General features: G+C 46.9%; 1 protein-coding gene and 1 pseudogene across 1 annotated transcript; one reads left to right on the top strand and one right to left on the bottom strand.

Moving 5' to 3' along the window:
* The first annotated feature begins 24533 nt into the window (after positions 1 to 24533).
* On the top strand, positions 24534 to 24653 carry LOC134898502 (5S ribosomal RNA; annotated as a pseudogene).
* Positions 24654 to 65003: 40350 nt separating this feature from the next.
* Positions 65004 to 125512, bottom strand: LOC135056194 (bMERB domain-containing protein 1-like). The gene is made up of 6 exons (XM_063961059.1): positions 125243 to 125512; positions 87334 to 87454; positions 72996 to 73069; positions 67931 to 68045; positions 66080 to 66153; positions 65004 to 65431 (listed from the first exon to the last, which is right to left on the bottom strand). Exons 1-6 carry the CDS (start codon positions 125463 to 125465, stop codon positions 65307 to 65309), a joined length of 732 nt encoding a protein of 243 aa, XP_063817129.1. The 5' UTR covers positions 125466 to 125512; the 3' UTR covers positions 65004 to 65306.
* Positions 125513 to 144179: the final 18667 nt, after the last annotated feature.

The following is a 144179-nucleotide window of genomic DNA, read 5'->3' as shown; positions in this document are numbered from 1 at the left end:
GCGGGCCTTATACGGCCCGCGGGCCTGAGGTTCCCCACCCCTAACTTAAACTATCCTACTCAGTTATATCCCTTCTATCTAGTCCACACATAACTTTACATATTTTCTCTTTCTTCACTTTCACATCCCACTGGCCCTTGGCCAACATGTCTGTGTTACTGGATCATACAGTCCACCAAGAACTTCTGCAATCTGGCTGGATCAATATGCTTTATGTATCAGCTATTATCCTTGTGTATCAATGCCTAGATTGTAAGTTTGCTGACAAAGCCTTCTTAACTCTCATGGCCAGGATGTAATGGGAGCCTATAACGGCAAAATGTCCATAGCCGCAAACATTGTCCATTTTGCAAAGTCAGCTAATGTATTAGCCGCTGCAAACCGGATTTTTCAGACGCTTTTGGCCCTAAAGTAGAGCGCCCGATAAAAGTCGGATCCAGATGTTTTGCCCATGTTAAGTAGACAACTCAGCCGATATAATGGAGTCCAAGATTGCAAGTCAGACACAATACAGCTCTAAAACTCTCAAAGAATTGAGGTGTGTTTTTTTGGCCACGTTGGTTATGAAAATGTTGAAAATCAATTATAAGTACACTTTTCAAGCACCTTTGCAATATATAAACACTTTTCAATACATTTGACCAAAAATAAAAAAAACTTTGATCTGTAAAAATAGTCCATGTTGTGTACATGTCATTTTTGTACATTTTGTACAGGAAAATGCGTCTGATACACAAATGGATGTATTAGGATGCACAAGTAGCATATACTGATTTAAATGATATGCGGCATGGCTATATTCAGTGTGTAATAGCAACTGTATGTGCATACAAAATGTTATGCTACAGTGTATTCCAGCCCAACACTGTAACATAATTAGGTACAATGGCAATTAAACACTCATTATAGCCATGCTGCATATCATTTAAATCCGCATATGCTGCTTGAGGATTCAGTATGAGTTACCGATAGACGGGATGCCGGCAGTTAGAATTCCGACAGCGCCATACCATCCAACAGAATCCCGACAGCCCCTTCTAAAGTCCCCTATCCCGCCTCTACCCCCTACCCTAACCCACTTTTGTGGGTGCCTAACTCTAACCTTCCCTGGTGGTGCCTAACCCTATCCCTCCCTCCCCCGCTGCCTAAGCTTAACCCTTCCCGGCTTGATGCCTAACCCTAACCTCCCCTTCTATGTGCCTAAACCTAACCCTTCCTATCCGGTCCCTAACCTTAACCTTCCCGGCCCTGCACCCCAACCCCCAAGTGTCCAGAACAAAAATTAGCTTATAGTAAGTGTATTGCCAGAAATCCCTGCCTTCATTTAAATGGTCTGTGCCAGCAGATTTTCTTGGAGCTATCTGCATTAAATGGTTCCAAGGTTAACTTTCATTGATCTAACCAAGATTTATGTTCAGTGCCATAGAGAGGTGTGCAGCATCCCAGTACTTTTCAGAGTGTGGCCTAATTATGGGAGGCGTAGCCGCAACCCCTTAGAATAAGTTGTATTAGTAACACTGCGAAGCGGCGCTGTGCAATGACCAGGGGGAATGCTATGAGCTCCTCAGCCGGTGGGCAAATATATGGGGGGGGGGGGGGGTATTCGCTCCCCCCCTCCGCTGCACAGGCAGAGACTGATGCTGCTCAGCAGCCTCTCTGGCCCAGCTGCAGCGCAGCACACAGCAGCATGTGCTGAGCTGGGGAAAGAGGCATCTGCTGCTGACAGGTACGGGAGTGCGGGATGCCGAATGATCGCGGACGTTTGTTAAAGCAGCAATCATTTACAAGGCATGGTCTTGCCTTGTAAATGATTTCCACTCTTAAGAAATGTCCAAGATCAGCTGGCATCCTGCACCTCCAGCATACTCTGAACCCTATTACATATGCCCCCATTATTCTAAATAGAAACTAAACGCTGATATTTCTGTATAAACTTTGGATGTTGCTGAAAATTGCGCAAGAATTTGGCCACAATATCACAGCTATTAATATCCGAGTGCAATATGATTGATTTCCTGTTTGTGCTGGATGAGAATTTAGTTAATCTAAGATTATTCCCTGTCACTTGTGTGTTTTTTTTATGCAAGAAGCTGTGGTGTCACAGACATCCATATATGGTCAAATTAGGCATGTGTGGGACCGGCCAAACATTGCCCCAAAATATGAAATCATCCTTACACAATGTGTTGAATTCAGCTTAACTGTATAAGAAATAATTGTAGCTGCTACCTGCTATACATTCATTATTAAATATATGTGAAATCAGGACTTAAAACACTTATTTATATGTAAACTGCTTCACAAAGTATCAGAAGAGGTGGAGACTTACTATTTTGGAGGATTTCTGCATTAATAAAGTGTTCCCTAAATGTAATAAGAGTGTACCACTTACTGCAGATATCGAAGACATCTGCTGAGCCTCTATTTTCAATCCCAAATGCAGTCCTCATAGAAGTCTATGGAAACTGTGAGATAAGCAACTGTATCAGTTTTTTTCAGCGCTTGGGTCCTGATAGCTAGTGCTATCTTTGGATGGCGTTATCTATTGTAGCCAATAGGCTACAGTTTTAAAGGTTTTTTTTCCTTAACGGACACTTGTGCAAGTACAGGCTGGCAGCTTTAGAAGCCATGTCATTGCATGTTTTTTTTTAAATATATTGCCCCAATAATTTTTTATTGCAGCAACATTTCTGAGGCATTCATCATGCCTCATTAACAAAATACAGGGAGGCAGAAGAGAGGAGGAATAAGGGGAGAAGGGAGAGATAGAGAAGGAATAGGCGGCGATGGGACAGAGAAGAGGAATAGGGCAGATGGGGAAGAGAGAGGAGGAATAGGGGGAGAAAGGAGAGAGAAGAGGAATAGGGGGAGACGGGAGAGAGAAGATGAATAGGGGTAGACGAGAGAGAAGGACTAGGGGGAGATTGACTCCCAGTATGTCACACAGAGCCCTCATATTATGTCCCAGAGCCCCCCAGTATGCCATACAGAGCCCCCCATATTATGTCTGAGTGCCTTTCCAGTATGTCACAGGGGCCCCCATATTAATATTGTCCCAGTGCTCCCACAGTATACCACATATTGTCCCACTTTTCCTCCAGTATGCCATAGACAGCACATGACTAAGGGGGTAATTCAGAGTTGATCACTGCAGCAAATTTGTTGGCAGCTGGGCAAAACCATGTGCACTGCAGGGGGGGGGGGCAGATATAACATGTGCAGAGAGAGTTAGATTTGGGTGGGTTATATTGTTTCTGTGCAGGGTAAATACTGGCTGCTTTATTTTTACACTGCAATTTAGATTTGTTTGAACACACCCCACCGAAATCTAACTCTCCCTGCACATGTTATATCTGCCCCCCCTGCAGTGCACATGGTTTTGTCCAACTGCTAACAAATTTGCTGATGCGATCAACTCTGAATTACCCCCTAAGTACCAACCTTTTGTGGCGGTCTATTGCTGATCTTCTGTCATCCAGTCTGGGTCTTCTTCTGCTGCTGTAGGCATAGGGGTCTATTTACTAAGCCTTGGGGAGAGATGCTACAGGCAGTGTTTGAAAAATTACACTTAGGAGCTGATTGGCAGGTACTTTATCTCTGTCCACTTTATCGCCGTCCAAGGCTTAGTAAGTAGACCCCATAATAGGGCTGAGCGGCTTTTGAGTCGTGGATGTCATGTAAGTTTTAAGAGACTCAGCCTCAGGAGGAATCGCTCTATTCTGGATGACGCTGGCTGGGACTCGGTTCCAAGAAGTACCACCACTCACGCTGGGGACAGCACCGTGACCACAGAAGTACACTGCAAGATTACATGTAGCAGCAGACTGGGAGCGAGAATGACTGTATTATGCCCATCTCTGGTTACATCAAGCCTTCTTGCCGGGATATCTCATACAGACCAGAGATCCGAAACCACAGAGACCAAGGCCTCTCCTGTGCCCAGACATCAGACATGCGTGAGTGTGAGAAGGGTGTGCCTGCAGTGTGGACCCGCGCCAGAGCACAGAGGGGCTGAGGATCATAGCAGGACACAGAGGAAGTGCATGCTGTACTAAGAATACAGCAGTAGGGGCACAGCAGTCTTGTTCCCGCAGTAATTGGTGACCCAGGCCCCTGTATGGAAGCCCTGGTCACCCCACCGTTAATCTGGCCCTGGTAGGCCCTCTCTCTGTCCGGGCCGAGAACTCCAGTCCCTGTAGTCTCCTCCTTATGGTGGCCCTGGTTCAGAGGCCCCCATAAACTTTAATCTGGTCCTGCTCACTCCCTGGATCCGGCATGATGCTGTGGTGTTACTGCGTATGTGCAAAACTCCGACTTCTATGGACTGCATTGGCTGCATCCCATATAAGCCGAATCGGATTGGGCTTCGCCAAAGGCAGGGAGTGGCTTCCTACAGGAAGCCAGCTCATTGCTTATCACAGCTCAGTCTGGCAGTCCCAGAGGGAGGAAATATCTCCCAATGGGACTGCCTTGTGTGTCTGTGACTGACAGACAGGACTTCCAATAGGAAGTCACTGCCAGCCACAGTGAAGTCAGTGCAGTCACGGCAGTGGCGTAGCAATAGCCTCGGGGCTATTGCTACACCAGTCAGCTTGGGGCACGATGCTGACTGACGTGCCCTTAAGCACGCACTCCCACACACAGCATCCGCAGTGATTCGGAGACCCCCTTAATTATTTTTCACCCACTAGTCGGCATCCTCTTCATGGGCTGCTGAAGACACAATCACAGAACCTCACAGTGAGGGTTCTCATTAATGGCCAGCAGAGACCACCAAGCTGCTACTTTACATACACCTCGCCTGCTTAGCTGCCACTGGACTACTTTGGCAGCTGGCTCCTCCTCCTTCTAATACTGGACCTGACTGCAACGGGCTACACAGTAGGGGAAGGGACCTGCATGCGGGAGAAGCAGCCTTCGGAACTGTCCATTGATCACTCACTTTGGACACCCAAGATGACCTCTACCTCACTGCCGTTCGTTACACTACCAGCCACCTGCAAATTATGATGTAAAAATGCCATGGGGGTGGAGGGAACTTTTTTGGCAGGGGGGCGCAAAAGTTATAGTTTACAAACACCATAATCTACAGTTTGTCAAAACGTTTAGTTTCAATATTTCATCTTATATAGTCAAAATCGCAAGAAAAGTTAGTGCAGATCGCAAGGTGAAAGTCACCTTGCGATCCCGATGCGCGGTCCCGCCTTGTCGGCATCGCAAGAAAAGATAGACTGTGCAGGCAAGTCAATCCTTGCTAGATCGGTGTACTATCTAGTTCATCTCACATGTCAATGACATCTCGCATAAGCCAAAATCTCACATAAGCCAAAATCGTAAGCACACATAGTCCATATCTCAAGAAAAGTTAGTAAAAATCTGTGCTATCTGGGCTCCGGGGAGTTCAAGGGAAATCGCAAGTGAAAATCGGGCGTAGCAAGGATCTCACCGTGGGTACACACCCTTAGGGTGTGTACATACGGTGAGATATTTTCTTTCGATTTTGACTATATCGTCAAAATCGCAAGAAAAGTTAGTGCAGATCGCAAGGTGAAAGTAACCTTGCGATCCCGATTCGATCCCGATGCACGGTCCCACCAGGTCGGCATCGCAAGAAAAGATAGACTGTGCAGGCAAGTCAGTCCTTGCTAGATCGGTGTACTATCTAGTTCATCTCACATGTCAATGACATCTCACATAAGCCAAAATCGTAAGCACACATAGTCCACATCTCAAGAAAAGTTAATCAACATCTGTGCTATCTGGGCTCCGGGGAGTTCAAGGGAAACCAATAGTGAAAATCGGACATAGCAAGGATCTCACCGTGGCCCTCATTCCGAGTTGTTCGCTCGGAGATTTTCATCGCATCGCAGTGAGAATTCTCTTAGTGCGCATGCGCAATGTTCGCACTGCGACTGCGCCAAGTAACTTTACTATGAAGAAAGTAATTTTACTCACGGCTTTTTCTTCGCTCCGACGTTCGCATTGTGATTGACAGGAAATGGGTGTTACTGGGCGGAAGCAAGGCGTTTTATGGGCGTGTGGCTGAAAACGCTACCGTTTCCGGAAAAAACGCAGGAGTGGCCGGAGAAACGGTGGGAGTGCCTGGGCGAACGCTGGGTGTGTTTATGACGTCAGCCAGGAACGAAAAGCACTGAACTGATCGCACAGGCAGAGTAAGTCTGAAGCTACTCAGAAACTGCTAACTCGTTTGTAATCGCAATATTGCGCGTACGTCGGTCGCAATTTTAAGAAGCTAAGATTCACTCCCAGTAGGCGGCGGCTTAGCGTGTGTAACTCTGCTACATTCGCCTTGCGACCGATCAACTCGGAATGAGGGCCCGTGTGTACACACCCTTAGGTGTATTATATCTTCAGCATTCAGTCTTGTCAACACTTTTACTTTTGGTTAAGAATTAAGGTTGAACTTTGACCAAACCTGCACTAGATCACAAGTAAACTGTAAAGTAGAGCTGAGCGGATTCGGATTTAACGCCAGAACCAGAGTTAACGCCAGTTCGGTTTTATCCTGATTTTTCTTATTGGCTATCCAAAACACGTGACATCCGTGAGCCAATAAGATGCCGTTTTGAGATCCGAGTAAATGCAAAACAGACTTTCAGGCTATGTCAGAATTATTTTCAAGGAAAAACAAGGATCAATTTTGACTGATTTAAATCACTAAAAATCGGTGTACTTCTAGGGCCACAGCACACATTTTTTAATATTTAAAAAATAATATAAAAAAATAACCTGTTGGGAAATGTGTGTTTCAGATCCTGAAATCAAACATCGATTTAAAGCTATTTTAAATTGCTTAAAATCGCCATTATAATTATTCTAATCTCTCCACCATTTCCAGAGTATTGCGTTGGCTGCCGTTCCTGAGAAGAAAAACTCACCAGGAAAATGGCATAGCTCAGTACAGGAGTTCCCGGCAGGGCTGTAGTCTTTAGTTAATTTTATACCCCAAAATCGGCCCATAAGTGGACAAAATTTTGAAGAGATTCGGGAGAAGTACATGGAGGGATGAAAGGGTAAACAGGACATTGTCTGCAAATAGTGAAATTTTGAGCTCTGTAGAGCCTATGTTGATGACCGTAATGCTAGGGGAGAGGCAGAGCTGAGTAGCCTGCAGCTCTATAATGAATGCAAATGGTCAAGAGGACAATGGGCACCCATATCGAATCCTGTTGGAAAGAGAAGAAGGCACCAAGAAAAACAAACACCATGGAGGAAAGCATCACACTTGCTTAACCACTCCCTACAGTCATTTTATAATTTTATCTCATAGTTGTCCTACATGTATGGGGTGGATTTTTTCCACTATCTATGGAGCTGTACTCTGGTAAGACACTTTTGGAAACGGGTTTGGTTATTTGTAAAAGATAACCTGGTTCATAAGCAAGCGCATGGTGGGTTTCCGGTTGCCCAGAAACCCCTGTTTTCTTGGCAAGTGGCTCATATTATGACATAAGCTATGGTATATAATACTATTAGTAGAGCTGCCGCCACATCATGCAGTTTAGGGACAAAGCAGAGCTGCTGCACGTGCCCAGTGGGTGCAGCTTTTTCTACCAAGTTTGAGGTGTGTGTGTGGACCTGAGCCAGGGTCGAACTGGCCCACAGGGGAACAGGAGAAACCACCGCCTGTGGGCCCTTCTTCTCTTCTAGGGATCAGGTTCCAGACTCTATCCTAGTGCACTTTAATTATGCATTATACATATGTTACATGATACTTCACAAGAATATGATTTATTATATATTTACCATGGGGCACAGAACATGTACTCTGTAATGGTTAGCCAAACCTCTGTGGTGGCTGGTCACGCCCCCACTGTAGCCTGGCCACACCCATAAGCATGGAACCCCACAACAGCATTCCCCCGGTGGGCCCTTCATGCCCTAGTTCTACACTGATCTGAGCCCTCAATCAGTGTACTGGTCCAGAGAGTAGCTACCAGGAAAAAGAGACAGGAGCCTTACCATGAGGGGACAGAATGTGTGCTTAAAAAGTACAGCAATGGTTCTATTATGTTTGTATATTTATTTATTTATTACGGTATGTTTAACCTTTTCCTGACCACTTCTTTAAATTATTTAAATGTTTGATACAGCCTATACTACTGTATATAAACGGGATGTAATCATGTTACCGGCGGACGGGATCCCACTGGTCAGTATACTGTCCCCGGGATCCCAACCGCTGGAAATCCCGACAGTCGGGGCTCAGTTGAGCTCGCCCCCCAACCCACTGCAATCTGGCGGCCGGGATCCCGGCGTCGGGATGCAGACCGCCGGTAACCCGATCCCAACCCCCTGGGATTGGTAACCCGATCCCAATCCCAGCCACTGGACTACTTTGGCAGCTGGCTCCTCCTCCTCCTTCTAATACTGGACCTGACTGCAACGGGCTACACAGTAGGGGAAGGGACCTGCATGCGGGAGAAGCAGCCTTCGGTACTGTCCATTGATCACTCACTTTGGACACCCAAGATGACCTCTACCTCACTGCCGTTCGTTACACTACCAGCCACCTGCAAATTATGATGTAAAAATGCCATGGGGGTGGAGGGAACTTTTTTGGCAGGGGGGCGCAAAAGTTATAGTTTACAAACACCATAATCTGCAGTTTGTCAAAACGTTTAGTTTCAATATTTCATCTTATATAGTCAAAATCGCAAGAAAAGTTAGTGCAGATCGCAAGGTGAAAGTCACCTTGCGATCCCGATGCGCGGTCCCGCCTTGTCGGCATCGCAAGAAAAGATAGACTGTGCAGGCAAGTCAATCCTTGCTAGATCGGTGTACTATCTAGTTCATCTCACATGTCAATGACATCTCGCATAAGCCAAAATCTCACATAAGCCAAAATCGTAAGCACACATAGTCCATATCTCAAGAAAAGTTAGTAAAAATCTGTGCTATCTGGGCTCCGGGGAGTTCAAGGGAAATCGCAAGTGAAAATCGGGCGTAGCAAGGATCTCACCGTGGGTACACACCCTTAGGGTGTGTACATACGGTGAGATATTTTCTTTCGATTTTGACTATATCGTCAAAATCGCAAGAAAAGTTAGTGCAGATCGCAAGGTGAAAGTAACCTTGCGATCCCGATTCGATCCCGATGCACGGTCCCACCAGGTCGGCATCGCAAGAAAAGATAGACTGTGCAGGCAAGTCAGTCCTTGCTAGATCGGTGTACTATCTAGTTCATCTCACATGTCAATGACATCTCACATAAGCCAAAATCGTAAGCACACATAGTCCACATCTCAAGAAAAGTTAATCAACATCTGTGCTATCTGGGCTCCGGGGAGTTCAAGGGAAACCAATAGTGAAAATCGGAGATAGCAAGGATCTCACCGTGGCCCTCATTCCGAGTTGTTCGCTCGGAGATTTTCATCGCATCGCAGTGAGAATTCTCTTAGTGCGCATGCGCAATGTTCGCACTGCGACTGCGCCAAGTAACTTTACTATGAAGAAAGTAATTTTACTCACGGCTTTTTCTTCGCTCCGACTTTCGCATTGTGATTGACAGGAAATGGGTGTTACTGGGCGGAAGCAAGGCGTTTTATGGGCGTGTGGCTGAAAACGCTACCGTTTCCGGAAAAAACGCAGGAGTGGCCGGAGAAACGGTGGGAGTGCCTGGGCGAACGCTGGGTGTGTTTATGACGTCAGCCAGGAACGAAAAGCACTGAACTGATCGCACAGGCAGAGTAAGTCTGAAGCTACTCAGAAACTGCTAACTCGTTTGTAATCGCAATATTGCGCGTACGTCGGTCGCAATTTTAAGAAGCTAAGATTCACTCCCAGTAGGCGGCGGCTTAGCGTGTGTAACTCTGCTACATTCGCCTTGCGACCGATCAACTCGGAATGAGGGCCCGTGTGTACACACCCTTAGGTGTATTATATCTTCAGCATTCAGTCTTGTCAACACTTTTACTTTTGGTTAAGAATTAAGGTTGAACTTTGACCAAACCTGCACTAGATCACAAGTAAACTGTAAAGTAGAGCTGAGCGGATTCGGATTTAACGCCAGAACCAGAGTTAACGCCAGTTCGGTTTTATCCTGATTTTTCTTATTGGCTATCCAAAACACGTGACATCCGTGAGCCAATAAGATGCCGTTTTGAGATCCGAGTAAATGCAAAACAGACTTTCAGGCTATGTCAGAATTATTTTCAAGGAAAAACAAGGATCAATTTTGACTGATTTAAATCACTAAAAATCGGTGTACTTCTAGGGCCACAGCACACATTTTTTAATATTTAAAAAATAATATAAAAAAATAACCTGTTGGGAAATGTGTGTTTCAGACCCTGAAATCAAACATCGATTTAAAGCTATTTTAAATTGCTTAAAATCGCCATTATAATTATTCTAATCTCTCCACCATTTCCAGAGTATTGCGTTGGCTGCCGTTCCTGAGAAGAAAAACTCACCAGGAAAATGGCATAGCTCAGTACAGGAGTTCCCGGCAGGGCTGTAGTCTTTAGTTAATTTTATACCCCAAAATCGGCCCATAAGTGGACAAAATTTTGAAGAGATTCGGGAGAAGTACATGGAGGGATGAAAGGGTAAACAGGATATTGTCTGCAAATAGTGAAATTTTGAGCTCTGTAGAGCCTATGTTGATGACCGTAATGCTAGGGGAGAGGCAGAGCTGAGTAGCCTGCAGCTCTATAATGAATGCAAATGGTCAAGAGGACAATGGGCACCCATATCGAATCCTGTTGGAAAGAGAAGAAGGCACCAAGAAAAACAAACACCATGGAGGAAAGCATCACACTTGCTTAACCACTCCCTACAGTCATTTTATAATTTTATCTCATAGTTGTCCTACATGTATGGGGTGGATTTTTTCCACTATCTATGGAGCTGTACTCTGGTAAGACACTTTTGGAAACGGGTTTGGTTATTTGTAAAAGATAACCTGGTTCATAAGCAAGCGCATGGTGGGTTTCCGGTTGCCCAGAAACCCCTGTTTTCTTGGCAAGTGGCTCATATTATGACATAAGCTATGGTATATAATACTATTAGTAGAGCTGCCGCCACATCATGCAGTTTAGGGACAAAGCAGAGCTGCTGCACGTGCCCAGTGGGTGCAGCTTTTTCTACCAAGTTTGAGGTGTGTGTGTGGACCTGAGCCAGGGTCGAACTGGCCCACAGGGGAACAGGAGAAACCACCGCCTGTGGGCCCTTCTTCTCTTCTAGGGATCAGGTTCCAGACTCTATCCTAGTGCACTTTAATTATGCATTATACATATGTTACATGATACTTCACAAGAATATGATTTATTATATATTTACCATGGGGCACAGAACATGTACTCTGTAATGGTTAGCCAAACCTCTGTGGTGGCTGGTCACGCCCCCACTGTAGCCTGGCCACACCCATAAGCATGGAACCCCACAACAGCATTCCCCCGGTGGGCCCTTCATGCCCTAGTTCTACACTGATCTGAGCCCTCAATCAGTGTACTGGTCCAGAGAGTAGCTACCAGGAAAAAGAGACAGGAGCCTTACCATGAGGGGACAGAATGTGTGCTTAAAAAGTACAGCAATGGTTCTATTATGTTTGTATATTTATTTATTTATTACGGTATGTTTAACCTTTTCCTGACCACTTCTTTAAATTATTTAAATGTTTGATACAGCCTATACTACTGTATATAAACGGGATGTAATCATGTTACCGGCGGACGGGATCCCACTGGTCAGTATACTGTCCCCGGGATCCCAACCGCTGGAAATCCCGACAGTCGGGGCTCAGTTGAGCTCGCCCCCCAACCCACTGCAATCTGGCGGCCGGGATCCCGGCGTCGGGATGCAGACCGCCGGTAACCCGATCCCAACCCCCTGGGATTGGTAACCCGATCCCAATCCCAGCCACTGGACTACTTTGGCAGCTGGCTCCTCCTCCTCCTTCTAATACTGGACCTGACTGCAACGGGCTACACAGTAGGGGAAGGGACCTGCATGCGGGAGAAGCAGCCTTCGGTACTGTCCATTGATCACTCACTTTGGACACCCAAGATGACCTCTACCTCACTGCCGTTCGTTACACTACCAGCCACCTGCAAATTATGATGTAAAAATGCCATGGGGGTGGAGGGAACTTTTTTGGCAGGGGGGCGCAAAAGTTATAGTTTACAAACACCATAATCTGCAGTTTGTCAAAACGTTTAGTTTCAATATTTCATCTTATATAGTCAAAATCGCAAGAAAAGTTAGTGCAGATCGCAAGGTGAAAGTCACCTTGCGATCCCGATGCGCGGTCCCGCCTTGTCGGCATCGCAAGAAAAGATAGACTGTGCAGGCAAGTCAATCCTTGCTAGATCGGTGTACTATCTAGTTCATCTCACATGTCAATGACATCTCGCATAAGCCAAAATCTCACATAAGCCAAAATCGTAAGCACACATAGTCCATATCTCAAGAAAAGTTAGTAAAAATCTGTGCTATCTGGGCTCCGGGGAGTTCAAGGGAAATCGCAAGTGAAAATCGGGCGTAGCAAGGATCTCACCGTGGGTACACACCCTTAGGGTGTGTACATACGGTGAGATATTTTCTTTCGATTTTGACTATATCGTCAAAATCGCAAGAAAAGTTAGTGCAGATCGCAAGGTGAAAGTAACCTTGCGATCCCGATTCGATCCCGATGCACGGTCCCACCAGGTCGGCATCGCAAGAAAAGATAGACTGTGCAGGCAAGTCAGTCCTTGCTAGATCGGTGTACTATCTAGTTCATCTCACATGTCAATGACATCTCACATAAGCCAAAATCGTAAGCACACATAGTCCACATCTCAAGAAAAGTTAATCAACATCTGTGCTATCTGGGCTCCGGGGAGTTCAAGGGAAACCAATAGTGAAAATCGGAGATAGCAAGGATCTCACCGTGGCCCTCATTCCGAGTTGTTCGCTCGGAGATTTTCATCGCATCGCAGTGAGAATTCTCTTAGTGCGCATGCGCAATGTTCGCACTGCGACTGCGCCAAGTAACTTTACTATGAAGAAAGTAATTTTACTCACGGCTTTTTCTTCGCTCCGACTTTCGCATTGTGATTGACAGGAAATGGGTGTTACTGGGCGGAAGCAAGGCGTTTTATGGGCGTGTGGCTGAAAACGCTACCGTTTCCGGAAAAAACGCAGGAGTGGCCGGAGAAACGGTGGGAGTGCCTGGGCGAACGCTGGGTGTGTTTATGACGTCAGCCAGGAACGAAAAGCACTGAACTGATCGCACAGGCAGAGTAAGTCTGAAGCTACTCAGAAACTGCTAACTCGTTTGTAATCGCAATATTGCGCGTACGTCGGTCGCAATTTTAAGAAGCTAAGATTCACTCCCAGTAGGCGGCGGCTTAGCGTGTGTAACTCTGCTACATTCGCCTTGCGACCGATCAACTCGGAATGAGGGCCCGTGTGTACACACCCTTAGGTGTATTATATCTTCAGCATTCAGTCTTGTCAACACTTTTACTTTTGGTTAAGAATTAAGGTTGAACTTTGACCAAACCTGCACTAGATCACAAGTAAACTGTAAAGTAGAGCTGAGCGGATTCGGATTTAACGCCAGAACCAGAGTTAACGCCAGTTCGGTTTTATCCTGATTTTTCTTATTGGCTATCCAAAACACGTGACATCCGTGAGCCAATAAGATGCCGTTTTGAGATCCGAGTAAATGCAAAACAGACTTTCAGGCTATGTCAGAATTATTTTCAAGGAAAAACAAGGATCAATTTTGACTGATTTAAATCACTAAAAATCGGTGTACTTCTAGGGCCACAGCACACATTTTTTAATATTTAAAAAATAATATAAAAAAATAACCTGTTGGGAAATGTGTGTTTCAGACCCTGAAATCAAACATCGATTTAAAGCTATTTTAAATTGCTTAAAATCGCCATTATAATTATTCTAATCTCTCCACCATTTCCAGAGTATTGCGTTGGCTGCCGTTCCTGAGAAGAAAAACTCACCAGGAAAATGGCATAGCTCAGTACAGGAGTTCCCGGCAGGGCTGTAGTCTTTAGTTAATTTTATACCCCAAAATCGGCCCATAAGTGGACAAAATTTTGAAGAGATTCGGGAGAAGTACATGGAGGGATGAAAGGGTAAACAGGATATTGTCTGCAAATAGTGAAATTTTGAGCTCTGTAGAGCCTATGTTGATGACCGTAATGCTAGGGGAGAGGCAGAGCTGAGTAGCCTGCAGCTCTATAATGAATGCAAATGGTCAAGAGGACAATGGGCACCCATATCGAATCCTGTTGGAAAGAGAAGAAGGCACCAAGAAAAACAAACACCATGGAGGAAAGCATCACACTTGCTTAACCACTCCCTACAGTCATTTTATAATTTTATCTCATAGTTGTCCTACATGTATGGGGTGGATTTTTTCCACTATCTATGGAGCTGTACTCTGGTAAGACACTTTTGGAAACGGGTTTGGTTATTTGTAAAAGATAACCTGGTTCATAAGCAAGCGCATGGTGGGTTTCCGGTTGCCCAGAAACCCCTGTTTTCTTGGCAAGTGGCTCATATTATGACATAAGCTATGGTATATAATACTATTAGTAGAGCTGCCGCCACATCATGCAGTTTAGGGACAAAGCAGAGCTGCTGCACGTGCCCAGTGGGTGCAGCTTTTTCTACCAAGTTTGAGGTGTGTGTGTGGACCTGAGCCAGGGTCGAACTGGCCCACAGGGGAACAGGAGAAACCACCGCCTGTGGGCCCTTCTTCTCTTCTAGGGATCAGGTTCCAGACTCTATCCTAGTGCACTTTAATTATGCATTATACATATGTTACATGATACTTCACAAGAATATGATTTATTATATATTTACCATGGGGCACAGAACATGTACTCTGTAATGGTTAGCCAAACCTCTGTGGTGGCTGGTCACGCCCCCACTGTAGCCTGGCCACACCCATAAGCATGGGACCCCACAACAGCATTCCCCCGGTGGGCCCTTCATGCCCTAGTTCTACACTGATCTGAGCCCTCAATCAGTGTACTGGTCCAGAGAGTAGCTACCAGGAAAAAGAGACAGGAGCCTTACCATGAGGGGACAGAATGTGTGCTTAAAAAGTACAGCAATGGTTCTATTATGTTTGTATATTTATTTATTTATTACGGTATGTTTAACCTTTTCCTGACCACTTCTTTAAATTATTTAAATGTTTGATACAGCCTATACTACTGTATATAAACGGGATGTAATCATGTTACCGGCGGACGGGATCCCACTGGTCAGTATACTGTCCCCGGGATCCCAACCGCTGGAAATCCCGACAGTCGGGGCTCCGTTGAGCTCGCCCCCCAACCCACTGCAATCTGGCGGCCGGGATCCCGGCGTCGGGATGCAGACCGCCGGTAACCCGATACCAACCCCTCTGGACCATCTATAGTGTTAAATATAAATACTGTATTCCATACAGTATCCAGTGTAAAAAAAGACCAATGTTTAAACATGCTGTCCAGGGTCGTTGCTAGGCTCTTCTACCGCTCCTCCAGACTGGCGCACTTACTCCAATGTTCCGAGTGGGAGATTGTGAACTGCATTTGGAAACCACCTTCTATAAATCCTGTGTTTGCCGCTGTGGTGAATCACCTACCTTTCACCCCAGAATGTTCAATTTTGGGGATTATTTAGAAAGGCCTGTATTATATTTCTAAGGAATGTAGGGATATTTTTTGGCATGTACTGGCTGGAGTACACAAAGTCTAAAGAGATGCAAATTAAATTATTTTTTGAGACGCAGGTGAGCATCATAGGGACTCTTACCATAACAAAAACAAAATTATTTTCAATGGTGTTCACTTCACATCTTTGAATAAATATAGATAATGACCCCCTATTCTCTTTTTAGGGAAGGGGGGGGGTCACATTTTACAATAAATACACCACTTTCGCTTTCTCATCATACATGGTACTACATTTTACACATTTTTGGACAATATTTGTTGACTAGGTAATTCTAAGTACCTGAAATCCACCTGTAAATATTCCAGTGTAACTTGATATGGGGTAATGTGGTCCCATAAAATATCTCAGGTTGCTATAGCTCTCTTCCAGTTATCAAACACAGACTAAAGCAGTGGTTCGGTTCCAAAAACTGGTTTCCGTGACATGCTTGAAGGGGTGACATGGATCCAGGACCAAATCAGATTATTTATTGTCCAAAACCAGTGCCGGTGGCTGCCAATTATAATGTGTGGGGGGAAAAATAGTGCAGTCCTGCCCACCACCACCACCACCACCACATAATTGACCATAAGAATGACAGGTCAGCACAATTTACTTAATTTAATAATGTTATTCTATATTTCTCATTAAGAAATTTTTGACCTACGGATGCCATGAAAAAGATGGGAACCACTTGACTAGAGAAAATATAGTACCTTCTTATGTAGTATGGCTAAGATGTAGTCAGTGTAATAGGGATTCTCTGTAAGAAAGTTATGCAAGGCATACAACTTTGAGGAATACAGTGTTTAAATGCTGCCATTCAACAGCGAGTTTATAAAATAATGAGTTGATATTTTGGAATCCGGTCAGGATCCCAGCTGTCAGGATCCCGGCAGTCAAAATAGTGGCTGCGGAATCCTGACTCCACTCGGAATGCCAACACCAGCAGCCCAAATAGGGTTTCAAGCCTGGTGCTGGAATTCCTACCACTGAGATCCCGAACAAGCGAGTGCCGGCCCGACTGACAGGTGAGACACGCGCGGGGGGTCCTAAGTTTAGGCTGTGGGGGGAAGATTAGGCTGCGGGGAGGGGGGTTAGGTTTAGGCTCCGGGCATTATGTATAGGCACCCCTGGGGAGGGTTAGGGTTAGACTGCGTGAGGGGGAGGGTTAGGTTTAGGTTGCTGCAAGGGAGGGTTAGGATTAAGGGGCCTTTGGGGGAAGGCCCTGGCCTGTGGGGATTCTCAAAATCGGGTTGCCGCTGTCATTATTCTGATCGCTGGCATACCGACCGCCAGAATTTCAATCCCAACCTGATATTTTGCCACTAAATAAATTTGTGCACATGAAATATTGTGCAGATGAAATTAGCATGCAGGGAATACATTCATAAGACATGAGAAAGTGAAAGGGACAGGTTATTGCAACATTTGCACCATCTAGAGGCCAAATTTAGGATTACATGTCTACTTGTGTTACATTGGTGTAAAATACTGGGGGTAATTCCAAGTTGATCGCAGCAGGAATTTAGTTAGCAATTGGGCAAAACCATGGTGGTCATTCCGAGTTGTTCGCTCGTTGCCGATTTTCGCTATATTGCGATTAGTCGCTTAATGCGCATGCGCAAGGTACGCAGAGCGCATGCGCTTAGTTATTTTACACAAAAGTTAGGTATTTTACTCACGGCATAACGAGGAATTTTCATCGTTCTGGTGATCGTAGTGTGATTGACAGGAAGTGGGTGTTTCTGGGCGGAAACTGTCCGTTTTCTGGGCGTGTGCGAAAAAACGCTGGCGTTTCTGGGAAAAACGCGGGAGTGTCTGAAGAAACGGGGGAGTGTCTGGGCGAACGCTGGGTGTGTTTGTGACGTCAAACCAGGAACGAAACTGACTGAACTGATCGCAGTGGCAGAGTAAGTCTGGAGCTACTCAGAAACTGCAAAGAAATTTCTATTCGCAATTCTGCGAATCTTTCGTTCGCAATTCTGCTAAGCTGAGATACACTCCCAGAGGGCGGCGGCCTAGCATGTGCAATGCTGCTAAAAGCAGCCAGCGAGCGAACAACTCGGAATGAGTGCCCATGTGCACTGCAGGGGAGGCAGATTTAACATGTGCAGAGAGAGTTAGATTTGGGTAGGGTGTGTTCAATCTGCAATCTAATTTGCAGTGTAAAAATAAAGCAGCCAGTATTTACCCTGCACAGAAATAAAATAACCCACCCAAATCTATCTCTTTCTGCACATGTTAAATCTGCCTCCCCTACAGTGCACATGGTTTTGCCCAATTGCTAACTAAATTCCTGCTGCGATCAACTTGGAATTACCCCCACTGTATTGATAAAGGTTTGTACAAAGAGCCTGATGCAGGTCCTGACGCAGGAGCTTCACATTGCAATGTACTGATATTCAGTACTTTCCGCATGTGCAGGACCCATACTGTGCATGTACAGTACGGGTCCTGCCATGTCACTAGCAGATCAGCTGCAGACTGTCAGTGATTGACAATGCCTAAAAGTTGTGGCATTTTATCAGATTAGGAATAGTTCTGCCTGTGACTGACACAAACTACCTCCAGATGAAAAGTGCTGGCAATATTGGAAAGGTGTATGGCTGCCTAGGTAATTTAATTTTTATATAGTTAACTTTAAATAACAGATGAGACACAGTGGACGAGGTGGTGCCTCCTACATGTTGCACAGGGCAGGCCATGCCTTGAGCAACAGTGACATGCGGTGGGGTGAGGCAGATGAGGCAGAGCCTTTCCTGCCATACTAACATATACGCCAGAGACTATAAAAAGTATACAAAAAATACAAAGAATATATCAGAAATATCTTCATATTATTCTAATCATTTTTATAGTCAAAACTGTGGTGTAAAAAGTCTATAGCACTAGATGCAGTGCCTCCCCTATCTACCTTGTCTGCACATCTCTGATCAAAACGCACCAAATTTCCAGCAGTATATATTGCTGCACTTTTGTATGGATTGGGTATTATTATTATTATTATTATTATTATTATTATTATCCTTTATTTATATGGCGCCACAAGGGATCTGCAGCGCCCATTACACAGTACATAATCAAATGAGCAAACAAGAAAACAGCACTTACAGTACAAGACAATATAGGACAGGTATAGAAAACTAGGGGTTAGGTGCCATCAAAGGGAGTATGGAGTGTAAGATAGTGTAAGTAAGAGAAGGAAAGGCACATGAGGAGCATACCGACGCCAGAATCCCGGCTTGCAGATTGATGGCGGGGGGCGAGTGGAGCAAAGCCCCTTGCGGGAATGCTGCGCTCAATTGAGAATAGTTCCTGTTAGTTGGCATGCCGACTGTCGGGACTGTAAGGGCGCGGGATTCCAGCGTCGGTATTGTGACCAGTGTTCTCATGACTGGCAGTGATGTAACTCTGCCTCCCTTTTGTATAATGCCCATATGTACCCTTTGCCTCATCTATTGTGTGTAAAACTGTCTCTGGTACTAGCCAGTGCCTCCTCACCCATTTACCTCACTGCGGGTCACTGTTGGGCAGGTAGTTTGAGATGCAACGCTGTAGTTTTTAACAGTTGTGCTGCTAGGGGATGTGTGAGAGCCAGGAGTAGCAGATTATTGGGAAGGCCCAGGAACAGAGGCGACGGTGTCCGGGAGAATGTAAGTAGGTTGAGATGGACATATACTACATCCCACGTATGACTGATGCTTAATCACACTTCATGCTTTATCAGATAGACAGTAATGTGTTGATATCACAGATGAGGAACCAAGGCAGACCTCACACTTTTAGAACCCAGAGTAGCCTGTCAACCATTAATATTTACAATGTTTGTTAACTTGTTGTATTTTATATTGAGGTATGTGCCTTCCTACCTCAGTGATGTCACTAGGTCCCAGTAACTGGAAAGCTGCATTCTCACAATTGGTTCAACCCACAAAATATCTCCTTGTATTGTTTGTTGGTGACTTTTAATGACAACTGTCCAATTGCAATCTGTTAATACTGATTTCAATTATAATGGATTTATGTATTTATCATATTGCTACCCTCTCCCTTCTTTGTTACCATGAAATATCGAGTAGTGGTACACAATGACACCCTGTCGTCTCTGCACCACAAACGCTAGCTAGAGAAGGATCTATTTGTGTCAGGCTGATCTAGTTGCCATGGTGACAGTATTAGACTGTTTCATATATGCAAGCATTTTGTTACAAAGGGGCAGATGTATTAACCTGTAGAAGGCATAAGGAAGTGATAAACCAGTGATATGTGCAATGTGATAAAGGCACCAGCCAATCAGCTCCAATATGTAAATTAACAGATAGGATCTGATTGGCTGCTGCCTTTATCACCTTGCACATATCGCTGGTTTATCACTTCCTTATGCCTTCTCCAGGTTAATACATCTGCCCCATTGTACCTTAAACCTGACTGTTTATCAGTCAGATGTCAGGTCTGTAAGATTGAATTTCTACTTGGGTGACGTAGTAGAGCTTTTTTTTGCTTGAACACCAGTGTGTGAAATTAGATTTATTGACCTGTGCACGAAAGATGTCATCTCTCAGTTCTGAACCACAAAGAAACTTCTCTCACTGATTTACTATAGAATTTTTCTTGTTATTAGGTTGTTTACCAAGATATTAATTTGAGAGTATTACCATGGTACTTTTTGGTAAGCTCCAATATTCAGAGTGTAAGTCCAGTGCTGGTCTTGGGTACAGTATGTATTCATTTAAACTGTTTCTCCACTTCCAGTGGGTTAAAGAGGCCAAATACCCCACATTCACAAGCTTATCATCAATTTCACGGCACTGTTGGGATTCAGGCCCACGTGGATGGAGTATTCCTTATCTGCAAAAAAGATTGCACCTTGACTGGGAGAGGGTTTCACCCACCTGAAAACATATGGATCTGCAAAGCCTCTCCACTCTGTAGAAAAGCTGAAGTAGTCTGTTTGCTGCTATAATCAAACTTGTCAGGAACGCTCACAGGGGGTTGTAAATTAGACATATTCAGTAGGCTTGATTAGTTTAAGATCCTCTATGATGCAAGTTTTCCTTCATTATTTACAAGTCTGCAAACCCTGTTGTTCAGCTCCCTAATATTATTTGGCAGGTAGCACATAGGTTTGTATACAAGCAGAGGCGATAGTAGCCATTGCAGCTGCCACATGCCCATTACAGTAGTGGACAAGAGAACAAGGAATCTGTTACACCATAGCAGTAGTTCTCAACTCCAGCCTTCAAACAACCCCAACAGGTCATGATTTATTGTTGTTTTTAATCATACACAGGTGAATTCAACTATTTTGCTGTGTCAGTAATTATCCCACCTGTTTCTACAGATACAAATCCTGAAAACATGACCTGTTGGGGTTGCTCACTACTGAACTAGAGTGATCCAAATATGTTGCTAGAGTTTGGGAAATAATACCAACCCATCTCCAAGCTCTATGCTGAATGGTTACGACTGAGAACCAAATGGATTGGTGATCAACTAACTTGGTTTATAATCAGTTCAGAGACGTTTAATGGAAAGCAAGATCAGTGTATATGTATAGCAGAGGGTGGAACTTGTATCAGACCCAGAGTTTTTAATGTGCAGATGGCTTTGGCCAAGGTTTGAAAGTTTATCCTTCGAGGAGGGGGGAGACTGTTGGAGAGGCCCGGGTCCGCTACCCCCCCATCCCCCCCAAGACACCTGTACTGTGGCCTGTGGAGGTGGAGCCATTTTCCCAGTGATTTCTGGGAAAAAGACTGTACGATAGTCTTTCCTCTCTAGTGGCATCATCTTCCCAAATATCACTGGGAAGATGGCGCTGGCCGGAGAAGAGGGACCTGCTTCCTGTTTAAGTAAGGTAGGAATTGGGTGCCCTCCCCCGCGCTCCCCCCCTCCATCCCTGTTAATATTGAACATGCGAGGCCGCAATTATTTTATTATTTAAGTATTTATTTAGTAACGGGCATCAGCAAGCCCCCTTTTTAAGCCATGCCCCCTTTACCAGGGCCCAGCGTGGCTCTCTACACCCTTGTTGATAGGTAGCTTTATGGTAACAGATGAGCGAGTGTAGGCCCTAAATAGTTTGTGTATTTTTATTTTTTTTTAAGCAGGTTGTCACGCCATTTCCCCTGTGGTCATGTCTACAACAGTTGACCATAGACCAGAGTAATTGATTAGAACTGTGGTTTCTAAGATAGGGGCTACATTTACATTTAGCCATTATACTCTATCACAGATTAGGATTTCTGTTTGGTTACTTACAAAATTTTGTGTCAAACTAAGATTGTTCTTATAAAAAACAAGAATATGGGCACGAGCGACCAATGGTGTCTATTGTAAAGGAACGTAAAAAGATTTTATATATAAAAAAAAATGCATATTTATTTTACACGATTTAAAAAATGGTAATACACTTTAGTTTAAGAAAAAATGCTCAAACATAAGAATTCATATAAAATGGACAAAATTTTGATTAAAAATAAAAATATAAAAGTACAAGGTGCACATCGATTAGTAGTATATGTATATAAAGTGCTTATCTTAGGTACAGGAGGTTTATCTGGGAAAGATCATGGAATGCCCAACGCGTTTCGTCCTTCAGGACTTCATCAAGGGTAGTGTGGTACTGGGACAGGGCTCCAATTCATACCACTGTCAATTAGAAGACTATGTGTGACATCACTTCCTCCCCATTGGAGTCCAAGGGGAACCATCTTAGTATCTTCTACGACTTAGTGAAAAAGGACCTCTGTGATTCAGAAATAGAACCGATCCTGGAAAAGAATCTCTCCAATAAAGAACGAGAAGCCTTAAAGAAACTACAAAAGAATACTGAGATCATTATCAAGCAAGCTGATAAAGGGGGGGGTCTAGTGATCATGGATCGAGAAAAGTATGTAACAGAAGCCAAGAGACTACTGGGCGACACTAATTCGTACAAAATCTTACAAAAAGATCCAAAAGAAGATTTCTTGGAGGATCTGCGATCACTACTTTTAAATGGACTACGTACCAGCATTTTAACAAAGGAGGAGTACCAGTTTTTAATGCAGTCCTACCCCGTTACCCCTATATTTTACTTTTTACCAAAAATCCACAAATCAATCACAAATCCACCAGGCAGACCAATAGTTGCCGGCATAGACTCTCTTACTTCAAATCTTTCTGAATATGCAGATGTTTTCCTCAGGAAATATGTGACCCAGTTACCATCATATCTCAAGGATACAACCGCAGTACTCAATTTGGTCAAAGATATTGAATGGAAATCAACATATCTATGGGTCACAATCGATGTACAAGCACTTTATACATGCATTGAACATACAAAGGGTGTAGCAGCATGCAAAGAATATCTGGACAATGACCCTTCCCTGACTGATTCCCATAGACAATTTATCTGTGATATCATGTTCTTCATTTTAACCCATAATTATTTTAAATTTTTAGACAATTTTTACTTACAAAGCTGCGGAACCGCTATGGGAACTATTTTTGCACCAAGTTTTGCAAATCTATTTATGGGAAGATGGGAGGAAACTTACATCTACAATGATCACCCTTTTAAGAATTTTATTGTGTTTTATAAGCGGTACATCGATGATATCCTGATGATCTGGGATGGTACAATGGAAGATTTCAATGATTTTTTTACTGAATATCTGGCACATAATGAACTGAATCTCACATTTACTTCAAAAGTTGACAAGGTACAAATTGAATTCTTGGACCTCATCCTGGTGGGGAAAGAAAATAGAATCATCACGAGGAATTACATCAAACCAGTAGACACCAACAGCTACTTGGATTACAGGAGTAATCACTTAAAACAGTGGAAAAACAACATCCCCTATTCCCAGTTCCATAGAATCAGAAGGAATTGCAGCGAAATAGAGGAATGCAATGACCAACTGGAGAAATACAGAAATAGATTCCTGGATAAGAAATATCCCATGAACATTCTTGACAAGGCGGTCACTAAGACAAGAACTTTGGAGAGAAATGACCTTCTAATGCACAAGAACAGGGAAACGAAAAAGGACTCCACTGCTTTCATCACGACCTACAGCAGACATGAGAAAATCATCCGACAATCAATGAAAACTCATTGGAACATCTTATTAATGGACCCTGTTTTAAAAGACATATTACCACCACAACCTGAAATTATTTTTAAGAAGTCCAAAAATCTTAAGGACTTAGTGGCACCAAGCATGCTGAGATCCGTAAACAACAAGAAAGAACCCCTCATCAGGTGTGTAGGTAGTTATAAGTGTGGACACTGTAACATCTGCAAGTATTTACATCCAAACCGGAAGACTTTCTCTGCAACAGGTGATATGAAAGAATTCAAGATAAAAGAATACATGAACTGCAATTCAACCTCTGTGATTTACCTTCTGGAATGTGATTGTGGTAAAAAATATATTGGGAAGACAAAGAGACAGCTAAAACTGAGGATCCAAGAGCACGTTCGGAACATCAAAAATAAGGTGGAAACACATGCAGTTTCTAAGCATTTCCTGTTATACCATAACTCCAATCCTGAGGCCTTAACATACAAAGCCATAGAACATGTCACACTTGGCGAAAGAAGTGGCGATCTGGCGAATCTGCTATCCAGAAGGGAAATGTTTTGGATATTTCAATTGAGGACGATGCATCCGGCTGGTTTCAACGAAAGCTATGAAATTTCTCCTTTACTTTAAATCCTTAAATATTTCTTGATAACCCCCCCCCCCCCTCTCCCCCCCCTAATAAACACTGTGGTGTTTGGGAATGGCGCTTTATTCTTATTTCTAGGTTATATTTCAGTTGTGAAAAAACCTCTGGTGAACTGGTGCTAAGTAGACTACAGCCATACCAAAATGGAACGCCCACTCTCGTCCGATCGTGGAAGCTAAGCATTTTTATGGGCCTGGCCAGTATCAAGGAGGGCGACCTCCGGAGAAGACTAGGTGCTGTAGAAACAGTGCATGCACATAAGAGTTCCTAAACCAGTGAAACAGCTGTAAACCAAATAATTCATCACCATTCACTCACACAACCCCTAAACACCTCTGGGCTTCACCTTTCTCTTATGATGTATGGATATTATCCAATGCACTACTTACAAGACACATTAACGCAGCACTCACACTCTCGCACAAATTAAAAATACCTAAGTGATATAAGAGATTTAGCACAGGCACTTTAACAATTATTTTCTTAACATAATTTATATATTATATATTTATTATATATATATATATATATATATATATATATTATATATTTTTTATTAATATCTTTTATTAATATTTTACGTATACAACATTGGCAATCTCTCTGATTGAAATGAATACATATCTGGTTATAAATAAGTCCGTCATGATTTTCTGGTAATATATATATTTTTTATTTCCTCCATATGTTTTCTGGAAAACTTTATACTCATATATTGTCCAAATGAAGAAGTCACAGACTATAATCTCAAAAAGAAATAATGATTTGCCATTGGGACCCATTATTGAAGGAATGCTGTCAGAAACACTATTTGCGGTTCACGTGCGTCTCAAGACTAGATCCCGGATATCATCCGCTGAATGGAATTCCTAAAGGAAGTGACGCGCAGAGAGTTCCGATCCCAGAATGCGTTCCACGATGTACAGAGCTTCCGGGTTCCCATACGCAACGTGACGACGCGAACGTGACATCCGGCGAGAGTATTGTAACTTCCGGGACGTGATACCCTTCGCGGGAGCAGGCGCAAGCGCAGAAGGGCCCTTGAAGAGACTTCCATCACCTGAGCACGTACACAAGAGCGGGCGCAAGCGCAGAAGAGCCCGTTACACCACAGGAAGTGGGGCGGAAGTACTTGCTGCCAGTATATTTGTGAACAATCAATCGATTACACTCACCAAACCACTCGTTTTATAATTTGGTGTTAATGATTAGCTTTGTTTTAAGACATTTATATCACCCATATTTAATTTGTTTAAATTTGAAACACACGAAGATTGTTGCTTTCCCCAAGCATCACTGTGGGAGGAAGTGATGTCACACATAGTCTTCTAATTGACAGTGGTATAAATTGGAGCCCTGTCCCAGTACCACACTACCCTTGATGAAGTCCTGAAGGACGAAACGCGTTGGGCATTCCATGATCTTTCCCAGATCAACCTCCTGTACCTAAGATAAGCACTTTATATACATATACTACTAATCGATGTGCACCTTGTACTTTTATATTTTTCTTTTTAATCAAAATTTTGTCCATTTTATATGAATTCTTATGTTTGAGCATTTTTTCTTAAACTAAAGTGTATTACCATTTTTTAAATCGTGTAAAATAAATATGCATTTTTTTTATATATATATAAAATCTTTTTACGTTCCTTTACTATAGACACCATTGGTCGCTCGTGCCCATATTTTGGTTTTTATAACACTTCTTACAGCAATTTACCACTGCTGTTTTTATTTAGGGGCCTGCTGACACCCTTTGTACCAAGGGAGTGTAAATTTGGACATACATTGTACATATTTGTGAGGGCTAACCTACCACAAGTGGCGCTATTTTTTGCTTTTTTTTATAAGATTGTTCTTAACCTGTAGTTCCAGATACAAGGTAAAACCAAAAGTAATAAAAATACCTAGAAATACAGTGTTTACTCTTTGTGAAATATTGGTTTACTTTGTTTTCTCCCCTTCTTGGTCTTTTCAGCAGGTGCGTGATACATAAAGTATATCTTCTGCTTAAGGGTGCTACATATGAATATACTGTGCTATTTCTGATTCTATAACTGTCACCGTGACAACAATATCACAAATGCTTCCCTCTCTCTGTCCTTGTGCTGCACTGTTTGTCACAGACTGTATCCTATGGTATGACTCACATGCATTAAGATTTAACAATGCTAGGAATGAGGGGGAGGATGGGTTATAATGTGGGGGAGTGAGAGCAAGAGCACTTGATGGCATAATCATGAAAACTCATTAATTTTATGCATACAATTTCACTATCAAACTGATGCTATTATTTAAATAAAAAATATCTGCTGCAGCTTCAACTAGTAACTGGCTGCTTTTTATCCATAAGGCAAATAGGAATCAAATTTAAATACCCGAAGACCAAGCATAACTGAATACTTCAGGAATGCAAATATTAAACTTGAACGATTCATAATTTAAATTCATGTATTAGTTTTACATTATTTGACATGTGTTTCTGATAGAGATGAGCGGGTTCGGTTCCTCGGAATCCGAACCCCCCCGAACTTCACGCTTTTTACACGGGTCCGAGGCAGACTCGGATCTTCCCGCCTTGCTCGGCTAACCCGAGCGCGCCCGAACGTCATCATCCCGCTGTCGGATTCTCGCGAGGCTCGTATTCTATCGCGAGACTCGGATTCTATATAAGGAGCCGCGCGTCGCCGCCATTTTCACACGTGCATTGAGATTGATAGGGAGAGGACGTGGCTGGCGTCCTCTCCGTTTAGATAGAGAGTGAGACACTTGATTTACTGGAGCATTAGGAGTACTCAGAGAGTGCAGAGATTTGCTGATAGTTATACTAGTGACCACCAGTTTTATTTATTATTTAATATAATCCGTTCTCTGCCTGAAAAAAACCGATACACAGTCACATACCATATCTGTGCTCAGCCTCAGTGTGCTGCATGATAATATCATCTATGTATATCTGACTGTGCTGAGTAGTGCTCACTGCTCACACAGCTTAATTGTGGGGGAGACTGGGGAGCAGTTATAGCAGGAGTACATATTTAACAGTGCACACTTTTGCTGCCAGAGTGCCAGTGTGACTGACCAGCAGTGACCACCAGTATATTGTCTGCCTGAAAAAGTTAAACACTCGTGTGGTGTTTTTTTTTTTTATTCTATATATAAACGCATTCTGCTGACAGTGTCCAGCAGGTCCGTCATTCATTATATTTCTATCTTCTTCATACTAGTAGTTTAGAAGTCTGCAGTGCTGACAGTGTCCAGCAGGTCCGTCATTATACAATATATACCTGTCCTGCAGTAGTGATATATATATATTTTTTATATCATTATCATCCAGTCTATACTAGCAGACGCAGTACGGTAGTCCACGGCTGTAGCTACCTCTGTGTCGGCAGTCGCTCGTCCATAATTGTATACCTACCTGTGGTGGGGTTTTTTTTTTCTATCTTCTTCATACTAGTAGTTTAGGAGTCTGCAGTGCTGACAGTGTCCAGCAGGTCCGTCATTATACAATATATACCTGTCCTGCAGTAGTGATATATATATATTTTTTATATCATTATCATCCAGTCTATACTAGCAGACGCAGTACGGTAGTCCACGGCTGTAGCTACCTCTGTGTCGGCAGTCGCTCGTCCATAATTGTATACCTACCTGTGGTGGGTTTTTTTTTTCTATCTTCTTCATACTAGTAGTTTAGGAGTCTGCAGTGCTGACAGTGTCCAGCAGGTCCGTCATTATACAATATATACCTGTCCTGCAGTAGTGATATATATATATTTTTTATATCATTATCATCCAGTCTATACTAGCAGACGCAGTACGGTAGTCCACGGCTGTAGCTACCTCTGTGTCGGCAGTCGCTCGTCCATAATTGTATACCTACCTGTGGTGGTTTTTTTTTTTCTATCTTCTTCATACTAGTAATTTAGGAGTCTGCAGTGCTGACAGTGTCCAGCAGGTCCGTCATTATACAATATATATATACCTGTCCTGCAGTAGTGATATATATATATATATATTTTATATCATTATCATCCAGTCTATACTAGCAGACGCAGTACGGTAGTCCACGGCTGTAGCTACCTCTGTGTCGGCAGTCGCTCGTCCATAATTGTATACCTACCTGTGGTGGGTTTTTTTTTCTATCTTCTTCATACTAGTAGTTTAGGAGTCTGCAGTGCTGACAGTGTCCAGCAGGTCCGTCATTATACAATATATACCTGTCCTGCAGTAGTGATATATATATATTTTTTATATCATTATCATCCAGTCTATACTAGCAGACGCAGTACGGTAGTCCACGGCTGTAGCTACCTCTGTGTCGGCAGTCGCTCGTCCATAATTGTATACCTACCTGTGGTGGTTTTTTTTTCTCTATCTTCTTCATACTAGTAGTTTAGGAGTCTGCAGTGCTGACAGTGTCCAGCAGGTCCGTCATTATACAATATATACCTGTCCTGCAGTAGTGATATATATATATTTTTTATATCATTATCATCCAGTCTATACTAGCAGACGCAGTACGGTAGTCCACGGCTGTAGCTACCTCTGTGTCGGCAGTCGCTCGTCATCCATAAGTATACTAGTATCCATCCATCTCCATTGTTTACCTGAGGTGCCTTTTAGTTGTGCCTATTAAAATATGGAGAACAAAAATGTTGAGGTTCCAAAAATAGGGAAAGATCAAGATCCACTTCCACCTCGTGCTGAAGCTGCTGCCACTAGTCATGGCCGAGACGATGAAATGCCATCAACGTCGTCTGCCAAGGCCGATGCCCAATGTCATAGTACAGAGCATGTAAAATCCAAAACACCAAATATCAGTAAAAAAAGGACTCAAAAATCTAAAATAAAATCGCCGGAGGAGAAGCGTAAACTTGCCAATATGCCATTTACCACATGGAGTGGCAAGGAACGGCTGAGGCCCTGGCCTATGTTCATGGCTAGTGGTTCAGCTTCACATGAGGATGGAAGCACTCAGCCTCTCGCTAGAAAAATGAAAAGACTTAAGCTGGCAAAAGCACAGCAAAGAACTGTGCATTCTTCGAAATCACAAATCCACAAGGAGAGTCCAATTGTGTCGGTTGCGATGCCTGACCTTCCCAACACTGGATGTGAAGAGCATGCGCCTTCCACCATTTGCACGCCCCCTGCAAGTGCTGGAAGGAGGACCCGCAGTCCAGTTCCTGATAGTCAGATTGAAGATGTCAGTGTTGAAGTACACCAGGATGAGGAGGATATGGATGTTGCTGGCGCTGGGGAGGAAATTGACCAGGAGGATTCTGATGGTGAGGTGGTTTGTTTAAGTCAGGCACCCGGGGAGACACCTGTTGTCCGTGGGAGGAATATGGCCATTGACATGCCTGGTGAAAATACCAAAAAAATCAGCTCTTCGGTGTGGAAGTATTTCAACAGAAATGCGGACAACATTTGTCAAGCCGTGTGTTGCCTTTGTCAAGCTGTAATAAGTAGGGGTAAGGACGTTAACCACCTCGGAACATCCTCCCTTATACGTCACCTGCAGCGCATTCATCATAAGTCAGTGACAAGTTCAAAAACTTTGGGCGACAGCGGAAGCAGTCCACTGACCAGTAAATCCCTTCCTCTTGTAACCAAGCTCATGCAAACCACCCCACCAACTCCCTCAGTGTCAATTTCCTCCTTCCCCAGGAATGCCAATAGTCCTGCAGGCCATGTCACTGGCAATTCTGACGAGTCCTCTCCTGCCTGGGATTCCTCCGATGCATCCTTGCGTGTAACGCCTACTGCTGCTGGCGCTGCTGTTGTTGCTGCTGGGAGTCGATGGTCATCCCAGAGGGGAAGTCGTAAGACCACTTTTACTACTTCCACCAAGCAATTGACTGTCCAACAGTCCTTTGCGAGGAAGATGAAATATCACAGCAGTCATCCTGCTGCAAAGCGGATAACTGAGGCCTTGGCATCCTGGGCGGTGAGAACCGTGGTTCCGGTATCCATCATTACTGCAGAGCCAACTATAGACTTGTTTGAGGTACTGTGTCCCCGGTACCAAATACCATCTAGGTTCCATTTCTCTAGGCAGGCGATACCGAGAATGTACACAGACCTCAGAAAAAGACTCACCAGTGTCCTAAAAAATGCAGTTGTACCCAATGTCCACTTAACCACGGACATGTGGACAAGTGGAGCAGGGCAGACTCAGGACTATATGACTGTGACAGCCCACTGGGTAGATGTATGGACTCCCGCCGCAAGAACAGCAGCGGCGGCACCAGTAGCAGCATCTCGCAAACGCCAACTCTTTCCTAGGCAGGCTACGCTTTGTATCACCGCTTTCCAGAATACGCACACAGCTAAAAACCTCTTACGGCAACTGAGGAAGATCATCGCAGAATGGCTTACCCCAATTGGACTCTCCTGTGGATTTGTGGCATCGGACAACGCCAGCAATATTGTGTGTGCATTAAATATGGGCAAATTCCATCACGTCCCATGTTTTGCACATACCTTGAATTTGGTGGTGCAGAATTATTTAAAAAACGAGAGGGGCGTGCAAGAGATGCTGTCGGTGGCCAGAAGAATTGCGGGACACTTTCGGCGTACAGGCACCACGTACAGAAGACTGGAGCAACACCAAAAACGCCTGAACCTGCCCTGCCATCATCTGAAGCAAGAAGTGGTAACGAGGTGGAATTCAACCCTCTATATGCTTCAGAGGTTGGAGGAGCAGCAAAAGGCCATTCAAGCCTATACAACTGAGCACGATATAGGAGGTGGAATGCACCTGTCTCAAGCGCAGTGGAAAATGATTTCAACGTTGTGCAAGGTTCTGCAACCTTTTGAACTTGCCACACGTGAAGTCAGTTCAGACACTGCCAGCCTGAGTCAGGTCATTCCCCTCATCAGGCTTTTGCAGAAGAAGCTGGAGACATTGAAGGAGGAGCTAACACAGAGCGATTCCGCTAGGCATGTGGGACTTGTGGATGGAGCCCTTAATTCGCTTAACAAGGATTCACGGGTGGTCAATCTGTTGAAATCAGAGCACTACATTTTGGCCACCGTGCTCGATCCTAGATTTAAAACCTACGTTGTATCTCTCTTTCCGGCAGACACAAGTCTGCAGGGGTTCAAAGAACTGCTGGTGAGAAAATTGTCAAGTCAAGCGGAACGCGACCTGTCAACATCTCCTCCTTCACATTCTCCCGCAACTGGGGGTGCGAGGAAAAGGCTCAGAATTCCGAGCCCACCCGCTGGCGGTGATGCAGGGCAGTCTGGAGCGACTGCTGATGCTGACATCTGGTCCGGACTGAAGGACCTGCCAACGATTACGGACATGTCGTCTACTGTCACTGCATATGATTCTCTCCCCATTGAAAGAATGGTGGAGGATTATATGAGTGACCGCATCCAAGTAGGCACGTCAGACAGTCCGTACGTATACTGGCAGGAAAAAGAGGCAATTTGGAGGCCCTTGCACAAACTGGCTTTATTCTACCTAAGTTGCCCTCCCACAAGTGTGTACTCCGAAAGAGTGTTTAGTGCCGCCGCTCACCTTGTCAGCAATCGGCGTACGAGGTTACTTCCAGAAAATGTGGAGAAGATGATGTTCATTAAAATGAATTATAATAAATTCCTCCATGGAGACATTCACCAGCAGCAATTGCCTCCACAAAGTACACAGGGAGCTGTGATGGTGGATTCCAGTGGGGACGAATTGATAATCTGTGAGGAGGGGGATGTACACGGTGATGAATCGGAGGATGATGATGAGGTGGACATCTTGCCTCTGTAGAGCCAGTTTGTGCAAGGAGAGATTAATTGCTTCTTTTTTGGTGGGGGTCCAAACCAACCCGTCATTTCAGTCACAGTCGTGTGGCAGACCCTGTCACTGAAATGATGGGTTGGTTAAAGTGTGCATGTCCTGTTTATACAACATAAGGGTGGGTGGGAAGGCCCAAGGACAATTCCATCTTGCACCTCTTTTTTCTTTAATTTTTCTTTGCGTCATGTGCTGTTTGGGGAGTGTTTTTTGGAAGGGCCATCCTGCGTGACACTGCAGTGCCACTCCTAGATGGGCCAGGTGTTTGTGTCGGCCACTAGGGTCGCTGAGCTTAGTCACAACAGCTACCTCATTGCGCCTCTTTTTTTCTTTGCGTCATGTTTTGTTTGGGGAGTGTTTTTTGGAAGGGCCATCCTGCCTGACACTGCAGTGCCACTCCTAGATGGGCCAGGTGTTTGTGTCGGCCACTAGGGTCGCTGAGCTTACTCACACAGCTACCTCATTGCGCCTCTTTTTTTCTTTGCGTCATGTGCTGTTTGGGGAGTGTTTTTTGGAAGGGCCATCCTGCGTGACACTGCAGTGCCACTCCTAGATGGGCCAGGTGTTTGTGTCGGCCACTAGGGTCGCTTAGCTTACTCACACAGCTACCTCATTGCGCCTCTTTTTTTTCTTCTTTGCGTCATGTGCTGTTTGGGGAGTATTTTTTGGAAGGGCCATCCTGCCTGACACTGCAGTGCCACTCCTAGATGGGCCAGGTGTTTGTGTCGGCCACTTGGGTCGCTGAGCTTAGTCACACAGCTACCTCATTGCGCCTCTTTTTTTCTTTGCGTCATGTGCTGTTTGGGGAGTGTTTTTTGGAAGGGCCATCCTGCGTGACACTGCAGTGCCACTCCTAGATGGGCCAGGTGTTTGTGTCGGCCACTTGGGTCGCTGAGCTTAGTCATCCAGCGACCTCGGTGCAAATTTTAGGACTAAAAATAATATTGTGAGGTGTGAGGTGTTCAGAATAGACTGAAAATGAGTGGAAATTATGGTTATTGAGGTTAATAATACTTTGGGATCAAAATGACCCCCAAATTCTATGATTTAAGCTGTTTTTTAGGGTTTTTTGAAAAAAACACCCGAATCCAAAACACACCCGAATCCGACAAAAAAAATTCGGTGAGGTTTTGCCAAAACGCGTTCGAACCCAAAACACGGCCGCGGAACCGAACCCAAAACCAAAACCCGAAAAATTTCCGGTGCACATCTCTAGTTTCTGATTGGGGTGTAGAAGCAGGTGTGCAAAATATCTTAAACCCCTAAACAATCCCTGTCACTTTCATTTGTGCTGTATGCAGAGGTGTAACTAGGGTTTTCGGAGCCCAGGGCAAGATGAAGAGTGGTGTCCCCCCCCAAAAAAAAATAATCTAAAGGAAAGTACGTGCGCGCTCCGTAAAAAGGGGCGTGGTCACTTACCTCAAGGGGGGTGACCACTGAAAATGGGGCGTGCCAACATGACTATCACCTACCCTCTGTGTCGCCTCTCAGCACACTATCACCTCCCCCCTTGTGTCGTCTCTCAGCACACTATCATCTACCCCTTGTGTCGTCTCTCAGCACACTATCACCTACCCCTTGTGTCGTCTCTCAGCACACCTTTCAATTTTTGCACATTATGGCAGTAGAGTCCCCTATTTACACAGTACGCAGGCAGAGTCCCCTTTTTACACAGTACGCAGGCAGAGTCCTCTTTTTACACAGTACACAGTGTACCAGATACACATTACCCCACAGTGCCAGATACACATTACCCCACAGTGCCAGATACATATTATCCCACAGTGCCAGATACACATTGCCCCACAGTGCCAGATACACATTACCCCACAGTGCCAGATACACATTGCCCCACAGTGCCAGATACACATTACCCCACAGTGCCAGATACACATTACCCCACAGTGCCAGATACACATTACCCCACAGTGCCAGATACATATTATCCCACAGTGCCAGATACACATTGCCCCACAGTGCCAGATACACATTACCCCACAGTGCCAGATACACATTGCCCCACAGTGCCAGATACACATTACCCCACAGTGCCAGATACACATTACCCCACAGTGCCAGATACACATTACCCCACAGTGCCAGATACATATTATCCCACAGTGCCAGATACACATTACCCCCACAGTGCCAGATACATTTCTCTTACGTCCTAGAGGATGCTGGGGACTCCAAAAGGACCATGGGGTATAGACGGGATCCGCAGGAGCTTGGGCACACTAAAACGACTTTTACTGGGTGTGAACTGGCTCCTCCCTCTATGCCCCTCCTCCAGACCTCAGTTAGACTTTGTGACTGGACACACACTAGGGGAGCTCTACTGAGTTTCTCTAGAAAAGTCTTTTGTTAGGTTTTTTATTTTCATGGAGACCTGCTGGCTACAGGCTCCCTGCATCGTGGGACTGAGGGGAGAGAAGTCAGACCTACTTCTACTTAGGCTACTGGACACCATTAGCTCCAGAGGGTTCGATCAATTGGTTCGCCTAGCTGCTTGTTCCCGGAGCCGCGCCGTCACCCCCTCACAGAAGCCAGAAGAAAGAAGCCGGGTGAGTATGAGAAGATCCAAAGACATCAGACGGCAGAAGACTTCAGTAACGAGGTAGCAGCGCAGCGGTAGCGCTGCGCTCCATGCTCCCACACACTTCACCAACGGCACTTGCGGGTGCAGGGCGCTGGGGGGGGGGAGCGCCCTGGGCAGCATGTTACTGGGGTCATTGTAAGCTGGCAGACAGGCATATTCGGTGCCCGGGCACCGTTTTTCATACCCCCGCCAGCATAACAGATTTGAATTTTTGCGAGACTGAAGCGCACCGGGAAGGGGCGGGGCTTAGCCGCACAGCTCACCAGCGCCATTTTCTCTCATTCATAGCCGCTGCATGAGACGCTGGCCCGGGACCTCCAGGCTCCATTCAAGTAAAAGGGAGCAAAATGGGGGGGCACAGATAAACTGGTGCTTGTTTATAATGAAGGGCAGCGCTATCATCATTTATTATATTGGTGTGATATATGGGCGCTGAGGTGTGAGCTGGCATACTCCCTCTGTGTTTCTCTCTCCAGGCTTCCCTGTGGGTCTGTCCCCTGGTTTGGGCAGTGTGTGTGTGGGTGTGTCGGTACTATGTGTCGGCATGTCTGAGGCTGAGTTTTACTGACACCTGATTTGGTTACTATGTTAAGTGCACTTAATGCAAATGTGGCCTCATTGTCCAAGAGGTTGGATAAATCTGAGTCTCAGACACAAGTATGGAGGAAATCCATGGAGGATGCTTTGACTCAGGTGCAGACCCCTTCAGGGTCACAAAGGCGTTCGTTTACCCAGATGGTAGATACGGATACCGACACGGATTCTGATTCCGATGTCGATTTCAATGAGGCTACTTTACACCCAAGGCTAGTTAAGAGTATTCAGTACATGATTGTGGCTATTAAAGATGTTTTACGTATCTCTGACGAACCTGCGGTGCAGGAAACAAGGATTTGTTTATTTAAAGGGAAAAGACCTGAGGTGAAGTTCCCCCCCTCTCATGAAATGAATGCTCTTTGTGAAAAGGCTTGGGAGTCACCAGACAAGAGATGGCAGATTCCCAAGAGAATTTTCATGGCGTATCCTTTCCCCTCTGATGACAGGGAAAAATGGGAGTCGTCTCCGAATGTCGACAAGGCTCTATCCCGTTTGTCTAAGAAGGTGGCGCTTCTGTCCCCTGACACGGCAGCTCTCAAGGATCCGGCGGATCGCAAGCTAGAAACGTCTTTGAAGGCCATTTTCGTTAATACGGGTGCATTGCTCAGACCTGCTGTGGCGTCGGTATGGGTGAGCAGTGCTATTGCTAAATGGGCTGATAATTTAGCTTCTTTTGACTCTTGGTTATATCAAGGACGCTGTAGATTACCTGAAGGATGCGGCGAGGGATGTTGGTCTCTTGGGATCAAGAGCCAATGCCATGGCGGTCTCGGCCAGGAGGGCGCTGTGGATTCATCAATGGAATGCTGATGCCGACTCCAAGAAAAATATGGAAGCTCTTCCCTTCAAAGGTAGTGTCTTGTTTGGTGACGGCCTGGCTGACCTGGTGTCTACCGCGACTGCGGGTAAGTCATCTTTTCTTCCTTATGTTCCCACACAACAGAAAAAGGCACCCCATCAGCAGATGCAGTCCTTTCGACCCAATAAATGCAAGCGAGGAAAAGGCTCGTCCTTCCTCGCTTCAATGGGTAGAGGAAGGGAAAGGAAGTCGCCTGCAGTATCAGGCGCCCAGGACCAAAAGTCCTCCCCCGCCTCTACCAAGTCCACCGCATGACGCTGGGGCTCCCCTGCGGGAGTCCGGGCCGGTGGGGGCCGTCTACGGATCTTCAGTCAGGTCTGGGTTCAATCAGGCCTGGATCCTTGGGTCCTAGACATAGTGTCTCAGGGATACAAGCTGGAGTTTCAGGAGATGCCCCCTCACCGCTTTTTCATTTCGGCCTTGCCAGTGTCTCTTCCGGAAAGAGATGTGGTAAATGCTGCGATACAAAAGTTGTGTCAACAGAGAGTCATTGTTCCCGTTCCCCCGTCCCAACGGGGGGAGGGGTTCTATTCGAGCCTCTTTGTTTTACCGAAGCCGGACGGTTCGGTCAGACCGATTCTGAACCTAAACTCCCTCAATCCATACTTGAAAGTTTTCAAGTTCAAGATGGAATCTCTTCGAGCTGTGATCTCCAGCCTAGAAGGGGGGGATTTTATGGCGTCAGTCGACATAAAGGATGCCTACTTACACGTCCCGATATATCCTCCGCATCAGGCCTTCCTGAGATTTGCGATGCAGGATTGTCATTACCAATTTCAGACGTTGCCGTTTGGGCTATCCACGGCCCCGAGGATTTTCACCAAGGTCATGGCAGAAATGATGGTTCTCCTTCGCAAGCAAGGGGTTACAATTATCCCGTACTTGGACGATCTCCTGATAAAGGCGAGGTCCAAGGAACAGCTGTTATGAAATGTGGATCTGTCTCTGTCGGTTCTGCGACAACACGGTTGGGTTCTTAATTTGCCAAAGTCTCAGTTGATCCCGGCCACTCGGCTGCCCTTTCTGGGCATGATTCTAGACACGGAGTTACAGAGAGTGTTTCTTCCGGAAGACAAAGCTCTGGAAATACAGACAATGGTCAGGGAGCTTCTGAGACCGACAAGTGTGTCGATTCATCAATGTACTCGGGTTCTGGGGAAGATGGTTGCGACTTACGAAGCCATTCCGTTTGGCAGGTTTCATGCCTGGGTGTTTCAGTGGGATCTGCTGAACAAATGGTCCGGGTCTCACCTGCACATGCACCGGAAAATAAGTCTATCTTCCAGGGCCAGGATTTCTCTCCTGTGGTGGCTACAAAGCTCTCACCTTCTAGAGGGACGCCAATTCGGAATCCAGGACTGGGTCCTGCTGACAACAGATGCAAGTCTCCGAGCCTGGGGTGCAGTCACGCAAGGAAGAAATTTCCAGGGCAAATGGTCAAACCAGGAATCTTGTCTCCACATAAATGTTCTCGAGTTAAGAGCCATTTACAACGGCCTGCTACAAGCAAAGAGCTTTCTTCAGGGTCGTCCTGTCCTGATCCAGTCGGACAACATAACAGCGGTGGCGTACGTAAACCGCCAAGGCGGAGCAAGGCGGCTATGGCGGAAGCCACAAGAATCCTTCGCTGGGCGGAACAGCACGTGAGCGCTCTGTCAGCAGTCTTCCTCCCGGGTGTGGACAACTGGGAAGCAGACTTCCTCAGCAGACACGATCTCTATCCGGGAGAGTGGGCTCTTCACCAAGAGGTATTTGCAGAAGTGACGGGGCGTTGGGGAATTCCTCTGATAGACATGATGGCGTCTCGCCTCAACAAGAAGCTTCTGAGGTATTGTTACAGGTCAAGAGACCCCCAAGCCAGTGCACTGGACGCCCTGGTAACTCTGTGGGTCTTTCAGTCGGTATATGTGTTCCCTCCGCTTCCTCTCATTCCAAAGGTTCTGGGGATCATACGACGAACAAGGGTTCAGGCGATTCTAGTCGTTCCAGACTGGCCACGCAGGGCCTGGTATCCGGATCTTCGGGAATTGCTTGTGGAAGATCCTTGTCCGCTTCCTCTAAGAGAGGACTTGTTACTGCAGGGGCCCTGCATGTTTCCGGACTTACCGCGGCTGCGTTTGACGGCGTGGAAGTTGAGCGCCAAATCTTAGCTCGAAAAGGTATTCCTGGGGAGATCATCCCCACTCTCCTTAAGGCTAGGAAGGAGGTTACGGCAAAACATTATCACCGTATTTGGAGAAAGTATGTTTCGTGGTGTGAAACCAAAACTGCTCCTGCGGAGGAATTTCACTTGGGTCGGTTTCTCCATTTTTTGCAGGCAGGCGTCGATGCAGGCCTGAATTCGGGTTCCATCAAAGTGCAGATTTTGCCTTTATCTATTTTCTTTCAAAAGGAATTGCCCGTCCTTCCAGAGGTTCAGACTTTTGTGAAGGGAGTGCTGCATATCCATCCTCCATTTGTGCCAACTGTGGCGCCGTGGGATCTTGAAGTGGTCTTGCAGTTTCTTATGTCTCACTGGTTTGAACCTTTGCGTAAGGTTGAGTTAAAGTTTGTCACTTGGAAGGTGGTCATGCTTTTGGCTCTGGCGTCTGCAGTCGAGTGTCAGAGTTGGCGGCCTTATCTCACAAGAGTCCATATTTGATCTTCCATTCGGATAGAGCAGAATTGAGGACTCGTCAACAATTTCTGCCTATTATGGTGCCTGTGGCTACAGATGCTGTGGCGGTTCCAAAGTTTCTTGATGTCGTAAGAGCTTTGAAAATTTATGTCACCAGAATGGCTCTTACCAGGAAAACAGAGGCTCTGTTTGTCCTGTATGCTTCCAACAAGATTGGAAATCCTGCTTCTAAGCAAACTATTGCTCGCTGGATTTGTAATACGATTCAGCAAGCTCATTCTTCGGCTGGGCTACCATTGCCGAAGTCAGTAAAGGCCCATTCTACCAGAAAAGTGGGCTCGTCTTGGGCGGCTGCCCGAGGGGTCTCGGCACTTCAGCTTTGCCGAGCAGCTACGTGGTCGGGTTCAAACACCTTTGCTAAGTTTTACAAGTTTGATACCCTGGCTGATGAGGACCTCATGTTTGCTCAATCGGTGCTGCAGAGTCGTCCGCACTCTCCCGCCCGTTCTGGAGCTTTGGTATAGACACCATGGTGCTTTTGGAGTCCCCAGCATCCTCTAGGACGTAAGAGAAAATAGGATTTTAGTACCTACCGGTAAATCCTTTTCTCCTAGTCCGTAGAGGATGCTGGGCGCCCATCCCAGTGCGGACTGTTACTTGCAGTGTATTATTACTGGTTAAATTTGTTTACACGCGGGTTGTGTATTAGTTATTTTCAGCTTGTTGCTGTTGTTAATTCATACTGTTATCTGGTTTACTGTTACTCCGGTTGTACGGTATGTTTGTGGTGTGGGCTGGTAGGTTTCTCGCCCTTAGTTTAAACAAAAATCCTTTCCTCGAAATGTCCGTCTCTCCTGGGCACAGTTCCTATAACTGAGGTCTGGAGGAGGGGCATAGAGGGAGGAGCCAGTTCACACCCAGTAAAAGTCTTCTTAGTGTGCCCAAGCTCCTGCGGATCCCGTCTATACCCCATGGTCCTTTTGGAGTCCCCAGCATCCTCTACGGACTAGGAGAAAAGGATTTACAGGTAGGTACTAAAATCCTATTATTACCCCACAGTGCCAGATACATATTATCCCACAGTGCCAGATACACATTGCCCCACAGTGCCAGATACACATTGCCCCACAGTGCCAGATACATATTACCCCACAGTGCCAGATACACATTACCCCACAGTGCCACTGCCAGATACACAATGCCCCACAGTGCCACTGCCAGATTACCCCCCTCCCCACTGCCCAACTCACCGCCGCAGCGCCTCCCCTGCCCGGCCTTAACGCACCATGAAGTCTGGTCTGCTCTCCAGCTGCGGGTATCTTCTTGGCGCCGGTTCGTTAGCCAATCAGAGCTCGCGGACCGGCAGCCAATCAGAAGCCGGTCGCGAGCTCTGATTGGCTACCAAACCAAGGAGACTCGCCCCGCTGCACTGGACCGTCCGTCACCAGACATTGAGGGATAGGAGAGACGCTGCGCTCTCCTGCCCTCATTATCACATAGCAGCAGGATGGGGGACTGGCCGCAGGCAGAGGAACAGTAATGGGGGCGAGTGGGCATGATGCCCTGGCTGCCAGCGGTGCCCCCCTCTGCTGGGCCTGCCAAGGCGCCCAGGGCACATGCCCTGCTCTACCCCCCTTAGTTACACCTCTGGCTGTATGATGAGGGTCTACGCTGTCCACACAAAGGCCGATCCTGCAATTTGGTCCAAGTACAAGGCAACAAGACCATTGTCAAATCATCTACATACCTAGCAGTCAGATTGGACAAGGGGGGTCATTCCGACCAGTTCGCACGCAGCGGTTCTTCGCTGCGGTGCGGACGGGTTGGGATTGTGGCTGCGTGGCGCCCGCACATCATTACCTCACGATGGTCATCGCCGGGCAGCGACCCCGCCAGCGCTGAAAGTGATCGCAGCGGGGATCGCAAGAAGATTAACGGTGGGGAGGCATTTTCGGGGCATCTACTCACCGTTTTCTGGGTGTGGAGATCCGAACACAGACGTGTTCAGGCGTTTGGAGGGCAGATGTCTGACGTCAATCACTGGACCTTCGTCGCTGGATCCATCGCACAGGGTAAGTAGGTCTGACCCTGGTCTTGTTTTACAGGAAACTTTTTTAGCATAGCAGGGCTGCACAAGCGATCGCAGCCCTGCTATGCTAAAATACACTCCCCCATAGGCGGTGTCAAGTTAATCGCACAAGCAGCAAAAAGTTGCTACGTGCGATCAACTCGGAATGACCACCAAGGTCCGACATGAATACACTGTTACTGGGCATCACTCTTTTTTTATCACACACATGCTGCCATATTGGACAAATTACATGATGAGGCAGCATTCAAAGTTGGATATGAATATGAAAAACCTAAAGTCTTTACACTGCACTTAACTAAATAAGTCTACCATACTCTCTTTTACAACAGGCTTCCATGTTCGTAAGAAAGTGCTTCTCTATTAGAGCCTGAAGAGTGTGAGTGCAAACCTGCTCTGCAGAAATTGTGTTGACCTTCATAAGGGTAATTGGGGGTAATTCAGAGATGGACGTAGATATTGCTTCAGCGTCCATCTCCTCACATGCTGGAGGTCGCCCAGCATAGGGCAAGGCCATCCAGCATGTGTGGCGTGCTGCCCCATGATGAATTTGCAATTTAATTTCAAACGCATTGATTTGATGTCGACCCTTACATGCACAACCTGGTAGCACTGGCAGGCGGTCCGGCACCATTTTTACTCTTGGAGCGACTGCATGTGATGTCATGCAGCCACCTCAGAAACGGTCCGGTCATGCCTGCATTGTCCAGACCATGCACGCGAAACGCCGTTGTCGACTCCCCCGCCCCCCAGACGGCCACTTCTCTCAATCACCTTGCAGGTGGTGAAGGGTCGCACATGCACACTATGGCCAGTGCATGTGCGTAGACCTGATGGATGCGTCCGCTGCATGCGAATGCAGCTGCTGTGTCCATCTCTGAATAAGGCCCATAGTGATGCCACATACCTCCTGTACAGAACGGGATGTAGTTATGTGCCCGGCAGTCAGGAGACCGCAAGTCACTATACCGATGCCGGGATCCTGCCTGCTTCTGAGCATGCCGACTATTCCCAACAGGGACTATTTCCACTTGTGGCTGTCCACGACAACCATAGAGTGGGACTAGAACCAGAGGCAAGCGCAGTGAGCCACCGAAGCTGTTGCGTTGCGAGCGCAGCTAGCCCACAAGGGGCTTCGTTGCACTCACCCCACCGTCTGCAATCTAAAGATCAGGATCCCGCCGTCATTATTGTGACCGGCGGGATACCAAACGCCGGTCACCTGAACCCAACCCGTGCAGAACATACAGGGAATTTGCAATTATGCGCCAAGTGTAAAATGTACCATAGCGTTTCTCAAAACAGAAGCAGAGAATAAAACTTTTTTTGTGATGTTTCCATTGGTAAAGATGTGATGTGTGGTCTGCTGTGCACATGTAGAGTTTGGGGAGGTGAGACTAGTGCTCAACGTCTCTGGTTATGGTTTACACCACACTTTTCAGAGCAGACTTCTAAGGCTGATGTTCATTTTTTTTTTTTTTTTTTACCCAGCCGACTTGACCGAGTTCCCCCTACTTAGGAACCACTGGTAAACTTTACACAAACACAATGGAGGAAGTGGCACAATCAGAAGAACGACATATAGGCCCTCATTCCGAGTTGATCGCTAGCTGCTTTCGCAGCGCGATTAGGTAAAAAAGCGGCACTTCTGCGCATGCGTATGGGGCGCACGTGCAACGTACTTTCACAAAAGCCGATGCAGTTTTACACAAGGTCTAGCGACGCTTTTCAGTCGCAGAGTGATTGACAGGAAGTGGGTGTTTCTGGGTGGTAACTGAGCGTTTTCAGGGAGTGTGTATAAAAGCGCAGGCGTGTCGGATAAAAACACAGGAGTGGCTGGGGAAACGTAGGCGTGGCTGGCTGAACGCAGGGCGTGTTTGTGACGTCAAAACAGGAACTAAACAGACTGAAGTGATCGCTAGCTAGGAGTAAGTCTCGAGCTACTCAGAAACTGCACAATCTTTTTTTGTAGCAATGCTGTGATCCTGTCGTTCGCACTTCTGCTAAGCTAAGATACACTCCCAGTGGGAGGCGGCATAGCGTTTGCACTGCTGCTAAAAGCAGCTAGCGAGCGAACTCGGAATGAGGGCCATAGTCGTTTACCCATAGTCCTTGGAAAAGCTATGACCTTGCAGATTTGATTCTTTGGAAAAAAAATTTTTATTTTTTATCTTATCCTTGCAGCGATATATGGACTCAAATGTTACACCAATAATTATGTGATGCTGCTCTCGTTTCCATGCATTACCATTTCTTCTTAGAAAGGTCATTCAAGGCTATTAAAGTAGGTCTGCTTTTAGCGGTTTTGTAATAATTAGCGTTGGTGAATTTTCTTGACCATTGTGAGAATTATTCCATGTTTCAGGATGGAGTTATAAGACCCAGACTGGTCTTCTGGCAGATTAACATTCGCCACAGTCTGCTCTGATGACTCACCCAGCCGCCTGCTCCTGGGGACGCTCTCAGACATATAATTCCTTGTCAGTGGAAGATTAAAGCTCTGCTTCTGCTAGAGAATTGCATTTCATAACAAATTAGAGCAACTCAGGCTCACCTGCTGTGACAAGAGCACAAGGAGCCAGTAAACGTTACAGAGCACCATCCTTTTAGGAGGAGGAAATAATTACACTGACAGAAGACAGAGCAGAGGAAATAAATACTATACACACAACAATTGTACACGGCAATGGCAGCGCAGGTCATACAAAATGTTATTATAATACTAAAGTGTATATTTTAAATTACTGGTTGAAAGTTTTTCTGTGCACTTTAGACATTTGCCAAACCGCTCCACTGCTAATTTCCAGCCAGGCCTTAATTATATTGGTTGTGATTGTGTTTGTACAGAACCAGTCCCCTGAATAAATATTCCCCCACATGTGGTAATAGGGAGGGACATGAGCCATTGCTGTCATTGGACATGAGCCATTGCTGTCATTTTATTACTGCATGACACACGTAATATCATACCTCCCAACATGACCCTCTCCAGGAGGGACACAATGCTCTGCTTCTGGGCTTTTCTCTTCATTTATGATTGCCAGCACCTGTTCATGGATAAGAAAGGTGTTTCAGCACAGGTGATGGTAATTATAAATTAAGAGGGAAGTCCAGGAGCAGAGCATGCTATCCCTCCTGGAGAGGGTCATGTTGGGAGGTATGTAATATATAAAGTGGCATTAGAACGTTCCCATAAACCTGCTACTTCTTCTTGGTGATGTGAGAGATGTTTACAAAGCCACAGTGAGGACACTACTAAACAATTTGCAATCTCTCCACTTTTTTTTATAGGGCATACAATTCCAAAATCTAGTGACCAAATTTCTAGGCAGGGGCACAAAGAGGAGGTACAGTCATGACATTTATACAGGGGCTAGATTGTGGGTATGGGAAAGTTTCTGCACTGATAAGTAGCGTTCCTATTTGCCCTGGTGGTCATCCCCTCTTAGGCTGCGCTCACAGACATGGCCTATGGCGAGGCTGCATGTGCACAGTGGGTGGACTCAGGAAGTGACCTGATCACAAAAGCCTTGTCTATAGAGATCCTGCTCTGGATACGTTGAAATGTAGACATGATTTTCAGTATCTGTTCTTAAGATCTGGGATTTATAAATTGATATCCATTAAATATGATTATTTAAAATGTCAGGATAGTCTGACAAAAGGACAGACCATCTTACACAACTGACAGGCTTACATAGGGATAAATAGAAAGAGAGACATGATTAACCTGCTACAGAGAGAATGTTGCATACTGAGAAGGACAGCCAAACGGATTTGCTGGAGCTATTGTGGCAGCAACAGAGCCGGACTGCCCATCTGGCACTTCTGGCAAACCCAGAAAGGGCGTTGGGCCGGTGGACTGGTCCGGTCCACAGAGAGCCGGAAAGGCCACGCACAGTGCAGCTCATGGATCTCTGGTTCGTCCCCCGGTGCAGCCGCTCGTAGTGCCCCGTTGCTTAGTAATATGGGGACGTGCTGCAAGTCCATGCCCCCTGACTCGCGGCACGCCCCCACTTGCAGTGTTCGTGTGCCCCATTGCTTAACAACATGGGGGCATGCCACGAATCCACGCCCCATGGCACGCGGCACGCTGATGCTCGGGCTGGAAAGATGCCGCAGTCCATCCCTGGGCAGCAATAATGGTAAGAAGGCCCAATATCGACATATGTGTCCCGTCCCCCCCCCCCCCCCCCCAGAAGGGTTCTAGAGTTTTTCAGCAGATCATTTTCATGCATGAGTGGCCTGATGTTTTGTACTGTGTCTAAGCTGCTCAGCTTAACCACAAGTGACCTGTAATTGTGATTGCCAAATGACTTTATGCATAGATGAACTGTGGCTATATGCTCAATCCATGTGTGGGTAGCCACTGAAAATGTTAGGATACAAATCTCTTCATAGTTTGCTTATTTATACCGCTTTCACACTGCTAAAGTCGTACATAGTAACATAGTTAATGAGGTTGAAAATAAGACAAGTTGTTCATCGAGTTCAGCCTGTATTATATTTCCTATGCTATTCTATATGTAACTATAGTTTAACTATAATGACCCAGGTATTATGTTTGTTGTCTAAATGACAGCTACGATGTGTCCACTTACATCTTTGCTATTTTGCTCAATTTGGCACAACATGCAAAACACGGCTAAGCTCTTTTTCACGAGTAGCGAGTGGATGGATTTTAAAATGTAATATGTATAACGTAACATATTAAAGAAGCAAATTAAGAAAAATCACAAGGCAAGGCTAAATCTGAGTTTATGACATGCAAAACCGTGCCATGTGTGGCGGGATATAGTAAAGATGTATGTATATACATCTGTATATAATCCATATATCTGTATATAATCCATGTTGTAACTATAATATAATCATTCTAAATGCTATATCGTTGGATATCCCGGGATTTGTACACGGGTACTTCCCAGGTGTGATCCTGTGAGACCCCTTTGAGACAGGCAGCCCGACCCGGCTTATTGCCGGATTGGTGACGTCACCGCCAACGTGCCCGGAGGCAACGTTTGGAGATGAGATGATCTCCAAAATCTGCCTCCTCCTATGGTGTGAATAGGTCCCGGGTCGCATGAACCCGGCTTACCCGTTCACACTGTGTTCAACCCTGCTCGCTACCCGAGTTGAAATACCAGGTCACTCAACCTGAATTATTTCAACTGGCCCCTTTCAGACTGCACCGCAACCAGGGTTGCTGCACATTCACATGCTGGCGGTCTGAAAGGGGTATTACAGGATGAATCATTCTATAACATTCACAAGAGCTATCTCCTATATATTAGCCCAGATCTGTGACTTTGTGCCTCATTTGCTAACGCTGGGCGGAGTCATAACACTGGGTGGAGTTAGTCAAATGAGTCACACTGGGCAAATCTATAGGAGACTAGGAGCAGATGGTATGGGCATGGCACAGGCTGGGGTGCATACCTCCCAGCTTTCTTCAGGCAGACAGGGGTGCATACCTCATAGCTTTCTTCAGGCAGAAGGAGGGACACACCCGTGGCAAAAAGGGGGTGTGGTCAACGAAAAGGGGGCATGGCTTCACGGAGGACCCACGGTCGCGAGCCACGCCCCTGTTTTCGTCAGTGAGGGGGCATGCCCAGCGCTTTGTGAGCTGCTGGCATGCCCCCAGGGGCGGATTATGAGTCCGTGGGGCCCAGGGCACTTGAGACAGGGGGGCCCTATCTCATTGCTGTGCCTGCTGCGGGTTTAGGGGTGTGGCCTAATTGCGGGATGCATGGCCACGCCCCCTTATGCAAATTCCGGGAAGTGTGTGTGGTGTTTTTTGTTTTTTGTTTTTATGGGATTTTGGCCTCTCAGCTAGGGGTAAATCCAGAGGGGGGGGGTCGCTCCCCCCTACACACCCGCACAGGCAGAAGAAAGCAGGGAGGCTGCTGCCCCCCTGCAACACCACAGACCTGCCAACACGCAGCAGCGTGTGCTGACTGTAGCACAATGCTGCTGCTGTTGCTGGCAGGACGGGGGAGCTTCAGAGCTGGGACAGAGCTACTCCAGCCGTGGGGCCCCCTAAAACTGTGGGGTCTGGGGTACATACCCCCTGGGCCCCCCCTTAATCCGTACCCCCTGATGCACCGCCTCCCTCTGTCTCCACTAAATAGAAGCTGTGCACATGCGCACAGCGTCTATTTATCGCTGCTCTGCTAAGCAGAACAGCGAGTACAGGAGCTTCCCAACTGCCCCCCCACCCCACCCCCACCGCGGCCCGCGGATGGGCCAGACCCAAAAAACAGGACTGTCCCGCGAAAATCGGGACAGTTGGGAGGTATGGGTGTGAGGGGGTATGCCGTACAGACAGACGGGCACTGTGTGCTTGACCCCCCACATCAGCATACTCAACAGGGGCTCTCTGGCGCGGACGAGTGTCACTTTCTGGCACACTCCATGCTTCTTAGCTGCAGTTTTGTGGGGCAGGTTCCGTACTGCCTGTTATCTCCAGCCCCGGCAACCCCACCGCTAGCTGCAGCGCTGCCGCCCGCAGTGAGGTGCGCCCAGCTCCTTCACACAGTTTAGCCGGCGGGCAGCGCTGCAGAAGTCCGCGCTGCTTGCAGGCTCCGACCCCCTCCTCCCTCCAGTCGCAGCGTCTCCTGTGTCACAATCCTGACTGTAGGTTTCTTATTTGGTGACTTACCCCTGCCATCTGTCCCGGATCCTGTGTCTTTTTACTCACTGAGTTAAACAGCTTGTCAGCACTATGAGTTTTCCTGAGTTCCCTGCCTGAAAGGTAATAGTTAATTAGCTCCACCTGTGGTGATCTTCTGTGTGAGGCTGAATTCAGTAATCTGAAGTTTAGGCCTAAAAGCCAGCATCCTATGTTTTGCAGAAGTTCAGGCTTCAGTGTTCTCTCGGCCTGCTAGGCCTCATTCTACATCACAGCCTAGTCTAGAGTACTCACATGACAGTGACTGTTCACCTGACCCAGAGTTGTCCAATCCTCTGCCAGCCTGAGACTCTCTGCATCACCTAATCCTGCTCACCAATCACCAAGGACCAGGAAGTATAAGTCGGGAGGCTGAGTTGGAAACTGGGCCAGTTCCTCGTGTCACACACAGCTCTGTGTGAGTCTTAAAGCTGAGCTCCCTAAAGGTAACCTTTGTACTTTAGTTCCTGTGGAAACTCTGTTCCCTTGTTACCCCGTTTGGTTTATTTTTGTGTTGCCACTGATATTCACTATTTCCACGAGTCTCAATGTAAAGGCACAGCTGCAGTGGTTCATCTTAAAGGCACAGTACTGTATTCCATAGTCTCAACTGAAAACCACAGCTGCCGTGTTTCATCTTTACTGCTGTTGTAGTTGTGATCTCCAGAGCTCCCGTATCCCTGTGGCTTCCGTACCTCCAAGCACCTCCGTGCCTCAGCATCTCCGTGCCTAAGCACCTCCGTGCCTCAGCATCTCCGTGCCTCAGCACCTCCGTGCCTCAGCACCACCGTGCCACAGCACCTCCGTGCCTCAGCACCACCGTGCCACAGCACCTCCGTGCCTCCAAGCACCTCAGTGTCTCCAGGCACTTCTGCACCTACAAGCACCTCAGTGCCTCCAAGCACCTCAGTGCCTCCAAACACCCAGTGCTCACAAGCGTAGTTGGTGTCTCCAGCATCCGGTACTCCTTAATTCATTCCTCAGCACCTTTTCAAGTTCTGTCTTTCAGGAGACCTCCAGCATCCATACGTGCTTCCTGTCTGCCGACCAAATCCTGCATGAGGAAAACCTAGATTCGGCCATCTCTGCTGCGGTTCCTCTTCCCGGTCACCGGAAGAAACCCCGAGCCTACAACACTCCCAAACCAGGTCAGTGAAAGTATTCACATAGTCCTCCAGTCGCCCGCACAGACTTCACTAACACCGGGTTCACAAAACCACAGTCATGACAGTAGGAACTGGCCACATGGACCCGGCCGAAAGTGTTTGTCTGATGCAGGACCTCCTAAGCAATATTGCAGGACGCTTGGAGGGTTTGGAATCGACTCAGCATCAATTGGCACAGTGTCTGCAGCGGAATTCGTTCTCCAGAGATTCTCAGACCTTCTGCACTAAGACTCCTGACCAACTGCAGGTTTTCTACCAGATGTTATTACAGTTACAAGAACTTTTGTCTAGTATTCTTTCTGTGATGCCTGATCTCTTCAGGAATACTACCAACGTTGTTGAACCTGTTTTGTCCCATCCAGTTAATCAAGTCTCTTTCTCTGTGCAAGGAAAAGTTGTTCATCAGAGCTATCCACGGCCCAAGCTCTCTGAAGCTGAACGTCAGCGGCGTAGGGAGCTACACCTCTGTCTTTACTGTGGAAATTCCGGTCATTTTGTTAAAGACTGCATTCTTCGCAAGCCAGGGAATGGTGACAAATTTCAGTATCATGGTGCTCATGTCTACAAGTCGTTCACAGTAGCCGATCCTGCTACTGCTGACGGGGGTATCATGAAGGCTACTCTGAAAGAGACTCAAATTTATGACTGGGGTCCGGTGATTAAAAGACCTTATCCCAAGTTGGGTGTCCAGAGAAGAATGTTCAAGCCATTTAGAGTCACAGAGGAGTCCGTGTCTACAGCCCAAGGAGGGGCGTCCGTGTCTACAGCCCAAGGAGGGGCGTCTGTGTCTTCAGCCCCAGTGAGGTCTTCAGAGTGTCCAGCCCCAGGAGGGGGTTCTTCAGAGTGTTCTTCAGAGTGTCCAGCCCCAGGAGGGGGTTCTTCAGAGTGTCCAGCCCCAGGAGGGGGTTCTTCAGAGTGTCCAGCCCCAGGAGGGGGTTCTTCAGAGTGTCCAGAGCCAGAGAGTCTACAGAGCGCTGCCCAGCCAGAGAGTCTACAGAGCGCTGCCCAGCCAGAGAGTCTACAGAGCGCTGCCCAGCCAGAGAGTCTACAGAGCGCTGCCCAGCCAGAGAGTCTACAGAGCGCTGCCCAGCCAGAGAGTCTACAGAGCGCTGCCCAGCCAGAGAGTCTACAGAGCGCTGCCCAGCCAGAGAGTCTACAGAGCGCTGCCCAGTCAGAGAGTCTACAGAGCGCTGCCCAGTCAGAGAGTCTACAGAGCGCTGCCCAGCCAGAGAGTCTACAGAGTGCTGCCCAGCCCCGTGAAGTGGGGGCTCTTGCCTCAGCCCAGCCCCGTGAAGTGGGGGCTCTTGCCTCAGCCCAGCCCCGTGAAGTGGGGGCTCTTGCCTCAGCCCAGCCCCGTGAAGTGGGGGCTCTTGCCTCAGCCCAGCCCCGTGAAGTGGGGGCTCTTGCCTCAGCCCAGCCCCGTGAAGTGGGGGCTCTTGCCTCAGCCTAGCCCCGTGAAGTGGGGGCTCTTGCCTCAGCCCAGCCCCGTGAAGAGGGGGCTCTTGCCTCAGCCCAGCCCCGTGAAGAGGGGGCTCTTGCCTCAGCCCAGCCCCGTGAAGAGGGGGTTCTTGCCTCAGCCCAGCCCCGTGAAGAGGGGGCTCTTGCCTCAGCCCAGCCACGTGAAGAGGGGGCTCTTGCCTCAGCCCAGCCCCGTGAAGAGGGGGCTCTTGCCTCAGCCCAGCCCCGTGAAGAGGGGGCTCTTGCCTCAGCCCAGCCCCATGAAGAGGGGGCTCCTGCCGGTCCAGCAATATTCCAGGCTCCGCCTGGTCAGTCCGTCCCGGTTCCATCCGGTCCAGCGATACTCCAGGACCAGCCTGGTCAGTCTCCGTTGGCTCCAGCCAATTCAAGTATCCTCGGATCCAATCCAGTCCTACTCGTCCAGCCAAAGATTTCTCCAGTTTCAGCCTCTAAGCTTTCGTCTGATGGTTTACCACCTATTTACTTTGATGGAGATTTATTGCAATATGCCGCTCTGGTTGAACAATTTCTCTCTCTGATGGAGTCTGATCCTTCAGGTGCAGTAACTCCTTCCAACGTTACTCAATATCTGTTCCTGGCATTCAGAGGAAGAGCTTTGGAGTGGGCCAACATGCTTTTTGAGAGTAATGATCCTGTGTTCCATGACTTACAGACTTTTACAGGAAAGAAGAAGAAAAGAACTGTATTGTCAGCGCACATAAGGGAGACTAGATCTGGTTATCACATCCACCAATATTTTGATAAAATTTAATTTTTATTGATATCTATTTAAAACTGGTGTATATTACTTACACATGACCGTGAGTATAAGCGAAACATAGAGGTTAAAATATTGACATAAACAAAACATACAAGGTGCAAAATGAAAATAAAGGTGATTTTAAGATTAAAATGTGTGTCTTAAAATCACCTTTATTTTCATTTGCGCTGACAATACAGTTCTTTTCTTCTTCTTTCCTGTATTTACGATATACTGTAGTTGGTAGCACCCCCAATGCAGATGGTAATTACCACCAATTCAATAGGGGTTTATGATGGAACGGATGTTCCAAATATAGATGAGATAAAGATAGTGTGTGTGCAGATACAATTTTTTGCTTACAGACTTTTAGTAATGCTGTGGTTAAAGAATTTAGTCCTAAACCTTTGGAATCTGACTCGGTAAAAGAATCATGCTCTAAAGGGAATGCAGAAGGAAGTTTGTGCTGTCCTCCCAGGGATAATCTAAGAATCTCCTTCGGTAAGAATCCGACCATTAAAATTGCTCATGTAGGAGTCTCTCCTAGCCCAGAGAATTTAAAACTCCAGTGCACCTACTTTTCATCTGCAAACTGTGTATCTAAGGGGGATTCATATCTTCCATTAGACTTGGACTCAGACTCTGAATTTGATCCAGTTCATGATGCTACTCCTTTCATGGGAGGTCCCATGTTTTCTAAGGAAGGTTTTTCTTTACAGGAGATTCCGCTCTCCTTGGTCAAAACCAAATGTTCCCGTAAGAAGAAGAGGCATCAACGAAGGTCCTAAATTCTTCTGTATGAATTTCTCAAGTTCCTCTAAGATTCAAGATGGGTGTCCGGAGTCCACCCTTGAAGAGGGGGGTACTGTCACAATCCTGACTGTAGGTTTCTTATTTGGTGACTTACCCCTGCCATCTGTCCCGGATCCTGTGTCTTTTTACTCACTGAGTTAAACAGCTTGTCAGCACTATGAGTTTTCCTGAGTTCTCTGCCTGAAAGGTAATAGTTAATTAGCTCCACCTGTGGTGATCTTCTGTGTGAGGCTGAATTCAGTAATCTGAAGTTTAGGCCTAAAAGCCAGCATCCTATGTTTTGCAGAAGTTCAGGCTTCAGTGTTCTCTCGGCCTGCTAGGCCTCATTCTACATCACAGCCTAGTCTAGAGTACTCACATGACAGTGACTGTTCACCTGACCCAGAGTTGTCCAATCCTCTGCCAGCCTGAGACTCTCTGCATCACCTAATCCTGCTCACCAATCACCAAGGACCAGGAAGTATAAGTCGGGAGGCTGAGTTGGAAACTGGGCCAGTTCCTCGTGTCACACACAGCTCTGTGTGAGTCTTAAAGCTGAGCTCCCTAAAGGTAACCTTTGTACTTTAGTTCCTGTGGAAACTCTGTTCCCTTGTTACCCCGTTTGGTTTATTTTTGTGTTGCCACTGATATTCACTATTTCCACGAGTCTCAATGTAAAGGCACAGCTGCAGTGGTTCATCTTAAAGGCACAGTACTGTATTCCATAGTCTCAACTGAAAACCACAGCTGCCGTGTTTTATCTTTACTGCTGTTGTAGTTGTGATCTCCAGAGCTCCCGTATCCCTGTGGCTTCCGTGCCTCCAAGCACCTCCGTGCCTCAGCACCTCCGTGCCTCCAAGCACCTCAGTGTCTCCAGGCACTCCTGCACCTACAAGCACCTCAGTGCCTCCAAGCACCTCAGTGCCTCCAAACTCCCAGTGCTCACAAGCGTATTGGTGTCTCCAGCATCCGGTACTCCTTAATTCATTGCTCAGCACCTTTTCAAGTTCTGTCTTTCAGGAGACATCCAGCATCCATACGTGCTTCCTGTCTGCCGACCAAATCCTGCATGAGGAAAACCTAGATTCGGCCATCTCTGCTGCGGTTCCTCTTCCCGGTCACCGGAAGAAACCCCGATCCCACAACACTCCCAATCCAGGTCAGTGAAAGTATTCACATAGTCCTCCAGTCGCCCGCACAGACTTCACTAACACCGGGTTCACAAAACCACAGTCATGACATCCTGGGGGCTAACCAGTCACTCCCAGTCTCCCCTTACCACAGTGCCCGGCAGCCGCGCGAGGTCCGCGGTGTGTGACTGAGGAGTGGGGGGAGGGATGCTGATGGGCAGAGGAAGCAGGACTCCAGCCTGAGAAAGTCAGCCATGCCAAGTCTCCACCAGCAGCAGATCCCAACAGGTTGGAGTGGAACAGCAGCAGCCAGCAGCAGTGACTCCGTTAAGACACATCTGTCTGTCACCACTGGTTTTTCCGTAATATCAATCTCTCCCGTGCCCTGTGTTCTGTCCTGGCCCTTTCACCCTTGTCCTGGCCCTTTCAACCTTGTCCTCCAACTACCTTTTTGGCAGGTTCAGTACCCGCAGCGCCTCCAGACCCCTCCCCAATGCACCACACCTCCGCACCTTCCCCTCCACCACATGTTGCACTCCACCCCTCCCCCACACGCTGTGCCTCCAGACCCCCTACGCCACCCGCGGCTCCCACTCCCCCGCCACTCCACCACCCACAGTGCCTCCAGACCCCATCCACCCCCCATATGTCTCCCCCCACACACACCTGGCCCCCTCCACCCGCAGCATCTGCAGACACCATCCTCCATCCTCGGTCCCCCCCCCCCTCCCCCACCCATGGCACCCACCCCTCCACCACCTGCAGCACCACCCGCACCTGCCCCTCTCCCACCATCGGCACCTCCGGACCCCCTACCCCACCCCCGGCACCCCCGCCCCTTCCCATCCCACAGCACCTCCGGAACCCTTCACCCATCCGCAACATCCCCGCACCTGCCCCTCCTCTACCTGTGGCACCCCTGCCCCACCCCCACCTGCAGTACCTCCGGACCCCTCCCCCATCTGCAGCCCCCACTCCTCTGGCCCTCCCCCACCCACAGCACCTCCCGACCCTTCCCCATCCGGGTCCCCCCGCATCCGCCCCCCCTCCACCCGCAGCATCTACAGACACTCTCCCCCATCCGCAGTCCGTTCCCCCCCCCCCCCCCCCGCACCCGCTCATTCTGTACATCTTGCCCTGCAGGTGCTGTTCACGCCGTCGCACGCCCTTTCATTGCGCATTATTTAACCACTAACAAAGGAATGCAGGCAATACTCCATATAATACAAAAATTGAACCCCAGAAAGGCGTGCAAGGGTTAAGGGGGCGTAGCCCCTTGCGGCGGTGTGAAGAGCGCCTGTAGGGCGCGATGAAGCCCCTAGTATTACATAAAGGTGTCACTCAGGAAATACATATTAGAAATCTCATAGATAAGGCTATGTTTATTTTTCCCACCAAATAATTATTAACATACAGTAACATGTTTTAACATACAAGAGAAACAAATAAGTCTGTACAAATACATACATATCTTATAATGCTGTGGTGTTCCAAAACAAAGGGAATGCAAAGGGTTCAAAGGTCATCCAATGTAAAGCGACCAAATAAAAAATAACAGATGTTATATGATTGTATTTTATCATGAATGTTGTGGTGTTATGCTATTTTTGGGAGGGCAGTTTTTAGGATGCATTAGTGCTGTGACATTAAGTGGGGCTCACCCTCCTTTCTTGACTCTCCCCATCCAGCCCCATGTCCCTTCCTTGTGCTAGTGTCTCTCCTTTTCTTCTATACTGTAGCTTAGTTTCACCGGCACTTGCATTGTTTTGGTAAAAACTAAAGTGTGGTAAAGGCATTATTGGATTTGACACCAGACGATCTGAAACAAATTTGCTAATGCCATTGGCCCAGATTTATCAAAGCGTGAAGAGAGAGAAAGTGGAAAGAGATAAACTACCAACCAATCAGCTCCTGTCATTTTTGGAGTGGAGAGTGATAAACTACCAACCAATCAGCTCCTGTCATTTTTGGAGTGGAGAGAGATAAACTACCAACCAATCAGCTCCTGTAATTTTTCAAACACAGCCTGTAAAATGTCAGTTAGGAGAAGCGACTTCCTGGGGCCGCAAAGCAGCGCACGACAAGGGGTTTGCAGCCAAAGCGAGGGGGGCATACCACAAGTCAGGGGGGCTGCCCTCATGGCATGCCCTAATCTGTGTGCCGAAAGCAGACGGGCAGAAGGATGGCCGAGCAGCAAGCCGGAAGGCTTTGCTGCTCGCGGCGAGCCCCGCACTACACATGGAGCCACGCTAATCATGGCCCCGTCTGGCGCCTATCACCAAGAAGCCTCTCTGTCCAGGGCGCGCATGTGTCTGTGACAGAGACGCGCCCCATTCACTAGAATGGGAGATTGTCTCTGTGCACTCCCAGCGGGGCTAGGCGGACGGATCGGATAGTCACGCCGGGAGTGCACGTATGCGATGGAGCCGCACTAGATGAGAATATGATTAGAATAATATCTAGATGATATTAATAATACAAAGATGATATTCTATTTATAAATATCTTTTGTATTATTCTAATAATTTTTATAGTCAAAACTATGGAGTGTACTGGAGTAGGACAGTTGAGGCCTCTGCCATCGAGAAGGGAGACGGGGGCGGTCGTGGGGGTGCCTTGGTTCACCGCCTTCCCCCGTCCCCCTTACCTGTCAGCAGCAGCAGCTTCTCCAGCCAGCACACGCTGCTGTGTGCTGGTGGGCTGTGGTGGTACAGGGCAGGGCCGTCTTAACAGCAGTGTAGGCCCCTGGGCAAAGCAATGCACTGGGGCCCTTACCCATCCTCCATCGGTAGGGGTGGGGGGGTGCTATCAGCGGCAGATTTGATGTCCCACAGGCAGTAGGGGTGTTCTATCTTCCAATCAGCATGTAAGACCTGGAACAGTAATTTCTGCTAATTACTCCTTTACTGCACAGATGGTGGGAGATGGGGCAGAAGGGAGAACACTAAACTGCAGAAGGGGGCATTGGACTGAATAAAGGGGCCCCAGTACATGACTTCCAGGGTGGTAGGGGGTATTTAATACTCAGGGGATGGGTGGATAGTGGCGTGGGCTTACTATTAATTTTCCGGTGATAGGGCAGCTTGCTTGACTGCAGTCAGATTGCTTAGAATTTAAGCACGGCTCTCTCTGTGTGTATGCCCCACAGCAATAGCACCTCGCTATCGCCGGTGCTAGATTGGCCTGCATGCAGGCACAATCTGGCAGGTCTCTAATTTCACCGCTGGGTGAAATGAGCGCCCCCCTGCCCCTCGCTCCGCACACATCGCACTGTGTGCTGAGCGGGGGGAGAGATGTGTGATAGATCGCTCAGCACACACCTCTGCCTGTGTGTACTGCCCTTTAGCTTTCAGGAACCAGAGCAATCCACCAACGAAAACATAAAACTGCATACCAGGCGTGTGGAGCTGGAGCAGGGACCAGCTGCTGGAAGGCTGATATCTCTGGTTCTGGGCATATATATTAGAGACTAGCTGCCAGTGTCCACCGAAAGTGGCGAGTCCAAGCGTTTGGAGTATACCCTCAGGAAAACTCTAGTCAGACAGAACCCGTGATATCTGGCTGGGAAGATTAATTAACAGGCTTGGATGGGGACCACTGTTTTGAAGTTGGTTATCTCTAGTTCCCCAAGGCCAATTTTAAAAAATCTAGCACCCCAGGAAAAGGGCTATCAGCCTAAGGCCCTTACACTTCTGGGGCCCATTGAGCCCATATGAAAAGACGGCCCTGGTGCAGGGAGACTGATACCACTTAGTAGCAGCAGTCTTTTCTGCCTGCGTGAGGGAAATAGCAGGGGAGCGATTACACTGATCACTGCCCCCACCCCTCTGGATTTACCACAGGCTGAGGGGCATGATAGTGCCTGCCAAATCTGCACTCAGCGATGCTTTGCGGAGCAGAAAAAAACATTCATTTAGTGGGCCACACTTCCATGATTAGGCCACGCCCCTGAAAAAGTACCTGGGCCTGCCACAGTTCTCTACACCCCTGGTTGAGGCTCTGCTTCCCCTGCCTAACCTGGTTCCACGTCACTGCTTGGTTGGTTCTTTTGGGGAGAACTCCTAAGCCTGCTAGAGATAAAGTACTAGCCATTCAGCCCCAAACTGCCATATTACTGGTTGTGGATGAAAAATGACAGGAACTGATTCATTGGTAGTTTATCTCTCTCCACTTTATCATTCTCCAAGGCTTAGTACATCGGCCGCTTTATCTGTCTCCAAGCTTTGATAAATCTGGGCAGTAGTGTGAACTCCAAAGGCTGATTATTACAGCAGCTGTGTTTCTGAGATAACGTTTTTAGGGGTCTATGGGGGTCATTCAGACCCAATCGCACGCTAGCTTTTTTTGCAGCGGTGCAATCGGGTCTGAACTGCGCATGCGTATGCTCCGCAATGCGCAGGCACGTCGGCCGCCAGCGACGGGGATCGCCGGACAGCAACGGCTTTAACAAAGAAAACTATCGCACCGGCGATCGCAAGAAGATTGACAGGAAGAGGCCGTTTGTGGGTGTCAACTGACCGTTTCTAGTGAGTGTCTGGAAAAATGCAGCGTCGTGCCCAGCCGTTTGGAGGGAGGATTCCTGACGTCAGCTCCTGGCCAGATCATCGCAGCGGCAGAGTAAGTCCTGAGCTATGCAGAGACTGCACAAACTTTTGTTTGTGCAGCTCTCTGCACAAGCGATCGCAACACTGCACAGTGTTTACCCCCTCCCCCTGTAGGCGGCAACTACCTGATCGCAGCACTGCAAAAATAAGAATTTACTTACCGATAATTCTATTTCTCGGAGTCCGTAGTGGATGCTGGGGTTCCTGAAAGGACCATGGGGAATAGCGGCTCCGCAGGAGACAGGGCACAAAAAAAGTAAAGCTTTACTAGGTCAGGTGGTGTGCACTGGCTCCTCCCCCTATGACCCCCCTCCAGACTCCAGTTAGGTACTGTGCCCGGACGAGCATACACAATAAGGGAGGCATTTTGAATCCCGGGTAAGACTCATACCAGCCACACCAATCACACCGTACAACTTGTGATCTAAACCCAGTTAACAGTATGACAACAGAAAGGGCCTCTTAAAGATGGCTCCTTAACAATAACCCGAATTAGTTAACAATAACTATGTACAAGTATTGCAGATAATCCGCACTTGGGATGGGCGCCCAGCATCCACTACGGACTCCGAGAAATAGAATTATCGGTAAGTAAATTCTTATTTTCTCTATCGTCCTAAGTGGATGCTGGGGTTCCTGAAAGGACCATGGGGATTATACCAAAGCTCCCAAACGGGCGGGAGAGTGCGGATGACTCTGCAGCACCGAATGAGAGAACTCCAGGTCCTCCTTTGCCAGGGTATCAAATTTGTAAAATTTTACAAACGTGTTCTCCCCCGACCACGTAGCTGCTCGGCAGAGTTGTAATGCCGAGACCCCTCGGGCAGCCGCCCAAGATGAGCCCACCTTCCTTGTGGAGTGGGCTTTTACAGTTTTAGGCTGTGGCAGGCCTGCCACAGAATGTGCAAGTTGAATTGTGTTACAAATCCAACGAGCAATCGACTGCTTAGAAGCAGGTGCGCCCAACTTGTTGGGTGCATACAATATAAACAGCGAGTCAGATTTTCTGACTCCAGCCGTCCTTGCAATGTATATTTTTAAGGCTCTGACAACGTCCAACAACTTGGAGTCCTCCAAGTCGCTAGTGGCCGCAGGCACCACAATAGGTTGGTTCAGATGAAATGCTGATACCACTTTAGGGAGAAAATGCGGACGAGTCCGCAGTTCTGCCCTATCCGAATGGAAGATTAGATAAGGACTTTTATAAGATAAAGCCGCCAATTCAGATACTCTCCTGGCAGAGGCCAGGGCTAGTAACATAGTCACTTTCAATGTGAGATATTTCAAATCCACCTTTTTCAATGGTTCAAACCAATGGGATTTGAGGAAATCTAAAACTACATTTAGATCCCACGGTGCCACCGGAGGCACCACAGGAGGCTGTATATGCAGTACTCCCTTGACAAAAGTCTGGACCTCAGGGACAGAGGCCAATTCTTTTTGGAAGAATATTGACAGGGCCGAAATTTGAACCTTAATGGATCCCAATTTGAGACCCATAGATAATCCTGATTGCAGGAAATGTAGGAAACGACCCAGTTGGAATTCCTCCGTCGGAACCCTCCGATCCTCGCACCACGCTACATATTTTCGCCAAATGCGGTGATAATGTTTCACGGTGACTTCCTTCCGTGCCTTAATCAAGGTAGGAATGACTTCTTCTGGAATGCCTTTCCCTTTTAGGATCTGGCGTTCAACCGCCATGCCGTCAAACGCAGCCGCGGTAAGTCTTGAAAAAGACAGGGACCCTGCTGTAGCAGGTCCCTTCTCAGAGGTAGAGGCCACGGTTCGTCCGTGAGCATCTCTTGAAGTTCCGGATACCAAGTCCTTCTCGGCCAATCCGGAACCACTAGTATTGTTCTTACTCTTCTTTGCCGTATGATCTTCAATACCTTTGGTATGAGCGGCAGAGGAGGAAACACATACACTGACTGGTACACCCAAGGAGTTACCAGTGCGTCCACAGCTATTGCCTGTGGATCTCTTGACCTGGCGCAATATTTGTCCAGTTTCTTGTTGAGGCGAGACGCCATCATGTCTACAATTTGGTCTTTCCCAACGGTCTATTAACATGTTGAAGACTTCTGGATGTAGACCCCACTCTCCCGGATGAAGATCGTGTCTGCTGAGGAAGTCTGCTTCCCAGTTGTCCACGCCCGGGATGAACACTGCTGACAGTGCTATCACGTGATTCTCCGCCCAGCGAAGAATCTTGGCAGCTTCTGCCATTGCACTCCTGCTTCTTGTGCCGCCCTGCCTGTTTACATGGGCGACCGCCGTGATGTTGTCCGACTGAATCAACACCGGCTTTCCTTGCAGGAGAAGTTCCGCCTGGCTTAGAGCATTGTAGATTGCTCTTAGTTCCAGAATGTTTTATGTGAAGAGACTTTTCCAGACTCGTCCATACTCCCTGGAAGTTTCTTCCTTGTGTGACTGCTCCCCAGCCTCTCAGGCTGGCGTCCGTGGTCACCAGGATCCAATCCTGAATGCCGAATCTGCGGCCTTCTAATAGGTGAGCCTTCTGCAACCACCACAGAAGTGACACCCTTGTCTTTGGTGACAGGGTTATTCGCAGGTGCATCTGCAGATGCGACCCTGACCATTTGTCCAACAGATCCCTTTGGAATATTCTTGCATGGAATCTGCCGAATGGAATTGCTTCGTAAGAAGCCACCATTTTTCCCAGGACTCTTGTGCATTGATGTACTGACACTTTTCCTGGTTTTAGGAGGTTCCTGACCAGATCGGATAACTCCTTGGCTTTTTCCTCTGGAAGGAAAACCTTTTTCTGAACCGTGTCCAGAATCATTCCTAGGAACAGCAGACGAGTTGTCGGGATTAAATGGGATTTTGGAATATTCAGAATCCACCCGTGTTGTCTTAGCACCTCTTGAGATAGTGCTAAAGCTGTCTCCAGCTGTTCTCTGGACCTTGCCCTTATTAGGAGATCGTCCAAATATGGGATAACTAATACGCCTTTTCTTCGAAGAAGAATCATCATCTCGGCCATTACCTTGGTAAAGACCCGAGGCGCCGTGGACAATCCGAACGGCAGCGTCTGAAACTGATAGTGACAGTTTTGAACAATGAACCTGAGGTACCCCTGGTGTGCGGGGTAAATCGGAACGTGTAGATACGCATCCTTGATGTCCAAGGATACCATAAAGTCCCCTTCTTCCAGGTTCGCTATCACTGCTCTGAGTGACTCCATCTTGAACTTGAACTTTTTTATGTAGAGGTTCAAGGACTTCAGATTTAGAATAGGCCTTACCGAGCCATCCGGCTTCGGTACCACAAATAGAGTGGAATAATACCCCTTTCCTTGTTGTAATAGGGGTACTTTGACTATCACCTGCTGAGCGTACAGCTTGTGAATGGCTTCCAACACCCTCTCCCTTTCGGAAGAGACGGTTGGTAAGGCAGACTTCAGGAAACGATGAGGATGATCCGTCTCTAATTCCAACCTGTACCCCTGAGATATTATCTGCAGGATCCAGGGGTCTACCTGCGAGTGAGCCCACTGCGCGCTGTAATTTTTGAGACGGCCCCCCACTGTCCCCGAGTCCGCTTGAGAGGCCCCAGCGTCATGCTGAGGTTTTTGCAGGAGCCGGGGAGGGCTTCTGTTCCTGGGAAGGAGCTGCCTGTTGGTGTCTCTTCCCTCTTCCTCTGCCTCGTGGCAGGTACGACAAGCCCTTTGCTCTCTTATTTTTGTAGGAGCGAAAAGGCTGCGGTTGAAAGGTCGGTGCCTTTCTCTGTTGGGGAGTGACTTGAGGTAAAAAAGTGGATTTCCCGGCAGTAGCCGTGGCCACCAAGTCTGATAGACCAACTCCAAATAACTCCTCCCCTTTATACGGCAAAACCTCCATGTGACGTTTTGAATCCGCATCGCCTGTCCACTGTCGTGTCCATAAGGCTCTTCTGGCTGAAATGGACATAGCACTCACCCGAGATGCCAGTGTGCAAATATCCCTCTGTGCATCACGCATATAGATAAATGCATCCTTTATTTGTTCTAACGACAGTAAAACATTGTCCCTATCTAGGGTATCAATATTTTCAATCAGGGATTCTGACCAAACTACTCCAGCACTGCACATCCAGGCAGTTGCTATAGCTGGTCGTAGTATAACACCTGCATGTGTGTATATATTCTTTTGAATAACTTCCATCTTTCTATCTGATGGATCCTTAAGTGCGGCCGTCTCAGGAGAGGGTAACGCCACTTGTTTGGATAAGCGTGTGAGCGCCTTGTCCACCTTAGGGGGTGTTTCCCAGCGCGCCCTAACCTCTGGCGGGAAAGGGTATAATGCCAATAACTTTTTTGAAATTATCAACTTTTTATCAGGAGCAACCCACGCTTCATCACACACGTCATTTAATTCTTCTGATTCAGGAAAAACTGTTTGTAGTTTTTTCACACCATACATAATACCCTGTTTTACGGTATCTGTAGTATCAGCTAAATGTAACGTCTCCTTCATTGCCAAAATCATATAACGTGTGGCCCTACTGGAAAATACGTTTGAATTTCTACCGTCGTCACTGGAATCAGTGCCCGTGTCTGGGTCTGTGTCGACCGACTGAGGCAAAGGGCGTTTTACAGCCCCTGACGGTGTTTGAGGCGCCTGGACAGGCATTAATTGATTGTCCGGCCGCCTCATGTCCTCAACTGACTGTTTAAGGGAAGATAAACCATCACGTAATTCCACAAATAAAGGCATCCATTCTGGTGTCGACCCCCTGGGGGGTGACATCTGCATATTTGGCAATTGCTCCGCCTCCACACCAATATCGTCCTCATACATGTCGACACCACGTACCGACACACACCGCAAACTCACAGGGAATGCTCTAATGAAGACAGGACCCACTAGCCCTTTTGGGGAGACAGAGGGAGAGTCTGCCAGCACACACCACAAAGCGCTATATATACAAGGGATATCCTTATATTAAGTGCTCCCTTATAGCTGCTTTAATATATATATATATATAGCCATTAATGTGCCCCCCCTCTCTGTTTTACCCTGTTTCTGTAGTGCAGTGCAGGGGAGAGACCTGGGAGCCGTTCTGACCAGCGGAGCTGTGACAGAAAATGGCGCCGTGTGCTGAGGAGATAGGCCCCGCCCCTTTTTCGGCGGGTTCTTCTCCCGCTATTTTTCCAGTCAGGCAGGGGTTAAATATCTCCATATAGCCCCTATGGGCTATATGTGAGGTATTTTTAGCCTTGTATAAGGTTTATATTTGCCTCTCAGAGCGCCCCCCCCCAGCGCTCTGCACCCTCAGTGACTGCCCAGTGAAGTGTGCTGAGAGGAAAATGGCGCACAGCTGCAGTGCTGTGCGCTACCTTATGAAGACTGAGGAGTCTTCAGCCGCCGGTTTCCGGACCTCTTCACGCTTCAGCATCTGCAAGGGGGTCGGCGGCGCGGCTCCGGGACCGGACTCCACGGCTGGGCCTGTGTTCGATCCCTCTGGAGCTAATGGTGTCCAGTAGCCAAGCAGCAAATCCACTCTGCATGCAGGTGAGTTTACTACTTTCCCCCTAAGTCCCACGTTGCAGTGATCCTGTTGCCAGCAGGACTCACTGTAAAGAAAAAAACCTAAACTAAACTTTCTCTAAGCAGCTCTTTAGGAGAGCCACCTAGATTGCACCCTTCTCGTTCGGGCACAAAATCTAACTGGAGTCTGGAGGGGGGTCATAGGGGGAGGAGCCAGTGCACACCACCTGACCTAGTAAAGCTTTACTTTTTTTGTGCCCTGTCTCCTGCGGAGCCGCTATTCCCCATGGTCCTTTCAGGAACCCCAGCATCCACTTAGGACGATAGAGAAAAAACAGCTGCGTGCGATCAGGTCTGAATCACTCCCTATGTACTAAGCTTTAGAGAAAGATAAAGTGGACGGAGACAAAGTACCATCCAATCAGCTCATAACTGCCATGCTAAAGGCTGTGTTTGGTTAGTACTTTATCTCCGTATACTTTATCTCTCTCCAAGACTTAGTACACAGACCTCTTAGGTGAAGACAGTTTCTTATTTCAGTTGTATTTCAGTTGTAGAATTGTGGAAATTCATGTTTAAATGTACCAACTATGCACTTATACTAGGAATGTATTCAAAGGTACAGTATATTGTTTTAGAAGGCTTTGAGAATTGGAAGCAGATTGCACTTGAGACATTCTCACATTAGGGGGAAATTCAGTTAGCCTCGGTAATTAAAGCGGGCTAATTGAACCAACCCCCCCCCTCCCCCACACACACACACCACCCGGGGCTATCCAATAAGCTGCGAAGCTGGCAGTAATTGGAGATTTTTTTTTCACATGGTTGAGGCAGACGGAAAAAAATCCCCAATAATCAGTCCTATTTCCATGATCGCAAAAACCTATAGGTCCGTGAATTTATCACTGATTTTAAGGGAGGAATTCAATTGAGGGCAGGGTTTTCCAATTCAATTAGAAGACAGAAAATAGGAAGCAGTGATTTATATAAAAATCATTGTGTCTTTTCTCACGCAAACCCAGTGCAAGTCTGATTTTTTCTGAAATCGTTATTTTCAGGAAATATCATCGGGACTTGCTCTAGCACCATTGCAATAAGCTTAATTAATCTGTAATTACTCACCTTCCGAAGCGGAGTCTTTTCCTCCAGCGTCGGGAGCAGTTTGTAGTATTGTGTGAGTGTTTGTGAGTGTGCGACTCTCCCGTTCCCTCTTGTGCAGTGTCAAGCTGAAACCTTACCCTGCACAGGTCCATGATTCATTGAGGATGCAATGTTAATGGAAAATGATAAGGGATTAATGATTTGTGGAAGATGAGAGTTTAATAGATGAATGTTCAATTTAAAATGTAAAAAAAAAAAAAAAGTAAAACTTTTGTGTAAAAAAACAAGCAAAAAACATTGGGGGTAATTCCAAGTTGATCGCAGCAGCAAGTTTGTTAGCAATTGGGCAAAACCATGTGCACTGCAGGTGTGGCAGATATAACATGTGCAGAGAGAGTTAGATTTGGGTGGGTTATTTTGTTTCTGTGCAGGGTAAATACTGGCTGCTTGATTTTTACACTGCAAGTTAGATTTCAGATTGAACACACCCCACCCAAATCTAACTCTCTCTGCAAATGTTATATCTGCCCCACCGGCAGTGAACATGGGGGGTAATTCCAAGTTGATCGCAGCAGGATTTTTGTTAGCAATTGGGCAAAACCATGTGCATTGCAGTGGAGGAAGATATAACATGTGCAGAGAGAGTTAGATTTGGGTGGGGTGTGTTCAATCTGCAATCTAATTTGCAGTGTAAAAATAAAGCAGCCAGTATTTACCCTGCACAGAAATAAAATAACCCACCCAAATCTAACTCTTTCTGCACATGTTATATCTGCCTCCCCTGCAGTGCACATGGTTTTGCCCAATTGCTATCAAAAATCCTGCTGCGATCAACTTGGAATTACCCCCATGGTTTTGCCCATTTGCTAACATATTTGCTGCTGCGATCAACTCAGAATTACCCCCATTATACTGCCAGATTAAAGACCCTTTACTTAAATCAAATCAACTTAGGATATACACATAACTGCCGCCAGGGTCTCTCAATGCCTAGCATAAAGTGTAAAAATCTATGCAGGTCCCATCTGCAAAATAGTTTAACACATATGTATAGAAAGGCGAAAAACATGGTCACTGGCTCTCAGGTAACCTTTAGTGTTCCAGCCAATCAGAACAAGGCTCAGCTTGAATCTTTAGTGGAGAGTAACATGACAGCGTTACATAATGGAGCAGGTGAATCCACAGCACTCTTTTAGGAGCGTTAATCCGGTTTTTGTGACGTAAGGGTTGGTGGTTTGCTGGGAACGGGAGGTTAAAGCAGACAGCTTTTCCTTTCTGTGGACTGAGAGGGAATAGTCATTTATGATTAAATAAATATTTCTATCAACAAATTTGTAACTTTTTCATTAATAAACGTCACCATCTGAGTTTAAGCTACTCATTACAGGCGTAAATGCCTACTGGGAGCAAAATAGATGTTTAAGGTACATTTGGCTGTGGTGGAAGCAATTTTTTGTATTTAACTCTTGTCCCTGGATTTGAAGTGGGTAGGATTATCACAACGTGTAGCCTATAAAATAATTACAATGTTCACAGCAGCTCATTTTTTTCTGTAGATTTTACTGTTTTTGTGGGATGCAGCGACCTATAAACTTGTGATTGTATTAGTGAGGGCAGGCCTACATGTAACACGGGTTGTGTCACAATGTGAGAAGTAAGTAGAAAGCAAGGTCCTCCAACAGCACAGTGTAGCAATGTGAGGCTCTATACTGATGCAGGAAGATTCCTAGAGAACTGACAGGGGGAATTTTAATAAATATTGCTTCAATCCAAGTAATCCCTGCCTCTGCCATGTGTAGGTGACCGGTCACCTTTAAGTAGAAATCTAATGGGCCAATGGAAATGGGAAAAGTTCTATATAAAGTACTTTATGGCTATCTGCATGTCCAGTGCCTTTTTGTCAAGTCACCATTAGTCACCAACGTCTTACCTGCTTTCTTCAGATAACTTTTGGAAAGCTTACTCTGTAGAAACTCCGCCATTTCTTTGTCCTCCTCTCTCTCCCTAATGAAGAAGAGACATAAAAGGAAACTAAGCAAAGTACTAAAGAGCTTACACAAATGTGCCTAATTATCAGCATAACCGATAACTTTAAAAAATGATTGTCGCTATGTCACTGGGGTGCTGAAGCAGAACTGGATCCTGGGATTGTCAGTCTAGTGCTCTCATAGGTGTAAATTCACATCCCACTGTAAGGAACCTGTCACTTTTTTATGTTTGAATGATGTTTATGATAACCGTGATCTAAATGTGCCTACAAATGAACTTTCCTGCAGATGTTCAACTGAAAGGTGCATAATGTGTCCCATGGAAAGTGTTGGATAACCACAGATTACCAACACCCCTTGAGTACGAATTTAAATCCTGTGAACATACTTCTAAATGTATCTTTAACACCCCATAATTCTCATTAAAATAATCTAATCCTGCAAAATGAAATCTTGAATATGGGAACATTCAGGTGGCTAGCCTACAAACAGCAAAAGCACTCTCCGCATGCACCCAGAGCTCCATCTCATTCTGCAAATCCATATGCTTCCCCATACAAACAGGTGCATTTGTGCAAAAAGAAAAATGTTAATACAATCCTTGCTAGAACAGGCAGAGGAAAGTGATATAAACAGTAGAGAATGAGACATTGCAAGAACAACTCAGAAAATGACTGCACCCTCCTAAAAAGGTACTATAGTAATATTTACATTTGTTTGTTCCTAATATGCTGGTATCTGGGAATATATGCTGATATGTTAAATATAAGGGCAGCTCGCGATCCTATACAGTTTTGGCATGTTGTAATATAGCCTCCAGAGAGGCCCAATCTGTTCCAAAGAATAGTTCTGGCTTGGAGGAAGAAGGGCACCAGCCAATCTTTCTCCACTCAACACTCCCACTGCTGAACACAGTAATAATCTGAAGGTTTTTAATTCTTCTATTGCCTGCCAGCTGAAATAATTATACACTTAAATGTTGCTGTTGGCAACAATCACAAACTACCAGCAGGACATCTTACAGAACTTGGGCTGGAGATGAGTACATAAACAGGTTTTTGCAGGTAGGTGTCAAACATATAATGGATCTAGAGTGAAGTTCTGCAGCATTTCACTGCAGTCTTCCAGGGGTGACAAGAGTGTGTTGTTGTGTTGGTGGAGGAAGAGGTACTAATTGCTCACGCTCTGGCTTGTTGTATGGACCCAGGTCAGCTGCTGAGGACAGTTTTTTTAGGGGGATTGGCTACACCTGCCAGATTTGCCCATGCTCCCTTTCCCCAAAGCTCTTGGTGGCCCTGCAGGCCTCTCCAAAGAGACGCTAAAGTTCCAGCAATACAACGGTCTGATTTATCATTCCACACTGTATTCCTAAGGTTAGCTGAATTTTTAGTCTATAAACAATGGTGTCATTTCTGATCTGTTGGTTGGTTGACGTGGCAAGTAAGGTATTCCATGCAGAATGTGTAAAGCACCCTTCCATAGAAAAAATCATGCAACATTCCTAATCAAAATATTCACCTCAGTTCACAGATCAGTCTTCAACCTTTTGTTTATCTTTAACTTTAATTATGCATTTTATTCAATAACTTGGGGAAATGAGAACAAAGGAAAATGTAACTCATAGCAACTAATAACATCTTTGCTTTAATTTTCTGAACTGAAGAATGACAGTAATACAGTAACATGATTAATCGGTCGCTATCAGTTATAGCACATTGCAAGGTCCTTCTGTCTGCCAAATGTATTTTGTTGTAGAGCCCATTTAAAAGCCAATAATTTATAAAGTAATTTACCGTAACCGCTCAAACTCAACATCGTCCACTAAGAAATCTCGAGTCTCCACCAGTTTGTGGATACGATGCAGGAGCTCCTCTTCTTTCTGCCGATCTTCCCGAGTCTTCTCCTTCTCTACAATATAGTAAAATTTAATTTTTACAATATTTTCCATTTCCTCTCACTCCTCCTTTATTTCCTAAAGTGACTCGTGTGTGTATTCAGTACTGGATCTGTAACTTCATTTACCTGCATCTAGAAACTATATCTCCCTTTCCTTCAACCATATACAACACAGAGAAAAAAAAGTTTATTTTAGTCCATTCTCTAACAACTACTCCCACCAACATATTCTGCTGCACTATATCTGTATATGCAAAGCTAATTCTGCTAGGTAACTACTCCCACCAACATATTCTGCTGCACTATATCTGTATATGCAAAGCTAAATCTGCTAGGTAACTACTCCCACCAACATATTCTGCTGCACTATATCTGTATATGCAAAGCTAATTCTGCTAGGTAACTACTCCCACCAACATATTCTGCTGCACTATATCTGTATATGCAAAGCTAATTCTGCTAGGTAATGCAAATTGAAACATTATTGCATAGTATGTGATTCTGAAGTACTTTCTTTAGTTTTGAATGATATAGACCCAGTTTAATCTTTGTGGAATGCCTGATTGTTTTTTTAAGGTGATTTATTGCCTGGCATTTGAGGGGGTGGGGTGTGGTTACAGATTTCAATTATTGGTTTCACTTGTAGTAGTCCTCTACTTAAGTCCAATGGTGTAGGCTGTGCATTTATTTTCGAAGCGTGATAAAATTGACACATAACAGCAGCGTTCCATCAGCGTTCATTCATAGTGAAAAAGAAGGAATACAGAAGCACACCAATCTACCAAAACAAAGAAACCAGAGGAACTAATAACAAATGTGAGTTACTTACTCTTCAGATCACTCACCTCCTGATTGTTGCATCTGATTAAATAGCACGGAACTACCTTACTTGGACATTTCATAAACCATCCATTTCACAACAAATGCTTGTATCTGTATTATTGTAACTTTGATTTTATTGCACAGCTGCACCAATGCAATCTTACCTACAAACACTTAATAAATCTAACAATTACCATTGCTTCTTAAACCTCACAATCTTCATTTCTTACGGTCCAAATACATTTCAACTCCCACTTTATCTACACTTCTGATTAATTTCATACTAAATCTACACCCATTGAGCCGACACTGCTTTTCTCATCTGCATTTCTGCAATTCTTCGGCTCTGAATCCCTTACAGCCTCCACTCTTACTTCCACGTTCCCTCAACCTATTTACCTACTAAATACTATTTCAAGGCTTTCTTATACTCCCCACATCACTCAGTGTCTACCTAATCATGAGTCTTTATCCTTCCCCCCCTAGTCTCCTACATCTCCTCCTCCCTCCCCTCCTCTGTCTCCCCTCCATCTCTCTGTATTCTATCCACTCCTTTCCTGTTACCCCACTTTCGCTCATGTCTGCCCTATGGTCCTGCTCCATCCCTGCCTTCCCTGTCGCCTCCCCACACCCCCATCCACATCACACTGACCTCCCTCCCTGCCCACCTCCTGCAGTTTCCCCTCCTAGCTCAGGCACCCGCATCATCACCACTCTATCATCATCCCTGCCCTCAAAGTTAATCTCTCCTCATCACTACAGCAACCCTGATAATCTTATTCACATCTCTCCCACAAACTCATACCCCCTATCCTGTGCCCTCTGGAATGCCAGATCTGTTTGTAACAAACTGGTCCCCACTCATGACCTTTTCATTTCCAACTCCCTACACCTACTAGCCATTACTGAAACTTGGATTACTCCCTCTGACACTACTTCTCCTGCTGCTCTATCTGCTGGGGTCCTCACATTCACACACACACCCCGACCTGGGGGGTCGCCATGGGGGTGGTGTTGGGGGTCTTTTTACCTTCTAGTTACTCCTACCAACTCATACCACCAGAACCATCCCTTACATTCTCTACATTTGAGGTCCTCTTCCAACCAGTCCATCTTAGAGTAGCTGTCATTTGCCGCCCCCCTGGCGTCTCTTCCAAATTAATCGTCAACTTTGCTCTTTCCTCTCTTCTGACATTCCCTCCATTATCCCAGGTGATTTCAACATCCCTATTGACATCCCCACACAATCCCCTGCCTCTAAACTCCTTAACCTCACCTCTTCACTTGGTCTCTCCCAGTGGACCTCCTCACCCTCCCATGTGAATGGGAGCTCACTGGATCTGGTCTTCACTCACCGCTGTGATATTTCTGATTTTTCCAATTCCCCATTTCCCCTCTCTGACCACCACCTGCTCTCCTTTAACCTATCTCTCTCTACTTCCCCAACTCTACCTCCCAAGGCTACCATCACTAAGCGTAACATTGAGGCTATTGACACCACATTCCTTTCCTCCCTGTTTGACTCACTTCTCTCTCCTATTCTCTCTCTCTCATGCCCTGAACAAGCCACTTCCACATACAATGCATCCCTTACTTCTGCTCTTGACTCTGTTGCTCCACCAACCACTATTCACCCTTGCAAATTAACACCTCAACCCTGGCACACCAAATGCACCAGATATCTGCAAAAATGCTCATGTACTGCTGAGCGACACTGGAGGAAATCACGCTCTAAGGCAGACTTCCTCCATTTCAAACTTCTGCTCTCATCCTTCAGTGCTGCCCTTTCTCTTGCTAAACAGTCATACTTCAAGAACCTCATCTCCTCCCAGTCTTCCAACCCCCGGCGCCTCTTTGCCACTCTCAACTCCTCTGCCCACCTCCACCTCGTCTCCCTTCCTCACTCTCTGCTCTTGACTTTGCCACTTACTTCACATCCAAAATTGACTCCACACGTAAGACCATCACACCAGACCATCAGTAATCAGCTTTCTCTCATCCCTTACGACGCCTCCCCATCCCTCCCACCAACTCTGACATCTTTCTCCCATGCATCTGGAGAGGAAGTCATGGCCCTCATTCGTTCCTGTCCCCTCCCCACCTCCCCACTTGACCCTATCCCCTCCCGCCTCCTCCGCTACCTCTCTCCCTCTGCTTGTTCCCATCTTTCCCACCTTCTCAATCTCTCCCTCTCATCAGGCACTGTCCCCTCTGCCTTCAAGCATGCACTCATCTCTCCTATTCTTAAAAAACCTACCCTTGATCCAAACACTCTCTCCAACTACCGACCCATCTCTCTCCTCCCTTTTGCCTCCAAACTCCTTGAGCGTATTGTCTACAACCGCCTTACTTCCTTTCTTTCCTCACACTCACTACTTGACCCATTCCAGTCTGGCTTCCGTCCTCTCCACTCCACTGAAACTGCCCTTACAAAAGTATGCAATGACCTCCATGCTGCTAAATCTAAGGGACACTACTCTCTACTTATTCTACTTGATCTCTCTGCTGCTTTTGACACTGTGGACCATCCTCTCCTACTGCAAATCCTTCACTCCATTGGTCTGCGTGACACTGCCCTCTCTTGGCTGTCTTCCTACCTCTCTGTTTGTTCCTTCTCTTTCTCCTCTCATGATACTACCTCCCCCTCACTTCCACTAACTGTAGGTGTACCCCAAGGTTCTGTCCTTGGTCCTCTTCTCTTCTCTCTCTATACATCCTCACTAGGTAAGCTCATTAGTTCTTTTGGTTTCCAATATCATCTCTATGCTGATGACACCCAAATCTATCTTTCCTCTCCAGACCTCTCCCCTGCTCTCCTCACTCGTACCTCCAACTGTCTCTCTCTGCTACCTCTTCCTGGATGTCCCAGGGCTTTCTTAAACTTAACATGTCTAAGACCGAGCTGATCATCTTCCCTCCCTCCCACATAACCTCACCTCCTATAATCTCACTATCTATTGATGGCACTACAATCTCCTCTAGCCCCCAAGTGCGCTGACTTGGAGTAATCCTCGACTCCTCCCTCTCCTTCAAACCACACATTCAACACCTCACACAAACCTGCCGTTTTCATCTAAAAAATATTTCCAGACCCAGGATGCTACTAAGACTCTTATCCACTCACTGGTCATCTCCAGACTGGACTACTGTAATCTCCTCCTGACTGGCATTCCTGACAAATACCTCTCTCCATTCCAATCTATCCTCAATGCTGCTGCCCGGCTCATCTTCCTCACCAAACGCACTACGTCCACCTCTCCTCTCTTCACTGGCTCCCCTTCCCTTTCAGAATCCATTTCAAGCTTCTCACACTCGTTTACAAAGCCCTCACGCACTCCTCTCCATTCTACTTCTCTGATCTTATCTCCCTTTACACTCCCTCTACACACCCACCCGTCCTCCTACCTCCAAGATTTTTCACGTGCTGCTCCAGTTCTCTGGAATTCCCTACCTCTCCCCCTCAGACTATCCACCTCTCTACAAAACTTCAAACGGGCTCTCGAGACCCACTTCTTTACCAAACCCAGCCAAATCTCATCCTAACCCTCTGTTCCACGTTCTTTGTACCCCATCTGTGTCACTCCTGTCTGTCTACCCCTCCCCTATAGATTGTAAGCTCTCACGAGCAGGGCCCTCTTCCCTCATGTGCTTATCCTTTGTCTTACTTTAATAATCTTCAACTGTACCACATCCAGCAGTCTTCTGCCACCTGATACTTATTCCAGTGTCATCTGCTGATGTAACTATGTTTATTTACCCTGTACTTGTCCTATACTGTCATCAACTGTAAGTTGCTGTCTTCCTGTTTGATTATTTATGTACTCTGTAATTGGGTGCTGCGGAACCCTTGTGGCGCCATATAAATAAAGGATAATAATAATAATAACAACAACAACCGTTCTATCAGTAACAACATAGCGGATATTTCTAGCATAATAAATTGTATATTTCTAGCAAGGGAAGAAAGACAGTTTGTTTCTGGTCCTACTTCTGTGAGGGCATCAGCCTACCTGTACCCCGCTTTCTAGCTCCAAAGCCTGGCAAGTTATGTAGGACTTATAAATCCACAGGAGAGCCACAGTTTGCCTATCTATCTGGTATTTACTATAGTTACCGCATTATTATTCATCCTATCCTTACCTGATTTAGAGACCAAATTCTGAAGCTCTTTCTTTAGACGTGTAATTTCTTGGCACAGTTGAAAATCATCCATCCTGAGCACAGGCATAAGAGACAGTAATACAGAAACATTAAAGTGGGGTCTTTAATTTGACTACATAAATACCTATGCATACAGTACATTAGTCCTCATTTTATACAATTTGTCCTTGTTAGCTTACAACCATGAAACATTATTTTCTTTACAATTACCCATCAGATTACAACTCCCATTTGTTAAATGTAGTGGATGGTGCCTGTTCTATGTATTGAAGTGTTTGGCCTATTCATGAATAATATGTGATTATTATCACCACTTTTGGGTGCATATAGAAGGTCTCGTACATAAGAATTATGTACTGAGCCCAAAGCAACATATTACTAATTTTATAGTTATAGTAAACTTTTTATACTTATAGTAAACTTTTGTCTGTGCACCAATAGCCATAAATGTCCCCAACATCTCTGGCGGCAGTGTGTACGGCATCTTCCTCCCCTCTTCTCCGTCAGTGCGGGGACTGATTCTGTAATCTCCAGCATTAGAACAGCTTCAGAGCTGTGGAAAAACTGCCTCAACCGGGGTCCAACTAAAACTGCCCCCCCCCCCCAACCCCCCCCCCCCCCCTCCCCCTCCCCTCCCAATCCGGCTTTGACAGCAGTCCACATACCAGATTTCTGACAGGAATAAGTCTCTTTACACAATGTAGAGTAGTTTTTAAATCTAGGGATCAGCCTTGTAAACGTTAGGGGAAAATCGTATGTAGTAGGTGGAACCTTATTGAGTATAAATCACAGCATACATAGGAAAAGTATACAGTATGTCTTATGTGTGATACCTCTATGATTTTATAGAATAAGGGGCCTAACTATTATTAAATATTTGTGGGATATTTCCCAAGGGTATGGGACTCAGGGTCGACAGCAATTAGGTCGACACCCATTGGTGGACAGTGGGTAGCTTGACACTAGAAATAGGTTGATATGCCCATTAGGTTAACATCAACAAGATCGACATGAAAAAGGGTTGACATGCGGTTTTTATGTTTTTTGGTGTTGTTTTCTTCATCAAGTGACCGGGAACCCCAATTAGTGCACTGCGTCCCCTTGCATGGTGAGCGACTGCAGCAAATCTCTCGGAACCGAACCAGTTTCACAATAAAGTTGAACAATACCAAAATATCTTTAAACCTTAATATTCACATCCTGGAAGAGCCATAGGTCCCTCCTCTGCAAACAGGTGAAAGCACTTTTCTATTTGACAACTCCCTTCTCTGATCTAGAGAGACAGGCCATCTGGGTGCCAAAGGTTCTTTGCCTCATTCACGTCCTTGCCACATTAAAATAAAATACAACTTAAGGACCATGGGGCATATTTATCATAGAGTACTTGCAGGATATCTCCTAAAACCAGACGTTTTCAGGTGTACCCGCAAATTTTAGGGATTCCCAGCAGTTAACTTGGAGGGACCACAGCAGATATTGGCAATATCTGCAGCAATTCCTCCTTTTCCGAAAACAAAGCTACTATAAGCTGTCAAATTTATCAAGCTTGGCCCTGGCCAATGTCTACATTACACAAAAAGTACAAGGAGAGGGATCCTCCAGATTCTTCCCCGCTTCATGATCCTTCATGCACAATAGCGCTCCGATGTCCAGAAACTAACAGTAAAGTGATAGTTTTAGCGATCACTTTCCTTTCCAAATCGCAGGGATGGGCTGCGCTGTCACTAGATATGATCTTCGGTACATCCTGCCCATCTATATTTTCTTATTGCTGTGATAAGTGGCAAAAAGCAGTGGGCATCTATTTACTGTACATAAGAAACTTCTTGCGGCTTTTGCATATTTTCGCACAGTCACTGTATACAAAGATGCAGCAGCAGCGACATTTGCATCCACCTCCTAATCAGGCCATAGGTTTATATTAGTCTAAAACCACTGGTGCAAAAAAAAAATTTGTCGCAGTAAAAGTGTCACCTCAATACACTCTCTGGGATTTAAGCACACTGTTTTGAACAAGCAGCTTATACCTTTGTGGCTTGTTAGTACATATCTCCCTTGCTGCTTTCTATTGTGATAGAGTGCTTAATAATAACCGGTTTCATCTGCAGTACAGTGAAAGACTGTGCACTTGCCAATAAGGATTTATTATAATTTGTCTGAAAAAAACATGCCTACACCTGGAACACAGATCATCTGCAGAGCTGTCTCTAGGACATTTTCAATTTATACCCTAACACGTGCCGCCATAAAACTGGACTAGTTAGTAGCGTGTTAATAAAGCTGGTCAGGCCCTCGTTGCTCTGCATCTCGCCTGTTGCTAGGCTACCTCCAGCGATGGGCGAACAGTGACTCATCTTGCAGTGACTCACACCTGCGTTCCTGAGCTTCTAACAGGATGAAAGATGCCTGTTTAACCCCTTCCATCCCATTATTAAGCCCTGAGGCACAAACATCTGAAAGAATTACATTGACATATCATATATTCAGTTTTCATTGATAAAGTCACCAGCAGCTGCTGAAGACTGAAGTGATGTATGATATATAGTTGATAAATACATTTTAAATAGATTTCCACATAGTTTAGGTTACAATAAAATGTGCAGTTTATATTTACTCTGATTTGTTGTGAAATTATATGAGCCCTTTGCTGCTGAGCCTATTTTTGGCTGGTCATATTCTAACATCAATTTTAGTAACTAGCTGGGATACCCGCTGTTGCTCGGGTTGAAGAATGAACTTTACAGTATATCTGCAGCATTCAGTTTATTTACATTGTACACAAACTGATGGAAAAGTGGTCCACATTGATACAGATGGTTAAAACGTGCTGATCTTGTCATTAACCTATAGGCATAGAATTGCATTGATGTAACCTTGTGACCCTCTATGACCTGCAAAATTGTATCCCTCTTCTTCCTGCCAAAAAAGCAATGAATATTGTAGTGCATCATATGCTCTGTTAGTTTCCTCAATTAGGGCGGGATGTACTAAGCTTAGAAAAGTGATAATTTCACTGTGATAAAGTACCAGCCAAAAGGTTAATCACAATCTACTGGTAGCTCTTATAGCTCCCGCCAGTAGATTGCGACCAACTTCCGAAGAAGTGCCCCCTGTAATAAGTCTCCGGCTTCAGAGGCCTCGGCGTTCCCAGTAATGCAACATGGGTGCAGGGGGATGTCATGACTGCACTGCACTACTGGGAACACTGATGTGAGTAGCTAGTTGGATCCTGCCACCAGCGGCGTACGGTGTGCAGCCAGCGGGAGCTGTTGTATGCAGGCTGCCCATCGGGAAGCAGCCGGTGGGTGCCGTGAAAACAGCCTGTCTTGTGTGGGGCAATGTGTTTGAGGTTTTTACTGTGTGGAGCAATGAGTTTTAAGGTTTTTTTTCCAGTGTGGGGCAATGTGTGATTTTGGGTGAGACAGTCTCTACACCAAGTACATTAAAGTCACGCCCCCTTTTTGGTCCCACCTGGGTAGATTTTCAGCTTTTAAAGTAGATCGCCAACTCCAAAAGTCCACCTGCCCCTGCTGTAAGATCATCTGATGGCATGTTTTCTAAGGCACTCAAAGGTCTTGTTGTAGTTATTGGTAGCATGCATCATTTCCTGCAACTGAAAGACTATGTGGAAATCAATGGAAGGAATATTTTCAGTCATCTTTTTGCTTCCTGGTTCCCATCTCCAATTAAGTAAATTTGAAGGAAATTATGATACTCATTGGGAAGTGGCAGCAGTGATCCTACTCGATGGTAGACTTGAGCCTGAAATTTACATTTTCCATACATGTTGAATTATCCACTGGACCTGTTGCTCCAAAGGATGTCATTTGGAGAGTAGAGTTATAATTTCAAATGCCTGAGCAAAACACTTTTGATTTATTGTATTGTATGTTCCAAAAACTAGAGACTTAAGTGGCTCAGGTGGGTCCAAGAGTGGTGGGAGTTTTACCTTGCCACCACTCAGAGCCGGACCTAACCAATATGATGCCCTAGGCAAGATTTTGACTGGTGCCCCCTAGCACCACCGCTAGTTCCGCCTCTGACAGTGCACCCCTTTGCCAGGGGTTCACTACGGCTGGCCGGCGGTCGGGCTCCCGGCGACCAGCATCCCGGCACCGGGAGCCCGACCGCCGGCTTACCGACAGCGTGGCGAGCGCAAATGAGCCCCTTGCGGGCTCGCTGCGCTCGCCACGCTACGGGCACGGTAGCGCGCCACACTATTTTATTCTCCCTCTATGGGGGTCGTGGACCCCCACGAGGGAAAATAAGTGTCGGTATGCCGGCTGTCGGGCTCCCGGCGCCGGTATACTGAGCGCCGGGAGCCCGACCGCCGGCATACAGAAGACCACCCCTTTGCCAGCATCATCATCCCTCACCCATAGCATTTGGGGTTCCTACCCCCTATATTTTAAATAGGAACATTCGGTGCACAGCCCAAAAAGGGGTGTGTTTTTGCTGGCAAAGGGCATGGCCATACAATAGTACCCCCAATTCAAATTATGCCACACAGTAGTGCAACTTTATTCACATTTTATCATGCGATAGTGCCCCTAATTCACACAGTAGTACCACTTTACCTTATATACTGTACATTACTCCTCACAGTAGTGCCCCTTATTCACATTACACCACACCATATTGCTCTTTATTCACATTAGACCACACAGTAGTGACCTTTCTACACATTATGCCACACAGTAGAGCACCTTATACACATAATGCCACACATTAGTAATGCCTTTATACACATAATACCGCACAGTAATGCCCCTTACACATGACACACATTATTAATGTCTTTATAAACATAATGCACCTTACACATTATGATAACCTTTATTAATGCTCTTATACACATAATGTCCCTTACACATATGCTGCCCATTATTAATGCCCTTATACACATAATGACACACATAATGCCCCTTACACATATACTGAACACTAATGCACAACCAACCCATTCACACACAGCACTCACACGGCGGCCAACACTGTGATCTCTTCCTCTGCTTGGATACAGATGTGTCCTCATATTTATATTGCTATGTGGCTAGGTGCACAAGCAGCTTCTGCTGATTAAGATGATAACCAGCATGCCTATATACTGTGTGAGATTGTGGCTGTATCTGCATATGAAATGCTACACACAGAATATAGGCATGCTGTATATCATTTTAAGCAGCAGAAGCTGCTGATGCCCCTAGGCATACCAAATGCCCTAGGCATTTGCCTAGTTTGCCTATGCCTAGGGCCGGCTCTGCCCACACTACAACACATACCAGGTGCTTCTCTGCCCCATGTCTTAGCACTGAAGTGCATGCATTGCTTGGACATGGGGGGTCATTCCGAGTTGATCGCTAGCTGCATTTGTTCGCAGCGCAGCAATCAGGCTAAAGAACGGCAGTTCTGCGCATGCGGCACAATGCGCACGCGCGACGTACGGGCACAATTAATGATGCAGTTTTGCACAGGGTATAGCGATGCATTTCAGTCGCACTGCCTGCCGCAGAGTGATTGACATGAAGTGGGCGTTTCTGGGTGGCAACTGACCGTTTTCAGGGAGTGGTCGTGAAAACGCAGGTGTGCCAGGGAAAACACAGGCATGGCTGGGCGAACGCTGGGCGGGTGTGTGACGTCAAATCCGGAACTGAATAGGCTGAAGCGATCGCAAGCGCTGAGTAGGTTTTGAGCTACTCTGAAATGACACAAACATTTTTTGCATGCGCTCTGCGATACAACCGTTCGCACTTCTGCTAAGCTAAAATACACTCCCAGTGGGCGGCGGCATAGCGTTTGCACGGCTCCTAAAAACTGTTAGCAATCGATCAACTTGGAATGACCCCCATGGTCCCAATATTTACCTTACGGTGAATCTCATATTGGATATTTGCATCATAGTGAAATGCAGCATGTTTAAAGTCTTGCCATGGTTTAAATCTGAGAACTGCAGTTTTTTGCAGCATTAGCAGATTGTCGAATTTGTGTTGCTGCCGGAGTCTCCATGGCTCAAGGCCGCAGTTTGTACAGCATTGGCTATCTAACGTGTTTGTCTTGCAGTCTCCATGGCCATGTCTAGCAGTGTTAGCAGTTTGGCGAGCTCATCTTACATTGAGTGATTCTCTCTCTCGAGTGGCTGCTTGTCTCTCTTGTTGAGTTGCCAAACAAGCTTGTGCTACCTTTGAAGTCTCCTCATGTCTTGCCATGGTTTTACTTTTAGCAACTGAGGAGCTGTGACCCAGAGTGGGGTTTTTTTTTGGGGTGGCATCGCTTTTCTGACACTTAGTCTGTGATTGTGCTTTAACAGTGAATGGTCCTGAAAAGGATCATACTTTTTAAGGCTGAGATGTGAAAAAAAGTCAACTAAAGGGGGAAAACTTTGAGAAGAAACACAGAAGTCATTCACACCTGGATAACAATGCAAATTGGGGGTAAATGACAGTGCATGCAGGCGTATTCTCTGACTGTTTGGAATGGAGTATATCGGAAACAGACTGACATACAGAGCAGAAATCAGTATAGCTTCCAAAACCGCTGCAGAACAGAAATCATTAAGAAGCAGAAATCTCTGTAGACCAACATTGGAGACCATAGCTAGTAATGGACAGTGCAGTGCAGTTGATCCTCCGACTCACTGCTCTTCCATTGGAGCTCTGCCTGTCCCCTCTGGTACATATCAGCATGTGTCTTGTAGACCTCCATGGCCCTGACACAGTTCAAATTTAGGCAAAAAAACCTAATCCAGGTCAAACTACACAATCATGCCAAATTTGGTGGAGCTAGGTACAAACCTCTGGCCGTGCATAAAGGACACACAAACACTTTTTCTTATTATATAAATTATTCGTGTGGTACCCACACACATTATATCTTGGTTTTATTTTTTTGAAAATAGCATTAGCTTGCTTAATTCTTCTCACACGGCAATGAGAGGCTACCCAAAATAGCCAAAAAGTTTTTATTTAGCGAAATTGCAGAAATGTATACATGTATGTGTATCATTTTTCTAGCCACCACCAAGAACTTTTTTGTGGTACTTGTTCTACCACTAATCCACCTTTACAAAACAGAAGAAAGCTGGATTTTACAGGTAGCTTTTCATAAAAGAATCTGTATTTGCATTTTATTTTTATGTGCTTGAATAGAGTGGAGGTAAAAATGAGAGGGGGTTGTTGAACAGTCCTTTCAAGTCTACTATAGAAAATTTTAGATTGTGTTCAAGTACATACTATAGGGCTTTTATTTTGCAGGAAAATATTGGCCCTCATTCCGAGTCGTTCGCTCGGTATTTTTCATCGCATCGCAGTGAAATTCCGCTTAGTGCGCATGCGCAATATTCGCACTGCGACTGCGCCAAGTATCTTTGCTATGAAGAAAGTATTTTTACTCACGGCTTTCTCATCGCTCCGGCGATCGTAATGTGATTGACAGGAAATGGGTGTTACTGGGCGGAAACACGGCGTTTTATGGGCGTGTGGCTGAAAACGCTACAGTTTCCGGAAAAAACGCAGGAGTGGCCGGAGAAACGGGGGAGTGGTTGGGCGAACGCTGGGTGTGTTTGTGACGTCAAACCAGGAACGACAAGCACTGAACTGATCGCACAGGCAGAGTAAGTCTGGAGCTACTCTAAAACTGCTAAGTAGTTTGTGCTCGCAATATTGCGAATACATCGGTCGCAATTTTAAGATGCTAAGATACACTCCCAGTAGGCGGCGGCTTAGCGTGTGTAACTCTGCTAAATTCGCCTTGCGACCGATCAACTCGGAATGAGGGCCATTGTCCATACCTATTACTCTGCAGTGATTTCTTACCAAGCAAGTACTGCAGCCCCTAATTTTGTTATGCAATTTTTAGCATGTAAAGCAGGGGTGGGGAACCTCCGGCCCGCAAAGCCGTCTCTTCCGGCCTGCTGCTGTCTGTGTCAGCGAGACACGCTGCCCCTCAGTTCGGAGGCGGCGTGTCTCAGCTGTCAGGGCAGGGAGGAGAACGCGGCTATGTCCGGCAGCAGACGCGGGTAAAATCTCAAACCAGCTGCCGGTTCGTGAGCCAATCAGAGCTCGCAAACCGGCAGCCAATCAGGAGCTCTGATTGGCTCACAAACCGGCGGCTGTTTTGAAGTCCTACACGCCGCCACCGTCGCCCGACATAGCCGCGCTCTCCTTCCTGCCCTGACCCCTGACAGCGGTAAGCAGCACAGTGGGGGAAGGGGGGCATTTGTGTATCTGGCACTGTGGGGGCATTTGTGAATTTGGCACTGTGGGGGCATTTGTGTATCTGGCACTTTGGGAACATATATGGCACTGCTGGGGGCATTTGTGTACCTGGCACTGTGGGGCATTTGTGTATCTGGTACTGTGGGGGTATTTGTGTATCTGGCACTTTGGGGGCATATATGGCACTGCTGGGGGCATTTTTGTATGTGGCACTGTGGGGGCATTTGTGTATCTGGCACTGAGGGGGCATTTGTGTATCTGGCACTGAGGGGGCATTTGTGTATCTGGCACTGAGGGGGCATTTGTGTATCTGGCACTGAGGGGGCATTTGTGTATTTGGCCCTATGGGGGCATATATGGCACTGCTGGGGCATTTGTGTATCTGGCACTGTTGGGCATTTGTGTATCTGGCACTGTGGGGCATTTGTGTATCTGGCACTGTGGGTGCATTTGTGTATCTGGCACTGTGGGGGCATTTGTGTATCTGGCACTGTGGGGCATTTGTGTATCTGGCACTGTGGGGCATTTGTGTATCTGGCACTGTGGGGGCATTTGTGTATCTGGCACTGAGGGGGCATTTGTGTATTTGGCCCTATGGGGGCATATATGGCACTGCTGGGGCATTTCTGTATCTGGCACTGTGGGGGCATTTGTGTATCTGGCACTGTGGGGCATTTGTGTAATTGGCACTGCACTGGCATATGTGTATCTGGCACTGCACTATTGGGGGCATATGTGTATCATGTCCCATTCTAATTGGCCACACCCATTCTTTGGCATCCGCACTCAATACCACTAAGGGGCATAACTACTGGGGGGCAGGGTAATTGTTAAGTTGATAATCTTTGTATGACCCCCGAAGGATTCTATAAATATCCAAATGGCCCTTGGTAGAAAAAAGATTCCCCACCCCTGATGTAAAGGGATACATTATCACGTTTGGTATACTTAGGACTTTTACAGTTGTGTGCAGTCTGAGTGGAGTTAATTGCACGGAAAGTTAGAAAAGAGCAACCGGATGGCCATTTGTGTTGCACTGTGCTTACACTGTTCACAAGCAGGGCTATATAATGAATGGAAAGAACAAGTAATATATTTGACACGTTATATTGCTACTGCAGAGGCAGAACTCTGGGAGGCAACGGAGTCAGCTGCCGCCGGGCTCCTGCTTTGAAGGGAGCACCTCTCCTCCTGTTCTATGTGTTCAGCGACATTAATCAATTAAGTTAATTGATAGCAGCCGTTATCTCTTCCGTAGCCGACTTCCCCACTAGTCACTACACCTTACAAATCACACCCCCTTTATTATAGATACACTGGAAGCAGACAACTTACTGATGAAGCTATATGCTCCTATAAAGGAAGCATGACAATTCTAACTATATGAAGTTATTTCTCTGACAATTACAAGTAACTTCATATAGTTAGAATTCTCACACTTCCTGTACAAGAGCAGATATCTCCATCAGTAAGGTGTCTGCTTCCAGTGTAATAGGTTGTGGGTTCTAATCCTGGATATGACACTTGCAAAGTAATTGTCAGAGAAATAATTAGCATTGGGAGTGACTGAGCAGATCTATATAGTGTGTGGTTGGACCCCTACATAGATCTGCCTAGTTGCAACGGTTTTGTAGTAGTTTCATATAGTTAGAATCTTAAGGCTTGCTATGCAGGAGCAGATATGTGTGTGTGTGTGTGTGTGTGTGTGTGTGTGTGTGTGTGTGTGTGTGTGTGTGTGTGTGTGTGTGCAGGGCCGGCAAGAGAAATCTTGGGGCCCGGTACTCCAATTTCTCCGGGGCCCCCCACCCTGCCTTGACTCCCCGCCCCCCCTTATAAAGCACAAAGTCGCTGTAAAAAAATTATATATATATATATATATATATATATATACACATATATATACACACACATATACTGTATATATATATATATATATATATATATATAAAATATACAGTATATATATTATAATTTATACATATATATACACACACATATATATATATATGGTCCTTGTATGGGCGGCATACAAGGACCATATACACAGATGCAGATCTGAGGGGAGGGCACCGGAGCAAGGTGAACGGAAGTCCGGAGTGCCAGGGACATTTTTTGTATATGTATATATATATATATATATATATATATATATACACACATAGAACTCACCATACACACATTTAGGCAGTACCTTGACATAGTATACAGTATGACGGGCTGTGAGGGTGCCATCCAGGCACGTAGGGAGCAGGGTTGGACAGAGGTAGTGCTGCGGGCAGCTGCTATAAGGAGCTCTGACTCACACAGTCAGTGTAGCCTGTGTTTGCTGCTCTGCTGCCCGGCTCTTCAGCGGCAGCGGCAGCAGATCGTCAGACAGGGACGGGGCGGCAGAGAGGCATGCCGCAAGCATAATGAAGGCAACAAAGCGAAGACCAACCAGACCAAGCAAGTGATGGGGCCAGGGCCGGTGCTAGGGTGTTCGGCGCCCCCCTGCAAACTATAAATTTGCGCCCTCCCATATTCCTTTGGCGCGCACTGGGAAAAGGGGTGTGGTCTCACAAGTAAGGGGCATAGCCACACAATAGTACCCCCATTCAAAATTACGCCACAATGTAGCACAATCTTATTCATCTTATACGCAATGCCCCACAAGTAGTAGTAGCGTCCTTATATGTAATGCACCCCAGTAGTAGTAGCATCCCTATGCATAATGCCCCCCCAATAGTAGTAGCATCCTTATACATAGTGCACCCCCAGTAGTAGTAGCGTCCTTATACGTAAGGCCCCCCAAGTAGTAGTATTATTGTTATATGTAATGCCCCCCAAGTAATAGTAGCATCCTATACATAATGCCCCCCCCAAGTAGTAGTATCGTCCTCATACGTAATGCCCCCCCAGTAGTAGTAGCATCCTTATACATAGTGCACCCCAGTAGTAGGAGCGTCCTTATACGTAAGGCCCCCCAAGTAGTAGTATTATTGTTATATGTAATGCCCCCCAAGTAATAGTAGCATCCTATACATAATGCCCCCCCCAAGTAGTAGTATCGTCCTCATACGTAATGACCCCCCTAGTAGTAGCGTTGTTACACGTAATGGCCCCCCCATTAGTAGCGTTGTTACACGTAATGGCCCCCCCATTAGTAGCGACGTTACACGTAATGCCCCCCCTGTAGTAGTAGCGTCCTTAAAGCACACATAAACGCACACAGACATACCACACACACACACAGACACAATACACACACACTTCCCTCTCACCCTTCACTTACCTAAGCCAGTCTCCCTCTGAGTCTGTACACTATAGCAGCCTGGTCTGTGTAGCTCCGCCCCCTTCAGTCCCGTTTAGCCCCGCCCCTTCCGTCCCATACAGAGCGCTGTCCTGTCACACAGGGGAGGGGGGGGAGGGAGAAGGAGGAGGATTTTAATGCTACAAGCGCCGCTGCCAGGCACAGCAGCAGCAGCAGTGGGGACAGGACGGCGCAGCAGGGAAGGAATGCAGAGCAGGGGGAGCGCCTCTCCGTCCCAGCGCCTCCCTGCACTGCATCCCTTCGCTGACCAGGTAGCGCCGGGCCTGGATGGGGCCCCCCTGAAGCTCGGGGCCCGGGAGGGTTGTCCCCTTTGACCCCCCCTGTCGCCGGGCCTGTGTGTGTGTGTGTATATGTATATGTATATGTATATATATATATATATATATATATGGGCATCAACATTTTCCTTGCCTCCGGGCAACTGGGTCAAACTTATGCCACTGTGCTACTGTCATAAGTGATGTTGCAATAAAGGCATAATTGCAAGTTTATAACATAGAAATATGCGAATAGAAATGTTCATTGTCTCATGAGAGAACATACTCCCCTACTTTACCAGAATCTCTGGAAGACTCCCAATCTGTGGGTGGCTCTCCTGGACTCTCAGTAGAGCATGCTAGTCTCTCGGCTGCTAACCACTTCCCAAGTTTAAGGGGCAGCACAGCAGCATTAGGGGGGTGCAGTCTGGACAACACAGGCGTGTCCGGACCATTTGTGGGGCGGCCCGCGGCGGCTGTGTGATGTCACACACAGCCGCTGCGACCCAAAACATGGCTGGTAGCCGTCTGCCTTGCCCTGTGCTGGGCGTCCCCCTGCATTTCAGTGTAATAGGTCGCAGATGTGCGATTTTTCGCACATCTACGATTTGTGCTGAATTAGGCCCTATGTTTCGTACTTGAAGAGCTTTCTGACACCTAGCCAGGCCTCAGTACTCCATTCCTGAGGAAGGACTAGACAGTAACAGGACAAATTCATACAAATCATAGTTCTGAGCCATTTTTATATTAGACACATTTATATTCAGGACAAAGGCCTGTGTTAGGTGATGAATCGTACTTGATAACTTTTGAATTCTGACATCCAGGAGATCCACTTGGGAATGGCATGAAGACATGAATCAGTTCATTGCAGCGTTGTGCCAGAATTTCCGGCATTACATTGTTACCTTAGTATGAGAAGTTGCAGCTGCGGAAGTTGCTCAATCTCCCAGGAGATCGGTTAAAGCCATTCAAATTTAAAGAGTCTCCCAGAAATTCCAAAAGAGTGGATAAAGGGCCTAATTCAGATCTGATCGCTGCTGTGCATTTTCACACAGCGGGCAATCATATCCGAACTGCGCATGCATATGAGCGGCAATGCGCCAGCGCGTCGGACGTCTGCATCGGGCATCGGTGGTCAATGACGGGATGGTGCGAAGGATCCATTCGCACGGGTGTTGGCAAGGTGATTGACAGGAAGAGGCCATTTGTGGGTGGCAACTGACCATTTTCAGGGAGTGTCTGGAAAAACGCAGCCGGGCTCAAGCGTTTTCAGGGAGGGTGTGTGATGTCAGCTCCGGCCCCGATCAGCAGGATTCAATCGCACTGGAAGAGTAAGTCCTGGGCTGCGCAGAGACTGCACAAGCAGCTAAGCTACACATGCGATCGAACACTTGCTCAGCTAAAATATACCCCCCTTGTAGGCGGCGACTATCTGATTGCAGCAAAAAACACAGCCCAGCGATCAGATCTGAATAAGGCCCAAAGTACAGTAGCTGGTAAAAGTATTCAACCCGCTGAATTGTCAACAGATTTATCCTCACTATGCTATTTGATTTCTGCCATTCTACCTTACATATTTGCTCCAGATTGTTCAAGTGGTTGGATGACACGTGGACTGCAATTTACACACAGTGCCAGTGATTCTCAGTTGGACTGAGATCTGGATGTTGTTGCGTATGCTAGTGTTGTTTTGGCCTAGTGCTTGAGATTTGTCCTGCTGAAAGCTGAACTTTTTCCCAAGCTTTAGTTTTCAATCAGACTGAAGCAGGTTGTCTTACGGTATCCTGCACCATCCACTGGGTTCTTCATTAATAACAGGATGCCCAGTCCCTGCTGAGGAAAAGCATACTCACAAAATGATACTGCCACCCCAATACTGTTGGGTTGGTGTTTGATAATGGGCAGTGCTAGGTTTGCATTATGCATAGCGTTTTTGGAGCTACATAAAAGCGAATTGTTAGGGCAATATAATTCATCTCTGGAAACTTGGAGCTTCCACAGTACAAAGGTTGAATACTTATGCAAGCAACATTTTTCAGTTTTCATTCAGAAAAAAATCTGCAGACAAATAATGAACGATGAAAGATCACCCGATCTCGCCCCGTGCAACCTTTTTTTATTTCCTCGGATGAAAACAGACCTTAAAGGAAAACATTTTGCTTATATTGAAGAGGTGAAAGAAAAAGTACTAAAAAGACTTAAACAAAAGAGTTTAAAAAATGTTTTGAGCAATGGAAAAAAACGTTTTGACAAATGCATTGATTCAAGTGGAGAGTACTTTGAGGGTGACTGAAGTTTCAAAATGTGCAAATAAATAATTAATTCATAATTCATTAATTCCTGTTTCTTTTGGGCACCCCTTCGCACATAACATTGCAGACATTTTGAGATAGTGATCTTTTTCTCTTTTTGTGGCCATCCTCTGACCTGCATGACTGTGTAATGTGGGCATTTGCTTTACCTTAATTAGTAGCCACCTCCTAATCAAGAAGACTGTCACAATCTCTCTTTTTTGCAAACTACACTGTACTTACATGTATCGCAGCTCGGACTCTCTCCTGACCAAAATCTCCCGGATCCTCTCAATCTTAAACAGCTCATCTTCAATATCATCTACGGTGGTTGTGGAATCTGCCATGGATATAACATCTTCACCTGGGAAAAGAGGTAATAGGACAGAAAAACACGCCACTGTTAAATTTTTTATAATTTCATTATATACTGTACATTTGTGGGAATTTATTTTTCCTTGATGTCTAGCTGCACCCACTAAGGCTTATTATGTTGAGGAATCTCCACTCATTTTCCTGCACTCCTCCTATGTTGTGCAAGGGAAATAAGTGATGTTACAGATATGTCCACGTATCCCTATCATCAAATCGCACCATATAATGTGTGTCATACCACAAACTTTGCAACTTAGCCATGCAACTTTTTCTTAAAATATGCATCTTATTGCGCTATACTAATCCTAAGTACTTGGGGGGTCATTCCGACCCGATCGCACGCTGCAGTTTTTTGCAGCCATATGATCGGGTCTCAACAGCACATGCGTGCGGGCCGCAATGTGCAGGCGCTTTGCAGTCGCCGGGCAGTGACGAAAAGAATGAAGAAAGCGTTTGCAGCGGTGAATGCAAGAAGACTGACAGGAAGAGGCTGGCTGGGGGTGTCAACTCACCGTTTTGAAGGAGTGTCCGGCCAAATGCAGGCGTGCCCAGCCGTTTCCAGGGAGGGATCCTAACGTCACCTCCAGGCTGGATCATCGCAGCGGCTGAGTAAGTCCTGAGCTGTGGAAGCTCTCTGCACAAGCAATCGCTCCCCTGCACAGCGTTTACCACCTACCCTGTAGGCGGCGATTACCTGGTCGCAGCAGTGCTAAAATCTGCCTGTGTGTGACCAGGTCGGAATGAGGGCCTTAGTGCATTATTAGCAAATTAAGGTGCAAAATTCAGGAAAAGTATGTAAATTGGGTAAAAGTACAAAAGACAGAGATTCTATTGTACAGGACCCATCTTTTGCCGTTTTACCCAGATTCCGTACTGTTTCCTGAATTGTAATTTGCTAATATTAAACAGAATCATTAAAAGTATACTAAGTTCCGCTCCAGAGACAGTGGCAGGTGGGGCCGTACACCTGACAATCCATAACGCTGGTGGAGCTGAGGGAGGACAGAAACCTCCCATGAAGCAGAAGGGCAAAAGCTTGCTTGATCTTGATTTTCAGTATGAAAGTGGGGCCCCATGATCCTTCTGACTTTATGGGCTTTAAGCAGGAGGGGTCAGAAAAGTCAGCATTTTTTAGTTGCTAACGAATTGGTATAAAGTAGCAGATTAAGCATAGCAAAGCATGGCACAAGTCACTCATATACTCACACATGGTTATGATTAATCTGCTACTTTATACATAGACGTGAGCAGACGCCGACACGAGGGTGCCGCTCCTGACTCCCCCCCCCCCCCCTCCTCCGCATTATGGTCTGCTCCCTCCCGTCCAGGACATAGACTGTTTACCTGGCAGCCATGGTGACCACTCTTATGTCCTAGAGCAAGGGGTGGAGGAGGTAGTCCGTTACCTGGCGGAGGGGGGAAGTCCGGAGCAGTACCCCTGTGTCGGCTTCTGTGAATACGAATGACCGTATACCAAATCCTTTGTGACTACAACTACTTATCGTAAATACAATATTTAGTACACTATCAGCTTATTAATGCTAAAACTTACCTACAGTAACTTTGAAAAAGTACTCAGGCACTGAATCACTACCTGTGGTGGAGGGTCTAAGTTGTACCAGGCCATATGGCGCAAAGAGGATAGGTGTATGAGACACATCTGGACAGTGCCATGGAGTGCCCTAACTTACTGTTTTGGAGGCACTCAGCAGAAAATGTCATTACTACAAGCAGAATAAAAAAAAGAGGAGCAACATGGGCACTGCTAGAGTCTATGGTCAATTCCATCTAATATCCAAACATGCAAAGAAACTATTACAATAAAATATACATACAATAGCAAATATTCTAACTCCTACCCAGTGGATAGACTCACGCTGACTTGTGATCAAGGTCAAACAAGTTCTAAGACAAGTTCTCTATTGCTTCATATTCAATCTGCATCATTTGTTTATGGAGTTTGTACCCATGAGATAGGTTTTCATGTTTTTTTGACCATGGTGATCTGTTTTAATCTGAGTGCTTTCTACGCTTAATTTCTTTTTTATTGTAACATTGTTTTATTCCCCCAGCATCACCTTATCATGAAATGATTATTGTCCATGTGTCTGATAAACAGTATTTATTACTTCTACTTTGGGCAATCATGTGACCTCCTCCTTTCCATAATGTCTATACCCTGTGGAATTTTATTCATGTCTGTTCTTGTCATTATTGTGGCCATAGAGATTTGTGTGCCCCAACTATACAGTTCTTTTTCTCTGCTACTGTTTATGATACTGTACTACTCTATGGTGTATGCCACCAAATACGTATTCATAAAATAAAATAAATATTCAGAGATGTTCTTTGAGAAAATGTAAATACCTAACCAGGTGAGCAGGTAAAATTATACTTCATTCCCCACAGATTTTCATTCCAATGCCTTTTTTTGTGTACTCTGCACCAGTCTCACCAGCTTTAAATTTGCAATCAAAACACACCATTCCATAAAGGCGTACCAGCCCCCCTTCAACGGTGCATCCGGAAAGTATTCACAGCGCTTCACATTTTGTTATGTTACAACATTATGCCAAAACTGGCGGAGGGGGGAAGTCCGGAGCAGTACTCCTGTGTCGGCTTCTGTGAATACCAATGACCGTATACCAAATCCTTTGTGACTACAACTACTTATCGTAAATACAATATTTAGTACACTATCAGCTTATTAATGCTAAAACTTACCTACAATAACTTTGAAAAAGAACTCAGGCACTGAATCACTACCTGTGGTGGAGGGTCTAAGTTGTACCAGGCCATATGGCGCAAAGAGGATAGGTGTATGAGACACATATGGCCAGTGCCATGGAGTGCCCGAACTGTGGGGACATATCTGGCACTGTGTGGCCATTTATGTATCTGGCACTGCTGGGGGTCATGTCATGTGTATCTGGCACTGCTGGGGGGCATGTCATGTGTTGCTGGCACTGCTGGGGGGCATGTCACGTGTAGCTGGCACTGCCGGTGGGCATGTCATGTGTAGCTGGCACTGCTGGGGAGCATATCATGTAGTGTTCCCGCTAGGCGTCTGTGGCTAGGCAATGTGTCTCTGTGTTCTACCTGGCGCAAAGTGTCTCAGTGCTCTACCTGGCGCAAAGTGTCTCAGTGCTCTACCTGGCGCAAAGTGTCTAACGTGCTCTGCCTGGCGCAAAGTGTCTAAATGTGCTCTGCCTGGCGCAAAGTGTCTAACGTGCTCTGCCTGGCGCAAAGTGTCTAGGAGGTTCTACCTGGTGCAATGTGTATTAGCTGCACTACTGTGTGGTGTAATGCGAATTGCCACAATTATGTGGCCACGCACCTTCCCCACGAAGCAACGCCCCAAAATTTTTGCTGCGTGCCTTCGGCGCACACTGTCCATGCTTTGGCATGTAGGTAGGGGAGCACCAAGCATTACAGTATGTACATCATTTTGCCCTCCTAACTTAAAAATGTGCCCTCCCTGTGATCAGCACCCTGCCCTAAAAAGTGAACACTATCATGTGTAGCTGGCACTGCTGGGGGGCATATTGTGTGTAGCTGGCACTGCTGGGGGGCATGTCATGTGTAGCTGGCACTGCTGCGGGGCATGTCACGTGTAGCTGGCACTGCCGGTGGGCATGTCATGTGTAGCTGGCACTGCTGGGGAGCATATCATGTAGTGTTCCCGCTAGGCGTCTGTGGCTAGGCAATGTGTCTCTGTGCTCTACCTGGCGCAAAGTGTCTCAGTGCTCTACCTGGCGCAAAGTGTCTCAGTGCTCTACCTGGCGCAAAGTGTCTAACGTGCTCTGCCTGGCGCAAAGTGTCTAAATGTGCTCTGCCTGGCGCAAAGTGTCTAACGTGCTCTGCCTGGCGCAAAGTGTCTAGGAGGTTCTACCTGGTGCAATGTGTATTAGCTGCACTACTGTGTGGTGTAATGCGAATTGCCACAATTATGTGGCCACGCACCTTCCCCACGAAGCAACGCCCCAAAATTTTTGCTGCGTGCCTTCGGCGCACACTGTCCATGCTTTGGCATGTAGGTAGGGGAGCACCAAGCATTACAGTATGTACATCATTTTGCCCTCCTAACTTAAAAATGTGCCCTCCCTGTGATCAGCACCATGCCCTAAAAAGTGAACACTATCATGTGTAGCTGGCACTGCTGGGGGGCATATTGTGTGTAGCTGGCACTGCTGGGGGGCATGTCATGTGTAGCTGGCACTGCTGCGGGGCATGTCATGTGTAGCTGGCACTGTTGCGTGGCATGTCATGTGTAGCTGGCACTGCTGGGGGGCATATCATGTCTATCTGGCACTGCACATTATGTGTATCTGGCACTATACTGGAGACATTATGTGTATCTGACACTATACATAAATAAATAAATATGTGTAAGGAACACTACTGTGGCTGTTATGTGTAAGGCTGCTAATTGTGTGCGTAGAGGGGGTGTGAAAATATATTTATTTATAGTTTGATAATATGAAGTTACAAGACCACGCCCACTTTTCCAGGAGGCCACACCCACTTTTCCAGGAGCGCGCGCATAGGGTTTTGGGGGGACTTTTAAATTTTCTCGCTCAGGGTGCTAGTAGGCCTGGAGCCGGCCCTGCCTGGTCCCTACAACATAGTATCAAATGTACACTTCATCTTCAGCCCTATGTTGTGTGGGCAGACGGGGACGTAGAAACATATCTGGTGGGACTGTCCACTGATTTGGAATGAAGTTGTCTCCCTGATTAGCAAGATGGTTGCCTACTCCTCCCAAAAAACCCTTATATATCCTACTTTGTAAACCAATAAAGGGGGTTTCCACATCCAACCTTCACATTCAACTTTGAACAAACACAGTAGCCACGTAGCGGTATGGAAGCAAATGGATGTATAGTATTCCCCGGATTTTGTCCACCCTCACTAGAATCATTGGTCGCAGACCTTTTATATTGACTGCTCATATCTCATGTGCTTATTTCCTTTTTACCCACCATTCCCTTAACCTTTTGTTATTAATTGGGGTTCAGTATGGAATACGGCGGCCGGGATTGCTGGCCATCAGTATACCAACAGCGGCATCCGGCCACCAGTATGCCGGCAGTGGGGCGAGCGCTAGAAAACGCTGTGCTTTCCACAGGTTATTTTGTCCCTCTATTGGTGTCGTGGACACCTACAAAGGGAGAATAGACTGATGGCACCGGTATTCCGACACAGCATTTCACCGCTAGTCGGGATTCCAGCACCGGCATTGTGACCGCCAGGATCCCAACTAGCGGTACTGTAACCGCTTCCCGTTAACTGGTATTGGTTTTGGTTAGCATTCAACAAGATTCTAAACAACAATTTGCGGGGCTCGCGGTCACTTGGATGCAGTCACTTGGTCATGCAGCTGTCAGCATCTCCCCTTGGATCAGTGGTCCCAGCACTTCCAGGTTCCGCTGTTAGCGCCTGGGCCTTTCCATGTTACTAGAGTTACCACTGGCCCTCTAACATCCGCCACAACTGTCTACTCTGAGGCAAGGAAAGGAATACTGCCACGGAGACACTGGCCGTATGTGCCCCGTGAGACTGCACAGCTTTCCCTGCCCTAGAACGGCCCTGCATGGCTTGTTCATTAGTTATCTTTGCCAAATCTATGCAGCTATACTGAGATATCCTATTGTACCAACTTTGTTCTTGAATCTCCTTGCATAACCCCTGTGGCTTATAAGAGACCCCAAGTGTACCAGACCCTGGCTTGCTGACATATAAGTGATTGCTACAACCTATATGTCACACCAGTAACAAGGGCACTGCGACCTGCATGCACGGCACAATGATCTCCAAACCTCCTTGCAGTGATTGGTGGTTCCCCAGCAGGCAGAGGAAACTGCTGCGCTTAGTGGCAACAGCCTCTGGACCTAGTGGAGCCCAGCACACAGTAACTGTGCTGTGAAAAGAGGTTGCTTACAGTGATAGTTTAGCTGGATACCAGGCCCCTTAAAGAAGCCCGGGTCCAGGTAATTATTACTATCGCCACATCTTGGTGCCACTGGTGAAAATGACCAATGCATTATATTGTGCACTACTGTTACTGGTTGTGCCAATACTGCCTTCATCACCAAATCCATTAATACTCATAGGTTCATGACAAATATACTCAGTATTGCTCAGTCTCATTCTAGCTGTAGATACCCATATGGCAGCATCATACAGAGTACTGCCCCATATAGCAGTAGTAAGCAACAATTAGCTAATATAACATTGTCTCATGCCATCACTGAATTGATCGCTTTGTGACCTAACCAGTGCTGGTCTACTAACCTGTGAGTCCTTTGGCTATTTGTATTCCTCATCTACAAACTTTGCTGTCAATCTCCTACAGTGATCTCCAATAGCCAAATGTCACCTACAGTAGATTTCCAAGTACAGTTTTGTCAAAGTAGTATTCCCCATCAAGCAGTGTACACTGTGCAGTTGTGATGAGGGGGTTTCACAATGAGGTGCACAGCAGTCAGTTTCCAGTTAATCCAGGTCTCTAGGAAACAGACATTGTTAATCTGTGGGTCTGATGATGAGGCTGCCTTGTCACCAATGCTACAAAGAAAAAGGTAAAATGCATTAAGAATGTAAAATATTTCTGTAGCAGGAATATGTTATTATTCTACATAAAATTCAAGAGTGCCATTGTCACACGCCATAGGCAGTGTTCACCGCGCTTACCCCTGCGTGCCTGCTGGTCTGTGTTGCGGCCTCCGCCTTCGTTGGTCCACGGGCTCCGGCGCCTGGCTGGCACGGCTCCCGGCGGTTCTCCGGGGCAGGGGCGCCGCCATGACACCCGGCATCACGTGGGCGGGGAGCAGGTGACGTCATCAGACTGTTCCGCCAATCCAGCGGAGGCGGGAGATTCAAAGGCAGACGCCGGGCAGCGCCTCATCGCCTGAGTATCGTCTTTTCCCCTGAAGTGGATGCCAGTGCTTCTGTCCTCGGCTGATCTCTCTACAGCATACCCCAGTGTCTCCGGCATTTCCAGGTGTCAGTTGTTGCACAGCTTCCAGCGTTCCCAGCCGCTGCTGGGTTCCACTGCGCTCTAGTCACCAGTGCTTCTTGAAGTCAGCGTGGGCTGCAGGTTAAACGTCGCTCACAAGTTATACAAGTCCTCAGTGTCTTTAACCCTCGCTCTCAAGTTATACAAGTCCTCAGTGTCTTTAACCCTCGCTCTCAAGTTCTTCAAATCATCAGTGTCTTTCACCACCGCTCTCAAGTTCTTCAAATCATCAGTGTCTTTAACCACCGCTCTCAAGTTCTTCAAATCATCAGTGTCTTTAACCACCGCTCTCAAGTTCTTCAAATCATCAGTGTCTTTAACCACCGCTCTCAAGTTCTTCAAATCATCAGTGTCTTTAACCACCGCTCTCAAGTTCTTCAAATTATCAGAGTCTTAACCACCGCTCTCAAGTTCTTCAAATCATCAGTGTCTTTAACCACCGCTCTCAAATTCTTCAAATTATCAGAGTCTTAACCACCGCTCTCAAGTTCTTCAACTCATCAGTGTCTTTTAACCACCGCTCTCAAGTTCTTCAGTCACCAGTATCTTTTACCGTCACTCACAAGTACTTCCTGGACATTTCTCCATACACTCCTTCTCTGTTATGTGACATTGTGTTGCTCTCTTCCTGCAATAAAGTCCTTTAATATTTTCACCAAGCTTTTCTGTCAGAGTCCTGTATGAGGAAGACCTATATCAAGCCATCCCTGTTCCGACCCAACTGCGGTTCCTCTCCCCTACCATCAGGAGAACCCCCGAGTTCACAACACCCTCAACCTAGGTCAGTGACAGTATACTCAGGCCTCATGGACGCGGGGTATCGGAGCCCAGAGGCAAGTTCCATCCAGGACTTGATTTCTCGAGTACAAAGTCAGGAAGCAGCACAGGGCCAGGTGATGCATTATCTCCAGGAATTATCTGGTCGGCTGGATCAAATTCAGACGTCTCTGGCCTTAGTAGTACCGGCCCCAGCTCCAGTACCCGCTCCAGTGGTTGTCTCTAGTAATATTCCATCCTCCTCTGGAACCAGGTCACGCCTTCAGCTCCCTACTCCTTCTCGCTATAATGGGAATCCAAAGAATTGCCGTGGTTTTCTCAATCAGTGCGAGGTACATTTTGAACTGCTTTCACATAACTTCCCTACTGATCGGTCCAAGGTGGCATACATTATTTCTTTGCTCGAGGGTTCAGTGTTGGATTGGGTGTCTCCGTTATGGGAGCGATCTGATCCATTGGTTTCTAGCTACACCAATTTCATTACGTCATTCCGGAGGATCTTTGATGAGCCCGGCAGGACGACCACTGCCTCTGCAGACTTGCTTCGTGTCCGACAAGGCTCTCGTTCAGTGGGACAGTATGTGATTAATTTTCAGACCATAGCCTCAGAACTGCGCTGGAATAATGATGCTCTTCGGGCTGCCTTTTGGAACGGGCTCTCCGATCGTCTAAAGGACGAGTTGGTCACTAGAGATTTGCCGGATTCTTTAGAACAGTTGATCTCGCTCTGTGTAAAGGTAGATCTTCGCATGCAGGAACGAGGTGGCGAACGTAGTCGGTCAGATCGATCAAGGGTCCGATCTCTTCCGTCTAAGCAAACGATTATTCCAAGTACTGATGAACCCATGCAGATTAATCGATCCCGGCTGTCCCCAGAAGAACGTCAGCATCGTCGTGAGGGTAGACTCTGCCTCTACTGTGGAGCCGCAGATCACTTTCTCAAGTTTTGCAAGTCTCGCCCGGAAAACGGGCAGTCCTAGCTTGTTCTGGAGGAGTCGAGCTAGGAGTTTCTTCTAAACCTTCCCCGCCAGTGGACTGTTTACTCTCCGTGTCTCTGTTCTCCGAGTCAATAGCCAAACCCGTTAAGGCTCTGCTGGAGTCAGGGGCTGCAGGGAATTTTATTTCCCTTTCCTGTGCCCAGGATCTGGGTTGTCAGCTACGGTCGGTCGAACGACCTATTACGTTGTCTGCTATCAAATTTCTAACGGTCTGATTTCAAGTTGTACAGTACCAATCAAACTGCAAGTGGGAGCTCTGCATCAAGAACACCTAGAGTTCCTAGTGATTCGGGAGATGCCCCACGATCTGGTTCTTGGCCTTCCTTGGCTTAAACTTCACAACCCTCACGTCGACTGGAGTTCGACACAAATAACATCTTGGAGTTCTTTTTGTCATTCAAACTGTCTCACCCCAGTCTATCCGCTCCGTGTATCTTCCAAGTCAGATGAAGGGCTCATTCCGGAGGCCTATCGGGAGCTTTCTGACGTGTTCTCGGAGCAAGCGGCCGATCAGCTACCACCGCATAGACCCTGGGACTGCCCCATTGAGCTCATTCCGGGGAAAATGCCACCTCGGGGTCGCACTTATCCCTTATCATTGCCCGAGACCCAAGCTATGTCGGACTATATCAAGTCTAATCTACAGAAAGGATTCATCCGCCCCTCTACTTCTCCGGCGGGGGCGGGTTTCTTTTTTGTGAAGAAGGACGGAGGGCTGAGACCATGTATTGACTATCGTGGTCTAAATGATGTCACCATTAAGAACAAGTATCCTTTGCCGCTCATTACGGAGCTTTTTGATAGAGTTTGCGGAGCCCGAGTTTTCACCAAGCTTGATTTAAGGGGAGCTTATAATTTGATACGTATCCGACAAGGGGACGAATGGGAGACGGCCTTCAATACCAGGGACGGGCATTACGAGTATCTGGTAATGCCGTTTGGCCTCAGCAACGCCCCTTCCGTCTTCCAGGGATTCATTAACGAAGTCTTTCGGGATATGCTATACCTAAGTGTAGTGGTATATTTGGATGATATTCTGATATTTTCTAAAAATCTCACAGAGCACAGAATACAGGTCAAAGAGGTACTTCTTCGATTACGAGAGAATCATCTTTATGGCAAGATTTCCAAGTGTACTTTTGAGGTTCCTTCTATTCCATTTCTTGGTTACATCATTTCGGGCACGGAGCTTTGTATCGATCCAGAGAAACTCACTGCCATCCGGGACTGGACTCAGCCTCTTTCCTTGAAAGCAGTACAACGATTTCTGGGCTTTGCAAATTACTACCGAAAATACATAAAGGGATTTTCTACCATCGTGGCACCCGTTACTGCCCTAACCAAGAAGGGTTCTGACCCAAGTCATTGGTACTCCGAAGCTGTAGCAGCGTTCGCTCAGTTAAAGGCAGCCTTTATGTCCGCTCCAGTCCTTCAACAACCAAATTTTTCAAAACCATTCTTCTTGGAGGTTGATGCTTCCTCGGTAGGCATAGGTGCCGTGCTTTCGCAGTATGCTCCAGATGGGAACTTACATCCATGTGGTTTCCATTCTCGCAAATTCTCCTGCGGAACAGAATTATACCATTGGAGACAAAGAGCTTTTGGCAATAAAATCTGCCTTGGAGGAATGGAGATATCTTTTGGAAGGTGCTAAACACCTAATTACAATTTTCACTGATCATAAGAATTTGCTGTACCTCAAGACGGCCCAGTGCTTGAATCCCCGTCAAGCTAGATGGGCGCTCTTCTTTACCCGGTTTTCGTTTGTTATTAAGTACCGGGCTGGGACTTTTAACACCAAGGCTGATGCTTTATCCCGTTCCTTAACAGCTTCAGATGAGGAGAATTCCGTTGAGAAGGCTTTGATTCTCAGTCCAGTTTCTATGTCAGCGGCTCCCACCGCTTTGGGTCCTCCTCCTGGGAGAATGTCTGTGCCAGCTAAATTTCAACCAAGGTTGTTGCAGTGGGCTCATGTTTCCAAGTTTTCCGGTCATCCTGGAGTTCAAAAGATGTGGGAGTTTCTACGAAGGTCTTACTGGTGGGACACTATGAAGAAGGATATTCAAGATTATGTCAACTCATGTCCTCGGTGTGCTCAGCACAAAATTCCTCGTTTGCCTCCTGCGGGGTTATTGCATCCACTGTCCATTCCCCAGAGGCCTTGGACCCATATCTCTATGGACTTTGTCACCGAATTGCCCCTCTCCAAGGGTCACAATACTGTCTGGGTAATTATCGACCGTTTCTCTAAGATGGCACATTTTGTACCTTTGACTGGGTTACCATCAGCTCCCAAGTTGGCTTTGTTATTTATCCGAGAACATTTCCACCTGCACGGCTTACCTCAGGAAATTGTCTCTGACCGGGCGGTACAATTCACTGCAAGATTCTGGAGAGCTCTCTGTACGGCCTTGCAAATAAAACTCAAGTTTTCATCCGCTTACCATCCACAAACCAATGGGCAAACTGAACGCGTCAATCAAGATTTAGAGACTTTTCTCCGTGTTTATCTTTCTCCTTCGCAAGATGATTGGGTGGAACTGTTGCCATGGGCCGAGTTTGCCCATAATCATCTGTACCACTCTTCGACTGGTGAGTCCCCATTTTTCATTCATTATGGGTTCCATCCTCAAGTTCCTGAATTACCCATTTGTCCTCCGGAGGAGGTTCCTGCTGCAGCCTCTACACTTCGGCACTTCAGCCAAATTTGAAGTCGAGTTCATGCTAATCTCAAGAGAGTTTCCGGACGCTATAAGTTCTTTGCGGATAGGAAGCGACGAGCAGCTCCCCAATACAAGGTTGGTGACATGGTATGGCTTTCCACCCGCAACCTCCGGTTAAGGGTGTCCACTATGAAGTTCGCCCCAAAGTTTATTGGTCCTTACCCCGTGTTACAAGTCCTGAATCCGGTTGTCTGCAAATTGGGATTGCCTTCCCACCTCCGGATACCAAACTCCTTTCATGTTTCTCTCCATCGCCCCCTTATTTTAAACCGGTTCCATTCAAAGTCCCCAAGGCCAACCTCTGCAGAGTCTGAAGCTGGAACGGACTTTGAAATCAAAGCTATTCTTGACTCTCGTTATCTTCACAAGAATCTACAGTATTTGGTGGAGTGGAAAGGTTTTGGCCCCGAGGAGAGGAGCTGGGTCAAGGCTACTGAAGTTATGGCTCCCCGACTGGTGCGGGTTTTTCATTCCAGACATCCAACAAAACCTGGAAAGTGTCCGGGGGCCACTCCTGGAGGAGGGGGTACTGTCACACGCCATAGGCGGCGTTTACCGCGCTTACCCCTGCGTGCCTGCTGGTCTGTGTTGCGGCCTCCGCCTTCGTTGGTCCACGGGCTCCGGCGCCTGGCTGGCGCGGCTCCCGGCGGTTCTCCGGGGCAGGGGCGCCGCCATGACACCCGGCATCACGTGGGCGGGGAGCAGGTGACGTCATCAGACTGTTCCAACAATCCAGCGGAGGCGGGAGATTCAAAGGCAGATGCCGGGCAGCGCCTCGGCGCCTGAGTATCGTCTTTTCACCTGAAGTGGATGCCAGTGCTTCTGTCCTCGGCGGATCTCTCTGCAGCATACCCCAGTGTCTCCGGCATTTCCAGGTGTCAGTTGTTGCACAGCTTCCAGCGTTCCCAGCCGCTGCTGGGTTCCACTGCGCTGTAGTCACCAGTGCTTCTTGGAGTCAGCGTGGGCTGCAGGTTAAACGTCGCTCACAAGTTATACAAGTCCTCAGTGTCTTTAACCCTCGCTCTCAAGTTAAACAAGTCCTCAGTGTCTTTAACCCTCGCTCTCAAGTTATACAAGTCCTCAGTGTCTTTAACCCTCGCTCTCAAGTTCTTCAAATAATCAGTGTCTTTCACCACCGCTCTCAAGTTCTTCAAATCATCAGTGTCTTTAACCACCGCTCTCAAGTTCTTCAAATCATCAGTGTCTTTAACCACCGCTCTCAAGTTCTTCAAATTATCAGAGTCTTAACCACCGCTCTCAAGTTCTTCAAATCATCAGTGTCTTTAACCACCGCTCTCAAGTTCTTCAAATCATCAGTGTCTTTAACCACCGCTCTCAAGTTCTTCAAATCATCAGTGTCTTTAACCACCGCTCTCAAGTCCTTCAAATTATCAGAGTCTTAACCACCGCTCTCAAGTTCTTCAACTCATCAGTGTCTTTTAACCACCGCTCTCAAGTTCTTCAGTCACCAGCAGGGGTTAAAGTGGGCCGGAACGGGGCGGAACTGCGTTCCGTCACCTCTAATTGCAGGCGGAACCAGTTCCGCCTGCGTCCGGCCACAGCATCAGGTCACGGCTGCATTGTAAAGTTTGCAGCGTCCGCCAGCCAATCCCGGCTCGCGGACCAGCTGCAGATCCAATTAAAAGAAGGGGCGGCTATTTCAAAAGCTGGCGTGAGCCAATCACGGCTCGCGGACCGCCAGCCAATGAGAAGCTGCCTAGTGGCAGTTTCTCATTGGCTAACAGTCCGCGATACGTGATTGGTGCGCAATCGGCGCTAGATTCAAAAGCGCAGCCCCTTCCCCTATACGGATACTGGGACCGGCAAATCTGTCTCCCCGCAGCACAGCGTAATGGGACCGCCGGAGCCCGTGACAGTGGGTCCCCCCGCACACATGCATAGGATCATAGGTGTGCGCACCCCCCACACGTGCCCTACATTTATTGCTGCACATTCCTGTGCCCTTCTCCTGCTGCGCCCGCCGTCAGGTCATGTGAGTGAGTGTGCTTTCTTTATCATTATTTAGGCATACATGTTTCTCCAGCGGCACACAATAAGGACAAGAGTTGGCTTTAGTCACTAAAGCCGACTCTTGTCCTTATTGAGTTCTGCTGGAGAAACATGAGATATATATATATGTTTACTTATTTAATGGTGAGCACTACTGGGGGCATTCTGTAAGCATATGGGGCGGGCAATGTGAATAAGATTGTGCTACAGTGAGGCATTACTTTGAATTTGGGGTACTTTTGTGTGGCCACGCCCCTTCCTTATGAAACCACACCCTTTTTTGCGGCACGCGCGCCTACGGCGCGCGCTAAGGGGGAGGGGTTGTGGGGAAGATGAGTTCCCCCACCTCTCCAGGACCACTTTAAGCCCTGGTCACCAGTATCTTTTACCGTCACTCACAAGTACTTCCTGGACATTTCTCCATACACTCCTTCTCTGTTATGTGACATTGTGTTGCTCTCTTCCTGCAATAAAGTCCTTTAATATTTTCACCAAGCTTTTCTGTCAGAGTCCTGTATGAGGAAGACCTATATCAAGCCATCCCTGTTCCGACCCAACTGTGGTTCCTCTCCCCTACCATCGGGAGAACCCCCGAGTTCACAACACCCCCAACCTAGGTCAGTGACAGCCATCTTGTGAGGATGCAGACCTGCACAGCGCCGGGGCCTTACCCCGCCACTTGATCCTCTGGGGGTTTTCTCCAAGGATCCCATGCGGGTCCAGGCATCAGCAGCGGGTACCTACACCCCTGTGGACCCTTCTCGAACCTCTGTGTCTGCCTATGTGTCTCCCCAGGGCTCCTATTCTGCTGGGCTGCTGGCCTACCAGGGCTCTGCCCTTTCTCAACACAGTAGTCTCTAACCCACCAGATCACTCCAGAGCGGCAATTTCTGACTTCCGTACTCCCGCGGCTGTGGATCCAGTTCCCTTCTGATGGGTTCCCTCTCTCCTACCACTGCCTCGGCACTCCCTCCTCCTGATACCAAGATCTACAACCAGGATTCTCAGCCAACATTACTGTAGCCAGTGAGACACCTGCATTGCTTCACCTGGCCCTTTGCCTTTAGCCCTATCACCCTGGGGGACCAGCTGAGCTACTGTGCCTGTAGTCTTGCAGTCCTTGGACTTGGAGGCTTCCCCCTGCAGAAGTTGGAAGGTATCCATGGACCTGATCCACTGCCGTTGACCCAGACTCTGCAGCACCTCTTTGCGCAACTGGCTCATTGTGAGCACCATCCCTACATTAAAGTAACTATTATGCTTGGTGTTTGAGACTACACCCCCCCCCCCCCACATATTCTTCCTACATGTTTTTTGTCTTACTAATCCTCTCCTCCAACCTTGAGAATAGCCTCCATACTTTCTACATCTCATATCTCTCCATTTCCACATTCCCCCATCAGCGCAATTTTCTTGAGACTGTCCCTCCATGATGCCTTACACATATAGCAATATTATATCCTTTATCAATGCCAGGGGCCTGAATATCACTGAAAAACGGTCTAAACTTCTTTACTCCTTGTGGGAGGATAGAGTTGATTTTGACCTTGTCCAAGAAAGACATTTTTTAGACATGGTCCCCAAGTCCCCTTTCTCCAAGATCACAGATTTCCTACTGCCATCTTTCATGATAGTATTCAGGAAAAATCTCAATGTCACGCTACAGGGACCAGTGCTCCGGGGGCGTTGGGACTTACCCGTCCGGTCCTTATGACGGGGTCCTTCTGGGAGTGGGGCAGGCTGCTGCTGGCGGGCGCTGCGGGCTGGCAGGCTGTTAGGAACTCATAGGATCAGGCATCTGGGCTGGGCTGATTGCGGGAGTGCTGCAGCATCGGTACATGGGCACCACCATCTTGGATTTTGGTCATGTGACTGAGGAGTTCAATCAGCTGCTCTGGAGGCTGTGGGTGGTCTCAGGCCAATCAGCATCATTCAGCAGGTATTTAACAGGTCAGTCTTGGCTGTGCAGGTGTCGGTGCAACGTCTCTGCTCACACTGATACAATGTGGCAACTCTGTGCTCTTCAGCCTTACTTTTGCAGCATCCAGTAAGTTTTCTGCAGTCATTAACCGGCCAGTTCTGTCTCAGTTTCAGTCTCAGTCACAGTTGTCTGACCATTCCAGTGATACAAGCCCGGTCTCTCTGCAGCATCAGCCAACCCAGCTTGTCTACCTCAGCGAATGCACTGCAGTCTGCCTAAAAACTCTCATTGCTCGAGATCTCCAGTTACCAACCCCCCCTTCCCCCCCGGAGTGATTCTTCCAACCGGACCACAGTAGTGACTTCCGGAGCGCTTGTTCTTCTGGATAACCCACTCTGTCTTATGCCTGCTGCGCAGGGTAATTGTTCCTTGTTTGAATAAACCTATGAAAAAAGCCTATTTTCTTCCTGCTTGACTCTTGTTTTAACAGTCCAGCCAGATTCTAAAAACCCCGAACCGGATTCATAGAGCCTGTCTCTGTTCAGTAGGCTGATTTTAGTTAGACCTCTTTTGGTAATCTGCCAAATTTTTAACCAACAGTTTACGTTCACCTCTATGCCCTTAATCAGGCCCAACCCTCTTTATTTTTTGGGGGGAAATATATTGGATAAAATTGAGTCTCTTGTGAAAAGCATTGTTGTTTTGGGGTGGGGGGAACCTCTATTGGACATTAGACCCTGCTGTTGATACTTCTAATGATACTGCAAGGTATGGGAATATAAACGTTATCATCATGGAGAACTCATAATCCCATCGGCCGTGACTATTTTTTCTACTCACACCCACACAATATGATCTCGGCTTGATTACATGTTTTTGAGTCACAGACCTCATCCTCTGAGATGGAACCAGCACTTGGTCAGATCATATCCCTGTACTGGTAACCCTCTCCCTACCTCGGCCTACCTTTAAACAATGGACTTGGCATCTCAGTTAGTCTCTCCTGAAAGATGTTTATTGTAATGCTGAGACAGACTTAGCGATTACAGATTATCTCACTCGTACTGTAACAGCACTTTTGATGTATCCCAACTTTCTATCTGGAAAGCACACAATTGCGTTATTTAAAGTAAATGTATTCAATTAAAAACAAATAACAGATTGGACGCCTTGAGATAGTGGATAAATCCTTTTTATCTGGACACACTTATGCTAACCTGGTAGAGGCGCGTTCTGTGCTGTATAACTTGCTGGTTGCAGACATTAAAATGTCCATCCGGAAAAAGCCATATCTGCTTCTACCAGTGGGGAAACAAGCCTGGCAAAATGCACAATGGTTCACCTGCTGTACCCATACTATTAACCACTTGTCTGGCATGGTAACATCAGATGCGACCACACTAGGCTGTGCTGTCCCTGATGCGACCAGTCAGAAATGCCCACTGTGCGGCTGCTGGAATCTTCCAGCAGCTGCTGCTCACAGAGGGACCTCCCGGTTCCACTCCTTTCTAGCTCTCTCCCCTAGTCCCTGCCGTGCAGCCGGTCACTGCTGATCGGGCAGCCCGGCAGCACCCTCCACCCCGCAGCTACAGAGATTAGCAGCTGCTGGGGAAATGTTAAAAATGCAGCACTCACCTTTCCTGTGGACACCAGATGGCTGCTCTGCATCCGCTGGGAAAATGTAGAGTCGCTATGGTCCAATATATTGACCACTAATATTTGTACCGATGTTTATATGAAAAGTTATTTTCTCTTTTTTTTAAATCATGCTGTATTAAATAAATGTTCTTAACCTAATTCAATTTTTTTTTAAAAACAACACAATTTCTGGGCATTTTTTTTTTTTTTTTTTTTAAATGGGGATGGCCATACCTCACTTTATTAGGCCCTACACACTGGGCGATATGACTGAAAGATATGAACGATCTCGTTCATTAATGAACGAGATACCGTTCATATCTTTCAGTGTGGAGGCACAAGCGATGAACGAAGCGCAGCCCCGCGCTCGTTCATCGCTGGGGCCTGGTCGCTTGTGCATGCAGGCCAATATGGACGATCTTGGCATATATGCCTGCACTGCTATGGAGCCGGGTGACGGGGGGAGTGAAGAAACTTCACTCCCCCCGTCCCTGCACCCCCCCCCCTTCCCCCCGCCACCGGGTCGCTCGTCGCCTTATCTGCCGTCGGGCAGCTCGGCGGCGGATCGCGCTGTGTGTAGGGTCCTTAAGACACAACAGATTGCATCATTGTTAAAAAAAAAAATAATACTAAACAACACTCTACAATCTGTCCGGATTTTTCTCCCCATTCCACCCAGCCCTCTTCTCCACAATAAATTTCACCGACTTTCTTTCATCAGTCATCTCCCTCCCTCTGACTGAGAATCCCTTGATCTTCCCTTCACTTTTCAAGAGGTGGAACAGGCTTTTTCTACATCGCCATCCAGCAATGCTTCCGGCCATGATGGCTTTACTATTATTTACTATAAGACCTTCAAAGACAAACTTGCACCCATGCTCCTCCACACATTTAACGCCATTTCTAAATTTGGACAATCCCGCAAAGTCCATATGACTCCTAAAGCAGACAAGGACCGCTACCTGTGTCCAAGCTACAGATCCATATCACTTCTTTTTTTGCTGTCCTGCTATCAGATAGTCACCGCCTACAGGGGGAGTGTATTTTCGCTGTGCAAGTGTGTGATCGCATGTGTAGCAGAGCTGCTAAAAATCAGTTTGTGCAGTCTCTGCGCAGTCCAGGACTTACTCTTTCAGTGTCATTGAATCCTGCTTATCGGGGCCGGAACTGACATCAGACACATTCCCTCAAAACGCTTGGACATGCATGCGTTTTTTCGGACACTCCCTGTAAACGGTCAGTTGCCACCCACAAACGGCCTCTTTCTGTCAATCACCTTACGTATGCCCGTGCGAATGGATCCTTCACACCATCCCGTCGCTGACCGGCGTTGCCCATTGTAGCTGTCCCACGCGCCTGCGGATTGCGATGCATACGCATGCGCAGTTTGGATCTGATCGCCTGCTGTGCAAAAACACACCGCAGCAAACAGATCTGAATTAGGCCCATAGATGCATATATAGTGGAATAAAACCAAGTACCACTTACTGACACACAAGAAAAGGAGGGGAAAAAACATTGGTATCATAGAAGTAAAACAGACCCATATCTCTAAAAAGGGGGATGTCCCAGGGAGAGGGACTTCAGGTTGTACCAAGTAGAAAGTGCCACAGCTTTCTAAGTGATTCCTTTACAGGGATAGGGAGTAGCCAGATCTCAAAAAAAAGTTTCTGCTCTCTTCTCCTTGTTCATCGCCATCTCTAGCCATTCCAAGTGGAATAACCAGGACAACTGAGGCTTTAATAAAGCTATATAGAGGGAAGAAAAAGGCTTTTGATCGGATTAGTTGGACCTTCATGAGGTCTGTGCCTGGACACGTGATTAGGTCCTCTCAGTCTTCACAGAATCATGGCGCTTTACTAATCCCACTCTGCCACGGTCCATGTTAATGGCACCCTGTTTGACCCATTTTTCATTAATAATGGTACCAAACAGGGTATCCACTGCCGCCTTTAATATTTGATCTCTGTATGGAGGCCCTGGTGAGAGTGATTAGAGCCAATCCAAACATATCTGCTGTCTGATGGGGATGTTGAACATAAATTGGCACTACTTGCTTAGTGCTTGAATTTGAAACATTCAGGAACTTTCCAGTATCAAAACATTTCTTGAAATCCACACTTTCCACTATTGCTGGGCTTCAACAAGCTTTTTCCTTTCACATGCACCCAACCCATATTAATTACGTACCCGGGGGTTAAAATAATTAGGGACTTCTCTGAGCTGTTTTGCATGAACTACGACCCACTGCTGTCATCTATACTAATTGGCACATGAAACAACTCTCTTAGTTACATTTAATGTGGTTCTGATGAATACACTCCCAAAATTGTTCTACGTACTTCAAGCTCTCCTAGTCCGTATACCTAATTCCTGGTTTCACTCAATTAACCTTCTGATTCGAAAATGTATCTGGTCTAGGAAAAGCCCCAGAATCAGAAGTGAAGTTTTTTCTTCGCCTAAACACCTGGGAGACCTACAACTTCCATACATTAAAAACTATCCCCATCAGAGGCATAACTAAGGGGGGTAGAGCAGGACACGTGCCCTGGGCGACTTGGCATGTCCACTCGCCCCCGCTGCTCTGGCTCTGCCCCCAGGCCGTCCCCCATCCCACTGCTATGTGAGGGGAGGAGAGTGCAGCGCCTCTCCTGCCCCTCAATGTGCTCAGTGTCTGGTCTGGCGGCGGCGGGGCAAGTCTCTTGGTTTGGTTTGTTAGCCAGTCAGAGCTCCTGATTGGTTGCTGGTCCGCGAGCTCCGAGGCTAACGAACCTGCGACAAGCTACCCGCGGCCGGCAGCCAGAGACCGGACTTCATGGTGCATTGAGGGGCAGGAGAGGCGCTGCGCTCTCCTCCCCTCACATAGCAGATAGCAGTGGGCAGCGGTGAGCGGGGGGGGGGGGGGGACGGAGGGGGCAATGTGTATCTCTGTGGGGCAATGTGTATCTGGCAATGTGTGTTTCTGTGGGGCAATGTTTATCTGGCAATATGTATCTGGCACTGTGGGGCTATGTGTATCTCTGTGGGGCAATGTATATCTGGCAATGTGTATCTGGCACTGTGGGGCAATGTGTATCTGGCACTGTGGGGTAATGTGTATCTGGCACTGTGGGGCTATGTGTATCTCTATGTGGTAATATGTATCTGGTACTGTGGGGTAATATGTATCTGGCACTGTGGGGGCATATATGTATCTGGCACTGTGGGGTAATATGCATCTGGCACTATGGGGTAATATGTATCAGGCACTGTGAGGGCATATACGTATCTGGCACTGTGGGGCAATGTGTATCTGACACTGGGTTAATATGTATCTGGCACTGGGGTAATATGTATCTGGCACTGTTTGGGCATATATGTATCTGGCAGTGTGGGGCAATGTGTATCTGGCACTGTGGGGCAATGTGTATCTGGCACTGTGGGGTAATGTGTATCTGGTACTGTGTAAAAAGAGGACTCTGACTGCGTATTGTGTAAATAGGGGACTCTACTGCGGTAATGTGCAAAAATTTAATGAAAGTGTGCTGAGAGACGACGCAGGGGCAGGTGATAGTCATGTTGACATGCCCCATTTTCAGTGGCCACACCCCTTATTGTATGTGACCACGCCCCTACTGGTGAGCGGCCACGCCCATTTTTTGGGGTACATACTTGATTTTGTGGGTATTTTTTTGTGGGGGCACCACTTTTCATCTTGCTCTGGGCTCCAAAAACCCTAGTTACGCCTCTGATCACCATACCATAATTCTTAATGGGATCCTTGAATGGACCAGGAGCAAAGAAACTAAACAAAGGGTCTCAATAAAGGCAATTTCTTTACAACAACACACTGAAATAGCTCCTTGGATACCTAATATATCCAAGACTCTTCCCATACATCCAATGATTACTCCCACACTTTCTTGCTAGAAGCTTCCGAGATGCTTTTCATTCATATCCTCTGTCTTTGGGCCCCTTACCTCTTTTCATGCTAACCCAAGCTTCTTCCCCAGAACTAACCCCCTCACACTTTGTCCTGTGGGCCATTCCCTGGTGGTCCAAACCGACCCTATATTTGTATCTTTGCAATGTCCTTCCAATACAATTTCTACCTTTTTAAAAGCTGCTCATGGTCAACCTCTCTCACACTCTCCCGCCATATGCTAAGGCATGGGAAATGGACTTGAGTCTGTCTCTGACGGATACAGAGTGGCCAAAAACAATGTCTTAAAGCTTGTTCTAGCTCCATCTGTATCACAGTCAAGAAAACCCAATACAAAATTTGAATGTATTGGTATAGACCACTCGCCCTGTTGCATACTATATTTCCCACCACTTCTGTTACATGCTAGAGATGCTCTAGTTCCTTAGGTACACTAATTCATGTGTGGTGGAACTGCCCCATGATTTAAATGTTTTGGTTAGACAATTGGAGTTGTGGGTGTTGATTTGCCTTCTGATCCAGACTTTTGGTTATTGAATCGCTCTTCAACATCTGTAGCAACATATAAAATAAGTCCCTTCTCCACCACTTAGGCAATGCTGCCCACTCTGTTACACCCATTTTATCCCCTACACGTAAACATTGGTTCCAGAAAATAGACTACTTCATATCCATTAAAGACGTATTGCTCTCCTCAGATGACAAACTTTGTGATTACCATGGCTGGGGTATAAAACCTCTGATGCATATAAATCCCATACAGTATGTCTACCACCCCACGCAGACCATTGTCGCTAAGTGACTCCAGATCTCCTGTACTGGTTTAGAGGGAGTTCAGCCTTGTCGCTATTAATGAGTCCTTGATATGACCTATGAAGGACCCATTGACCTACCACCCCCTTCCCTGTCTTCCTGGTCTCTTTCCTCTGCATTTGTATTTCACTTATATTTGATGTTGTTTTTACTAGTTTTGCATTTTATATCTCCCTGTATTTGAACTGTTTAGCGGTGTGACCGTGCTTTTTCTGCATAATTTAACTGCTTGTTATTATGTATTACTGGTATGTCTTCTCTTTCAGTGCCTTGTATTGTATTTGTGTGATGTCTCCTTACTTTCTTTTGTTACTTTTTCAATAAAACAGATTATACCGAAAACTGTTTTGGGGGGGATTTGGTCCTAGCTACAGGGGCATTTTAAAACAGCATGGGGCCACTATGCAGGCTCAGGGTGGTCCGTCTCCTCTGTACGGCGCAACAGTCTACGGCATTTTGTTTAGGGACCCATGTGATGAAGTCACCTGGTCGCGGTACATGGGTCTGCATATTTGCGCAAATGTGTTTCAAAGAACTTCAATGTTAATTGTGAGGGTTTATTGAAATTATTCTTATTATCAGTGTTCCTAGTGCAGGAGTGTGCATCTGCCTTTGTCTTCCTCCAGCATTGTATTAAAAGCCTCAGCATGATAGCACCTCTTAATATCTTTAGTAATAGGGTGTGCATGTGCAGTCCAGCTCCCCACCTCGTTCCTCTATATTCGTGTATATAGTGTACACTGAAAGGCAAGGCTCCCTTCTCTGGTATTGGCACTCCTCCCATTTACCCTCAGGTGTTTTAATGAGCAAGGTTCCTGCATTTCAGATCACACATTGATAAGGGCACTATTTAGAGGTAAGTACTGGATACATTTATATAATGTGATAGTATTAGGAATGTTAGGGACTCATGTGATGATGTCACCTGGCCGCGGTACAAGGGCCCGCATATTTGCGCAAATGTGTGCTAAGAACTTCAATTATACTCCATGTTAATTGTGAGGGTTTATTTTAATTATTCTTACTATCAGTGTTCTTAGTGCTAGGAGTGTGCATCTGCATCTCTCTTCCTCCAGAATATAATTTGAACCAGCCACCTAGTTGGCTGGTTGGAATGATATTGTTCTGGTGTATGGCCAGTATAAGCTATACTGCACAACTGTTGTAAAATACTGTAAGTTACCCAATTACATTGTCTGATTGAAACGAGTAGAGAAAGAGCTCTCTTTGTTGGTGCACTAAGCCACTAAGTAAAAGGTATAATCCAAGTTAACACTTAAACTTTAATACTTTAAAAAAACATATATAACACCTCACACAACATAGAACATACAAAATGAAAAAAGTCTGTGTGTCGTATATGACACTGAATTAATTTTTATAGCTCATGCATAATGACTATTAATATTCAAATAAATAATTAGTAATATTTAGGAGTCCATTATTGTCAGGCAATTACTACCTGAGTATAAGTAAGAATACTTATACTGTAACAAGGAATATGATTCCCCTGGTGAAAGTTAATTATACAATGTCAAAGAATAAGCAGAGGCAAACCTTTTAATCAATCACTCTGTTCTACTCTCATGGGAGCACCTTTAACAAATAATATAATGCATTAAGGCATTTTGAACATTAGGATTTGAAGTTAATCCACCCATTTTTCTACCTATCTAAAATAGGGGTATAACCATACTTGCCGATATTTTAAATCTCCTCTCCGGGAGATGACCGGAGAGGAGAAGCAGGTGGGCGGTGATGAGGGAGGAGCCAAGCTGATTACATCAGCAGGCCCCGCCCACCCACCGGGAAAAGACGTAATTAGATTACATTTGGCTAAGGGCGGGGCTAAAATGACGCGATTAGCATCTGATCGCGTCATTAGGCTCTGCCCCCCGTCGGGTCCGTGATTTTACGGTGTTATTCTCCCTATTCTGCCCACTTCACTAGGAAGTGGGCAGAATGCGGGAGGGGTGCCCACTCTTCCGGGGGCTGCGGGGGACTACCCGAAAACCGGGTGTCTCCCGCAGAATCCGGGAGAGTAGGTAAGTATGGGTATAACACCAGTGCTCAGGTCTTCTCCTCCTCCCCCATCTCCCCTACAGTACTTTTATTTAGTACATTGTCTGGCAGAGCTCCTCACAATGATAATATCAGGCAACACTTGATGGCAAAATCACCAAACAGCAGCCATATTGTCCGTTTTTTCTTTCTAAGGGGTTTTTGGAGAAGATATATTCTATATCTGTACTTATACTCTTAATACAGAACCGCAAACATAATAATAATAACAACAATAATTTTATTTATATAGCGCTCTTTCTCCAACAGCACTCAAGGATCAAGATCATGAAATGATCAGAGTTTAGACCAGGGGTCTTCAACCCGTGGCCCGCGGGCCACAGGTGGCCCGCTGCTATGGTTTCCATGGCCCGCCGACGCGCCCGCCCGCAGCGCACATATGAACACAAAAAAAATAATAATTTATTTTTCCCTTTCCCGGAGTCATGTGACTCCCCCGCACTGTCACTGGTTGCCTGTGAAGAAGGGGAGTAGCTCCTCTTAGGCTGGTCAGTGGTCTGGTCACCCTTACTGTGTCTCCCTCCCTGTGTCTCCCTCCGCCTGCAGTGTTGAATAGGTGGGTGAGAGCGGCGGGGACCCGGCTGGGGGGGGTGCGGCAAGTTACCATTGAGAGCAGGGGGCAGTGCGGGAACCCGGCGGGCGGGAGCGGAGGGGGTGCGGCAGCATGTATGCAGCCTGAGCATGGCTGTGTGCGGCGGGGACCCGGCGCGGGGGGGGGGGGGGGCTGCGGCAGGAGAATAAAAGTGTATAAGTGTTGAGGGCAGGGGGCAGTGCAGGAACCCGGCGTGCGGGAGCGGCGGGGACGGGGGTGCGGCAGCCTGAGCATGGCAGTGAATAAATTAGTATTGAGGGCAGGGGGCGTGGCGGGGGACCCAGCAGGGGGTGTATTAAGTATTAAGAGCAGAGATGGCAGGGAGCATGCTTTGACAATGCTGCTGTCTGTCTGTGATGGGGAGGAGGGAGGGTATGATAGCACCTATGTCTTGACATAGGCGCTATCATACCCTCCCTCCCCCCATCACAGACAGACAGCAGCAATATTGTGAAAGCATGCCCACATTATACCCACCAGTCCAGTGATACTGCCGTATGAGTCCAGTTCAGTGCTTACAGACCAACATCTTGAGAATACTCTGCGCATAGCGACTTCTAACATTGATGCCAACATCGACAAGCTGGCCAAGCAAAAACAATGCCAAGTTTCCCACTGATATGAACTTATTATAATAACAAAGGTAAAGTAGACCATGTTTCATTCATTAAATTACAATAATTATCTTTTGAAGTCTTTTTTATGGTCTTATGAGTCTAGAAAAGGTCTCATTACAATCATAAATTAAAATTTAGATTCTAAATACCGCAGTATAGCTTAGTGGCCCTCGGCTTCGTTTCATTTTTTTATGTGGCCCACACTGTCTTAAAGGTTGAAGACCCCTGGTTTAGACCATACAGGAAAGGCATTTTCTTGTCCTCAGTAACACATAACAGATTATTAATTACCGATGCAACAACTATTTTCTTTCTAAATGATATGAGTTAATTGAGTTAGCTCCATTGTCTGGCCGCTCATTCCCTCTTTATACTGGTTGAGATGTAAAAGCCTACAGCTAAAAAAACATTCATATAAGAATCCCGCGTGATAGAAATCAGATGCTAGATTGCACTCCATGAAGATGTGAAAATAGAAAGTTATCGATCTTGTCTGGTGTTATAATGCAGCCATCAGAGCTATATAATTTTAACTAGAAATGTTGAATGTCAGTTAGGGACTATATGAGGTCTATTTACTAAGCCTTGAAGAGAGTTAAAGTGGAGAGAGATATAAAGTACCAACCAACCAGTGACCAGCTGTCATTTTTCATGTGCCTGTAACATGATAGTGAGATGCTGATTGGCTGGTACTTTATCACTCTCCAAGGCTTAGTAAATAGACCTCTGAATTAAAAATGAATGGGCCCTGGAACAAAACTCCTGTCAGGACCAGATGAAGGGTTGCGGGGGCCCCAGGGCTTAATGTAATAAAATTAGTACCTACCAGTTCATACTACTCAACAAACTATATTCTCCCAGTGCACCTCCAACTGTGGTTGTTCGAGGGCTCAAGCTGCTGACTTTGCGCTGCTCCTATGACAATACTAATACTTAAGGAACTAAGGGGGACATTTACTAAACAGTGATAAGAGCGGAGAAGTGAGCCAGTGGAGAAGTTGCCCATGGCAACCAATCAGCACTGAAGTAGCATATATAATTTGCATACTATAAAATGATACAGAACTGCTGATTGGTTGATGGGGCAACTTCTCCACTAGCTCACTTCTCCGCTCTTAACACTGCTTAGTAAATGTCCCCCTAAGAGCTGCTTTGTGCAAGACACACAAAGCTGTGGAGCTCTACCAGGGCTCAGTCTAACCCTGTCTCTGGATCTCATTCACCCCACTGTTAATCCAGCACTTGTTCTGCAAAGCATTTCCCAAACTTCGGCCCTCATTCCGAGTTGTTCGCTCGCAAGGTGATTTTAGCAGAGTTACACACGCTAAGCCGCCGCCTACTGGGAGTGAATCTTAGCTTCTTAAAATTGCGAACGATGTATTCGCAATATTGCGATTACAAACTACTTAGCAGTTTCTGAGTAGCTTCAACCTTACTCGGCATCTGCGATCAGTTCAGTGCTTGTCGTTCCTGGTTTGACGTCACAAACACACCCAGCGTTCGGCCAGACACTCCTCCGTTTCTCCAGCCACTCCCGCGTTTTTTTCCGGAAACGGTAGCGTTTTTATCCACACGCCCATAAAACGCCGTGTTTCCGCCCAGTGACACCCATTTCCTGTCAATCACACTACGATCGCCGGAGCGAAGAAAAAGCCGTGAGTAAAAATACTATCTTCATAGCAAAATTACTTGGCGCAGTCGCAGTGCGAACATTGCGCATGCGTACTAAGCAGAAAAACGCTGCGATGCGAAGAAAAATACCGAGCGAACGACTCGGAATGAGGGCCTTCATTCCATCTTTACAGACACCTACCAGAATCCCTTTAACCTGAAACAAATACGAATGCTGCAATGCACTATCCAAATTGTTATATCTAAATGCTGATTCATCAGTGACAAGGAGCAAGGACTACTGTCTACCTAAGGCTGTTACACCATCTCTGCAGGTCTCATGTAATTAGTATATTTCACCAGGGTGATGGACTTTCATTCTCTTCACATCTGTACACTGAAACCTAGAGTAGAGTTCAACAGTATTTGATGTATGGGAGAACCTGGAAATAATGGGCCTAATTCAGATCTGCTCGCTGGGCTGCGTTTTTTGCTGCCCTGCGATCAGATAGTCGCAGCCTACAGGGGGAGTGCATTTTAGTTGTGCAAGCATGCGATCGCATGTGTAGCTGAGCTGCTTGTGCAGTCTTTGCGCAGCCCAGGACTTACTCTTCCAGTGCTATTGAATCCTGCTGATCGCGGCCGGAGTGGACGTCAGACACCCTACCTCAATAGCTTGAGCCTGCCTATGTTTTTCTGGACACTCACTGAAAACAGTCAGTTGCCATCCACAAACGGCCTCTTCCTGTCAATTACCTTTGGAACGCCCGTGCGAATGGATCCTTCGCACCATCCCATCACTGCCTGTTGTAGCCATCCGACGCGCCTGCGCATTGCGCTGCATATGCATGCGCATTTCAGATCTGATCACCAGTAGTGCGAATATGCACAGCAGTGATCAGATCTGAATTAGACCCTTTGTCTTTTGTCATAAGAGCTGGTGTGTGAGAGGAATCTGGGGGATGAAACAAGACTGATCCAGATTGAGTAATATGTTTTGTTTTATTTTTTTAAAGCCTGTATCCAGTGGCGGATCCAGGGGGAGGGCACCCAGGCACGTGCCCCCCCTGTCATTTAGAAGATTCCACTCAGCTACTTTGAGAGCCGAGGATTCGGGAGCCACCGAGCGCTGTGCCCCTCAGCATCAGCGCGCTGGCTCCTCCTGCTGTGTGACCTGGTGCCGGTGGTGATCTCCGTGCTCTGGTCGTGGTCCCGCGGATGTCACGTGGTTTCCGGCCGCGACACAGAGACTGACTGGGGAGCCGTCTGCGCTGTGCAGTGCGTGCGGGACTCGGGAGTGCAGGGAGGATGCGGCTGTCATTGTGCAGGTGGGCGGGAGAGCGTGTAACTATGTGGCCCAAAATACAGTGGGAAGGGGGGATAGTATATTAATGTTTTAACATTCTGTGGCTGTGTTTGTGTGTATATGTGTGTGGGTGCATATGTGGTTGTTTGTATATATATGCTGTGTGTGTATATGTGGCTGGTTGTGCTTATGTGACTGTATACTGTATATGGCTGTGCTGTCTGTATATGTGACTGTGTGTGTGTGTGTGTGTGTGTGTGTGTGTGTGTGTGTGTGTGCTGTATATGGCTGTCTGTATATGTGACTGTGTGTGTGTGTGTGTACTGTATGTGGCTGTCTGTGCATATGTGGCTGTCTGTGTATACTGTATCTGGCTGTCTGTATACAGTATGTGACTGTGTGTGCATATGCAGCTGTCTGTGTACACGTAAACTGTATGTGACTGTGTGTGTATACTGTATGTGACAGTCCGTGCATATGTGACTGTGTATTGTATGTGTGTCTGTATCTGTGCATATGTGGCTGCGTATATGAGATTGCATGTGCATATGTGACTGTGTGTGTGTGGCTATTTATGTGTGTGGCTATGTATGTAATTGTGGCTGTGTGTGTGTGGCAGGTCCCCTACCAGGCCTGTCCCCGCACACTCACCCTGTCCCCGCACACTCACCCTGTCCCCTACCAGGCCTGTCCCTGTACACACACCCTGTCCCCTACCAGGTCTGTCCCCGCACACTCGCCCTGTCCCCTACCAGACCTGTCCCTGTACACACACCCTGTCCCCTACCAGGTCTGTCCCCGCACACTCGCCCTGTCCCCTACCAGACCTGTCCCTGTACACACACCCTGTCCCCTACCAGGCCTGTCCCCGCACACTCGCCCTGTCCCCTACCAGGCCTGTCCCCACACACTCGCCCTATCCCCTACCAGGCCTGTCCCTGTACACACACCCTGTCCCCTACCAGGCCTGTTCCCGCTCACTCACCGTCCCCGCACTCTCATCCTGTTACCCACTGTCCTTGTACTCCATGCCCCCAGCGTGAAGAAAACGAGGGCGTGACTCATGGGTATGGCATTCTCTGTGAGGCCAAACCCCTTGTTACAAAGCCACACCCCTTTCACAGGAGCACATGTGCCGAACCCCCCTCTTCCTTCCCCTATTGTGGTGCCCCCCCTGTCATTTTGTTCTGGATCCGCCGCTGCCTGTATCATAAGAAAAGTAAAAAAACAAAATAGACCAACAGTAAAACACATAGTGATCGAGCCCTTGTGACATCATTATGCTGGGCAACAAGTTTGTGGCTTTGAAAGAAAACATGAATGTGGGTGGTGGATTTGTATGACAGGAGTGTTCAATAGTTCCAGTCGAGTTCTACTTGGAGGGGGTCAGAACGGGTCACTAGAGCCCTTCACACCAAGTACATCTGAAACCTTCTGACAGTTGCCATGTCTCAGTAGTTCTCACTCTACATGTCAGGGACCCAAACAGTGACTCATAAAACCATTTAGAATGGGTGACAAGTTACAACAATCTCATTTTTGCACACATTCTGCAGACTACTATCATCTGAGAAATAACCCTTATTCATATTCTATCATTAGTATTGCTTTATAGTAGTCCTCAATTTCCTATCCAATTATTTAAACACTGTATTAGAAGACCAAGACACATATGGTGAATGGCTATGCAGTACAGTTCAAGCTTCATTGTTCTGTATAGTAAAAGTGCTGTTACTATGCAAGGATACTTTCCAGAACGAAACAAGAAGCATTCATGGTCCATTGAGCAGTCAGGAAAGTGTCAGAGGGAACCACTATCATTCTCACTGTAGAGATCTCTATTGTGACAACTGATTAAGATGCAGTGACCGCTCTCACACCAAAGGCACTGAAACGGCATGTGTGTACTCTTACAGTCAAAGGGTTTTAGAGTTGGATGTAAGTCCATTAGCAACCCCGTCAGGAACATCCAAAATAAGGGCCTGTTTCAGAGACGCAAATGCCTGCGCAGTTGTAAAGCAGTACAAAGCGGTTGTGCAACAACATGCAAATGTCGCTGTTGCCGTGATTTGCAATAAGACAACCACTGGAGGCATCTCAGGTCTGCCACTTGTATGCGAAGAAGCAAACATCGGACGCAACACTGGTTAATAATCAAACTTTTCAGTAATCCCAATGGATGTGCAGCATGGCCGTCAGAAGTAATATGCCGGAGAAATGTTTACTGCGCACAGGAAGGCGACGCGCGTAAGCTGTGACGCGCTACTGAAACACGCCTCAGTACCTCCTACAAACTCCCTCTGACTGTCAATCCCTCTACATACACTGCTCAAAAAAATAAAGGGAACACTTAAAGAACACAATGTAACTCCAGGTCAATCACACTTCTGTGAAATCAAACTGTCCACTTAGGAAGTAACACTGATTGACAATCAATTTCACATGCTGTTGTGCAAATGGAATAGACAACAGGTGGAAATTATAGGCAATTAGCAAGACACCCCCAATAAAGGAGTTGTTCTGCAGGTGGTGACCCCAGACCACTTCTCAGCTCCTATGCTTTCTGTCACTTTTGAAAGCTGGCGGTGCTTTCACTCTTCCACAAGTGGCTCAGGTAGTGCAGCTCATCCAGGATGGCACATCAATGCGAGCTGTGGCAAGAAGGTTTGCTGTGTCTGTCAGCGTAGATACATATATGCCTCCAGTGCCAGATACACATGTCCCCACAGTGCCTTGCTAAAGTATTCACGCCCCTTGGATTTTTACTTATTTTGTTAAATTACAACCTGTAATTTATTTATTTTTTTAATCTGAATTTTATGTGATGGATCTGCACAAAATAGTCTAAGTTGGTGAAGTGAAATGATAAAAAAGGGTATAAAAAATAATTTTTATAAATAAAAATTTGAAAATTGGCATGTGCATATGTATTCACCCCTTTTGCTATGAAGCCCCTCAAAAGTTCTGGTGCAACCAATTACCTTCAGAAGTCACATAATTAGTGAAATGAAGTCCACTTGTGTGCAATCTAAGTGTCACATGATCTGTTAGTATAAACACCTTTTCTGAAAGGCCCCAGAGGCTGCAACACCACTAAGCAAGAGGCATCACACAATGAAGACCAAGGAGCTCTCCAAACAAGTCAGGGACAAAGTTGTTGAGAAGTACAAGTCAGGGTTGGGCTATAAAAAAATATTCAAATCTTTGATGATCCCATGGAGCACCATCAAATCGATCATCTTCAAATGGAAACATGGTGCCACGACAAACCTGCCAAGAGAGGGCCGGCCACCAAAAATCGCAGACCGGGCAAGGAGGGCATTAATCAGGGAGGCAGCACACAGACCAAAGGTAACCCTGAATGAGCTGCAGAATTCCACAGCAGTGACTGGTGTATCTGCGCATGTGACCATAATAAGCCGTACACTCCATAGAGCTGGGCTTTATGGAAGAGTGGCCAAAAAAAAAGCCATTACTTAGTGTTAAAAATAAGAAGGCAAGTTCTGAGTTTGCCAAAAGGCATGTGGACAACTCCCCAAATGTATGGAGGAAGGTGCTCTGGTCAGATGAGACTAAAATTTAACTTTTCGGTCACCTAGGAAAATGCTATGTGTGGCGCAAACCCAACACATCCCATCACTCCATGAACACCATCCCCACAGTGAAACATGGTGGTGGCAGTATCATGATGTGGGGATGTTTTTCAGCAGCAGGGACTGGTAAACGGTTTTGAGTTGCGAGAAAGATGGATGGTGCTAAATACAGGGATATTCCTGACCAAAACCTGTTTTAGTCTGCCTGTGATTTGAGACTGGGACGGAGGTTCACCTTCCAGCAGGACAATGACCCGAAGCATACTGCTAAAGCAACACTGGTTTTTAAGGGGAAACATTTAAATGTGTTGGAATGGCCTAGTCAAAGTCCAGATCTCAATCCAATTTAGAATCTGTGGTCAGACTTGAAGATTGCTGTTCACAAGCGGAAACCATCCAACATGAAGGAGCTGGAGCAGTTTTGCCTTGAGGAATGGGCAAAAATCCCAATGGCAAGATGTGGCAAGCTCATAGAGACTTATCCAAAGCGACTTGCAGCTGTAATTGCCGCAAAAGGTGGCTCTACAAAATACTGACTTTAGGGGGGTGAATAATTATACACGCTGAAGTTTTCTGTTATTCTGTCCTATTTGTTGTTTTCTTAACAATAAAAAAACAAACAAAACATCTTCGAAGTTGTAGGCATGTTCTGTAAATGAAATGATGCAAACCATCGAACAATCCATTTTAATTCCAGGTTGTGAGGCAACAAAACATGAAAAATGTATATGCCCCACAGTGCCAGATACACGTGCCCCCACAGTGCCAGATACATATATGCCCCACAGTGCTAGATACATATATGCCCCCAGTGCCAGATAGAGATATGCCCCCAGCGCCAGATACACATGTCCCCACAGTGCCAGATATGCCCCCAGTGCCAGTTACACATGCCCCCACAATGCCAGATATGGCCACAGTGCCAGATACATGTATGCCCCCAGTGCCAGATACAGACATGCCCTCAGTGCCAGATACAGAAATGCCACCAGTGCCAGATACACATGTCCCCACAGTGCCAGATATGCCCCCAGTGCCAGATACACATCACCCCACAGTGCCAGATATGCCCCCAGTACCAGATACACATGTCCCCACAGTGCCAGATATGCCCCAGTGCCAGATACAGATATGCCCCCAGTGCCAGATACAGATATGCCCCCAGTGCCAGATACAGAAATGCCCCCAGTGCCAGATATGCGCCCAGTGCCAGATACACATGTCCCCACAGTGCCACATGTGCCCCCAGTGCCAGATACACATGCCCCCGCAGTGCCAGATATGCCCCCAGTGCCAGATACACATGCGCCCACAGTGCCAATGTGCTGCTCACCGCGCTGCTGCTGTGAGGGAAGAAGAGCGCAGTGTGCGCCTCTCGTGCCCCTCAGTCTCCGGCGGCAGTGTGGGTGTCTATATTCGATTAGGCGCCGGTCCATGAGCCAATCAAAGCTTGCAATCCGGCAGCCAATCAGGAGCCTTAGCTGCCAGTCCACGAGCTCTGATTGGCTCACAGGCCAGCACCAAATTGAAGATAGACACTGAGGGGCAGGAGAGGCGCACACTGCGCTCTCCTCCCCTCACAGCAGCAGCGCGTTGAGCAGCACTTGGAGGGGGGTGGGGGAGACTAGAAGTGTGTGTGTGTCCGCCAGTGGTGGCCGGGAGCCGACTGAGCCGCATGCGGAAGATGAAAGAGCCGCATGCGGGTCGAGAGCCGCGAGTTGGCCACTGCTGCTTTAAGTGAACATGGTTTAAAGGTCAGCATTGACAAAAGATCGACATGAGTTTTTCACTTTTTTCACTTTTTAATACTTTAGAAAACACGTGGACTACGATTAGGAATAGTAACCAGTGCCGAGCGCAGCAGTAGCGGAGTGAGGCACATTGGTGGTCATTCCGAGTTGATCGCTCGCTGCCGATTTCCACAGTGCAGCGATCAAGTGAGAAAACGGCAAAAATGCGCATGCGCATGGTACGCAATGCGCATGCGCTAAGTACTTTCACACAAAACTTTGTAGATTTACACAAGTTCAAGCAACGTTTTTTCATCGCTCGAGTGATCGTAGTGTGATTGACAGGAAGTGGGTGTTTCTGGGCGGAAACTGGCCATTTTCAGGGAGTGTGCTAAAAAACGCAGGCGTGCCAGGTAAAAACGCAGGAGTGGCTGGAGAAACGGAGGAGTGGCTGGCCGAACGCAGGGCGTGTTTGTGACGTCAAACCAGGAACTAAACGGACTGAGGTGTTCGCAGTCTAGGAGTAGGTCTGGAGCTACTCAGAAACTGTAGGGAATTATTTAGTAGCAGTTCTGCTAATCTTTCGTTCGCTATTCTGCTAAGCTAAGATACACTCCCAGAGGGTGGCGGCCTAGCGTTTGCAATGCTGCTAAAAGCAGCTAGCAAGCGAACAACTCGGAATGAGGGCCATTGCCCGAAGCCTGGCGAGCGAATCAGTGCACCAAGTGGGGTTCCCTCTGATATTACGGAGAAAACACCAAGTTTCTGAGATGAAGACGTCCATATCTTTGCAGTAACTAACCAATACACCAGATTTAAAGCTGCACGTATTGCAACCAAAAATATCACCGCAGAAATGTAAGTGTATTGATGAGTTTTTGAGTGTCCAAAAATAATTTACATTCTTGCATTTAGCTTTAAATCAGGCCCCAAATTTGTGTTCCGGTCATGAAAGAGGAATACTTCCAGCCTTAACTAGAAATGAATTCCTCCTATCCTTATTAACTGGTAGATCAATATGGTAACTATGAGGAGCATGTTTTCTTCTGAGTCCTATATTATTTGCATAGTCCACACAATCATATCACAGTTGTTCTTTTATTGCTGTTACTGAAAAAATGTGTAGGTTTAGAGGAAACCCTCTTAGAAGTGCTGGTTGTCAGAGATTTAGCTAGACGTAATGGTGCCCAAAGCAAAGGTATGTTTTGTCGCCCCCTGCCCTGTATTGAATTGGGGGCATAGCCAACATGTGGTGGCATGTTACATTTGAAAAGAAATAATAATTATAAATCCTAAATTGGTGACAGGGCCGCTTCTACACCTTGTGGAGCTCAGGGCAAAAGTTTCCTTTGGGTGTCCCCCATGATTAAATAAAATAGGGTCAGTGCATACCGAAGGCTTGCAACAACAATATAGGGACTTGGCAGTATGGACGCTGTAACAGTCAGTAGTACTGCCTCACAGCACTGAGATCATGGGTTCAATTCCCACCACTGCCCTAACTGTGTGGGGTTTGTATGTTCTCCCCATACTTGCGTGGGTTTCCTCCGGGTCCTCTGGTTTCCACCAACAATACAAAAATATACCGGTAGGTTAATTGGCTCCCAACACAAATTAACCCTGTTGTGTGTGTGTGTGTGTGTGTGTGTGTGTGGTAAGGAACATAGACTGTAAGCTTCCATGGGGCAGGGAATGATGTGAATGGCAAAATATTCTATGTAAAGAGCTGCAGAATATGTGTGCGCTATATAAATAACTGGTAATAATAAATAATGGCTTCATTGGGAAGGTGTTTGGCCACAGAATAGTATCAATTCATAATACACTGCACAGTAGTGTCCGTTCTTCACATTACACCACACAGTAGTACCTCTTATACACGTTATGCCACACAGTAGAGCCCCTTATACATGTTACGCCACACAGTACAGCAACTTATACACGTTACACTATGGTTGAGTCCCTTATACACATGACACCATGGAAGAGCTGCTATGGAAGTAGCTGTATTTAACTATTTACTTGTTTAATCCAAATAAATTAAAAACACTATATATGCCCTGACTGACCTGACCTCACAACCCCCCAATTCCTCAATGAAAATAAAGCACCACATGTGACCCCCACAAACTTGATATCCCTCCCCCCAAACTCTAAATGAAAATAATGCCCCAAAACTGCCTCCACCAAGATCTGATAATCTCTCAATGAGGGGCACAGCTGCTGCAGCAGCCTGAGGGACAGTCAGAGGTGCTGCAGCAGCCTGAGGGGCAGACAGAGGTGCTGTAGCCGCCTGAGAGACTGAGTGAGGTGCTGCAGCTTCTAATGCAGAGAGAGATGATGCAGCAGCAGCTGGGGCAGAGAGTGGTGCTGCTACAGCCAGGGCAGAGAGAGGTGCTGCAGCATCAATATAGAGCAAAGTGCTGCAGCTGCTGGGGCAGAGATGTTCTGCAGAAACCAGGGCAGAAAGAGGTGTTGCATCAGCTAGAGCAGAGAGAACTGCTGCAGCATCTGAAGTAAGGGGCATAGAGAGCCACGCTGGGACCTGGTAAAGGGGTGGGGGAGTGGCTTAATAAAGTGGGTGTGATTACTTGGTCTTGAAACAAGTCCCTCCTCTCCGGCCAGCGTCATTTTCCCAGTGATATTTGGGAAGATGATACTGGCCACTACAGCGCAAAGACTCTGGCACAGGGGTTCGGTATGGGATCCTGGCGTATGGGATGCTGAATGTCACCATACTGACATCGGCATCCCAGGCACCAGAATGCTGACAGTGGGGCGAGCACATCAAGGCCCCTTTGTGGGCTTACTGTGGTCACGGTGGCTGGCTTCGCTCACCACAGGTTCTATTCTCCTTTTATGGGTGTCATGGACACCCAGAGAGGGAGAATCACCTGCCTTGGCGGTATTCCAGTGGCAGGATAGTATCCCTGTCAGGATTAAGGCATCAGTATTGCGACTGCTGGGATCCCGACGGGCGGTATTTTAACCGCATGCCCGGCACAGACAGTGCCAGAGTCTTTGCGCTCTATGTGCAGCACCATCTTCCTGAAGATATCACTGGGAAAATGGCACTGCATCAGGCCACAGCGCAGATATACTACATCACTGTCTGATGTAGAGACATGTGCTGCAACTTCCAGGAAAGAGGTGCTGCAGCAGCGGGGGTAGAGAGTGATGCAGCAGGACGGAAGTAACCCTGCTGCACAGCTACAACCAGACAGTGAGACATATAAAGAGGACGGCAGAGCTCAGCATGTGCCGGCTGTCAGTGTCTCCTGCTGCCGCCTCTTTCCTGCAGTGTCCCTACCTAGCCTCCGAGTCTGAGTCAGTGCGCGCCTCCTCCTCCTGCTCGGTGGCAGGGGGGAAGGGGGGGGAGGGTAGCTCTCCCTTTAAGTTTTTTGTTGCCCAGAGCTTGTTCTCCACCAGAGATACCCTCGCTACACCCATGCTGGGGATGTAATCATGTTACCGGCGGTTGGAATCCCGCTGGTCAGTATATCGGATGCCAGAATCCCGACCGCTGGAATTCCCATCAGGCGGCATGCCGACCAACAGGGACTATTCCCACGACACCCATAGAGTGGGAATTGAACCTGTGGCGATGCTATGTTGATTACCATAGCCTCTGTAAGAAACTCTTAATATATAAATGAAATTACTTGAACATAAAAACACAAGTATCAGTGATCAATCACACATCAGAACAAATAAAACACAAGTATCAGTGATCAATCACACATCAGAACAAATAAAACACAAGTATCAGTGATCAATCACACATTAGAACAAATAAAACACAAGTATCAGTGATCAATCACACATCAGAACAAATAAAAGAAACATTTCCAAGTATTATATAGCTAATACTACACTGTGCTTTATATTGGTAAAATCTGCAGCGAGGAATCCTGTCTCAGTCTTACAGATCCTGAACCACTGGGTAAATAACAGTGATGGGGCTGCATTACAATTCTGTCCACCCAGTCTTCCTCATTCATGAGATGACGGCACGTGACCAGGGATTGCTGTAGAGCGCTTTTATGAATGAATGCAGTTGTGCAGAGCTCCCTGGCTTCAGAAACTGAGAGCTTGGCATGTACTACTCAGTAGGATATATACGCCATGTAAGGACAACTCCACTTATTACATCACAATATGTTTGGGTGACTTTTATGCAATTATGTTGGTTGTGTAATAAAGGCTTGATATGTAATTATAGATGATGTTTATTTTAGTATGTCACGTAAAAAGCATCTATAATCATCTTATACTTTTACACAGATGCTTCAGTTATATTGTTCTAAATATTATATTGTTCTAAAATATAAAAATAAGTCTGTTATCCATGAACAAGGCAGTGCAAACAATCACAATTCATCTTTAGTGAGGCATAAGATACAGAATACAGGTAAATGCTCCCTACCTGTGGCTTGCTCACTGGGTTTCCACACAGTGGATTCTAGTGATCCGTACTGCTTTGACGCTTTGCATTCCTTCTCCATTTTCAGCAGTGGTTTTCCCCAATTATATATGTGTAGTACAGTCAGAGGTCCCCTGGACAGAGCATCGCTGGAAGAAGGAGATAAATAACTACATGGCAGAGGGACAGAGTGAATAAGTGAGGAGGAGGGGAACACTGCTGACATTTGCTTGGCTGCTGCCAAACCATTGGAGATTTAGCAGCTGTGAGATCCAGAGGGATGCTAAGCATCAGATGCTGGTGTCTCATAGGCCCCCTCTAGTGGACATTCAATGCACCTGCTGACAGTCTGCATAGAGAACCGTTAACACTGCAGTAACAGGTCGTATACCACCAGTGAAAAACAAATCTCTGCTCAGCCATTATGTCACCCCATTTTTATTTGGATGTCATATAGTTATAGTATATAATTATACACAGACTCCTAATGTTTGGAGATTTAAGACTGCAATTGATTTGCAGTAGCAAAAAAAAAAAAAAAAGGAAAGGAAAAAAAAAGCCATCCCACTGGACTCTTACTTTTATGGTAGTAAATAACGGCAAGTATACTTAGATATCTTGCAATTACAGTAAACAACAGTTGTATTGAATGAGAGTGGGGGAACTGGAACTAGGGTTGTCCTAATCATACCGCAATAAATAAATAAATAGTGTATACAGAGACCCAGTACATACATTTTTAAAGGCATGACCACTTGGGGTGGCCAAACAAATACAGCCAATCTGGGTCTTTGACGCAGTTGCGACTAAGACGCATTTTTAGCAAAATAAAACATGCCCGATTCTAGCAGAGTCTCATGGGACCTAGCACGCTGAGAGGGGCTGTTTGACATGACCGCAGCAATGATGTAAGAGGACACATCTGTATTAATGATTTTTAGATTGTAAGCTCACTAGAGCAGGGCCCTCTTTCCTCATGTGCCTTTCCTTCTCTTACTTACACTATCTTATACTCCATACTCCCTTTGATGGCACCTAACCCCTGGTTTTCCATACCTGTCCTATATTGTCTTGAACTGTAAGTGCTGGTTTCCTGTTTGCTCATTTCATTATGTACTGTGTAATGGGCGCTGCGGATCCCTTGTGGTGCCATATAAATAAAGGATAATAAAAATGATAATGATACAGGTCTACCATGGCAAAAACTGCCACCCCCCCCCCCCCCCCTGCAGAAGTGCAAAGGCATCGCACAGCGGCGATGCCTTTGCACTTCAAGAGTAGCTCCCGACCAGCGCAGCTTTAACATATTGGCCGGGAGCTACTCATCGCTCCCCGGCCTGCAGCGGCTGCGTGTGACATCACGCAGCCGCTGCGGCCCGCCCCCCGTTCGGTCTGGCCACGCCTGCGTTGGCCAGACCGCACCCACGAAACGGTAGCCAAACGCCGCCGTTCCACTCCCCCCCCTTCCCGTTCAGCGACCGCCTCTGCCTGTCAATCAGGCAGAGGCGATCGTAGCGGCCCGACGGCCTTCGGCGCAGTTCTGACCCGATCGCACCGCTGCGATAAACTGCAGCATGCGATCGGGTCAGAATGACCCCCCACATTCTCACGACAGGAAAAGGTACTAGCGGCTAATGCCTTACAAACCTAAAGAAGCTAAGTGCTTCAGGGTGGACACCCTGTGGAATCCAGTGTACCTCGCCGAAAGAGATTTAACTATGGTAAGTCTACCATAAATCTCCTTTTCAGTAGCAGGGTACACTGGTATTCCACAGGGAATAACATCAGGGTTGTCCTAAAGCAGTTCCTCATGGGAGGGTATGCACTGTAGTGGGTACAAGAACCCGGTGTCCAAAGGAAGCATCCTGGGAGGCAGAAGTATCAAAGGCATAGAACCTGATGAACGTGTTCACTGAGGACCATGTAGCCACCTTGCACAACTGTTCAGCGGACGTGCCACGGCAGGCCACCCAAGAAGGTCCAGCAGACCGAGTAAGATGGGCTTTGATAGCAGCAGGAGCTGGGAGACCAGCCTGCGCATAGGCTTGTGCAATCACCATTGTAATCCATCCGGCCAAGGTCTGTTTATTCGCAGGCCAGCCACGTTTGTGAAAAACAAAAAGTACAAAAAGGGTATCTGAGGTAGTCCTCTCCGCGTAAATACGGAGAGCCCGTACCACATCCAAAGACTGCTCTTTGGAGGACAAACCAGAAGAGATAAAGGCCGGAACCACAATCTCTTGGTTAAGAGGAAAAGATGATACCACCTTAGGTAGATAACCAGGGCGAGTTCTAAGAATTGCCCGGTCATGGTGAAAAATCAAAAAGGGTGGACGACAGGACAAAGCGCCTAAATCCGACACCCTCCTAGCAGAGGCAATAGCCAATAAAAACACAACCTTAAGTGTAAGACATTTAAGATCTACAGACTCAAGAGGTTCGAATGGAGACTCTTGCAGAGCATTTAAGACAACAGACAGATCCCATGAAGCAACAGGAGGGACATAGGGAGGCTGAATCCTTAAAACACCCTGAGTGAAAGTATGAATGTCAGTAACAGACATAATTTTCCTCTGAAACCATACCGACAAGGCAGATATATGAACCTTGAGGGAGGCCAGACGAAGGCCTAAGTCCAGGCCCTGTTGCAGAAAAGCCAAAAGTCTGGAAGTTTTGAAAGTATATGCATCATAATTCTTACCAGCACACCAGGTGAAGTAAGAATTCCAGACCCTATGATAAATCCGTGCAGAAGTTGGGTTTGCGGGCCTTCAACATAGTTTGAACCGCCGCCTCAGAGAATCCCTTGGCCCTCAGGAGTGAAGCTTCAAGAGCCACGCCGTCAAAGCCAGTCTGGCCAGGTTCGGGTAGACACAAGGGCCCTGAACGAGGAGGTCTGGGTGTTGAGGAAGTAGAAGAGGACACTCTACCGAGATACCCTGCAGGTCTGAGAACCAATGCCGTCTTGGCCACGCTGGAGCGACTAGAAGTAGTATTCCTCTTTCTTGCTTGAACTTCCGCAGTACCCTGAGCAGGAGTGACACTGGAGGGAACACGGATGGCAGCCGAAAGTACCATGGAATTGCCAGTGGACCGGTACCTTGTGATTGTGTCAAGACACCATCAGGCAGGCCCCACTTGTCCACTAGGAGTTGAAAGACTTCCAGATGAAGACTCCACTCGCCGACGTGAATGTCCTGACGACTGAGGAAATCCGCTTCCCAGTTGAGGACTCCAGGAATGAACACTGCTGATATTGCTGGCAGATGGCGTTCTGCCCAACGGAGGAGCTTTGATACTTCCAGCATTGCCATGCGGCTTTGGGTGCCGCCTTGATGATTTATGTATGCCACCGTGGTGGCGTTGTCTGACTGTATTTGAACAGGCCTGTTCTGTACTAGAGGCAGGGCCAGTGTCAACGCACTGAACACTGCCCGCAATTCCAGAATGTTTATCGGGAGGAGAGATTCCTCCCTGGTCCACTGACCCAGTTGGAGATCCAGAAGGGACGGCCCCTGCTCAACTGTTAGTCCTGTAGCCACCAGCTCAGTGACAGACGAACCTCCGGAGTCAAGGAGATCATTTGAGCCCTGATCCGATGAGGCAGGCCATCCCACTTGGAAAGGATTAACCTCTGCAGAGGGCGGGAATGAAATTGAGCGTACTCTACCATGTCGAAAGCCGACACCATGAGCCCTAGTACTTGCATCGCAGAGTGTATCGACACTCTTGGGCGACAGAGGAAATATCTGATCCTGTCCTGAAGTTTCAGGACTTTCTCTGGAGACAAAAACAATTGTTGGTTGTGTGTGTCCAGTAGTGCCCCCAGGTGCACCATGCTCCGAGCCGGGACCAGCGAGGACTTTTTCCAGTTGATGAGCCACTGGAGGATGACTGAGGAGAACCTCTTGGGAGTTCACCAGGATCAGCAAGTCGTCCAGATACGGCAGGATCCTGATTCCCCGATGGCAGAGAATAGCCGTCATCATGGCCATGACCTTGGTGAAGATCCGAGGGTCCGTAGCCAATCCAAAAGGCAGTGCCTGGAATTGATAAGGAAGGTTGCCAATAGCAAACCGCAGAAATTGCTGATGAGACATGGCAATAGGTATGTGCAGGTAAGCATCCTGTATGTCCAGGTATACCATATAGTCTTCGGGTTCCATGGCCAGCACTATAGAGCGCAGAGTTTCCATACGGAATTTGGATACTCTCACAAACTTGTTCAAGGATTTGAGGTTGAGTATAGGCCGGAAGGACCCATTTGACTTCGGAATTAGAAACAGGGTCGAATAGTATCCCCTGCTTCTCTGAGACAGAGGTACCGGCACTATCACTCCTGTATCCAGGAGGGATTGTACAACCAAGTGTAGAGCTTGCGCTTTTAACGGATCCACAGGGATAACCGCTGTGCAAAACTGGCGAGGGGGACATCTCTTGAAAGAGATTGCGTACCCGTGAGAAACTTATCGCACCCAGGCATCTGAAGTGGTCATTAACCAGGCCTGGGCGAACTGCAGAAGTCGGCCTCCCACCCTGGGGTTTCCCAGGGGGAGGCCCGACCCGTCATGCAGCAGGCTTGTCTTGTTTGGAAGCAGGCTGACCGGTGGCCCAGGATTGTTTAGATTTAGGCTTAGTGGTTTTGGAAGCACGAGCCTGTCACGGCTGACCCTTTGCTTTTTCTGGAGGTTGAAATGAACGAAAGGTGGTACTCTTAGCCTTCGGAGCAGAAGGATTAGTATTTGGGAGGCACGCAGTCTTGGCAGTAGCCAAGTCAGTTACAATTTTGTTCAGATCCTCCACAAATAGGATGTCTCCCTTAAAAGGGAGCACCACCAAGGTCTTTTTGGAGTCCAGGTCCACCTTCCAGGACCTCAACCACATAATTCGACGAGCCAGGATGGACGTAGTAGACGCCTTTGCTGCCATTACACCTGCATCGGAGGCCGCCTCCTGAATATAGTGGGAGGCTGTGGTAATATAAGACAGATATTGTCTGGCAGTGTTAGAAAAATCCTGAGGCAGCTCATCCTCAATTGCCTGAACCCATGCTTCAATACCTTTCGCTGCCCAGGAGGCGGCCATAGTGGGTCTATGTACAGCGCCAGTGAAGGAGTAAATAGACTTCAGGCATCCCTCCACATGCTTATCCATCGGTTCCTTCAGTGAGGTGACAGTGGTGACAGGCAGAGTAGATGACACCACAAGACGGGTGACATGAGAGTCCACCAGCGGTTACTCAACTCCGCAGGGATAGGATAACGAGCTAGCATCTTTTTAGAGAGGGAAAATTTCTTTCCTGACGACGACGACCAGGATTCCAGACGTATGTCAATTAAATGGTCAGAATGTGGTAAGACTACCTTAGCAACTTTCTGACGTTTGAACTTATCAGGTTTCTTAGACGCAGTAGTAGGCTCAATGTCATCATCTATTTGAAGAATTAACTTAATAGCCTCCACCAGGTCAGGATCATCAACCTGGGTTGTAGATTCCTCATCAGAAGCGACTGTATTAGTGTCTGACGGATCAGTATATTCCCCATCCTCATCAGAAGAATTATCCGAAATATTAGTGGATTGTGAGGAAGAAATGCCCTTTTAGATGACCCCTTGGCCCCAGAGGGGCGTAGGGTAGACTTTTGTCTAACCAAGGATTGATTTAATTGTTGTAACTGGGTAGACAGAGTATCCGCCCAGGGCGGATTAACTACAGGGACAATATGTGGCTGCAATGGCACAGGAGGTCCCACACGGGGCGCAAGATGTGTCATAAGTGTACTCAGCATACTTGAGAACTCTGCCCAAGGTGGGTCTTGATTGACCACAGGTACCGCAGGTAGACTGGGTGTATGGCACTCAGCACCTGAACCAGCAGCTAAAACTTCCCCCTCAGGTAAATCCGTGGCACCAGTACCACAGGATGCAGAAGCATCCGCGGATTTCCCGCCCTGTGCAGCAGACATTTTAGGGAATGTAGCTGTAGGGCGTAACGGCACAATATAGCCAGACAAGCACAAAATCTGCAAAAAAAACTTTTATGTGACAGTAAACACAGGACACAAAACAGGATTTAAGCGATATGGAGGTGACTGAAAACACACAGTAAAAATCCCAAACTGTATATTCTGTGTATGGATGTATATCACAGAATACTTGTACCAAATTGCTACCTCTATGTCTGTCTGTTTTTACTAGTGATGTGCACCGGACATTTTTCGGGTTTTGTGTTTTGGTTTTGGGTTCGGTTCCGCCGCCGTGTTTTGGGTTCGAACGCGTTTTGCCAAAACCTCACCGAATTTTTTTTGTCGGATTCGGGTGTGTTTTGGATTCGGGTGTTTTTTTCAAAAAACCCTAAAAAACAGCTTAAATCATTGAATTTGGGGGTCATTTTGATCCCATAGTATTATTAACCTCAATAACCATAATTTACACTCATTTTCAGTCTATTCTGAACACCTCACACCTCACAATATTATTTTTAGTCCTAAATTTTGCACCGAGGTCGCTGGATGGCTAAGCTAAGCGACCCTAGTAGCCGACACAAACACCTGGCCCATCTAGGAGTGGCACTGCAGTGTCAGGCAGGATGGTCCTTCCAAAAAATACTCCCCAAACAGCACATGACGCAAAGAAGAAAAAAAAGAGGCGCAATGAGGTAGCTGTGTGAGTAAGCTAAGCGACCCTAGTGGCCGACACAAACACCTGGCCCATCTAGGAGTGGCACTGCAGTGTCAGGCAGGATGGCCCTTCCAAAAAATACTCCCCAAACAGCACATGACGCAAAGAAGAAAAAAAAGAGGCGCAATGAGGTAGCTGTGTGAGTAAGCTAAGCGACCCTAGTGGCCGACACAAACACCTGGCCCATCTAGGAGTGGCACTGCAGTGTCAGGCAGGATGGCCCTTCCAAAAAATACTCCCCAAACAGCACATGACGCAAAGAAGAAAAAAAAGAGGCGCAATGAGGTAGCTGTGTGAGTAAGCTAAGCGACCCTAGTGGCCGACACAAACACCTGGCCCATCTAGGAGTGGCACTGCAGTGTCAGGCAGGATGGCCCTTCCAAAAAATACTCCCCAAACAGCACATGATGCAAAGAAGGAAAAAAATAGGCGCAATGAGGTAGCTGTGTGAGTAAGCTAAGCGACCCTAGTGGCCGACACAAACACCTGGCCCATCTAGGAGTGGCACTGCAGTGTCAGGCAGGATGGCCCTTCCAAAAAATACTCCCCAAACAGCACATGACGCAAAGAAGAAAAAAAAGAGGCGCAATAAGGTAGCTGTGTGAGTAAGCTAAGCGACCCTAGTGGCCGACACAAACACCTGGCCCATCTAGGAGTGGCACTGCAGTGTCAGGCAGGATGGCCCTTCCAAAAAATACTCCCCAAACAGCACATGACGCAAAGAAGAAAAAAAAGAGGCGCAATGAGGTAGCTGTGTGAGTAAGCTAAGCGACCCTAGTGGCCGACACAAACACCTGGCCCATCTAGGAGTGGCACTGCAGTGTCACGCAGGATGGCCCTTCCAAAAAATACTCCCCAAACAGCACATGACGCAAAGAAGAAGAAAAAGAGGCGCAATGAGGTAGCTGTGTGAGTAAGCTAAGCGACCCTAGTGGCCGACACAAACACCTGGCCCATCTAGGAGTGTCACTGCAGTGTCACGCAGGATGGCCCTTCCAAAAAATACTCCCCAAACAGCACATGACGCAAAGAAGAAAAAAAAGAGGCGCAATGAGGTAGCTGTGTGAGTAAGCTAAGCGACCTTAGTGGCCGACACAAACACCTGGCCCATCTAGGAGTGGCACTGCAGTGTCAGGCAGGATGGCCCTTCCAAAAAATACTCCCCAAACAGCACATGACGCAAAGAAGAAAAAAAAGAGGCGCAATGAGGTAGCTGTGTGAGTAAGCTAAGCGACCCTGGTGGCCGACACAAACACCTGGCCCATCTAGGAGTGGCACTGCAGTGTCACGCAGGATGGCCCTTCCAAAAAATACTCCCCAAACAGCACATGACGCAAAGAAGAAAAAAAAGAGGCGCAATGAGGTAGCTGTGTGAGTAAGCTAAGCGACCCTAGTGGCCGACACAAACACCTGGCCCATCTAGGAGTGGCACTGCAGTGTCACGCAGGATGGCCCTTCCAAAAAATACTCCCCAAACAGCACATGACGCAAAGAAAAATGAAAGAAAAAAGAGGTGCAAGATGGAATTGTCCTTGGGCCCTCCCACCCACCCTTATGTTGTATAAACAGGACATGCACACTTTAACCAACCCATCATTTCAGCGACAGGGTCTGCCACACGACTGTGATTGAAATGACTGGTTGGTTTGGGCCCCCACCAAAAAAGAAGCAATCTCTCCTTGCACAAACTGGCTCTACAGAGGCAAGATGTCCACCTCATCATCATCGTCCGATTCATCATCCCTTTCACTGTGTACATCCCCCTCCTCACAGATTATTAATTCGTCCCCACTGGAATCCACCATCTCAGGTCCCTGTGTACTTTCTGGAGGCAATTGCTGCTGGTGAATGTCTCCATGGAGGAATTGATTATAATTCATTTTAATGAACATCATCTTCTCCACATTTTCTGGAAGTAACCTCGTACGCCGATTGCTGACAAGGTGAGCGGCGGCACTAAACACTCTTTCGGAGTACACACTTGTGGGAGGGCAACTTAGGTAGAATAAAGCCAGTTTGTGCAAGGGCCTCCAAATTGCCTCTTTTCCCTGCCAGTATACGTACGGACTGTCTGACGTGCCTACTTGGATGCGGTCACTCATATAATCCTCCACCATTCTTTCAATGGTGAGAGAATCATATGCAGTGACAGTAGACGACATGTCAGTAATCGTTGGCAGGTCCTTCAGTCCGGACCAGATGTCAGCATCAGCAGTCGTTCCAGACTGCCCTGCATCACCGCCAGCGGGTGGGCTCGGAATTCGTAGCCTTTTCCTCGCACCCCCAGTTGCGGGAGAATGTGAAGGAGGAGATGTTGACAGGTCGCGTTCCGCTTGACTTGACAATTTTCTCACCAGCAGTTCTTTGAACCCCTGCAGACTTGTGTCTGCCGGAAAGAGAGATCCAACGTAAGTTTTAAATCTAGGATCGAGCACGGTGGCCAAAATGTAGTGCTCTGATTTCAACAGATTGACCACACGTGAATCCTGGTTAAGCGAATGAAGGGCTCCATCCACAAGTCCCACATGCCTAGCGGAATCGCTCTGTTTTAGCTCCTCCTTCAATGCCTCCAGCTTCTTCTGCAAAAGCCTGATGAGGGGAATGACCTGACTCAGGCTGGCAGTGTCTGAACTGACTTCACGTGTGGCAAGTTCAAAGGGCAGCAGAACCTTGCACAACGTTGAAATCATTCTCCACTGCGCTTGAGACAGGTGCATTCCACCTCCTTTGCCTATATCGTGGCCAGATGTATAGGCTTGAATGGCCTTTTGCTGCTCCTCCATCCTCTGAAGCATAGAGAGGGTTGAATTCCACCTCGTTACCACCTCTTGCTTCAGATGATGGCAGGGCAGGTTCAGTTTTTTTTGGTGGTGCTCCAGTCTTCTGTACGCGGTGCCTGTACGCCGAAAGTGGCCCGCAATTCGTTTGGCCACCGACAGCATCTATTGCACGCCCCTGTCGTTTTTTTAAATAATTCTGCACCACCAAATTCAAGGTATGTGCAAAACATGGGACGTGCTGGAATTTGCCCAGATGTAATGCACGCACAATATTGCTGGCGTTGTCCGATGCCACAAATCCCCAGGAGAGTCCAATTGGGGTAAGCCATTCTGCGATGATCTTCCTCAGTTGCCGTAAGAGGTTTTCAGCTGTGTGCGTATTCTGGAAAGCGGTGATACAAAGCGTAGCCTGCCTAGGAACGAGTTGGCGTTTGCGAGATGCTGCTACTGGTGCCGCCGCTGCTGTTCTTGCAGCGGGAGGCAATACATCTACCCAGTGAGCTGTCACAGTCATGTAGTCCTGAGTCTGCCCTGCTCCACTTGTCCACATGTCCGTGGTTAAGTGGACATTGGGTACAACTGCATTTTTTAGGACACTGGTGAGTATTTTTCTGACGTCCGTGTACATTCTCGGCATCGCCTGCCTAGAGAAGTGGAACCTAGATGGTATTTGGTAACGGGGGCACACTACCTCAAGAAATTGTCTAGTTCCCTGTGAACTAACGGCGGATACCGGACGCACGTCTAACACCAACATAGTTGTCAAGGCCTCAGTTATCCGCTTTGCAACAGGATGACTGCTGTGATATTTCATCTTCATCGCAAAGGACTGTTGGACAGTCAATTGCTTACTGGAAGTAGTACAAGTGGTCTTCCGACTTCCCCTCTGGGATGACGATCGACTCCCAGCAGCAACAGCAGCAGTAGGCGTTACACTCAAGGATGCATCGGAGGAATCCCAGGCAGGAGAGGACTCGTCAGACTTGCCAGTGACATGGCCTGCAGGACTATTGGCTTTCCTGGGTAAGGAATTGACACTGAGGGAGTTGGTGGTGTGGTTTTTACTGGTCAGTGGACTGCTTCCGCTGTCGCCCAAAGTTTTTGAACTTGTCACTGACTTATTATGAATGCGCTGCAGGTGACGTATAAGGGAGGATGTTCCGAGGTGGTTAACGTCCTTACCCCTACTTATTACAGCTTGACAAAGGCAACACACGGCTTGACACCTGTTGTCCGCATTTCTGTTGAAATACTTCCACACTGAAGAGCTGATTTTTTTTGGTATTTTCACCATGCATGTCAATGGCCATATTCCTCCCACGGACAACAGGTGTCTCCCCGGGTGCCTGACTTAAACAAACCACCTCACCATCAGAATCCTCCTTGTCAGTTTCCTCCCCAGCGCCAGCAACACCCATATCCTCATCCTGGTGTACTTCAACACTGACATCTTCAATTTCACTATCAGGAACTGGACTGCGGGTGCTCCTTTCAACACTTGCAGGGGGCGTGCAAATGGTGGAAGGCGCAAGCTCTTCCCGTCCAGTGTTGGGAAGGTCAGGCATCGCAACCGACACAATTGGACTCTCCTTTGGGATTTGGGATTTCGAAGAACGCACAGTTCTTTGCTGTGCTTTTGCCGCAAGTCTTTTCTTTTTTCTAGCGAGAGGATGAGGGCTTCCATCCTCATGTGAAGCTGAACCACTAGCCATGAACATAGGCCAGGGCTTCAGCCATTCCTTGCCACTCCGTGTCGTAAATGGCATATTGGCAAGTTTACGCTTCTCCTCAGACGCTTTTAATTTTGATTTTTGGGTAATTTTTTTTACTGATCTTTTGTGTTTTGGATTTTACATGCTCTGTACTATGACATTGGGCATCGGCCTTGGCAGACGACATTGATGGCATTTCATCGTCTCGGCCATGACTAGTGGCAGCAGCTTCAGCACGAGGTGGAAGTGGATCTTGATCTTTCCCTATTTTTTTAACCTCCACATTTTTGTTCTCCATATTTTGCGCACAACTAAAAGCCACCACAGGTATACAATGTAGATGGATGGATAGTATACTCTTATTACTTATACTTATGGACGATGAGTGACGACACAGAGGTAGGTACAGCCATGGCCTACCGTACTGCTGCTTATATATATATAATATACTGTATAACGGACCTGGTGGACACTGTCATCAGACTGCTAAACTAGTATGAAGAAAGATAAAAAAAACACCACAGGTATACAATGTAGATGGATGGATAGTATAGTATTACTTATACTTATGGACGACGAGTGACGACACAGAGGTAGGTACAGCCGTGGCCTACCGTACTGCTGCTTATATATATATAATATACTGTATAACGGACCTGGTGGACACTGTCAGCAGACTGCTAAACTAGTATGAAGAAAGAAAAAAAAAACACCACAGGTATACAATGTAGATGGATGGATAGTATAGTATTACTTATACTTATGGACGACGAGTGACGACACAGAGGTAGGTACAGCCGTGGCCTACCGTACTGCTGCTTATATATATATATAATATACTGTATAACGGACCTGGTGGACACTGTCAGCAGACTGCTAAACTAGTATGAAGAAAGAAAAAAAAAACACCACAGGTATACAATGTAGATGGATGGATAGTATAGTATTACTTATACTTATGGACGACGAGTGCACTGACGACACAGAGGTAGGTACAGCCGTGGCCTACCGTACTGCTGCTTATATATATATATAATATACTGTATAACGGACCTGGTGGACACTGTCAGCAGACTGCTAAACAAACTAGCATGAAGAAAGAAAAAAAAAACACCACAGTGTTTTTCAGGCAGACAAACGTATACTGGACTGGTGGTCACTGTCAGCAAAACTGTGCACTGTACTCCTGCTATAACTGCTCCCCAGTCCCCACAATTAGGCAGTGTGAGCAGAGCAGTGCACTCAGCACAGATATATCATGCAGCAGTGCAGCACACTGAGTGAGCACAGCCACAGATATGGTGGAGCGTTTTTTTCAGGCAGAGAAACAAAGGATTAAAATCACTGGTGGTATAATCAAAACCCTGCACTGTACTCCCTAACAGCTGCTCCCCGTCCCCAATCCTCCCCACAATTATAACAATGTCACTCTTAGACTTAGTCTTTTCTATTACGGAGAGGACGCCAGCCACGTCCTCTCCCTATCAATCTCAATGCACGTGTGAAAATGGCGGCGACGCGCGGCTCCTTATATAGAATCCGAGTCTCGCGAGAATCCGACAGCGGGATGATGACGTTCGGGTGCGCTCGGGTTAACCGAGCAAGGCGGGAGGATCCGAGTCGCTCGGACCCGTGTAAAAAAAAGGTGAAGTTCGGGCGGGTTCGGATTCCGAGGAACCGAACCCGCTCATCACTAGTTTTTACCCAGTTTTGTTCTATTACTGTTGTTCCAATTGTAAAGCGAAACGGAATATGCTGCGCTATATAAGAAACTGTTAATAAAATAAATATTCAGCTAGCAGTACACTTGTTCTTAATAAACACTGTCTAAAATGACATGTAGAATACTTAAGTGTCTGTAAAAGCACAGTGCTGATGAGACAGGTGGCTTTACAGAGGAGACAGAGCCCTGCAGTCCCGGAGATCAGCCCAGCTAGTAGTGAAGATGGCGCCAAAATCTCTGTCAGGGAGTGAGGGAGAGAGATGCAGCTCCAGGGCGGGAACCCCAGCAGTAGATGGCGCCCGGAGCTGGGGGAGGGGTTACAGGTCAGCGCCTTATCCCCTATGCTGGACTTCACCACCGGGTACTATGGAGCCTATTGTAAACGGATTTCAGTAAATCCGACCTGTGCTCCATGCCCTGGTGGATATAGTGGGGTCCCTGTGCAGTACAGTGTCCACGCCAGCAGCGCGGTCCATTTCCTGGGACCGCGATTTACCGGCGGATCCCACCTGGAGGACCCTCGTACCTCCTCCCTGCTGCGCAGCCATGCGATCCAGGAGAGCGTCAGCGATGTGTGCCTCAAGTCTGGTGCGCCTCCGCTGCAAGTCCCCGGGAACCCGGCCGCGGGAGAGGTGATGGAGCCGCAGCACAGCATGTCAGACTGACATAAACAGTGCTGCGGCCCTTGAAGTCTTCTAAAAAAAGCTCTTTTCAGGGCTGCCTAGCGCAGCCCCACCTGTTAGTGACCTGCACTGCAGGCAACAACTTACAAACTGAGCTCCAGTGCCTGGAGGCGGGGTTATGGAGGAGACGGTGCAATGCATCCTGTGAACAGTCCAAGCTTTAGCCTGTTGGTGCCTCGGATCAAGATCAAACTCTACACCCCGATGTTATTCCCTGTGGAATACCAGTGTACCCCGCTGGAGAAAGACAATATTGTTTCATAGCACGAAAGCTAAAAAAAAAAGTATGATGCATGCTTAATGTGTTCCTAGACGTCTATTTACAGAAATAAAATCAATTTGATACTGCAGATTTAGCACCATAATGTGCTCTGACGCTTGTCAAATATGTTGAAAGTGGAGTGCACTAATGCACTGACTTCACGTTGCTCCTGCTTCAAGGAAGCTTTATTCCCTGTACCAAGATGGCCACCAAGGTTACTACTGAGCATGTGTGGAGTCATCTTGACACTGTGTGGGAGTCATAGGCGATTAGGCGTGCGCAGCTAAGTTTATTAGGGGGTGCACCGACGGAGGGCTGTGTCTAGCACTATTTTACAACCTCTCAGTAAAATCATATGGCTTAATCTAATTTCTCCCTAGTTCCTAATGATAAAGTAGATATAATACACCCCAGATAAATAAAATGAAACATAATAATGCGACCACTGGCTGGTACTGACTGTTCACTACGGCATAATCCTGAGTCCTAGCTGCCGCTGCACCCTATCGCTGCTTACACTTCCCCAACCTATCCCTGACAGAGTGGCGGAATTAGCAAGTGGGCCTAGGTGAATATGCATTCCCCCCCACACACTCACACATCCCACCCCTTGCACCTACACCCTGATCTTGAGTGAGCCACTCTGAAAATACAGGAGATTTAGGGGGCCGAACATTTGAGTTTTAATATAACACAAGTAAAATTTTAAGTTTACACATGTGCCATCAGAGCCACATTGGCCTCTTTCTATGCCATCAGACCACTACTCTGCCAGACACCAGCATATGTCACACATGTCCCCATGCTCACCAGCTACTGACAGTAGTGCCCCTTATTCATATTACGCCACACAGTATGAGCCGAAATTCACATTACGCCGCACAGTATGAGCCGAAATTCACATTACGCCACACAGTATGAGCCAAAAATTCACATGACACCACACGGTATGAGCCGAAATTCACATTACGCCACACAGTATGAGCCGAAATTCACATTACGCCACACAGTATGAGCCAAAAATTCACATGACACCACACGGTATGAGCCGAAATTCACATTACGCCACACAGTATGAGCCAAAAATTCACATGACACCACACGGTACGAGCCGAAATTTAGGTTACGCCACACAGTATGAGCTTCCCCCTTGCAACTCTCAGCCACAGCATCATCTCTTCCCTGCGTTGCCTCTCAGCTATGCCATCCCCCTGTGTCGTCTCCCAGCTACATCTCCCCTATCAGCTCTCAGCCATATAATCATGACACGACTGTGTCTCTCTGGCAAACCATCATGTTCCACCTGCATCTTTCATGACCCCACTCCACTCATTCTGTGTTGAAACAACCCCCCCCCCCCCCCCTCTATGTCTCTATGTGTGTGTATCCCTCCCCCTTCTAGATCTCCGTTTCCAGCCAGCTGCCCTCACCTTCTGGGAGTCGAGATCTGGTGGTCAATGAGGTCAGGCAGCAGGCTGAAGTCAGGAAGCTTTGTGCCGCAGTTGTCCGCCTGGAAGCAGCGCTAGCAAAGTGGGAGCTTCCCTGCTGCAGTATAGTCATGCTGCCGAGCACCACAAACCTTGCTCGGCGGCGCAATAGGGGTATGCGGTGCAGGTGTGGCGCCAGGGTGGCTGGAGGTGCGGCCAGGATTTCCTGCCCGGAATGCAACTAAGGGTCAGGGACATTTGGAGAAGCCCAATCCGACCCTGCGCACCGCACTATACAGCGTCAAACTGAAAATAAATTACAGCTTCATTGCAGCAAGGGCTGCTGGAAGCTGTAGTTTATTTTCAGTTTTTGATCACTGTAGTGCCGGCTCCTTAGATTCGGGCATGTCACGGTGCCCCCTTGGACCTGCATAGCGGGGTCCGTTGCTGGTGAGTAGGGTGCCTGACATTAGGGGGTGCCTGTGCGCACCAGGCACCCCCCGTGCGCACGCCTATGGTGGGAGTCCCACAGTGAAAGACAGTAGTCTGCCAATTAGCTCCAGTGAACCCGGGGATTTCCTGTAAATTAGTCCGTGTTCCATTATCCTGCACTGCTATCCCCACTCCGCTCCGTCTACCAGTGTGTGTAACTGTGAGTACAGCTGTACCTACTTTATCTTCATCAAAACCACTCCACTGGTTAAGTAACTATGCTGTTTGCACTTTTAAGGCATCCACTGGTGTGCACAATTAAACAAAAATATGGAGGCAATGGCCCCCATTCCGAGTTGATCGCTAGCTGCTTTCGTTCGCAGCGCACCGATCAGGCTAAAAATTGGCACTTCTGCGCATGCGCATGGTGCGCATTGCGCACGCGCATCGTACTTTCACAAAAGACTATGCAGTTTTACACAAGCTCTAGCGACGCTTTTCAGTCGCACTGCTGGCCGCAGAGTGATTGACAGGAAGTGGGTGTTTCTGGGTGGTAACTGACCGTTTTCGGGGAGTGTGTGAAAAAACGCAGGCGTGCCAGATAAAAACGCAGGAGTGGCTGGAAAAACGTAGGAGTGGCTGGGCAAACGCAGGGCGTGTTTGTGACGTCAAAACAGGAACTAAATAGTCTGAAGTGAACGCAAGGTAGGAGTAAGTATCGAGCTACTCTGAAACTGCACAATTTTTTTTTGTAGCAATGCTGTGATCCTTTTGTTCGGACTTCTGCTAAGCTAAGATACACTCCCAGAGGGTGGCGGCTTAGCATTTGCACGGCTGCTAAAAGCAGCTAGCGAGCGAACAACTCGGAATGAGGGCCAATAGTCAAATACAGCAATGCACGTCACACAGCTAGTTTGCACAATAATAATAATTAAATAAATGAATAAATAAGCGATAAATTAAATTCCTGCGAATATAAAAAGGCCACACAACAATTATACTCAAAAGTAATGTGCTATAACATAAGATGTTAAAATGGCTACAGTGATAGCAATATAGTGATATTATAACAATGTGACAGTAGATATCACATGACATGATATGCCTACTGTTACATTGTTATAATATCAATATAATGCTATCACTGTAGCGAATGCATAGTCATTTTAACATCTTATGTTATAGCACATTACTTATGAGTTTAATTGATGTGTGAACTTTTTATATGTACGTGTCTGCTACGTTGGTCACACTATGTGATTGACAGTCTGATGCCATTCTGGGGCTGGAGGGGGCGGTGTCTGCCTCCACTTCTGAAAATGGAGGTGTGTCAATGCCGTTGCGGGGAAGGAACAAGGCCAGGAGATTTCCTGGCCTCTTTATTGTTGATGCAGCAACCAGCTTGCGCGACCCCATGGGTCACGCAGCCAGCCAATGGTGTCACAGATGATCTGATACTGCATCTTAGGATGCAGTTCACATCAGTAATACATGCAGGAGGCGTGACACCTCCTGCTGCATTACCATATTAGAGCTATCACTGCTACTTCCATGTAAGCACCAGAGATAGCAACTCCAACCACATCTGACTCAGGCCCATTGCGCAGACAGCAAGTTATTTCATCCCAGTGTCTACATACTGTATCATTGCTGTTTAGATAGGTATCTAGGTATCTAGACTCTAGGTCGACACCCATTGGTTGACAGTGGACAGGTTAACAGTATAAATGGGTCGAAACGGCTATTTAGTCGACATGAACAAGGTCAACATGAGTTTTTCACCTTTTTTTGTGTGGACTTTTTCATACTTTACGATCCACGTGGACTACAATTGGGAACGGCGAGCCATGCAAGGGGAAGCGGTGCACTAATTGGGGTTCCCGGTCACTTGATGGAGAAAACGACACCAAAAAAACATAAAAAAACTCATGTCGACCTAATGGCCATGTCAACCTATTTCTAGTGTCAACATAATTGCTGTCGACCCTGAGTCCCATACCCGTTTAGATGTATGCCAGAGAAAATCCCTAGATCATCCAGCTTTTGGGACTGACCTGTTGATTATACTGACATTCCTCTCAACATTATTGATTCTGATTCATGTAAGATTATCAGAGCAATGTGTTTGTATTCTCTTCTGAGCTCAGCCAAATTCGGCAGAAACGCTCATCTGAATGAGCCCATAGAGTGAATGGGTAATAAAAGCTTTTATAGTAAGCGCTATAATTTAACTACCGATTTTACATAAAGGAATAACTACTCCAGTACTGATCTGAGTATTTATATAATCGATCATAGGATTAGCAGACAGTTCATTCATAATGGTTCGCTTGGTCTGCTGTCAGCTGTAATAAAGGGGGCTCAATTTACTTCTTAATGTTATCGAGCTCTGGTCATTTAATCACAATATGTGAGATACAATCTTTCTTCTCTGTGCTCTCTCTCAATCTATTACATTTTCATGCTGACAGACCATTTCAACGAGGTGTGGCTATAACATAATGAGACTGTACTTTCTAAAAAATAAACCATACTGCCAGAGTCAGGGGCGCAAGTTCATGTCTGGTGCCCGGTGACAAAACAGAAGGTGGTACCCCCCCCCCCCCCCTCATTGGATCCAGCTCGCATATGTCCCAGCGACTTGCCAATGGTGCATCTGGAAGAATAAAGATTCCTTATTGCAGCTAATTGGGGCGATAAGGAATCTTTATTTTCAGGTGTTGGCAGCAAATGATAATAAATAGAGCCCTGAGGAGGGGTTTTATCAAACCTCGGAGAGAGATAAAATTGTGAGAGATAAAGTACCAGCCAATCTGCTCCTGCCTTACATTTTACAGGCTGTGTTTGAAAAATGACAAGTTAGGAGCGGATTGGTTGGTGTTTTATCCTTATAATTTTATTAACTCACTCTTTGAAGGATGCCAACAGTCATTGGTCAATTATCACACAAATGTTCTATGGGGCATGCACACGTTTAAATGAGCCGATGAACTTGGATTTCTTATTTTTAATCATCCGTAGTTATCTTCTGATTATTATATCCCAGATATTTTAAGATAAATGATGTCTTTCAATAGCGATGGGTTTGTGTGAAGAATCCATCCGCACGGGCGTCCGCAAGGAGATTGACAGGAAGAAGGCGTTTGTGGGTGGCAACTGAATGTTTTCTGTGAGTGGTTGGAAAAACGCAGGCGTGTCCAAGCGTTTGCAGGAAGGGTTCCTGACGTCAATTCCGGTCCCG

Source organism: Pseudophryne corroboree, chromosome 3 (assembly GCF_028390025.1).
Source record: "Pseudophryne corroboree isolate aPseCor3 chromosome 3, aPseCor3.hap2, whole genome shotgun sequence".
In the NCBI taxonomy this organism is placed as follows: domain Eukaryota; kingdom Metazoa; phylum Chordata; class Amphibia; order Anura; family Myobatrachidae; genus Pseudophryne; species Pseudophryne corroboree.
This window is presented reverse-complemented; position numbering and strand designations above follow the sequence as displayed.

What these genes read in the sequence shown, in the direction of transcription:
- LOC135056194 (XM_063961059.1), bottom strand. Translation starts at nt 125,465, where the DNA reads ATGTCAGCAGTGTTCCCCTCCTCCTCACTTATTCACTCTGTCCCTCTG. An exon ending in ACCCAGTGAGCAAGCCACAG is followed by an intron (nt 87,455 to 125,242) that starts GTAGGGAGCATT and finishes CTCTTTTCCCAG; the next exon opens with GTGAAGATGTTATATCCATG. An exon ending in GAGTCCGAGCTGCGATACAT is followed by an intron (nt 73,070 to 87,333) that starts GTAAGTACAGTG and finishes GCCTGTGCTCAG; the next exon opens with GATGGATGATTTTCAACTGT.